This window comes from Phaenicophaeus curvirostris, chromosome 5 (genome assembly GCF_032191515.1).
Source record: "Phaenicophaeus curvirostris isolate KB17595 chromosome 5, BPBGC_Pcur_1.0, whole genome shotgun sequence".
Lineage (NCBI taxonomy): Eukaryota > Metazoa > Chordata > Aves > Cuculiformes > Cuculidae > Phaenicophaeus > Phaenicophaeus curvirostris.
The window spans coordinates 4295645-4435083 of NC_091396.1; the positions used below are offsets into that span (position 1 = coordinate 4295645).

Consider the following 139439-nt stretch of genomic DNA (forward strand, 5'->3'; position numbering starts at 1 on the left):
AAAAGAAAAACTTTTTAAAAATAAATATATAAAAGCAATCTTTATATCTTCTTTCAGGATTTTGATTTTTTTTAATGTCTTCTTTTTCCCAGCTTCGCCATTTTCTGTAATAGTTAAGGCTGAAATTCAGCTCATAAATACATACTGAACACAAACTCACAAAGCTAAGTCTTTGGTCCTCTAAGCATCTGTGCTCTCCATCTTCTATAGCCTCACTCCTCCTTTCACACACCCTCAAAAGGCACCCTCCTACCTCCACATTCTCCTGCTGACCTCTCCCTCTCCAGCTCATTGGAGGTGATTAGACATCTTCAGTGCTGCTGCTTCCATGGGAAAGAATATCCTGGGCTCCTGTCTCTCCTCTGGGCAGGAGACAAGGTTTCCCATCTATGTGACTGCACTTGCCCTAGGCTTTCCAGCATGCAGATGCACCCACAACCACGTCCTGTGACCCAAAGCTTACTAACCTCTGCAAATCAGGGTCTCCCAGTGGGATTACAGCACCTGAAATGAAAACTCCTGACCTCCCCACTTCCTGCTCCAGCACCAGTTTGTGACTGCGAAGCTCTGCAGAGGAGTCCTGTGCAAACAATTTCCTTCTTAAGCAGCGTCAACGGATCACAGAGTATGGTATCTGTGACGAGACAACCTACCAAGATAATGAGAAGACATTTACAGCAGAAGGTGGGAGAACTGCTTCAAAGAAATCCACCACCATAGCAGCAAACTAAGACATGTTTCCAAGGACCAAAGTTAGAACTTTAGGTTAAATGTACTGAGGAGAATGGTCTAACAGATGTGACAAAGCAACAATGTAGGATTTTGGTTCAGACCCTACTTCCGAGAGAAATTCCTGTGCCCAAAGACATTCTGTCTTAGTTTCTTCTCTGAAAAGCATTCTTCCTTGCCTTCTTTCCTATTTTGACTGCAAGAGATAAGATTTCTGCTTCAAGGAGCTTATAGAGCAGACTTGATGCCCTCACAGTGTCTTCCGTGACAGATCACAGAATTCTGTTCTTTTAAAACTTATTGCAGAAGTATTTTTAGAGCACTGCGCCTGACCTACCACGAGTATTAATTTCTAAGTCACAATTAACCAGCTAAGAAGATACAGTACAGATAGGACTGTGCAGCGCTGCAAACAAAACCCTGTAAATAACTTGAAGTACATTTGACAAAGGAGATTTTGTCAGTCAAAGGGCTCCAGACCCATTAACCACCCCACCGGCCAGCCCACCTCTGCAGTCAAAGCATCCTTTCTACAGGAAGCTATTTACCTCAATCCTATAAAGTAACAGCGGAGCCATCACCAAAGGCCAAGGAAAAGCAGCATCAAGGAAGGCCATGGGGCACCCTAACACCCCTTGGATAGTCTCATGTCAGAGCACAAGCTAGCATCAAATTGCAGGGGGAGAAAACAACGGTAGCAAGAGAATAGCAGAGCTAGATCCTTTCAAACATTTGCTCAAGAGCTTGTACTGTAAAATGATACAGTGCAATATTCTGTAAAACAAGTTCTGTTTTCTGCTAAGTCTGTTAGCACACCAGCACCCTGGTGGCCACAGTAAAAAAAAAAATAATTTAAAAAAGCGATAACATAGTTGGCACAAATCTTGCAAAATTCCTCCTTAAACAATGAAACTGCATTCCTCTCAGTGGGATTCTTACATACGTTGATGGGTCACAACTCTCTTAATTTGAAACACCATCTTATCAATATGGGCTTTAATTCAACCCTTCCTCATTTAGTAAACTCCGTGTGGTTCTCCCCAAGCATCTGTTCATGAGAGTGTGGTGAAAACAGCGGTAACGCCTCTCTGTGCAAATCAGAAATCACATGAATGAAACTTTGGGGCAGAGCTGAACCTAAGGTGCTCCAGAACTAAATTTCACGGTGGCCACCTATACAGTATGGGTGAGGTTTAGAACTGTTAAGCCTTGAATGCAAACCTTCAAGCCCACACTTCACTTTCCAATATCTGCACAATTAGGAAGTACAGAAGCCTCCTTTACGGATCCCTAGAGGACTATATCAAGGTCACTCTGGAGACTAGAAAAGAACTAAGGACTTTGGAAAACGTCAGAGGCAAAAGTTTAATAGTCACTGAGGAGGGTCTCAATCAAGCAGATGTTTCAAACGTGTGCCTTATTTTAAAGGGTTGAGTTTGATGGCAGTAGATATTACAGTGGGCACCAGCCCAAGACACAGTTAAGGAGGAAAGGCCAGTGGACAAAACAGGAGGAAAAGCAGAGCATGAAAAATATTTATTCACATGCTCTATTAGTCTACGTAATGTACCCTAGAGAGGCCCCAGAGAGCAAGTTCACTGCAGACCTCAATTACAACATGTGGGCAATTTTATTGCCCAACAAAAAGTACATTAGACATTTATGATCTCATTTTATTAAATTCTCCTACTTATGATGATCACCATTGGGTGTGGATGTGTGCAAGGATAATACAAAAATCTATACTATATTTGTATAGTAACAAGACTAAAAGCTCACCTGCATAGCAGGTGTTGCTGCAGCCACATGCTTGGGTTATGGATTAACCAACTCCTATCAAAAACTAGGGTCTATAAACCAAATATAAAGCAAGAAAAGCAGGTGCTTTTCCTGCTGATCTAGCTGAGGGCTCTGATTTAATTAAGTCAGGAAGAATAGCTTTGCTTTCTTCATGAAATCTGATTAGAGACACCTTACACAACAAGGTGTAGCTTAAAGGACAATCTGCTTCTGCTCTTCTTATGGCCCTGTCTGCTGGCTACTTTGATCTAAGTTTCATTGTCCGGGTTTAACACCTTTACCTTTGATTTTACAGAGAATTTCTTTAGAGCTGTGTTTCTATACAAGTAATTGTTCAAGTCTTTTCAGAGAAACCACCAATTATCCAGGATGCTGGAAACTAAGCACTTGTAGATTTGGTGAAATACAAGATTATTTTCACTGCTATTAAAGAGGTAAGGGAAGACACATTAAAGACTTAAGTAATAATCTTAGAAAGTAATACTTAATGAAAAAGAGCACTGGCAATGGCTAAGCACAATGTGTGCGGAGCCGACTCATTCCTAAACTCAAGAAGGAGAGCTAACGTAGTAAGATAATACAGCCAGACTGGCTTTCCACCTCACCTCTGTAGGACGCTCGTTGTACAAGGTCACTTTTATGCCACCACTACGCAGTTCAACACTATAGTGTTACCGTCTTGTATTGCACACCAAACTGTAGTTCTCCTCTGGAAATTAACAGAATCCCATCTGATTTTAGCCATATTCCTACACAATAATCCTAAGACCAGAAGGGATTTTGATATTCATGCTTAACTGATGTGGCAAGGCTGTGTAACATAATCATCACAATTTGACTCAGTAATTTCTGCATTAGCAACTTGTAGTTGTAAAAGCAAAGCAAAGCCCAGCAACTTGTAGTTGTATTAGAGACTGTATTTCACATTACACAGATACACACCTGCTATACAATAGATTTAGGTCTTAAAAATACACCCCATTTTCTATTCTGACATGAATTTCCATTCTCCCAAATGCTGATGATCCTTTGTCAGCAAGATCATACAGGGCAATTTGCTTCTAGGACAGTCTTCCGAATTCAGTATGATGCTGCCAGCACTCAACAGCTTTGAAAAGTCAGATTCTTCACTCACCTCAAAGAACAAAATACAAGCAGTGCAAGGGAAGACAAGGCTAAAGAAAATCTCAAGCATTCCTGGAGTTTCAGGTCTGACAGAATTAAAATTGGAGCTGTCAAACAACCGCTGTTTAAGATGGACATCATGTATTTTCTCCTGTTTGTTGTACTGCTACAGTAGAACCTTAACCACTGGAATCTACCTCTCTACTTACGTTTACTAAACTTCTAGCATATATGCCAGCCTCAGATCACCCTTACTAAATATTTGTAAGTCAGATGGCTAATAAGTAATGGTCCTCCCTCCTCTTTTGATAAGTTGTAGAATAAGCAAAGGTAGTAGTTAAGGGGCTGGGAAATAAGTAAAGATAGTAGTAAAAAGGTTCCAGAATTCTTTATGCCATTTTAAATGAAAGTAAACAAAAAAAAAGCTACATATAAGTAGCAGCAAAATTACAAAGCAATTGATGTGGAAACATCAACATCATCTTAGAAACATAAAACTGAAGTTCGCAGCTGCTAGAAAAAAAAAACAGTATTGCTTTTAGCAAAGGCAGTGAGCAGGGACTGCAGGTTTTATTCTTAACTCTCCCACGGATTTCAAGCTCAGCTGTGGGCAGATCACCAAATATCTCAGCTGATCATCTACAAAATAAGGACAGTAATATTCTCCTATTCCAACAGGATGTTTTCAGGAAAGTACTTGGGAGGCACTCAAAATAAGGCAATGATGGGGTCCATGAAAGTATCTGTACAGTACACAACAAAGGCACCACCTGCTTGACTAGCTTAATGGAAAAAAGATGACAGAGACTGTTATAGGGAAATTTCTAGCATGAAAGAAAAGGACAAGCTGCAATTATCATCAACTTACAATTCACAGTTGAAAAGAAAAATCAGCAGCAATAAACCATTTTTTATAAAAATGCTGTGGAAAAAGCAGCTAATTACAGAAGTAGGTATGAAAAACAATGCAAATAAACTAGAAAAAATGGCTGGAACTAAGTTAGAAAAGATACTTTAAGTCTTCCATTACCGTAGATAACAAGGATGATTCATGACAAAACATCATTTTGCTACCTTTGGCAAATAATTGCATATAAGACAGAGGTAACAGTAAACCACAATTTCCTCCAGAACTGCAACAATTGTAGTTAACTAAGGCTTTTAAAAACACACGCGTGCTTATTATAGAATGGTTTGGGTTGGAAGGGACTTTAAAGATCATTCAGTTCCAAGCCCTCACCTATGGGCAAGGACACCTCCCATCAGACCAGGCTGCTCGGGGCCCCATCCAACCTGGCCTCAAAGACTTCCAGGCAGGAGGCGTCCACGACTTCCCTGGGCAACCTGTTCATGTCTTACCACCCTCCTTGAGAATTTTTCCTGAAAAATTTCTCTTACTTTATGCTGGGAAATAGTTTTACAAATATAACAAAACATTTAGGTACAGAATGAAATAAGAAGTTTATGAATAAGGAAGCATGAAGATCTGGAATTCATTCCTGAATAATGAACAGATTTCCCATGACCTTATCTTCTTCATACTCCATGGTCTACTTTATGTTCAAAAAAGCAATGGTATCCCTGGAGGATGCAGGAAAGCCCAGTTCACAGTTCAGAAACACATTAGCCCACACTTCTACAAACTGACAAATGATGCTAAACATGCTTAATTCTCAGGACTACCTCATTTTCTCTCCATGAGAGTCTAAGTGCTCAGTTCTCACTGAAAGGTTTCAGATCCTAAACTGCCTTAGTTTCAGTGAAACATCAGACCAATTTCAATTAACATAACCCTCAACAATACAGCAATACTTTTTTTAAGATGTTCTAGCTGCTTCTAGGAATTACACAGCATTAGTGACCTGGTAATAACTTTTTAATTCATTCACCAAACCAAGTTTTATAGAAGACCTAAAGTGCCAAACATGTAAGTGTCACAGTTCGACGAGTAGGAAGCAGAGAAGACGCACAAATTTAAGTGTTCTCACCAAGGGAAAGACCAGGTTACCTGATCCGCTCAGCTTGCCAGCAAGTGAACACAAACCAGAAGGGCACACTCCTCTTGCGCAAAATGGCAAGGGATGCAGAAATAAGATTAAAGAGAAGCCAGCAGAGAGGACTGCATGGAGAACTATGGGGAGATAGAGCAGGGACCAGGGGATGCTGGTTGAGCATCAGCACCAGAACATATACAGATAACTCTCATCTTCCTGTTTACAATGGGAAGCAGAAGGAGCATATTTTTATTGCTATCCGTACTTTGAAAATACTTGCATGCTGTAAACATTTGTAAGGCATTAGCTAGAACCAACAGCACATCCTGTAACAACAAAAGCAAGGTTTGTTACAGCCATGGGAATTCTTTCCAGTGAAACCACAGAGAGGTAGGCGGGACAGGATCTTGGGGACCAGCTAAGGCACCACCACGGAGGGGCAGGTTCACAAACACCCAGACGCAGCTGTAGCAGGTGATTCTCAAACCCTTCCTAAAAGGATACTCAAGTGAAGGGAGTCTGTGACTTCTTCAGAGTTAGGAAGCATGCCCAGTATTTAATGTTGCTGAAATCCAACTTGTCCTACACAGATTATTCAACATAAGCAGTTCACTACTCTCAACCATTTGCATGCTTGAATTGAATTTAAAAAATACTATTTGCCCCAGCAAATTATTTCCTTCGAAGTTCTTTCCAACTCACTCCTAAATTTCTTAAGACCTCTGTTAGTGTCCTACAACAAATGCCTTCGCACACCTGTTATTTCAAAATGCAGGGCCCAAGGTGGGAACAGCGGGATGTGATGGGCAGTACTTCTACAAATCACAGCAAAGCAATTTTCTTTTGATCTCTTTCAGATGATGTTTGCTCATTCAATTTGTAATACACTATAAGCCCTAAAGTACTTGTCTTTTAATACCATTTACTCAGTTGTGTATTTCAACATTTTATGCATCTGAACTGTAATAGTCCATATTCATCTTCTAGATTTCACTTTGGTAATTTGGGCAATTTCCTCTAGTTTATCAAGGTGATTTTGAAACCCTGTTCTACATAGTAAAATGCTTGTCTGCTCCCTTCTTCTGAATTATTTCTGACCAGAGTTCACATAACAAATGGCTCTGAATGTTTATAAATAATGCAGATTAAGTCAAAACCACTTGATTTGTGGAAATCTCCCAAAAGGCTTTTAGTTAGAAAAAAAATCTAGTGGAAGAAAAATCATCAACACCTACATAAAACAAAGCAGGCAGACAACTATTTTTATTTTGTCTTCAAGATAGATTTAGTACTGCACTTACTTCAGCTGATTAAATCAATGTTAAATAATAGCAGAAGCTATGGTAACACTATGTACTGCTCGTGATGTACTGGCAGGCAAAAAGATAAACCATCTAACAAGATAAGAAATACTTTTACTTCACATTTCAGAGGTAACTGATCTATATCCTGCATCCATTTCCTATAGGCTCTGTTCTTCTTACAGCTTTGTGTGTCCTTACATTTTTGTGCACATAAAAAAGTGTTGGAGGGATGAAAAAGCAACGTTCCCTAAAATGTGCCCAGAGATGTTCAATATCACAACAACAAAGACAGGTCAGGAAAGCATGCCTCAAGCACTGCATCCACATCCAAGAGAGTATTTCTTCCTTTGTCTGTAATTGCTACACAGTTATTAGGTTATTCTGGCTGCCCTATTTGCAGCTCTGATCAATATAAGTTTTTAAAGCGCGGTCATTTTTAAGTGTGCTTGTGAGACTTGCTGCTGTATCTCTACTGAAAGAATTAAGAATATTTAATACTCTCTATCTTCACCCAGTTCTAAATGCTCAAGTAAAACAAATCCTTAGCAAATCAGGAATCAAAACAAAAAAATCTGAGGAATCTCAAATTAACCAGCAGTTTGGCAATTAAAGCCCTCCTTCTGAAGCTAGAAAAATCTGAGCCTAATTTAACAATGCAAGATGATCTTCTGTATGGTTCGGCTTTCACATACTTCACGAAGCATCTGCAGGAGGCAGCTTCAGAGACACCAGAAAACTTCAGCCTCTAGTTTGACTGAAAATTGATTTTGTTCTGTTCTTAAAAAAACATCTTCTAAACCAGAACCTGTTTCAAAAGGATGCCACAGACTAAGCTACATTATGTGCAAAATCTGTCCCAGTCGAAATGCTATGAGAATAATTATTGCACTTATCTTTTCAAGAAAAAACAGAAAAATGAATACCTAGTTTGCAGATGCAAAGTCTGAAACGTAGATGGAAATCAAGCTGCTCAACAGCCTCAGTGATCAGCTCCAACGAAGTTTCACTTTTAAAATTAGGCATACCAGTTACCTGCATGTAATGTTCCATGCCTCTAGAACTAGTGAACAACTAAGCAACACACTTCAGGTCCTGCGTTTTGAAACCAGGCAGCTATGTCCCACTTGCATGTAACCTCTCCCATAGGCCCAGCCTTCAAATAGTAAAGACAATGGAAGCAAAGATGCTGAACGCAGAAGAAATCAGTAGCAGGGATAAGGGAAAAAAAACAAACCACAAGAATTATTTCAACACCACAATTATTTTCATATTTTAAGAAGGAGAAGTAGCTTTTTTTTAATAGTGCAAACCTCAAATTTTACCCAGTGACATACATTCATTTTCATGATTTATACAGTTATTGCCTAAGACTTGTGGTCATTTACACCTTCCAGTACAAGTGACGTTAGGTACCACAACTTTGTATTAAATTCCAATTACACGTTCAGGCAATTACATAAGCATGAAACAGGTACAAGACTAAGACCATTCCCTTCTGTGGGAAAGCATTCTTCACATCTGTCCAGATACAAAGACTGCGTAATGAAGACATTTGTGATGTTTATAATAATCCCATACCAATTTGTGTTGCTTTGGTAGATTGTAGTGGAATGTAATGGCAAAAAAACCCCTCTCAAACATCCTTAAAATACAAAAAAAAATAATAATAAACTTGCAGGCAGACAAAAACTGGCCACTTCTCTTGGCAAGGCAATGCTACTTCTCTGAGTATTCAAAAAAGTGGAAAACAACAATCAAAAATTCAGTAAAAAGGTAAAATAGAAGACTTAACCGCTGTTATTAAGTGCTAACAAATTGGTAGCAGTAGTGACACCATGCTAGAACAAGCAGAAACCATCCTTGTGTAAAACCGTACTGAAAAAAACATAGCCAATTCTAGAAAAGCTGTGATTCCGATGCCTCTATCTACTTGCCATTATATGTGTTCTAAGTGCATGACTGAAAATAAGCACAGTAATGGTACTGAAACAAGTGCAAGTGAATTACTGGTTGGATTATTCCAGAACAGAGACAAGACATTGAACACAAACAGGAGCAAGTCTTAAGAGGCAAGATTACAAAAGTAAAGAAAGGTTGCTGGAGTGACTCAGAGCTCAGTTGACATTTGTTCTACCAAAATGCAAGCTACAACACATTTTTTTCCACAGCACAAGGAAAATACAAGCAGAAGATAACAAAACAGACAAGAATCACTACACAACTTCTAAACAGTGAGACAACAAAAAAACACGCTACTGAGCTGAAACATCATTACAGATGATTTCCTCTCCGTTATGCAGGAAAGAAAAAGGTGAATGATTAGAGAGGAGGAAACGTATACCGGATGACTACTTGGCACTTTTAAAAAATGCCTTGTTGTCTAAAAAAAGGATCAAATACCTTATAAATAGTAACGGTGTTCTACAGCCAATTACCTTCCTATGTCTTTGTCAATGTAGATATGATTGCAATAACATCTACTTTGGCAACAAGCATCTCAATGACAAGGACGCACCCCAAAGGCTGGGTTCATTTTTACAGATCAAACCAGCATTTTTACAGATCAAAATAGTAGCCAGGACTGATTTTACATCTCATAGTGATTTACTAGTTATGTGATGAAGATACAAACAGACATACCTTTTTTAGATGAATACTAAGGGAAAATGAAAAGCATGTGGGCATGGCTTACTGTTAATTCTCCATTTTAGATTTGTTGACAACGTTATACACCCAAAAAAACACTTCCCAGGTGAAAGTTAAGTTGTATACAGCATGTGGTCATTATGCCATAAAAGAATGTGATCTGGCAGCACTGATTAAGCACTTTCAATTCCCACAGACGCACATGAACATTTGAACTGCTAAGCAGTTTGATTATCCCATTCAACCTTTTCTTCTCTTCCCCCTTGAAGTGGGAAACTCACAGTGATCACAGTGATACATTCCGGCCAAAGTTCATTCCCCTCCACTTTTTCATGGAACGTGATACAGTGGAGAAGAGGACTTGGAAGAAAGAAGTTCTATAAAAGCAACATGAGAATATTTACTCTAAAGGAGAGCTCAGTTTTACCACACTGAAAACCACGAGTGCAATTGCTCGATTCAAAGTTATAACTGCCCTCAAAGTCACCAAGCATGATGCAACCACTGTGAACTGTACGTCAAAACAAAGAAAAAGAAGGTGCGTGAAGCAGGCACTCCCTGTTACTGGGTTGGAATTGATTGTGTTCTGAAGTGATTAACTCCTGAAAATTTGGTAAAATAGGCTGGTGTCACATTTCAATAAAAACAGTGTTTCAACTCTGACTACAGAAAGATTAAGGATTTCGTTCTGGTCCTGCCTAATCCATTCAAAATTGCAGGGAACAGCCCTTGCCAAACTCGCCTACCAGAAAATGCAGTTCCAGGGTTTTTTTGTGCTGAAAAAAAAGTAGTAGGCTTAGTGGTTACAAAGTTCATGTTTTAAAGTGCACTGCCATTCTAAACACACTTTCCCTTCTTAAAAAAAAGAAAATAAAATATTCTGATAACAACAGGTTATAAAAATAACAGCTGTAATAGTCCTCTAAAATTGCAACTTAAAATCAAGTCAAACTAGCAAGATTCAAGTCTCCTCAAAAAAAAAAAGATATGAACCAAAAATAAAAAACCTCTTTCTGCAGAGAACTGCGAAGCAAAACCTCATATCCTGGCTCTCTCCTAACAGCACCTCAGAAAATGCAGTCAGTTTCCTTCAGCTGACAACCTCAAGAAAACAGAGGTCTAAATAAATCAGTCCTTCCCACCAGTCACCTACATAACTGCAGGTGTGGGTGCTGGTGAAGTTTTTCCATCAACTCTTCCTCTGTAGGTTCTTCCAAAACATCTCTACAAAGAAAATACATGAGTCATTAGAAGCAGCAAAAGGGAACTTCTCAGCATTTGTTTTTGCAATGCATGGACTGAGATGTAACGTTTCGTTCTTGAAACAAGGAATTAAAGTTACAATAAGTTGACGCTCCCTAAAGATGCATCTACTTGCAAGTGATCCATCCTTTACAGATGTGTCATGGAAACCAGCAGCTGTTTTCCCATAAGAAGCAGGGAAGCAATTTCCTGCACACAGTACAATACAACTGAAGGTCAGTAGATTTGTTTTCCTGAAAAAACTCCCAAATGAGAACACGTTCCCAGTGCTACTATCCAATGTGCACCAGAAGTTCCACTTGTGCATGATCATCAAGTATCAACTCACCACCCACAACTTCATAAGCCAAGAACATACATCACTTCCTTCATCATCCCCTTTCTTCTGCCTCTCACCAGTCCCCCCCACCGCCCCCAACCTCTCCTCACATAACGCTATGGGCAGGAAGCATATAAAGGTTAGGCTACCAAGTCAGCTTAGAGCAGGTCTAACTAAAGCACTTCCTGAACTTCTCCAAACTAACAGAAGAAAACAGTTTGAGAGGAAGGAAATAGAAGACATGCCTTTTATCCTCTTGCAGCCAAAGCACTCTCTTTAAAACAGAGAAATATAAACTTTAAGTGATTATCAAGCCTAGTTCAACTCACCTGAACATTAGTTCAACTGTCCTCTGGTACTCAATATCTGAAACAGGCTCCCGATGACAGCGACGGTCCCACTTGTGAATAAAGTTCTGGAATGTAAAAGGAGCAGGAAAGCAAATTAAAAGCTACTTCTGGTGACATCAGAACAGAGGTTATATCAGTGCAACATATTTAGGGGTAAGTATGGGGGCAGGAGACTTGCTTTTAACAGAGTGGCAGAGCAATGATTTATTTAGGCATCAGCTACTTACTGGCTGCAAGTCACTACCTTATTCAAGCCTGTTACTCAGCAATGAAATAGCTTTCTCATCACACATCGAAAGAACAGTAGAGCAGAGAACAGCCCTGCTGCCTTCTACTCCTAGCAAGGACTGCCTCCTTGAGATAACTGTGTGAACTACTCACAAAAGTTCAGCTGTCTTGATTTTTTTTTTCCCCCTCTTAAAAACTCAACAACATATAAACATACTCTTAGTCCAGCTATCACAGCTTAAACTCAGCTTCTGGTTTTGTCATGTTCCCTCACCCATTTTTAATTACTCTGAAAAAGCAATACCTAGGGAGCAGACAGAAAGCTACTCAAACAAAAAAACAAACAAAAAAAAAAAAAAAACAAGGGAGAAAAATAGTGACATCCTACTTTCCTGCTACAGAACGCTACATCTTAGCTCTTATAGCAAACTCTGGCCACAGCCCTACAGAAGTAAGCAGGTAGAAGACTTCACAGGATTAGCCTCCAGCTAGAACAGAAAGACTTTTCTGAAACGCTAATTGGCAAGATTGAGGCTCGGCATGAGACTCATACCTAAATATCTGTCTAAATGTTTGCCCTTCTTCCTGAAACAGTAAATTTTAGTTCTCAATGCAGTCAACAACAAGACCCCCTCCAAAATAAGTTTTAGTAGGTTTTAAGATGGGGTGAGGTGCCCTCTACAGGTACTCAGTTTCTTCCACTACTTAGAAGTCTACAATGATTAACCTGGAGTAGATGGCTGTAATTAACATTCCCTTCACCACCAACAATCCAAAAGGTATTTGGATTTGCAGAGAAGTACGCACACATGAGAAGCCAGCAGAACTATATGTTCTTCATGGCACTGCTTAGATACCTACATTTCCACAGCTGCTTTAAAATATTCTACAGGATGATCCGTTCAAACTAAGATATCAGAAACACTCTACTAGTGCAAAACTGATAAGGGCAGTAATTCAAATTGGGTGGGAAGAAACACAGGATAACCAAATAAAATAAAAATATATAAATTTAAAGAGTTAATTTCATTTTCTGACAAATCAAAATGCAAAAAGCATGCAGCTTAAATAACTTATAAATAAATGCTAATGTACAGGAGACAAGCGGTTTTATAATACTTAAAATATTTTTCATCTTTATGGAGTGAGCAATAATGGCAAATGCACACGCCCAATGGAAGGCAATCAGATTTGTGAAAAAGCTGCAAATACACTATACAACTGCCTAGGAAATTTCCAATATATATTTACAAAATATACAGTTGTCTGTTGAAAGAAAATGATTCCTCAATGGAGGAAGGGAAGCAAGGAGAGAGATGAAGTAAGCACTTAAACAAACCCAATGGATTTTTCCCAAGAAGTTGTCTAGGTTCTTTTCATTTCCCAAAAAAATCAGTACCTGTCTTCAGGACCCAATACCAAACACACTTCCTTACCTCTAGAAGTAAAGCTACAAAGAGATTAACCCAGATGACAGAGGATATCAACCACCAGGCTACGAAATAGATCTTTGCCCACCTGCAGATCAGATTAACAGACGATAAGTAAAATAGACAGCAAATAACCTCAGCCTGAAAATGACCAAAGAGAGCCATGAAATCACATTTTTCCTTGAAATATAACATTACCACTATTTTCTTAATGTGAAAGAAGGTCTTAAGATACCTAACTGAACTCTGAAGGGACAGAAAAGCAGCCTAATGGAAGTTCTTCTGGATCACAGCAAGAGATAGCAGGCTAGCATCTTCTTTGAGAGTGATCCAAACCGTAAGCACAGGAAAGAGGGCAAAAACATGGCAAAATACCTATGAAGCTACCCCCCTGATGCTAACCATTCGCATTTCTTGAGCCAGCAGTAGCTTCTATTCTTTGCAGATCCCAACGGATTTTTCATGATTTGTTCAGTCCTCACCAGACCATGTTAAATTTTAATCGCACACAACAGCCTGGAGAAGAGCATTCCACAACTTAACTACATGCTGGGTTAACCAGCCAAGGATCACTGGAACAGCTCAACCCAGAGGCTATCCAGTTCATTCAAACATTCCCCTAAAGTAATTAAACACAAATGAAAGATATGTCCAAGTCTTCCAAGTCCACAAAAAAAACTGTTCACCCGCAGAGAAAATACAGAAGCAGGCCAAAATTAATTACAGCAATTAATTAATATCTCATTTATATGAGACTAGCTTTGCAGCGAGAGCCACCCACCCAATAAACATTGTAAGTCTGTTGATAATACGCTTGGTATTTACTCTTTTTTGAGCAAAATGACTACCAAGCCAGTTTCCAATCCCTCTGAAGTGTGACCATGGATTTCATAACATCCACCAAGCACTAGACCAACCATCAACTTACACAAGTTAAAGAACAGCCACAGATTAAGTTTATTTCCTATACAAATGAATAGACCCAAAAGAAAGGCAAGTGGCACCCCTCTTAGCAGATGGCAGGAATTGTGCTAAGTGTATAATCCCTATTTGGTTACCTCATAAGCTAGATTTATATGGAAATTTTTCAGTATTATTACAGCTACTTACGGGCTTGAATATCTTGAAAATGCTTCCAAAAAGACCTGCCAGTTGTTTACCACCATCACATCCCAGAGGGTCACTACTGCTGCCTAAATAACAAGAGTAGAACAGAGTGGCTATATCACATGAATTCTCAGAAAATGAGAGGAGGAGACAAGCAGAGAGGGAAAAAGGGACAGATTCCATCAATGATCAGACTCACAGCAAAGTCATCAAAGTTGTTTGGCCAGTATTCCAGCTGCTCATAGGTCCCACACAGCAAAGTGCCATTATCGTATGTGGTATTGACAGCACTAGAAGAGAATTACAGGCTGATGGGAGCATAGCTTTCTACATAACATACCTTAAAAATAAGCAACCTTGTAGAAAGTTAAGTATCTCACAAAAAACAAAGGAAATAGTCAAAAAGTATTTAAGCTACAAGAAAATAAAATCTCAAGCTACAGATAAGCGTTCATGCTATTTTAATATAGCAAGAAGAAACAAACCAAGTAACAGATGAAAAAAGTCTGTGTAACATTGAAAGGAGGGTGGGTGGCTCCAATAATAAAGGAGGGGGAAGGGGAGAAGTAAACAAATAACCACAAACAAATCAAAGGTTTGAAAAACAAATGGATAATGATGTTTAGAATGTTACCTGCTATTTCCCGGGGGCACAACAGCACCTTTAAAGAGCATGATGCCAGTTATAGCAAATGCATAGAAAACCACCTGGAAGATATACAGGCAAGTATTAGTTTTGATATGCAAGCAAGTATTTCTGTCACTAAATAAGAAAATGATGCAATTAACATGGAATTCATGTTAGTACCATAGTTAGATGAATTTGGTCAAGAATAATGACAGAGCTATTAAAGTGAAAAAACTTCTCAATGTCTGTATTATTCAAGTGTTTGCTCCTACTTTTCAATATGCTATTTAACTTTCAGTTTCAATTAAATAATTTTATTTTATAATCTATTTTACTTTTCTGTATCTCGATGCTGATATTTAACTACTAATACTGCAGAATAATGACTTAAAACCAAAAAACAGTACCTGTATTTACAAGGAAAAATCTAAAATATTTGGGGAGAATTGTGCATGATTCAGCGATAATAAGGTTCTACTACCCTTAACTGAAGGACAAAACTAAGTATTTTATGTTACATCAGCATCTTTTTTAAAAACGTTATGTTAGTCTAAAAATAAAGGTTTCCATAACAAAAAGGATTTTGGTACTTCTGTCTCAAACTTGTTAGAAAAGCAAACCTCTTGAATTTAAAGATATACCTTTCACAGTCTTTGCCTAGGGGATTCTGCATGTTTTATCCTAGAAAGATAATTCTAGAAATAATCTACAACTTCACTCCTCTGAGTAAAAAGCCATTTGTCCTAGGACAGCTTGAAACAAGACAAGTTTTCCAATGAAGTCATAGCTATGCATTTTGCCACAAAACAGACCCAAGACAAAAGTCTGGGAGGAGGAGAAGATAAACTGCCCTGATCTACGATCAACTGCACTTTGAACACCACTGGAATAAGTTGAAGCTGACATTCCACAGCCTGCCAGAAGATGGGGTGTCTGGCTTGATAATAATATCTTTTTCAAAGAAAAAAAAACTATCTCACCAATTAATGAATGTTTTATCAGCACATGTTCCAGGCTAACATATTTGACATCAGCTGGTAATGGAGTCAGAATTCATTGCAGTCAAAGTTCAGTGACAGCTTCCATGTAAGCTCAAGTGAAAGCCAATTAAATCATTGGAAGCAGCAAAAGCTGTGGCAGACTTGCCACAAAACTGGTGCAAAACTATGATTTGCACTCCTGGGACTAAAGAGCAATGGGCAGCAGACACTTAAACCATTTCATGAGCATTACATGCATCTAACATTCGTGGGTAAAGACACCACATAGAAACACTAATGCAAAATTCCTAAAAATAAATTCAAGCATATTACTTTAGGCTCCTGTGTCTTGCAGTAATGAAGAGCTTCCAGTACAATGTAACAGCCCAGGTGCAGCCACACCAGTTGCAACACAGCTTTGGCATCTGAGTATAAATACAGGTACTGTTTTTTTGGTTTTAAGTTACTATTCTGCAGTATTAGTAGTTAAATATCAGCACTGAGATACAGAAAAGTAAAGGAGTTACAAACTAAAGCACCTCAGCCCATAACTGTGCTCTCACAGGGCTCTGAAATACAGGGCTCTGTCAGATCTAGCAGAAATGTCAACCTCTGCCTCCCCCACCTATCCACCACACAACTCTACCAGCCTCTGAGAGGGGTGACAAGCAGATATGTGCTCTTTTAGCGTGGTACTTAACTGAGAAGTGGCAAAACTAGCAAAACTGCAGTCAGCCTTCAGATAGCTCATTCATTCATTGAGTAACAAATTGAATAACAAAAAGCTTTTCATTATACTAAAGCTGTTCCTATCACAATGCAAGATCGACTTTTAGACTCCTAAGCTGTACTTTCACCTGCAAAGGCCAACTTCCCAAACCGTGCACTCCCAAGGGATTTCTCAGTTTCAAGAGCAGCTCCCTGGGAAGCGGGACTTGTGCAGCACAACAAAGTTGTTACTGACTTAGCTGTGCCCAAACCAGTATCTTTATTTCCAATTGCAACAAGCATTTCCAGACTGCAGTTTAAGCCCCCTCTCCTACAGATAAAAGCCGAGATTAGTAATTACAAAAACAGACATTCTAGGTAAATTGTGTGTTAAGGGTACAGACTAGAACAACCTTTTAGACAACACGTAATACAGAGCAAATCCTTGGTCTCAAGCCATTAATTCAGATTAAGGTATCCTAAAAAAACCCATAATCAACAACAAAAAAATCCACCCAGGCCTTCATTTGCTGTACCAGGAACACATTGCCGCAATGCTAGAAACTCAAGAGCTGGGAAATGCAGGATTTATGTAATGGACATCATGCACAGTGATCCGTACTTTAATCATATGTTTACACAATGTGCTCTACACAGACACACCTAAAACAGAATGGCAGAGGCTTGTAAAAATTGCGTCCAAACATGCTATCTCAAGATCTTCTCAACTGAAAATAATTTTAAAGTTGGTTTCCTATTTACTTTAATAGAAACAAGGCAAGGTAAGGAAAATTAGGCTACTTTTAGCACTGGATGAATTTTCATTTGAAACTAGGTATCCAGTCTGAGGCAAGTACTCGGGTTTTAAACGACCTTTCAAAGGCACTTGTAAAGGAAATAGATAAATGCGGCGCTATCACCGTGTGCAGCTCATAACAGAACAGGAGTTTGTTGCAGCCTTGCAAGACAGGCCCTGAAGAAAAACTGGCTGATTAAGGTGAAGCGTTAATATTAACAGTGGTTGTCATTCAAAGAACCTGGTTCACTTTGTTGAAGACATACCCTTATCAAACTGCTAACTATAGGAAAGGAAATCACAATTTTGCATCATGACTTACCACAAGGATTCCTGCAAAGGCTCTCAAGTTTTTCACCAGATCCAGCAATGTAGTAACAACCAAAGACATGAACTGAAAAAAAGCAGAATTTTAAATGCTTTTCATCACACTTCCAATTCCTATCAAATTGTTACTAAAAGGACAAAGAAAGACCAACCAGTAAAGTGAGCTATACCTAACTGCAGGTCATTTATTGTATTTCCATGAGATACTTCATATGAAGAGCAATGTTGTAGTTTTTTTTCATATGGATAAGTTTTAGATACACAGAGGCACTGTGACTCACAAGGGCTGTATGCCTAGTAAGGCTAGAACAGGAAAAAAAGCCCACAACTCCAGAGTGGCTGTTTCATGCTTGGTTCACATCATTTCTAGTTCACACTTTCCACAGACATTATGACTTCTGATTACATCAGGTAGATATTTATGGCTTATTGAACCAAGATACAAGTTCTGCACCTGACACAAATTTGGACTTAGCTTTCAAAGAAGTCTAAATGCAAGATTATAACAACTGATCGAACAATTCAAAGTGATTTCAGATTCAAATCAGGTATTCTTGTAGAAATACCTATACTGGGAAAGTGGAAAGAGGGATTCATGCCAAATAGCCCTTTGCATGACTGAAATGTCTGGCAGCATCTAGTGAAAGCAAGTCTATCATCTCCTGAATACAAAGTTCTTCAAGGATATCACTTCCACTCATCTAATTAAGAGTGAAGCACTACAGAAGTTGTACAAATGTTTTTGCATACATTTGCCCACTTTACAATATCAGCATCAATTGCAATGACATCAACAGAACTTCCCTGCCACCTCAACAGAAAAAATCAGCTGAAGAGAGAATGAGTCTGTGAGATGCTGCGCAACAGTCTGGACAAATAGAGCTGAGTTACAATCCCATGCAGGCGCAAGAGAATTGCAATCTACACGTTATTCCGAAAGGCTTTAACAAAATTTACAGTTTAACCAAAAAAGATATCAGAAGGGCAGAGGGATAAACAAACACCTTCATATTAGGAATAATCCGCAGGAACCTGAATACAATTAACATGTTCACCAATCGCACCATATCCCACAGGGATAACAAGCCCATGAACTCGGGTCTCCTACAAAAGATGAAAGAAAATAATGAGTAAGAGAAACAGCCCATGACAGAAAGACACAGTGAAATCTACTGGGCTGCAGGGAACCGAATTCCTCACAACTTTTGGTTAACATCCATTGCATATAAAAAAAAAATAAATATTTAGTTCCTCATGTAATCACTCTTTACATCCTACAACTGGCTAGAACACTGCATCCAGTTTTGGAATCCACATAAAAGAAAGGGACAAACTGCAGCCAAATCAGCAGAGAGCCAACAAGATGGTCAAGGCCTGATACAGCTGTCCTACAAATAGAAGCTTAATGACCTGGGTTTGTTCAGCCTGGAGAACCTTGCTTCAGGAGGATCTAACAGCCTTCTAACACTTACGATGTACTCCTCAAGAAAATGGAAGCAAGGCTTTTTGGTGGCAAGGGACAGCAGGTCCAAGCTGAAAGAGTGAAGGCTCACACTGCTTATAAGGAAGAACTTGCCAACCATGAAGAGAATAAGACAGAGTCACGAGTTACCCAGGGAAGTTGTGCAAGTCTCCATCATTGGAGGTTTTCAAGCCCCACCTGGATGAAGTTTTGAGTAACTTGGTTCAGCCTTGCTTTGAACAGGAGGCTGGACTAAAGATCTCTTGAGGTCCCTTCCAGCCTGAATTATCCTATCTAAAAATCTATAAAATGTAAAAGGAAGTACCTTAATTTAGTCAGCAAGAATCTTAGCTTCGGTGAAGTCTAGTAACTGATGAAGGAAGTGTTCCATTTAATCTAGGGTTTTACATAAGTATATAAAGCTCTTTAAATTGCATGGTTGTATTAAAATATCCAGATTAGTGACCTTCCTTCTGCCGAGAGGCAGGCACCAAAGATGTTCCTTTTTCAAAAACAAGGCAAAATAAAAATACTACAACAGCAAGATACTTCAGGAACTTGCACATTGATATGCAATAATCCTTCAGGGTGTGCTTGGCTGAAGTTACACTTTGTATTTCACTAAGCTAACAGACTGCCTCACCAACCTTCTTCCTTACATGCATATTCCACAGGTGAGATACACATACACTTCAAATCTCAGCCTGAGTTTTAGTTGACTTTTACATCAGCATTCTGGACGCTCCTTTGTCAGAAAGCTGAGCAAGCGGAGAGGGGTGAAACATATTAGCAGTCACAGAAAGATGCTAATAGTCAGATAATCTTTGTTCTGTCCTGAAGATGTTATATCTACAGATGAAGCAACCACCACAGCTCACATCACAAGCAACATCAGGACTCAGAATGACTCATTGGGGTCATATCTGTTGGCAGCGACTGACACAATGATCTTAGTAATACTGGTGCTTCAAGATACTACTACAGTGCCAGCATTGTCTACATTAAAGGATCAAAGGGCAAAATTAAAACCAAATATAACCAATATTAACATCATTAGATTGTTAGCAATTAATATCCTTACGGTAATCATCAATTCCAAGTAACAGGAGTGCAAGAAGTGTCCAAATATAAACCCATTTCCATCTGTAACATATATCAGGTCGCTTTAGAGTAACTAGTATAACTTAAGATTTTTGATTGCAACACAACTAATAAAGCAGCAAAATGTCAGAACGTTACAAATCATCCCTGAAAGTAAGATTCAGGAGACCTTCCAGAAGTCCTTTGTCTCCTCTTTTGTTTTGGTGGCAGTTTTCAAATGTAAGAGATGAAATAACAATTTTAATGTTTTTGATAATGAAAAGAGACCAAGAGTTACCCAAGAACTACTTGAACTTAAGAAAATCAAGATCCAACTGCTCGATATTTCAGTAAAAATAAATGGTTTAAGTTCATAGGAATTTTTTTTACTAAATTTTATAGCACAGAACAAAACTCAGACTTCAATCTCTATACAGGGCTTTGCCAGCTGTTTAGGAATTCATATAATGAGGGTTACAGACAGTCCAATACTGATACATATTAGATTAGAAGCTGTTTGTGTATGTTGTACCGAACTCCTCCCCCCACCTTTAGTAAGCGCAAGTCTGCTAAGATATTATTTTACATTATATTACAAGTTATAACAATGCATCCTTGTCAGATGGATGACAGTCACAGCATAATGACGTAAGCATGTATGAATATGTGTGTATATTCCCCTGACCCACCCCGGATACTGATCAAAGTGCAACAGTTCATAGAGATTACGTACCAACCAGGATGAGGAAACCCATACACAGCAAAAGTAGCAATCTCCAAAGCCTTGAGTTGGGAAAGAAAAAAAAAAAAAAAGAGGCAAAAATCTTACTGAGTAATTCTGAGTTTCAAAGATCATGTAAGTCTCCTGACAAGAAGCAATTTCAAGAACTTTAAGCTGCTAACTTCGCTCAGTCTAAAGCCTTGAAATAGTCATATTTGACTAAGTATTCCCCAAATTAAGCCAATGTACATACATAATCCAATGGTGACACATATAAGGATATGCAATTAATTACATTAACTGTGAATTTGGCTTCATCTGCCACATGGGTTTCAGGCTTTTACCAAATAATTATGATGATGATGGTCTGCAGTTTTTACCTAGATAACGGAATTCCTTATATAATTATTGCAAGAACCAAATATTTCTAAATAACATTAAAAAGGCTGCTTATAAGAAAGTTCACCTTCTCCATCCATTTTTTCTCCAGAAAGGAAACATTAAGAGAACCATTTGCTACCAAAACATTTAAGTCACTGAAAACCTCAATACTGGCTCTCACTATTTGACTCAGCATATTAGTGCTGAATAAAAAGCAGTCCACTAGCTCTTGCAGTTCCTAATCATTCTAGTCAACCAATCCAAGAATACAGAAGTTAACAAAAAGCTTACCAGCAAAATTACAGTCAGAAGTCCATCAAACCTATTACTTGGGTATGACAGGTATCTTTTCAAGCCCATAGCTAGGATTTTCAGCAACATTTCCAGCAGATAGTATAGGATGAAGAAGCAGTTGATGGCCTTTATCCCCCCAAATATAAGAATAAGAATTAGAGTTATTGACATCTCAGTGAAGAGAAATAACTATAGGAATGCTGTTGTATCTTACCCCCAGGAAGAAATCATCTCTTTCAGAAGGCTGCTTATCTGCATCCATCACTAAAACCACCTTAAACAACAAGAAACATTTTATGAATCCACTGGTTTACTGCTGAACAAAACAGATTTTTAAGCATAAAACAGATTTTTAAGCATAAAACAGATTTTTAAGCATAAAACAGATTTTTAAGCATAAAACAGATTTTTAAGCATAAGAACAACACAGACTTTTAAGCATAAGAACAACACAGACTTTTAAGCATAAGAACAACACAGACTTTTAAGCATAAGAACAACACAGACTTTTAAGCATAAGAACAACACAGACTTTTATGCTTTGCACAGACCTTTTCAAGCAGCTCAGAATCTAGTTTTTAACTGCAGGTATTTCCCCTAAAACTCTGCAGGATTAAACCATGCCAAACGCGGACATTGGCTGCAAAAAGCAGTTATTAAAACAGAGACTAGAAGGCAAAAAACAGAACTGAAGTTTGCAGTATGAGAAAAACAAACTATTACTTACGCAGATAGAAATAATGTTTGCAAGGGCTACAACATTCCCTAAGTAGCCAAAGTAGGGATGGCCAAAGGCAAACTGCATTTTCTGCATAAAATGGGATTGGTACTCTGGACTGGGAGGATGCTGAAAAAAACACAAAGGATTTGCTGAGACACAAAGCACAAACATTTCAAGAATGATGCATACCGAATCTCAGATATAAGAAACAGACCTTTCAAAGCAAAACTTTTCAAGGCCTTATGCTAATTTTGGCATTTCAGAAGGAAGGTGATTTCAAGCTCTGGCTGTTAGCAGTAAGAGATCATTTCTGATTAGCAAATGAGTTGGCAATTACAGCACAACACAAGATAATGGCAAAGGGAGATAATGAAACCTCTTTCTAACTCCTATTCCTCATTTCCTTGCAGTGAATCTTCCCATTAAACAAAATACAGAGAGCTCTCCTCTATTTTGTCTGGCCAAATTGCTTAAAAATGCCAACAGAGCAACCAACCATGCGTTTTGTCTATTTAACACTACCTGACAATTCCAAACTAATGTAAAAGCTCCTCAAAGCAACGTCATTTGTGACCATAATTGCAATCCATGAACTACTTAAAAACCAATGACACTTGATCACAACCCACATACAACAAGTTGTGAATTTTGTTTACGTGCTTTATAGAAGAATACTATCACTTATTTTCATGCAAGACCACGCTCAACTTGTGACATTTTATAAATCAATGTCAAATACATACTTGCTTAATGGCATCTTTGTCTAGTTCTTCAAAGAGCTTCTGAAACTCGGCAGCTGACAGCTGGTCACAGGAATATGTTTTGAGTGACTTCACATGAAAGAGAAACATTCAGATCAACACTTGCAACAGATTCATCTTCAAACAGTGCCAACACACTCAGACTATGTTGAAAGTCTAGGAACAGAGATGTAATACAACCTACACCAAGGTATTAATAGTGAGCTCCAATACTGGTTTGCTTTAACACAAAACTGTGGATTTGTCTCACATTTTTTTATATTCCCTCTCTGGGATCACATGCGGCTTAAGGAGGAGCATTTGCTTCTAATACATTTTCATTTTTAGTCTCCTCTAATATTGCTATTATTATGTTATGATCCAGGGAATGACGATATTACATCAGTTATCACTGTTCTGCAGAAGTTACCGCCTGGAAGGACAGAATTATTTTACAGATTGTAACATGAGGAAGACACTTTCACAGCACTGCTAAACACTAACTGCAACTGTAGCACACATAGCAACAAGACGAAAAACCTAAACTTGGATTTTTGTACCTAACAATGCAATAGACAGCTCAGCATAATTGCACAACAAGGTGTTTATTTTCAGGCAATTCTGTATACACAACCCCTACCCCAAACAACACGAGGAAGCAATTCCTGTATACCTCTTCATTCCAGTTCCAACCATTACATTGGATCCAGCCAATTACTGATGCTATAGCCATCAGCTCCAAACTGTCACTTCCTTTTGGTAGAACATCTTACAACATCAACTTGAAAATCCTGCTGCAATGACGTTCTTATAAAGCAACCTTACTTTCGGATAATTGCTCAGAAACAATAATCTCTACACCTCCTATTATAGCTAACTAATTTCTCTAATCTCCAAAAATCGTGGCATGAAGTGCGAAGCTAATTAAGTCTTCAGCTAAGCAAAACCACTCTTGCTGCAGCCTGATACAACATTAATATCTAGATGGAGCAGCACAGCTAAAATCCAATGAAAAAAGACATTTTCAAATGGTAAAGGGAAGTTGCTATAGACAGCAGCTGTAGACCACAGTGAGAAACACTTTACTTACATTAAGTAAAGCTAATTAAGACATTACCTCTGCAAAACAAGTATTTTCATGACACCACATGTCACTACAGGTGAATGCATTCCTTATCACACCAACCAAAGAAGCAGCAACCTTAGGGTGAAATCATTGCCTAGATATAGTTTTTTTATCCTGAAGACCAAAACATAAACAGTCATCGAGCTGAGTCTCTGTTCACACTCTTAACGAAAGAAGCATAAAGCCTACCTGAAAAGATACTACTCCTAGATCAATGGTGTGATTAAGGCAATCTCAATCCCCTGTCCCATCAGACAGTTTGACAGTCATCAACGCAAAGACTAAGAAAACAGAGTTCTTACTCTCATGATGGCTTGCTTGCAGCGAGAATCCATTTCAACTTTCTGCAGCACTTGTAGTAAGGCCCCAGTGCTGACATACAACCTGCATAAGAAAAAAAAGGACGGGCCCTGAAACAGATAACTGTCTTGATGGCAGAAAATAGCTGTTCCAAACGCATCCCTGCCTCTTTGGGTTTTTTTGAAAAGCAGATAAAAATTAGAAGTAGAAATAATAAGAAAACAGATCTCATAAAAGTCCTAAACAGTGTATAATAAATATCCAGTTAAAGGAGAAGTAAGTAAGTGACAAGTAACAGCCATTTTTCAATCCTTAGTAAAGATACTAAAATATAACAAGATGATCAAAAATCTTCTCTTTTCTCCTAGATGATCTACTGTTTCAACATCCTTCACTTACTGTTGTGCATTAGCAGGAGCCTCTTTCAAGGAAGAAAGCACTTCAAACGCAGCCCGGATTCCCAGTCGCCTCCTGAAGAGGGATGACTGAACCGATTTCTGGACAGTGAAAACATGACAGAGGAAACAATTTACTTACACTTGTTTAAAGGAAATCAAATGACAATGATGTAAATAAGACCCAAAAATTATTTACTCCGCCCTTACACAGAACCTACTGCAAGCCTCAGAAAAGGCCATATCTGTTCAGGAAGGCTGGGTTGGTTTTTTTTTATCCCACTGCCAAAGACTCTGTCATTAGCCACTGATCTAGTTGTCCAGATACTGGGTCCGACCAGACAGACACTCCACGGTTCAAAAGGAATATAGAGAGTCATAGGCTTAAACCAATGAAGCCCATTCTTCACAGAAGGACTTGGAGAAGATAAGGGCTACCCAGTTTCTCACACAGTACTATGTCCTATGGTCAGGTAATACACAGATCTTCTGGCACATAGCCTGGATTTCCAATTAGAGATCAGAATAGGAGACTTCCCTAGGCCTTGCTCCCTTCAAGAACTCTGTGTACAAGAAGGAAGGAAGCAAGCAAATGAGCCTCTAGAGTTCAAGTAAACATCCAGGTCTGGGTTTATTTTTAATTCTGGATTGCATAGGCACATGCCTGTTCTGCAGACAATGCCAACAGCATAGCTCAAGTATTCACAGAAATTCATACTGCTGTGCAAAGAGCAGAGTTTGACAGTTTGCCCTACGCCAGCTTCTTGCCAAACCCAAGAAAGCCAGAGCCACAGTTTTTAGTGCTTCATTTTTTTAACAGGAATCACTTTCACACAGCTATTTTACTGGAAGCCAGATTAAGGCATGGTCTCACATGGGAAAGAGGAAAATTGAGAAAGAAGGGAAGAAACAGTGCAAGAGGAACATATTATGTTTAAATATCCTCTCCCACAAAAGCATGGAGGCCATTCCTTCTGTGTAATATTGCTTAAGCCTTACTATCCAACAGACTTGACCTTCTCTCTGGAATTCTACTGGAGCAGCTATTATTTCACTTTTACCCCCAAGCCCTCAACTCCACTCGTCCTCTGTAGGGCTGAACGAACTACAAGACTATGTAAGTAAGGAGAAGGAACTATAAGGCTACAGGTAAGTAAAGGAGAAAGTAAGTAATGAAGGAACTATATGAATATATGTAAGGGGAAAATCATACCCACAGTCAAAGTCATCAAGTTTCCCTTGCCACCAAACCTGAAGGAAACTATGGGGATGAGAAAAGACTGGTTGGAAAGTACAAAATCAGGAAGCACTATTCATTCCAAGCCACGGAGGCCATCACCATACTGGCACAAATGGAAAAAAAAAAAAAACTTAAACCAAGAGCCTAGGGGGTCTGTTCTCAAACTCCAGTGTTTTTGCATAGCCCTGCCTTGACTCAGCTTTACCAAAAACATTACTGTTTAGCTGTGGAGCTTTACAAAACACGCAAGAGGAAAGTAAAAGACAAGTGGAAGTGAGACTGTTGAAGAACTAACTCAAGACTTGACAGAAAAACTTCACCATGAAAGTCAGAATATTCAAAGAAAAATCTCAAATGGTTTGATGGCACTTCAGCAAGGTCAGGACTCAGCCCGTTCTGAGGAGCAAGAGACTGACACACATAATAGGAATGCTTTACTCACCAGAAGGTATCCTCGAAACTGGTTGTATATTATTGCTGTAAGTAAGTTCATAAGAAACAGGTTGCCTAAGGGAGAAAAAGAGGCAGTGAGAATTATTGAAATATACTGGAACTTTTGAGAAACGGAAAAGTACACAACAAGTATAAGATGCAAAATGTTTAAAAGAATAATTTTCTTCTGGTTGAATTACAAAATGTTTTTAATGTTTGAATATACTGTAATGTATCCATTCCTCTATGACATGTTACTGAAAAAACCCAAATCATTCATAAGCACCTTCCATAAAAAATATCTATCTCACAAGATGCTACTCAGTAACTGGAAGAAACACAAAACAGGAGAAATTTATGATTAAACTTTCCTAGAAAAATAAAACACACTGTAGCTGTTGTGCATGAGTGTTAAAGTGCATTAAAGTTACTGAAGGTAAGCGGTAACTCACCTAATACTGTGAAGAGTATGAAGAAGATTGAATACGCTCGATTCTTAGAATACGCGGGAATCATAACTGTGTCAGATTTAACAAAAAAAGAAGTAAGAATTTAACGCTTAAGATGAAAACTCTATCATTTTTTAGCAATTGGTAAACCTCTTACATAGCTTCACTTCAGAGCTGCATATATAATTACACCAAAGGAAAGGCGAGTATCAAGTTACTAAAGGCATGAAAATACATAACCTTGCTCTGGCTGCACTAAGAGCTACCAGCTGAAACAATGGTTACAGTAGTCTGAAGATAATCTTACTTTATTTTTTGAAAGAGAGAAACAGGAGTTATTTCTGAAAGATTGCTCACCATCAGGATTATTTGCAGTAGTGAGCAGGACCAGCAGTGATGTCAGTGAATCTGGTAAATTCCGGAAATAACTCAGCCACTCCTTATCCTGCTGGCCATCCTAGGCAAAGGGATGTCCATTGTTAGAGAAACACTGAAGGATCACTGAGTGTCTTAACAAGGGAGGGGATATAAAAAAATAAATAAAAAAACCCCAAACACTCATTTCTTACACAATCAAATCCACCCTGTGAAAAATACATGAGACAAGCACAAAACCTAGGACAATACATAGGAACACACAGCAATTGCTTCATTTAACAGCATTAAAAGTCATAAGGAAGAATAGCAAGCTAAGACAGACACAGGCTCAATACAGAAATTATGTCCAGCTAAGATCTCACACCCAGGAAGAAAAATAATGACCCAAATAGAAAACACAGGAATCTGAAGCCACCCTTGATTGATAATAAAAAGCATCACCTCTTAGCCTGAGAGCAATATGAGTGTATTGGAGTTAAAAGGGCTCCCTAAATACGATTTTATGAAAAAACCAAAAATCACAGATTGATTCCATCTTCAGTCGTAACTTGCAATAAAAAAAAACCCAACAGTGTAGAGTAGAAGCTCCTTGCTCTGTTGCTGCAGCATCCTGCACCTCAGTGCAGGTGGAAACCTAACCATGCAGAATTGCATACTATAGGACTACACTCTAGGACTTGTCCAACAGTATAATACAATTTGAAAACAATATTGAAGTAGATCTTGTCCATATTGAATCATAGAATTGTTTGGTTGGAAAAGACCTTTGAGATCATAAAGCCTAACCATACACTTACAGCTCCACTAGCACACGCACAGACCACAAAATGTCTCTGACTTCCCTGCTGACTTCTGAACAGAAATCTTAACAAACTTTAAATTAGTTATCTGCATAAAAGTTACTACCACTACTTGGAACAGAAGTTTTCCTCCCTCTCCAGTTATCTCCTTACACAGAACACAGCCAGGCAAGTTATAAGTCTCTTTTCAATAATGTGTACAAAGATGTACTTCAAGTATTTATGTACTGCAAGGATAGTCCTCGTTGTATGACAGAGGAAATACATATTTACTCAAATAAGAGCACATAAGGAAAAGCCATATGCTATAACGAGCATTAGTGCAAACACATTACAGAAGGTGCTGAGCAGGTGGAAAACATGCAACTGTTCTATTTTGAAAAGCTAAAGATTCAAAGTGCCGTGTACAATATCAGTGAAAACATTACAAAGCTTAAATATCTTGGGGGTGGAGGATGGAAAAAAAGGAGATTAGTGCTACAGCACCCAAAATATATTTGCAAATACTTTGGTGACTAAGGTCAGCAAAATTATTTTGTGACTCAGCAGAGACATCACATCTGCTAAAGCCCTGACAGTATCAGAATGTTCAGCAAAACCACACTCGGTGGCTGATCTTGGATCCACGTATTTATTTTTTTCCTAAGTTCAAGTAGAGGCAGCTAAAAATGACGCAGAGAGCAAATACTATAAATGTGATTCATTCAGTATAGGACAAACAAAGACTGGAAAGATGTACCTCTAGAGGACATACACAAGACAAGGCAAAAATCTGGAGGCATCGATTTCATTGCTAAACATATTTTTAGAACTTGCTTTCGGTACTTTGCCCCGTAAACTACAACTAGTTTGTATGGGTATTAGACCAGCAAATCAAAATAAGAAAATAAAGACTGCTCTCTAATTGGTTATTTTTCACCTAAATGGACATAAAATTGACTGGTTCGGGTATACAACTCATATTCCCATCTGCCAGGAAAACTCATAACTGAAAATATATCCGAGATAATAGAAAGATACAGCACATAACTAAACAAAAGTGAAAAGATAGAGCTCTGCTTCTAACTCCAGAAATTGTATAACATGGGAATTAAAGGAATCTGCTGATCATAAGGAATTCTAGAGGCAGGGTCAAAGTGGAAAATGTAGTAGGAATGAAGGCACAAAATTGAGATTAAGAGGACTAAAATTACTGGAGAAATACACCACAAATCTTAGTGCTCACAGGAGTACGTTTATGGAAAGCCTTAAAAAGTAAGGACTAAGATACATTAAAGTACAGGATGTTTAGGAGCAAGGGAACATATCAAGAACACTGTAACAGAGAAGTGATTTTTTACCACAAAATCTTAAATTTGCTTTTCTGAAGCAGAAAGAGAAAAAACGGGAAAAAACAGAGGATCAGAAACCAAAACACTGGAGCAATGCAGGCAGAAATAGGCAAAAACCTACCAAAGCATGGCCGGGGATACCAGTATTGGAAGATAAGAAAACACAGAAGAAACTAAACTTAGAAAAGCTAGATAAGGAAAAGAGAAAAGAAATGAAAGATAAGATAAATAAAAAAGTGACAAGATTAACAGCTTTGGACACAGAACAGCATAGAAAGTTTCAACAAAAGCAGAGAATGTAACTGGAAGTACCAAATTGGAGAACTGTTTTAGGAAGCCTCTTATATAAATAGAATTTAAATTTCTGACCTGTGATAGCGGCATCAATACCAGTAATATGCAGGAGCATAAACAAATACAGCAATGGAACCATCTAACTTCACCCTGACCAGTGGAACTAAATACTAAAACAACACACCACAGCTTAAAGCACATGCGAAAGACTTCAGCTGTGGAGTAGGAAGGAGCATTATCCCTTAAGAAATGGTGTATTCTGGAAATAAATTCTTTGCTAAAGGAAAAAAGGGATTCTAACACTATTCTGAAGGGCCTCCTAATGCACACTTAGATAAACAGCACTATACGTGAATTTTACGCACATGTTAAATGTCTCTAAATAGACTTGAAACTTATTCCAGTAAGTCTGACAAGGTAACGTAACTTATTCAGCAGAAACAAGTTTCATCAGTTTGATTAGAAAACTTAACATGCAGCAGCTAAGCAAGTAAAGGAAAAAAAAACACTGAGATCTATCAAGGGATAAACATAATGGGTTACCTTAGTTCGAGCAAACAGTAGCATGGCAAACATGGTAAAGAGAGACAGATGAACAGACAGCAGTAGAACAACACTGTTGGAAAGAAAACATATCATATGCATCCATACCAACTTTATCGTATTCTTATTATCCTTTGCTAAAAATGCAAAAGGACATCACATGAAGAAAACCAGAGATATTTTTAAGAAACTACATAGAGTTAACAGAAGACGATCTAAGTTTTGATTCAGAACAAGAATCAATTGCACAGGACTTCTCCTCACTAGCACCAAAAACCTTGTCTGGCACAGAGAGTCACACCATTCTAAAGAAATTTTACCGACTAAAGAAATAAAAAAGTTAACACAACCTCCATCCATTGCTACCTGACTTCACCAACCACTTCGCTAGATCATCAAGGAGGAAGATACTCAGATGTCACACGCCAGAATAATAACAGTAATTGCATGCCTGCTGTGAAAGGATGTTTTCTACGCTATTACCTACCTCGCCATTTCAGGCAATGTGCTGTTGATACTTTTTAATGTTTTCTTCATCATAGAAGAATTCTGTAGGAGAAAGAAAGGACGAAGAATTCTTCGTATTCGCACATCCTGCAAAAAAACCAAAGTAACAGCTCAGATGCAGAGTTCCCATAAAACTACCCCACAAATATTTTTAATAAAGGTTTGTAAAAAACCACTGATACAGGTTTCAAAGTCAACAATGTAACGTAAAAAGGCTGTGCTCACAAGCTAAATCTGTCCCACCAAAGTCCAAAATATGCAAAACATGGGTACCCTGTTAAAAGCATGAGAAATTGCATTAAAAATGTACATTGACATATCAATAGCCTCACAAGGCCACTAACTGTAAACAATCTAACTTTATTGCAGGGTAGAGATCACAAGCAGGTCAAGAGACGGCATTTTCATATTCTCTTCCAAGGTCCATTTCACAAAGTGAATTGATAGCAAGCTACTTTCAATAAAAACAGAGACACGTTTGGAAAAGAAGTGATTTATTTAAATTTTCAATCTTTTTTGTCTTTTATCATTAAAGGGCTTGCTTATTACCCAGCAATTTCTGCCTCTGACAACAGTCAAACAGATGATTGCCTTTATTTTCCTTAACATATATTAAAGCAATTAAACTGTTTGACCCTTGCATTCAAGGCACTTGCCAGCCTCCAATCTATTTCTGTGACTGATCAGCTACTTCAAGTATTTCAGCATCCTGCATTCTAGCATCAGTCTTCCCAGGGACACAACTAACAGCAAAACAATCACTTTCTTCCTGGCTATTCCCTTGTTCATACTTCCCTGGAGCTAAACTGCTCCTTCTGCCATTGCTTTGCATGGGATGCTCCTGTTGAAACCACTTGTCCGCTACTACACCTACAGATTCCAGCCACTTCTTGCCAAGGCACATTCCACATGTTGCAAGCACATCTTAATTCTAGCTAATTAACTTCTTGCAGCCACATTGTATTTATTTGGCTTGAATACGAAAAGCACGTGTGCATTATTCTCCTAGTTGGAGACTTAAAAGCTTAAATGACATGTTCTTTCAACAACATAAGATCATCTGTTTGATACTACATCATGACTACACAGTCAACAATGACCAGCAGTCAACTATGACCGATGAAGCATGAACAACAAAACAGTGGGCTACTAAAAGCAGCAACTTGTGATACAGACAATTTGGAATAGGTTTGAAAATTATCTGAAGGCAACAGCTGACGGCTTTGACACAAGAACCTACACAAGAAGCAAAAGTCAAGATCTCTGCCTCACTTCCCAGCATTTTTACCATATTAGTATTTTCTTAATGACAATTGTAAGTGAACAAAAACTAATTTCACGCAGATTTATGGCATGGCAGAGAAAATCGATCAGGAGATTCAATTGCTACAATTCCACAAAACAAACATTCCTCTCAATGCAATCCTTTTAAACATCACACAGCTTCATCTTAAAAAATACTTGCTAAACCATACAATTACTTTTTACTTAAACTACTTAATTGCCTTTTACTTAGACTCACTACATAGACTCCACCACTGAAGTGGTTTAAGAACACAATTCTGCTGTATGACTAAATTGGCCCTATGCAGAGTTTTCTCCATAATCTTTGAAGCTTACAGACTGTAACAACAAAGCTTGATTTCATTTTACTGATGAACTCACATCTTATATTAAGAATCAAACAGATACCCTTGAGAAGCTATATTACACCAAATATTTTCTGTGTTTCAGTACATTATCCAGCTATCCAAGACAAAAAATGAACCAGCTTCCCCGCCCCCTCCTAATTCTCCAATACGTCACACAGGACCTGTTGACTATTGCCTTGCAGGTTCTTCCCCTCTGCCACACTCCACAACTAAATTGATAGTTTCTGCAGAACGCAGTTCTTACCTCTGCACAGAAAAAACTCAGCGATACAATCCAATCAGTAAGGGAGACAATTAGTGTCAGTATATAAGCCATCAGCCATTTATTTTTCCAAAATTCCTCCCATCCAATTAAGTAACTCTAGGGAGGAAAAAAAGCAAAACAATTATTTTAATAATAAATTCCCATACACTAACAAATCAGCACCAACTGTTTTCCAAGTACTTGCAGTTTTACATCAGTGCTTATAAAGAGTTCCCTGAAATTCAAATAAAAATATGCCAATCATGTCATTTTTGTTGAAGAACTAAATAAAGGTCAGTATAACCAAGAGGTACACATGGGCCATGTAAGAGGAAACCTCTGCATGCAAGGTAAGTGTCCATTTAGTACCCATAAAAACAATTTTTTCCAGAAACAAATACCAAAAGAAAAGTTCATTTTCTGATTATTTTTAGTTTGCTTTGTTTAAATGAACTGGCACATATTTGATTATTATATACCCCAATTTCTACAGCCTAACACAAGCAGCTAAGTGAAAATCATCGTACTCTTAGCAAAACTTATTTCCCTTATTCCACACAAACAGGAGTTAATATTTCTTAAGTTAAGAAAATATTTTTAATTCAGAAATATGTGTTCAATTCTCCTGAAAGTAAAGTTTAATATAGCAAAGCAATGTCATCACGCAAATCCAGAATTTGAATAACAGTTCTAAGATATCTCTCCCGATACATAAAATGGAGAAAAGCCACACTCATATCCCAGCACATCTTGTACTTCACTCAGTACCAGGCAAATCTGATACTCACCTTCACAGATACATCAACCACAAACACAAGAAAGCAAAGCAGCTCAATGCTTTCTGTTAGGCCACAGGGAGGATTCCATGCAGGGAGGCGGTATCGTACATCTGATGTGACAGTAAGCGAAGAAGGCTTTTCAATGAAAGCTAAAGCCAGGATTATAGTAATGGTTAAATTTAAAATCCTGTTTGGATAGAGATGAAATTAAAAAAAAACACAATCAAAAACCAAACACCCAAAACCACCAAACCCACAAAATGAGTCAGAAGAGTAACAAAATACTTTCAGTAATTTTCTTACAAGTAAACCAAGCATTATAATATATTATTTAACACAAATGGGTTAGATGGCAACATAGCACTTAATTTGCATGCTGTTGCCTGTACTAGAGTAACACAACTTCCCACCGCCAAATAACCTTACGTGGTATTCTTTTAAAACATCAGCAAACAATCTAATTACTGTTTAACACATTTAGAAATAGAAACTGGGAAAACTCCAATACATAACACTGTAAATCATGCCAAGAGTCCACTCATGCAACAGTCCTATGGCTGTTCCAAAAAGCCATCTACATGATCACATCTTCATATATCTTCTCGCTTTCCATTCCTGTCATGTTCACATGTAGTCAACCCACTTGCTTCCTAAACTAAGTTCTTATAAGCATAAAAGCACAATTATCTAATTATTTAACAAAACAGAAATATGAAGAATAAATATTTAAAGGCTTACTCCTAAACAAAAAAAAAAGCAAAAACAGAATACCAAACTCTTACCACTGCCAAATTCTTGAATAGTACCATCGATAAAGCCACAGGGAATTGAAGTCCACACGGTGATTTATAGATCGATACTGAAGGCAGAAAGCAAAACGGATAAATTAAAACATTACATTCAGTCTGCCAAGTTACCAAAATAAACCAAAAGTTCTCATCAACAAAGCTCAAGTCTTGAGATAATTCCAGTTTCACAATAAGGAAGTTATTGCAGCAGTTATAATAATTAGAGTGTCAGTCACTGATGACCACAGCTGTAGCCTATATGCATGCAATGGGAAAGATTTTAGTGAGTTTTCCTAAGCTAAGGATCACAGAGTTGCTCAGGTAAACAAACTGTGCGGCAGTCACCCGAAGCATTATCACCATCACAAATAACAGCATGTGAAATAATTCAGTGACTATTCCATCTACCTGTCAACATAATCCATCCATTTAATTTACCTTTCTAGCATTCATTCCGTTCATGAAGCTCCTTTTGTCTTTCTCTTCCAAAAAGCCATAAGATGCAAACAATTTAATTCTGTATGTAAGAGCCCTCAACCTACACCTTGAAAGAGAACAGGCTTTAAGCTCAAGGCAGTGATTCTTCAGAATGGAGCTGCTTTTGCTGAAAGCTGCTCAGCCCCTCCTCAGTAGCGGATCCCGTGCTGCTGTTAGCCTGCCTCTGGTAAGACGTATCGGATTCCAGAAAGGTTTGAACACCTTAAATACATCTCATCCCCAGGGATCTCCTAACCAAAAGCTATCTGAAAGCAGCAACAGAGCTCAAGAACTGCCCTCTAGCACTCCCGCTGCCTGCAACTAATAACTGGGAGATAACAGGTTTGAGGAATATGCAGTAACAGCCAGTAAAGAAGAGATAAAGAGAAAATGAAAACTTCCAAAAGGTACTAAGTGTAGCTGAAGCAAAACAGTTGCAGCTTCTTGCTTATAAAGCTAGCATTAAACCCTACCAGCTGCTTAGGCTATGCCAAGTAGTCGGATTTAGAAGCAAATTGAAGGGTTTGCTCAGACAGTTTCTCTTAGCAGCAAGGTCGGCCACTCTCAAAAAAAAAAACCATCCAAACCACCCCACAAAACAGCATCTCTTTTGAAAGCCTTGAAGAGGAGACACTGTCTATTTCATCATGTGGAAAAACATGTTACTTCAAGGCCAAAGTTCACTGAAACTGGCATACCGCAGGCACGGGAATTCTGATTCTGCTTTGTAAATCAAGGCAATGTTATATAAACATTGCCCGAGCACATAAAAACTTAAAAGCTAGCAGAATGTGTGACAAATATCCAGCGTGGGGAGCATAACAGCTAACAAACAACTTATATTTACCTGTATTGCATCTTCAATAAATACTATGGCTTGGTTTATATACAGGTCATTATCAGCTTCAGTACCTATGAAGTCAAAAAGAAATAAGAGTCACTTGCTTTATTTTGCATAAAGCCTACAGCGTGGTTATTAGTTAACAGAAGCTCCACAACCATGGTTCTCATAATAAAGGGCACTGCACACACACAAAAAAAAAGCAGACAGCTCCTGCCCTATTTGCCTTGTCAGCAGCACCTGCATTAAGTTAAATAAACGATAATCATCCCAAGCACATCACACATTTCTGCATTTTGGGAAAACGTTCTCTCTTACACTTACTTTAAGCAACAAGATTATACTAGTAGTTGAACAGCTATCGCAAGACTGGAATATTTCCATACAGAGACAAGTCCTAGGTAACATGCACTGTAATAGAGCTTCAACCAAACTATTCTTTGACAAAGTGCACAGTCAAGGGAAGCTGAAAAATCAAATACTAGGAGTCTAGGCATTTTTACTTTTGTTCAATAAGGTACCACAGTTTAGTTAGATCTCATTCTCTCCAAAGCCAAGAGAAATTTCCAGTCAGACGAGAACAAAATTAAGTCCTTTTTTAATTTGTCCGGAGAGCTATTACAGTATTAATAACTCAAATAATCAAACATATTAGAGTTCAAGACCTAGAAAGGGGTGAAAGTACACAAAGTTAAATAAAACATCACCAAATTAGTTACTATGCAACTTTTCAAAACCCATTATTAAGAAGTCCATGTGAGGATATACACATAAAGGGCAGTCATTTGCATTCACTTGAATTAGAAACTTCGAGTAACTAGCCTGGCGACTACGTCATCAAGAGAGACAAAGGTAATTAAAGCCAAAAATGAGGAAGGAAAGAAAAGGGGTGAGTCGGGGGTGGAAAGAGAAAGCTGACAGGGGCTAGAGATAAGAAAAACACATGCAAGTGTAACTTTCCCAGAGTAGGGAAGAGGCCAGGGGAACACTTCAATATCATTGATCTCTTCCCAGGAGACAGCAATTCCAGCACAGGATACAATGAGACTGCTTAAGTCCCAGTGCCAGCAGAGTTCTGCAGGCTGCAAGAAACGCCAGAAGCACCACTGATCTGAGTCCCAGACCATTTGATGCTCCATGTGATTCAGCAGCATCAGTTTTCCACACAGCCTGCAAACAGTTTTGAAATGTCAAGCTTTATCTGAGCATAACAACACAGCTCTGTGCTGATTCTGCTATTAAGAAAGACTGAGTGTAAACAGGAGACAAGTTAGGCTCAAGATTTTATCTTTTTAAAGATGAGACACACCAATGAAATAAAAACAAAGTTGTTAAAAGAACAGTGTTAGTTAAAAGAACAGCGAGGACAGCAAAAGCGTGAGGTTCTGGGAGCACACAGCAAGCTTACTGCTGATCCCAATGATTTTGAAAGGGCAGAAACTAAGCAACTGTTCTTAATATAAAATCCAAAAGGGAAATCACTAAGAAATGTTTACTGTAGCAATTTCAGGGTGGTTTCTTTAAAAAAAATTAAAACAACGCATTCTCCACGCATGCTACTGAGAATATCCACTGTATTCTGCAACTCTTAGTCACAGCAAGTGACACTTAGTCACAAGCGATGATTAAAGAACCGCTGGGTTTGGATGCGCAGGATCTATCTAACATCCTGCTGCACTTGAGACGCTGAACAAACCTGCAACAAAACAAATGGGTCCATTTAAACGATGTGATACCCTGAAAAGAGAACCTGAGGGTTCCAAAGCAGCTTTTCCTGAGAGAATGGAGAAGTCAGACCTCTAAAAGCAGCCGAGTTATACGCAGAAAACCCATCAGCGATACAAAAAGTAGTTACTATTACAGAAGTGGAATACTTTCTTTTAAGCTGAAGAAGAGTTTCATCCAAGTAATTGTATTTTTAAGTTAGACAGAACGTGGCTCAGATAGCATGGGTTCTTTTCTATTTCAAATATTGTTTTTTCCTGACATTGCTACACTCCAGATTCGTTTGGAGATGATAATGTTGCGTGTTAAGCATCATCTGTGCTGAACAGATGTGTCTTTTTTTCTCCCATCACCTCCATCTGGAGCCTCTCCCCATCCCAAACACAAGGTCAAGCAGAGAGCTGGCTCCAAAGCTCCAAATCAGCACAAGATTTGACTGCTGTGAAGTTCATAACAACATCAAAATGAGTCACAATAACATTAAAACGGGTCCTTGAAAGTAATAGAATATGCATAAGATTTCTGGGAAAGTTGTGTGTGGCTTGAAGTGGGAAACACATCCTGCCCCCAGACCTTGTCTCACAACACGGATGGGGATGAGCCCCTCGCGTTGCCCGGGTCTCATTAAAAGCTCCTCGCTTGCTAAAACTCCAAAAACGAGGCTCTAAAGGAGTTTATTTGCCGGCATTTTCGGCGTCCCTCCAGGAGAACGAACACTCACACCCCCACACCCACACACATCCCCACACCCCTCTCACGCACACACACGCCCCCCCTCACACACGCACCCCCCGCGCCCGCTCTGCCCCGCGGGTCGCAGCCGGGGGTCCCGGCGGCTCCCGGAGCCGCCCCCCGCCCTCACTCACCGTGGGGGCCGCCCCCGCCCCGCCGCAGCCCCCGGGCCCCCCGCCAGCCCCGCGGGGGCAGCAGCGGCTCCGCCTCCATCGGCAGCGCCCGCCGCCAGCGCCCCGCGCCGCAGGGAGCGCCCCGTCACGTGACCGCGGGGGCGGGGAGGGGCGGGGCCGGACGGGGAGCGGGACACAGAGTGGGACTGGGGTTGGGATGGACTGGGAGCGGGAGCGGGACTGGGACTGGGATTGGGATTGGGACAGACTGAGAGTGGGAGCGGGATTGGGACTGGGATTGGGATTGGGATTGGGACTGGGATTGGGACAGACTGAGAGTGGGAGCAGGATTGGGACTGGAATTGGGATTGAGATTGAAATTGGGACTGGGATTGGGACAGACTGAGAGTGGGAGCGGGATTGGGACTGGGATTGAGACTGGGGTTGAGATTGGGCGTGGGATTGGGACTGCGATGGGGACAGATTGGGAGTGGGAGCGGGATTGAGATTGGGAGTGGGATTAGGATTGGGACTGGGGCTGGGAGGGGGATTGAGATTGGGATTGAGACTCAGATTGAGATTGGGAGTGGGATTGAGGCTGGAATTGGGACAGAGTGGGAGTGGGATTGATATTGGGACTAAGATTGAGACTGGGAGTGGGATTGAGACTGGGATTGAGATTGGGACGGAGTGGGACTGGGACTGGGAGTGGGACTGGGATTGAGATTGGGAGTGGGAGTGGCATTGAGACTGAGATTGGGACAGATTGGGAGTGGGGCTGGAAGCAGGATTGAGACTGGGACTGAGATTGAGACTGGGATTGGGACAGATTGGGAGTGGGACTGGGATTGAGATTGGGATTGAGATTGGGACTGGGATGGGAACAGATTGTGAGTGGAGCTGGGAGTGGGAGTGAGACCGGGATTGGGACAGATTGGGAGTGGGAGTGGGATTTAGACTGGGATTGAGATTGGGAGAGGGATTGGGACTGGGGCTGGGAGTGGGATTGGGATTGAGATTGGTACTGGGATTGGGACAGATTGGGAGTGGGACTGGGATTGAGACTGGGACTGGGATTGGGACAGATTGGGAGTGGGAGTGGAGCTGGGAGTGGGATTGAACTTGGAGAGCAGATCCCAGACATCATTTAGGATTTTTTTAAAAATACCCCTTGTGAGGAGTTGCTGCTTTTTTACCTCATGGAAGCTGAGGCCACAGCCTCAGGGAACAATGGACAGCCCTGTGGCTGTGAAGGGCTTGGTTAAGGTTTGTTGAATAAATAAGGATGGAAATTACTGCTCCCTACTTGTAACCGCATTCTTAAGTAATTTAAATTAATTACACAATACAACTACATACGATATAATTTATATTCAGTCACCTAGGCATCCCAGAAGCAACAATGAACTCAGCTTACATTTTTCACTGTTAAAAGATGCTCCACTTTTGCTACTCTCCTCTTTCTTCATGGTCCCTTACACACCCTTTTCAGTTTCACAAAGCTGCAGATTCAGAAGGGTGTTGGGATAATTTCACAACTATACTCTCTTTTCTGCCACACCCTGCGAGCTATGGCAGCATAACCATAGAATCACATCATGATTTGGGTTGGATGGGATCTTAAAGATCATCCAGTTCCAACCCCCCTGCCATGGGCAGGGTCACCTTCCACTGCACCAGGTTGCTCAAAGCCTCATCGAGCCTGGTTTTGAACGCTTCCAGGGATGGGGCAGCCACCACTTCTCTGGATAACTTGTGCCACTGCCTCACCAGTCTCACGGGAAAAAAAAATTCATAATATTTAATCTAAATATCCCCTCCTTCAGCTTAAAACCATTCCCCCTCATCCTATCCCTGCACTCCCTGACAGAGCCCCCTCCCCAGCTTTCCTGTGGTCCCCCTTTCAGTATTGAAGTCTAATAGACGGTCTTCCTGGAGCCTTCTTTTCTCTAGGCTGAACAACCCCAACTCTTTCAGCCTGCCCTTGTACAGGAAGTGCTCCAGCCCTCTGATCATCGCCATGGCCCTCTCCTCTGGACTTGCTCTAACAGATCCATGTCCTTCCTGGGCTGAAGACTCCAGAACTGTAATGACAAGCAGGAAAGGATATCATTCCCTTGCTTCAGAACTCAAAGGTCCATCCTACACTGTTTAATTAACACGGGGGGGTTTTTGCCTTCAGCTGCACAATTGATGGGTGAAGAATCAGTTTCACACTGATTTCTAAACAAGTCAAAGTAAGATCCAGTCTTTTTGGAGAGCTTAAGATAAAAAGGAAAACCTCATGACATTACCTTTACTAAAACAGTCATCACCAGTAAAAAGTGAACATCAGCAGCTACATGTTAAGAGTTATTTCCCATTCTCAGTAGACAGCAAAGCACTGATAAAATTGGAGTTACTGTTGATAACAGTTGTACCAGAGGCATCAGATGAAACAGGTACAATGAAAATTTCAGGATAGTAAAGGAAAGTAGAGGTGGGCTGGTACACTCTGTATTCAGCACTACCAGGTAAGAAAATAAAACACAAATGGCACACGTGGTCCACGTGCCATTGCTAAGAAACATGAGTGTCCTTTCACTAAGTGTCAGAAATATTCAGGGTAACCACAGTAACAGGGAGTGCATGTAACCACTGAATTATTTTTGCTATTTTTTTTTCATTTGAATGAAAGTAAATGTTTCCTTCTTTCCTCTGCTGTGACTGTCAGGAAAGAGAACCAATAACCTCAGGAAGAAAAAAGAAACAAGAAAATTTCTTATTTTTCTCCTGAAATTCTGTTCAAAATTCATCCACTCCCTCTGGCTGGAATGGGAAGTGGAAGTGCCCAACTGATGGTGGGCACTCAGCTGGGGTTTTCTGTCAGGTGAACATAAACACCCTTAGTACCAGCAACATCCACTATAAACCCACCAAGAACAATGCAGCATTTTTAACTTCAAGTGAATCAACTCTTTCTGGATTGTGGAAAGCAGATGTGGAGAACGTGTCCTTTAGCAGACATTTTCCATTAGCACAATGTACAACCACTTTAAGAAAAGTCTCACTTGGTCTCAGCTCACCTGCTGTTGCAGTTATAGTGTTGTTTTCCCAGAACCTCAGAAAGTTATTTCTAGTTTCCCTTATTAAAACACACCTTTCAAATCCAATTTTAAAAAGCAATGGAAATGGCCAAACATTGAATAATAAGCAGAAAAGGGACTCAAGTGAAGGAACAAGCCTGTCCTTGTACCTTTTTTCTTGTTCCACAGCACCTGACACATTTAAAAGATTAGTGAAGCCGAGAAGTTAAAATAAATTTTTGCAAACAGTAGGTGTAAGGTGGGTAATGCACTAATTAAGCTCAAAAGAAGTTGGCTTTATACCTCATTCTTCAATACCCATTCCATGAGTATTCCATGGTGATTCTATGATTCCATGATTTCCAGTTAATTGTCAAGTTACACAGCAAATAGGTGCAAAACAAGAACTCTAATTTGGATCCCACTAACAAAGAGATTACTCATCCGCTTTAAGTTCAATACCTTGCTGAATTAGACCTTGTGTGGCTATTCAGAACCCTGGGCCAGTCTACATAGCCAATGCTCGATAAATAAAAAACATGTAAAATAAGAAATCAGTCAATTAGCATTATAAAATTACCAGTTTATTGCGAAGTAAAATGAGATTTTCCCCTCAACAGCACATGCCAGAACTGTTAAAATTTTATACTTTCAGTTGAATGTTACTCAAAAATCACATTACTAGAACCAAACTTAATATCTGTTTGTGAATTCATTTTCACAAAGACTACCCTGTATTTATTTATGATTAATGGGCTTATCCAAATATTTTCAAATAAAGGCAATTAAACTCAAGTAGTTGAAGAAAATCCTTAATGATAATTCCTTAGCCAAACTACAGCTTAAGTATATTGGGAACAAAACAGGTAGTCATTCAAAAAAAGACTTGATTACAAATACCACTTAAAATGGTCATCTCAACAATCGTTTGGCTCATCTCTGCTCATCATCACAGTGTACTCCAGTTTCAAACATTCTGCTTAGTTACCACCGTTAAACAAGACAAAAAATCAGTCCACATCTTCAGCTAGAGAAATTCCTTCCCTTTTTTCTAGCTTGGATACCTGCAAGTGAAAAGGACATCAAATCAACAGTAAAAATCAGTTTGCGTTTAACGTCTCCTGTCTTTCCAGACTTCCATCAAAAACCAGTGTAGAACCCAGATTTATCAGGAACTGACAGCGGGATACGCTCTAGGGGACAACTGAGCTGAACAGGCTGTTAGTTGCAGTCAAAAGAGAAGGTCAAACTTTTTCCCCAACTTCCTCCAGGCTGCATGCTCCCATCAGCTCCTAGTTTGTTGTCAGTTTAGCAACTTCATTTGGCTGACCAAGGAGTGAGACAAACACCAAAGCCATCTCAGAAGCCAGGAGGGACTGGAAGGAAGGCAAGATTGCCCCTTTCAGTGACAGCTGTCAGATCAGATCAGGACACAGCCCAGAACCCTGCCCGTAAAAGTGAGCTTAGAATAATTAAAATGAACACAGGAAATGCTATTCATGCACACGCAGACTTTTATAAAAACGACCGTCACTGTTCTTAAAACTTAAAAAAAGGAATCACCTCATATCAAGCTAAGCTTTTGTTAAAATTAACAATATAAATAGTTTCAGACCGGATTCTACAAACTCGTGGAGGACAGACAAAGAGCATGAACTAAACACAATATGCTGCAAATTATCTTATCTCTAGCTCTGAAAAACTCAGTTTTACATTCCCTAAATCTACGGGGAGATATAGGGAGGGACATACTATAAATTCAGTGTTCTTACGTTCTACCTTCTACATCTGCTACTGGTCATGAAAGATATGCACACAGACAGTCAGGTCAATAAATCTTTTGGCTTGACCAAATGCAGCTAATCTTGTGGTATGGCCAGTAAGCGCTGGAAAAAGCAGAAGAGACTGCAGACTTGTGGGTAGGTGTGCCAGCTTCTGAGCTGTGTCACAGTTCCTTCAAATTATGCCAGCTATTAAAACCCCAGTTAACATTTTGGCACCTGGAAATTGTTCAAGTGTGTGTTCTGACCACACATCCTTTACCATAGACATGACTCAACAGCAGAAGCAACAGACAGTGCTACTGGAGTTCCTAGCGTTGCTCTTAACCACTAGAAATTTCATCGGGTGGAACCTTCCAGCTTAGTAAAGCTGAATGACATTAAGACTCCAAGGGCAAATCTGGCAATTCCCAGCAATCTCAGCCCCCTCTTAGTTCTGTTCCTTCTGCAGCAAATACAGAGAGGATTTATACAAATATTCAAAGTAATAAAGTACTCTTCCACAAATCCAACAGATTTGTCTGCTATTAGCACTCCAAACCATTTCCCTTCACAGATGAGCTCAAGCTGTAACACAACTCTTCTACAGGAAGACTTGGTATTACGTAGCTAAAGGTGGAGTTTATGCTATTCAGAGTTTGTGTCTTATTTACACAATCCTGTTATTACACCAGAAAAACCTTAAGGGCATATTAAGACCCAGGAGCATAATTATCAGTGATGCATTGTCCTAAAGAGGGATTCTCTTCAGAATTATAGTTGCATTGAATATGCACTGTAAGTGAAAACCCTTACAGTATTCACTTTCCTGAAAAGGGCAGGTGTGACTCATACGATTTCAAGTCATTATTTTCCAATCTTGCAAAAAGCTACCCATAATAATAAGTTATCAGTTCAGGTTACTGCTGAACTTTTATCAGCTCATGCTACTGTTGCCTAAATAGCAGATTCTTCCCCAAAGCTGATTCCTAGTTTTTAGGAATAAGTTGCAATGGCTGGTACCCTTGCACAGCACAACTACTATTACATACAAATCTAGTTAAAGAGTGTAACAATATCCTGTATCATTAAAAGTTCTTAATCACATTTACTGTAAGCATAAAATAATTACATTTTGGTCCAGACCCTACAAAAATATTTTACCCAGCTTCCACCAAGGCCAAAAGAACTTTTGTCCTGGACTTCAGTGGGAAAAAGTCCAAAACGATGGAAAAATACCTCACCACACAGATCTACAAAAAAAGTGCTGCACATGGTAGCTTTTATCCCAGGTTTCAAGGTAATAAAACACTATTACAGCATGTCTGGCATTTCACAGATGAGGGAATTAATATTTTATTACATATATAAACATATTCTTGAAAGCAACTGAGGTGTAAAATCTCTAGCATAAAAACACTTCAAGGTGCTAAAATTTTTCAGCCCAGCACTTTTGCCATAAAAAAATGCATTACAATAATGTCAAAGGTGTGACTAAGAACTACCAAAAGCTAAGCACCGTTCTGAGAGTTGCTTGAGCCCCTCCACACCCTACACTGCTCAAATTAAGCACTTTACTGTTGCTGTATTTGAGCAAACACATATTGGCGAGTCAACGGACTGGAGGATCAAAAAAGGTATTGTTGTAGAAGCAGGTGGGAGCAGCATGCACAACAAATTGCTGCTTCTTACTGGCTTTTCCCACACAGATGTAGGTCAAGTCTTAATCCTGCAATTAAACAGATCCCTTCAAACAGGTCCTGAACCGAAACGCGTAAGCTTGTTCTCCGCATTAGCACAAGACTTCATGAGTATGGGTACACCTATTAGTTTCTGGCCTCAGCACGTATATTTTTTTTTCCCCATCTTCTTGCTTTCCTAGCAATATGATAAGCTTTACTTAATGAAAAAAAAAAACCACCCTCTATTGAAAACAGAGAATTTTTAGCCTCGCAGCTACATGAAAAGAACAACCAGAGTTATTTCTGTATTAAATGTTTATCAAAAATCCTATTTGTCTTTTCCTAGACATTCACTGAAATTGGGCTTGTCCCATTGCGAGAGCTTTAAATATAAAAGCATACAATAAGCAGAGGGCATTTACCTGTTTATCAATACACCTGAACTGCCAGGACCATGTGGTGTTATAAAGGAAAGGCCTCAAGTCGAAGCGGTTATCATCAGGGCTGTAGTTTTCAGCATGGTAGGAAGGAGTGAGGGTGGTCATTTTATGTCTGTTTACGGAATACATCCTGAAGAAATGCTTAACCTTTGATGCCACCTGGTGTACAAAGAATATAGCTGTTAATCAGACAAAATTTCTTCGTATTTAAAAAAGATGAGAATGGTATGTTGGACACTGTGTTCTAGTTTTACGCAGGGATTTTCTTCCATTAACATTTACATAAATTATTTGCCACTGCTAGTACAAATCTCTGTGGATGACCCTGTCTATAAGAGGAGCTTAAGACCACGTTCAGGCACCACCTCGGTCTCTGCACCTAGCATTCACCAATAAGGAGGTGCCTTGTAAGAAATATAACTGTAAGCACTAGTAGCTGCAATTCAGGTGACTATGCACAAGGAAAGAAGAAGTGCCTAGCAGCAAAGCAGGCACTTCTTCAGTTCAGACAGTTTTTCAAAGCAAGAGCCATTTTTTGTTTCCAAATATATAACCAAAGGCTTCAAAAGCCGTGTATATTTTGGAGAATAATGTCACAGAAACATAGAATCATAGGATGATTTGGGTTGGAAGGGATCTTAAAAGATCATCCAGTTCCAACCCCTCTGCTGTGGGCAGGGACACCTCCCACCAGACCAGGCTACCCAAAGCCTCATCCAACCTGGCCTTGACCATCTCCAGGGATGGGGCAGCCACCACTTCTCTGGACAACCTGTTCCTGTGCCTCACCACCCTCATCATGAAGAATTTCTTCCTAACGTCTAATCTAAATCTCCCCCTTCCAATTTAAAGCCATCCCCCTCATCCTATCACTACAAGCCTTTGTGAACAGTCCCTCCGCAGCTTTCTTGTAGCCCCTTTCAGTACTGCAACGTCGCTATAAGGTCTCTTCAGAGCCTTCCCTTCTCCAGGCTAAATAACCCCAACTCTCTCAGTGCTCCACCCTTCTGATCATCTTTGTAGCCCTCCTCTGAACCCTTTCCAACAGTTCCATCTCCTTCCTATGTTGAGGATTCCAGAACTGGACATAGTACTCCAGCTGGGGTCTCAGAAGAGAGGAATAGAGGGGGAGAACCTGCTGGCAACGCTTCTTTTGATGCAGCCCAGGATACAGTTGGTACTTCCTCTGGAAGGTACAGTTCTGAAGTAATTGTTTTCAAGTTACCCCATTACTATTATAACAATTTGCAACACAAATAACAAGCTCCATTAATTTAAGAGATGCATATCAATTTTTCTAGTACCTTTTACTACAGCTGCAGAACAATCTCTAAAGAGAATAATTAAACTATCCCTTTCAGTTAAAACAAACTCTATGCAGCCTTTCTCCAAACATACTCAATTTTGGCAAAGACTTTACATGATTTTTTTTTAATATTACCTCTCTTGGAGTACAGATCTCCTTCCACATATTAACCAGCTTACAGAACATACTGTATGGTCCAGCCTTTGCAATTTTTCTCAATTTGCCATAGATGGAGAGCTCTGCATATGTCATCCCCATATCTGCCTGAAATCACATACATAGAAAGTCACTGAAAATCTTAACTATGCAAATTATAGCTAATCATTTTATGGAGTAATTACAATAACCTAGTTTAATCAAAGAAACACCAGAGAAATTGCCAATGATTAAAATGGCAAAGTAGAAGGAAAAAAAAATGGAATCTGTCTGAAATGAGATTTGAAATTCTTCATGAATATATTTGATTTGGCCAGGGAAAACATTTCTTTCCTGTGGAAGGTGGATTCATTTTCCCTTCTCGGTAGTTTACATAGATTGTACATCAGTGAGCTAAGGCAAAACGAAAGCCACTAATTCTAGTTCAGCAACCCTTTGCTTTATCATAAAGAGTTTTACAATAGCCTGTAGTTAAATATCTGACAACTCCCAGAGGTGGTAGTTGGGCTTAACAATCCCCTCTCATCCACGCGGACAGCAAAGAGAAGGGCAGGGGGAGAGGAAGAAGAGCAACCAGCCATTTTGATGGCAGTAAGGCCCTGACTCTATTTTGATGTTAAGGAGCTTCAAAACAAACTGAATTTCAGAACATCCATCCTTCTAATTGCCTAAAATATAAAATCATTCAAAGAAAGTTAATTTGCAGTTTTGGAAACTATTGTCAACATAGATAAGCCTGGAGTGGGATACTAATACCTGGTCAGTGGCTTTAAGATCATTCACAAGATACTTGTCAATAAGTATGGATACATACAAGAGCAAACAACAGTTCTTGGACAAAAAATAAACAAACCTTGGGATCAGGCTTACCAGAGCATTTTAAAGGCACTGCCCATTACCTCATCAGTTTGAGCCACTTGTCCATCCACCAGGGGCTCTAACTCTGCAGTCGGTGGAGCTGACATGATACTGTAAGAAACAGATGAAAATGAAAACACGAATTCTACCCAGCCTCATGAGTACTTTTCTTGATTAGCATTTGCTGCATTGCTGCAACTTAATCTCTGTTAGTAGAGAAAAGCAAACTATGTATCCCATAATACGCTGCAAACAAATAAAGTCACCAAACATCACAGCCTCACGCTTACCTTCTGAGGGCCGTGAGCTGAAAATTTTCAATGCAATATTGTATGAAGTTCTTCAAATCAGCCTTGCTGATTCCACCGATGGGATTGATATCAGCACTTGAGCAATCATACTTTGTCAAGTAGCCTCGGAGACTGAGCAAGAGAGGGAATTTTATATAGTAACAGTAAAGAATAATGTAACATAAGTGTAGTATACAATATTTCATATCATATAAAATATCTAGGTCGTATAAAGACAGGGAGTAACAGACTGCAGCTGACTAAGTTGTTAATATATTTATATGTAAAGAAAAACAAGTTCAGCTGAAACAGGGCCATCCTAAATCCATGAGTTTACCAGGAGGAGGACAATATTTTAAACAATTATGAAGCATGCAAAACTGCTCATTCTAAAGTAATATACTTGATGCAAAGCAATTAAAATTCTGTGCTAAGCAATTAAAAAAATAAATCCCCAAACACCCACAGAATCAGATGACACTACTCTCCCAGATTTTGAGGTTATCAATCCCACTGTCTTACAGGGATTGCTTTAGGCTGATTCAAATATAACAGTGCTGTATAACAGCACTGCAGATTTTTAAAATCTCTTTTTCAGCTCACAGTTCACAACTTAATTCCTATTACAGTAATTGAAAATACAATGAGTAACGGGCACTGGTAAGCTCTACTGAAAATGGCTAGGGAAGGAACAGCAGTTTATTGGAAAACTTTGACAATGCTTGGACTAAACTTCTGAAAAATACACAAATTTCCACTCAGGCCAATTCAGCTATTTTTGTTACTTGCACTGTTATCAATGTATTCTTAGCCTTTTATCTCTTCTGAGTAATAACCTATACTGGGATTTGGTAGAGTTGGAAGGAAATGTCTTCCCAGTTCACCTGGGTTTAGATTTCTCACTTTCACCAACCTTTCATCCACATTGGCTGATCCCAGCACCAGAAGCCCCCCTGGCATCCCACGAGTCCAAAGCGTCAGCTGAGCAAACAGGTAGGCAAGGACCATTCTTATTCTAGCCTGCGAAGCAGAATGAAAAATAAAGCAATTCAAAAAAGAAGAATTTCTCCCCAATATTTTTTATTAATCAGTACCCCAAGCAAACCCATAAAGAACAAAATGCGAGAGGGTTAAATGTTAATGCAAGAAGGATGGTCTTGTGGAGAAGATGCCATACACACGTAGAAAAGCCAGGATCGTTATCTGCTACAGCCATAGACTTACATGACTGGGAAAGTTTATTCTATTCTGAATTGCAGAATGGGGAGTAATTGCCATTTCCTATCTCCTAGAAGCACTAATAAGGATCTATGAGGGATGAAGTATGCAGATAAAACATCTGTCCAACATCCCCTTTCATGGAGTATTAGACTAAAGGGATTTACTTACATTTACTTTGTAGAAAGTTCTCTCTGCCTCTGCCTCTATTCTGAAACTCGACTTTTTCTAAGGATGGTAAAAATACCCAACAGACCTAAAATTCAACCTCCAGCTTTAGCCACAATTGTATCTGATGTTAAGCAAATCACCACACTCCTCCGTGACTCAAGCTGATAAAGGATTTAATGTTTGGTTCCAGGGAGACAGCTGGAGTTCTCCAGTAATAGCAACAGAAGAAAGATCAAGTCCTTGACTAACAGAAACTATCACACACAATCATTAACATTTAGACAGAATTAAACAGAGTTGCTGGTTAGGTTGGAAGCTTTTAAGAATCAGCCAAAAAGAAAGCTATCAGGACAGCAAGAGGTACAACAGGAGCCACAGACCAGAAGCCACCAGGCGGATGTGTTTTCTGTCATTCCGTACGATGTGTATACCAGCACTATCTAGGCACAGCACCAACCTGATCTGACACAATGAAAATGTATAACTGGCCCCTTGCTATTTTACCATTTTGTACTCCTTAAAAGAAAAGAAAAAGAGTCTGACCCGATTCAGCCTACATGAAACACACCTGCACATTCTGGAGTGCCAGGTTTTCTCTGCTGCTCCCTCCGTAGACAGAAAAACAGGGAGTTCGACCTGTCACCATGCTGAAAATTCCCACAATAGCTTTCACAGCCGCATCTATGTTCAGATTGATGTGATAGCTGAGAAGAATTCAAGCAGAAGTGACTCAACTAGCACAATCTAACTATATAAAAAAGCATTAAAAAAGCAGAAAGCCCACCCATACGGCAACGTTTTAAAGGCCGATACCATCTCAGATCTGGCATGAAGAATAACACTTTCTAGAGTTTACTACCAAATTGCCATGTCTTTCACCAAAAGCTCCAACGTTTGCCTCACATTTACGCACTTAAATAACAGTGTCTGTAATACTCCTCCTTAACACACCTACTATTCCTCTCCTATTTTCTCCTATTTTAGAGTTTCAGAGTTAAATATGAAAGTCTTCGCCACAACATGGTTTTTTTCCAGCACTTCTCAATTTGTACCTGCCAATTTGCTCAGCCAGAAGCTTAGCCCTGTTGCAAGTATCCTGGGAGGAGTTCTCACTAGCCATGTAGCAAGTGGTAAAGATACGCTTGCAAAATTCTCGAGGATCCTCAGGGACGTAGGTCTCATCATTCACAATCCTGCGTGCATCAGCCAGTATATCTGCATCTGAGGACAAAGCAAAAGAAACAAAGAGTGGAAATGTCAGCACTCCTGTTATCCAGGATATACAAATATACGTTTAATGCATTCCAATTAAGCTTAACACTGCCCATCAAAAATAAAATGAAAAAAAAAAAAACAAAACATCTAACTCCACAAACATATTTGCATATATAAAATAAAAGAATTACTGATTTTGCTCCTAATTTTGAACATGGAAACATTAAAAGCTTTTGGTTTATGACTTAAAGAAGCTTCATAGAAAATATGATCTGATATGTACAAAGGCTTAGCTAATGCATGTACAGAATCATAGGAACATTTGGTTGGAAAAGACCTCAGAGATCATCAAGTCCAAACACACCTATCCACTACGAAAGCATATCCCTGAGCACCTCATCTACCTGTCTGTTAAATACCTCCAGGGATGGGGACTCAACCACTTCCCTGAGCAGCCTCTTCCAGTGCCTCATAACCCATTCAGAGAAGAAATTTTTCCTGATGTCTAATCTGAACATGCCTAGATGCAACTTGAGGTCTTTCCCTCTCATCCTATCACCTGCCACTTGGGAGAAGAGACCAACCCCCACCTTGCTAGAACCTCCTTTCAGCTAGTTGTAGACAGCAATAACATAAAATGTTGTCTAAGTAAAGCCAGTCGAAAAGCCTGAACCGTGCCTCACCATGTTATGTAGTACTGAATTTAATAGGAGAAAATTCTCATGATAAACTGAAATTTCAAAACTACAGCAGCCAACAACACAAATGATACCCTAGATAGAAACTAGTCCGAGTTCCACATCAAATTCTTAAACCCCAAATGAAAACTATTTAGCCAATGCAAAGAACCTGAACTCTGGACACACATTTTTGCTGGAATTTCTGAAGAAATACAATGGATTCCAGTATATGAACAGGGCAAGAGTCTACCATTAATGACCTCTTGCATCTAATGCACCCAGCTAATATTAACTTGTCCATAACCATTAGCAAGCATAGCTAGCCACACATCCATATCTACTTACTTCCATTCTTCACTGCCAGGCACACCTGGTGACACATGGAATATACTATGCAAGCTGTAGCAGAGCTGTCAATTCCACCACTAAGAGGTAGGAGAAATCCTGCCTTGAAAACAGAGCAAGGAAGACGTTCCAAATAGCAAAAGTAGAAATACGTATATTGTACCATTCAGAAACACGCTTGTAAAAGGATTGCACTTGCATTGTTCATGTCTGCTTATATTCTACCAGGGAAAAACAAACAAACAAATCAGATCTAGCAAACTCTCTTAAACCCTTTTCAACTAGATAATCAAACAAGTAGACAGGGTAAACCCTTTGGCTAGAAAGACTTCCAGCACGTCTTCCACCTCCTGTAAGACAGAGGAGCTAATAAAAAGAATTAAATTTTCCAAGTATATTTCAATACTGAACTGAATTACTAGCTCATGTCACCCTCCTTATTTTAAGCGTCTCCATTACATCATTAAAACATTTTACTTACAGAAAAAACAGTGTTTCAAAGAAAAAGCAATCCCCTTTCTTAGGTCATGTTGACTTATGCTTTCAAACAAAGCACAGTTCCTAAGGAAAAGGTCTGATGAGCACACTGAAATCACACCTTATCTACAGATTTTAAGTCCGAATAAGCTACCAGTGAAAAACTCAAACCTTGCACCTTGCAATAACATCACTTTGCATGAACAGCAGCACACGATAGCAATGTGCACTGTCCCTACAGCAGAGAAGATGATGTGTATACCAAGGCAAAGAACAAAAACGGTTGTTCTTACCTGTTTGCTGCGCCTTAAATAGTCCCAAAGCCAACATGCAGGACCAAGGCTGAAATTACAGAATATGCTTATTCCAAGATGTTTAAATAACAAGATCTAAGCAAGTCAATATATTTACTGTGGTCTTCCAGTGAGCTACTTCCTGTACTTAAGGGATAAACATGAGATCTTATTTAAATTTTTCTTTGCTTGTTTGAGTTTTCAGGTTTTTTTTTTTTTTTTAATCAAAACAAATTCAAAGCAACAGACTCGGTATGTGCTTACCTGATCTCCTCCTCGGGACTATGATGTCTCCACTGGATTGGCATACAAGTAGGTACAGCAATATCATCAGAACATGACAGAGCAAAATTCACTTTCACCCTGGGATAAGGATGCACTTTGCTTGCCTAAGCACAGAAGAATTAGGAAGAGATCAACTTCAACACAGCATATACCTATAAAACATCAGATCTACAGAATATCGTGAAAATCAAGACGTGCAAATACTTCTTAAATTCAGGAACTATTCAAACTTGGCAGAGTTGACAAACACAACCTCTGTCAAGAATTCTTACCGCTAAGTTACGAGATGAAATCTCTGCTCTGTAACTTCGAACATCCTCCAAGTCCAGAGTGGCAACCAGCACCTCCTGTGAAAAGGCTTTCAAGGTTAGATTGATTCTACGCAAACAGATAAACAATGTTTTACAGGCCTGGACTAAAGACAGTGTTGGGGAAGAAGAATGCACATGGTATTTTTCAATACAGATTTTTATGTGCACTTCGCGAGTCATTTCTGACTCAACAGAATTACTTACATTACAAAGCAAGCACGGCTGACTTGCTTCGCTAGCGTACATTATGATGCTCATAAACCACAAGACATTTACAGTCCTTGTCAGATGGCTGAGCAATGAGTTCACCATCAGTTGTGGCAAAGGACAAGAGAAAAAGCCAAGAAACATAATGGGGAAAGATTAATTTGGCACATAATGTGAGGAAGCCTACAGCTTTGATGACAAATCTACCAAGAAAGGGCTTTTTGAAGTGAAGCTCAATGTATCAAACCTTTTGTCTAACAGATCATGTCATAATTAGAACACCGCAATCTTTGTCCTTTTTTTCTTAGCTAAGGGAATACAAGTTCATAGGGTGCCTCTTAAACGTGGTGACTGCATACACAAAAACTTTCATTAAGTTTCTCCACTGTGACAGCTCTTCTGTGCTCACAAGAGCAAGAAAACTACTGGGCAATTTGATTAGAAAAAAACCTTGGATCCAGTTGAATAGCATGGTAAAAACACATCTTTCATTGCATACAGACAGGGACCTAGTATGTGGACTGTCTGGAAAGTGTTGAGCATAAATTTAGCTGTACTAGTTTCAGCTGTAACTAGCAGCTCAGTTTGCCCAGAGAAGCTGTGGCTGCCCCATCCCTGGAGGTCTTGAAGGCCAGGTTGGATGGAGCATTAGGCAGCCTGACCTAGTGGGACATGTCCCTCCCTGCCCGTGGCAGAGGGGTTGGAACTGGAAGATCTTTAAGGTCCCTTCCAACCCAAACTATTCTATGATTCTACGAATATATTACCACATCATCAAGTGAAAACTGGGATCCTTGTGCAATCGTTTCTCCATTCATCGAAATCATGGCACAGCCATCATAATACAGCCGATCACCATCACAGCCTTTCTGGTTAGCTAAAATATATATTCCGCCATTCTGGAAGGAAAATAAACATGCAAACAAATTAATCGTTTTCAGAATAGAGCAACCTGACACCATGTTAAAAGACAAAATGGTATTTCTCTGTTCCTGTCTTCCTTATAATCTTCCTCTGTCTTTACGTTGTGAAAGATTTATGACTCTCTTGTCGTTTGAAGAGTACTTCACATGTGATATACAAGACAGAAACAAGTAATTACCTAAATAAATGTATTAGGTGAACCCTATCCCTTTCACACTGTTAGAAGACAGGAGTCTTCTGTTATTAGCAAGCATCATTCCCTCAGCCCAAACAGAGAGCTGCAGCTCTAAATTGAAATTCTAGAGTTCAAATTGAGATTGAGAAAAGCAGGAGGATGATGACAGAAGCTGTGTTTGGATATCTGAGGACAGAGCAGACACTAACCAAAGCATGTTAAATTACAATTGCAAAGCATTTGTACAGATCAAACGTGTTCCACAGTGTAATGTACATTCATTACTTTGTTTTCATCCCCATCACTGTTAGACAGAATTACAGGCTAGTAACTAAAAGTCTTCTCTTCTTCAAAATAAAACAGAACTTTCAAAGTAGAAAAATATAATACATTTTAAGAAACAAGATGACAGGAGGTAAAAAAAGGAATCTGAGTTTAAACACAGATTTCTGTTTCCCCTTCCTCATATAGTTATCATTATTTCTCCAACAATATATTGCTGTGTGAATGAAAATCAAGAAAGAAACTGTCATTCTAAGGAAACAAAAGAGACTTCTGGTTGGTTTTATATGTGCCAGGAGAATAACTTGCTCTGTTGACTGAATTACAAGCTGGCAATGAGCTGTCATTCAGTACATAAAGAACATGGAGAGAGACTGTTGAGGCACAGATAACTACAGGGAGCAACCACAGCCACTGGCTGTTTGCCCTTTATGCAGAATGTGCCTTCAACACCCAAGCTGGTTATTCTCTATATGCAGTAGATTCAACATTTCACACTTCCAATTACTGAAAGGCAGTTACTCTAATTAACTATTTTCTATCCATTATCTAAGTGCAATACTTTTTTTCCTCAATGTTTAATGAAATTAATATTGAGGACATCAAAAGCATTTTTGGAGCATCTCCTGAGCTGGGAGTTATCAAACTGCTTTAAGGTATTCCGATTCTTCCTTACAGACGTGTGTGAAAGACAGACGATATAATCGGCATGCCGGTGCAGAAATACATTCTCCCATGCCAAGTTTCTTCTGGGAGTTCTCCCTGCACGCACACAAGTAGGTGTGTATGTCTCCTATTCCCATGCAAGTATCAAATGATTTCTCTTTCTAGTCTGCTACTCCACACACCAGAAAGAGCTGACCTGCAAGCAAATGGCATCTAGAATTTGGGGTCACTGAGGTGCAAACAAGGGACTTATTCAGGGAGGGACATTTTTCAAACGCTTGTAGTGATGCGACTAGGAGCAATGAGTATAAACTGGAGAGGGGCACATTTAGACTAGATATAAAGAGGAATTTCTTCACCATGAGAGTGGTGAGGCACTGGAACAAGTTGCCCAGAGAAGCTGTGGCTTCCCCATCCCTGGAGGTGTTCAAGGCCACATTGGATGGGCCTTGGGCAGCCTGGTCCAGTGGGAGGTGCCCAGGTCCAGTGGGAGGTGCGGGCATTGGAACTGGATGATCTTCAAGGTCCCTTCCAACTCACACTATTCTATGATTCTATATTGCTTCACATTAGAGCATGACAGTAGGACAACCCACAGATGTAAAAGAACTCTTCCCCTACAGCTGATTCAATCAGGGAACAAGAAGCTAAGAACAAGACCTGCCAAGGCCACCGCACCCACACAGGAAGAAAATACTACATCCTGTACCGGGAGAGGAGACTCTTCCAAAACAAAATGAGGTGCATAACCAAAAAACTAATTTCATCTTTTTTAAGCGTATACCTTTGCTGTAGCAGAATTCACCAAATCCACCCGGGTGTGAGCCTTCCGCAGGACATGGTGACTCCCAGAGGAGTTAGTGAAAATTTCCACACCATCAAGTCCCATTTCAATATGAGGGCTGTCAAAGCAAGAGGCAGAAAACAACTCAGTGGACAACACTATGCTGTCAATACTGCAGGTATCATTTAAAAGCACTGACAAATGAACACGTCTATGTGTTGCCAGTTTCCTGCACGTCTCAGCTCAAACAAGAATGGGACTCTCAAAAACATCTGTTTTCTTGCATTGCCTGACTCTTCTGTCAAAGACCAGTAGTGGCTGCAGAGGGTGGAAAGGCTTTTGCTCATACTGTTTTAAATGGAATGCCTTCTAGTCTACTCTGTAGAAGCCTGGCTCTCAAAGAAAGAGCGAATAAGACAATCTTGGTCTGAAAGGAGACACTCTTGTAATGTCAGTTGTCCCATTTTCCTTCTTCCTTAGTAAATCCAAAAGCAAAAGCAAACAGAACCACAAGAAGGAAAAGACTTTTACCACTTTTTTCTTGTTCCGATGTGAAAAGAAAGAAATACTAAAAAAATCGTATCTTTGCTTATAATATACCACACCTTCCGCAGTCACAAGGAAATGAATGTCTGTAAATGGAAGATTTGGAAAAACACCTAATATGCTCCTAATGTTTCAGCTTACTAGCACTTTCTGAAAGATACACTACTTGGAAGAATAATAAGCAGGTTTCTTTCAAACCTTTATTTCAGGGTACAGGGTGTGTTTTAGTTTGCTTTTCATTTCTTTTTCTCCTTTACCTGTTTGGTGCCCAGAGTTCTTCACATATTTCTGCCCCTAGACAGGTATCTTTGGTTGCTAGCACTGCATCCCCAAAAGGAACAGTTTCCTGATAAAAAAACAAGAACATCCTTACAGGCATGTAATAGAGGAATCTATGTCATTCAGAAAATTAACCACTGAATATTCACTTCTGTGAAATAAGTGACACAGTATTGATCACATTACACCTTTCTTCATTTTATATCAAGTTGAAGCAAAAAAAAAAAAGCTCTAAACAGCAAATCTCTGAATTCTGTTCAATTTTTGTGTTGAAATTTCAGCAGCAGTCAGATCCAGTACTTTGCTTCAGGACAGGACAATTGCTTTTGAATTAAGCAATCTACAAAACAGAGTGTCTTCCACTAAAAATCACTCTTGCTCTAGTGGGAAATAGTGTAAGTTTTTTAACCTTCTGAATCATGAAGGTTACATTTGTTTATTTATTTATTTGCCTCAAAACATAGTTATTTCTAGTTTCAAACACAGATAACACCTGTGCAAAACAAGACAATCTTAGAATCATAGAATCAGGGAATGAGTTGAGTTGGAAGGGACCTTAAAGATCATCCTGTTCCAACTCCCCCATAATGGGCAGGGACACCTCCCAACAGATCAGGCTGCTCAAGGTCTCATCCACCTAGCTTGAACACTCCCAGGGAAGAGGCATCCATAACTTCCCTACATCTCCAAGGTCCTATATATATATATAAAAAAAAGCAAATGTAAAATCTACTTTACTGCTAAACACTACCATAAATAAGGTTAAATTATGCTCTTATTTAATGTAAGTGAAAACTACCACTGAAATATATGTTTGCAACATGTAGAAGTTGGTGTCAACATGTAGAAGTTGGTGTACTACAGTTTTATGCCAGAAATTCTATTAATTTAAATTGCTGAATCTGGGAGATGCTAGAGTTAAAAAGTCCTTTACAAACTTACCTGTCCAGTCACTTCCTGAATTATCCTGGGTAGAAAATATTCCTCCACATGCCTAAAACAGGTTTACAGGTTGTGAATACATTGCTATGTAAATCACAGCAGAAAAACTCAATAATATCCACATACTGCCACCCTCTAACACTGACAGAAGAAATCGTGCTTCAGTCTACAGGGCTGTGCATGTTTAAGAAAAAGAAAGGACCTTCACACTTCCCGTGAAATTAATCAGAAATGTTACTAATATCAGCTCGCACCAACACACTTGCATGGTAAATAATGCTCCATCCCAGCGCTAACCTAGACCTAACAAAGAACACACTATGTAGTCAAATACCAACTAAAAGTTTCTCTTTTTGCAGTATTACCACATAAACAACTCAGAAGTCACCTGGAATTGAGCGAGCTTAGGAGGACAGATGCTCTTTCAGAAGTACTTTACTGAGCCCATCTGGATAGAACCATTCTTTGACCACGTGATGAGTACACAGCACCAGAAATGAGCACTGAGTATATTTTGCAGCATCATAAGGTATATAACATTCATCCTCGGAGATCGTTACCATTCTGACAGAGTTTGCCCATTTCACATTGGTTTTCAGTTTAATATTGAACAGGATACAGCAACTGTGCAGATAAACACAGGCTCTTCCAGTCCTGAACTGCATATAGTTAGAAAGCAGACACAAGGAAAATGATGCTAGTAGACTTACTGCAGGATCATTCAGACATACATTTCCTTCCACCTCAGCAATTCAGAGTTTGATTGTACTTAATACGCTTTCTAACTGAGCTTCAATTCAGTAGCTTGAGACTGTGTCTTGCTGCTCACCCTGCAGCAGCACAGAGAGATCACTATAGAAATTTCCATCCTTCCTCTGCAGCTGCAAATGACAAGCTGTGTTTTCACACACAATTTGAACAGTAGCCAGCTTACCTTGCTTTGTTCCACGGGGAAAACCACCTAAGCTCCCTGTAGTTTCCTGCATTTGCCAATGATATTTTGGGTCTGATCAGAAGAATTTTTCTTAAAACATAAAACAGAGCAGAAAGAGCAAGTTAAGACGTGCTGTACAGCCAAACAGGACCAAATAAGAACACTGAGTACTACCAATTCTTTTTTTTCTATCATGATATACAATAACATTTGAAGTTTCTGTATGCAGACTTAAGGGTGTTTTTCTGGAGTCTTTCAGAAAGCAGTGTAATTTAAGTTTTGCCAAATTCAGAAAGGAAAAAGAGATAATGGAAAACATTAGCTGTCTCTCTCAAAGTTAACAGATAGGAAGACAACTCCATCACTCTACATAGCACTTTCTTGAAGGCCACACAGGTCTCTGAAAGGATATACTGATGCACTGCCTCACAAAATGCATACAGATCGACTTACTTATTTAAAAAGATCACTCGACAATTGTAGCGAACATTTCTGTGCAGAACAGGCCTGTGAAAATAAGCAAAGTTATCAGTGGCTAAGCACATGAAATGAAATTTTAAAAAGCTACAAAATCTACTTTGCTGCACAAATACTATTTTTAAGACAAAACTTCTACACTGTATCACTAAAGGAAATGAAATAAAACAACATATCGAGTTTTAGCTTTTAGTTTTTTTAATTCAAAGAGTTGTTCGCAAAAATGAATTACTGAGCATCCTGTCAATCTCAGGTTTATCAAGTGCTATCAAGGTTACCAGTGTGCCAGAGAATCACAAGTAGACCCCAAGATTGCTACTGGCTGGGCTAACTTATTTATTATTTCATTAAATAAGTTAGCTCCTTGTGATACCATCAGGCTAGTTCAAAACAGAGCTAGCTTTATGCATTTATAGCAATACTATCAAGCAGGCATATCTGTTAATTTGCAGTTATAATTTATCACTGTCCACAGTCAGCATGTGACAAAATGGTTTCAGTGATTCTGACAGACACACATGTTGCTTAAAGATGCCTGCCAGTCCAAGTAAGTTACATTAGCCCTGACACTCCTGAAAGAGTCAAGTAATAAACCCCTTTGCATTACGTATAACCCGAAGTCCTACTCATGGCAATAGGGCCCAGCCATTAAATTTCCAAATAAATAACTGTAATTATTCTGTTTCTCTCTGAAAGGTTCAGCCATCAGAAATATTTGAAAGGCTTATCTTTCAGGAAATGTTTTTCCATGTTGCAGTCCTAGTCACAGTAATTAAAAGGGAAAATAGTGCAATTCCTAAGATGTGTTTAGACGTTTGGTGCAGAGTCCTCACTACCCAGAAACACAGCAGGGGCAGCATTCCTAAAGACCTTCCCTTTATCATATGTACACAAAAAAACTTACATTCCCACATCACAGATAATATCTTGAGTAGCTGGAGACTCCAAAAGCTTTGCCAGAACTTGAAACGAATGCAAGAGTGTGTCAGACTCATAATAGTGATCCGAGCAACCATAGCCACTGTGCATAAAACCAAAAAAAAATAAATAATTCAGCCAAATTGGTACCAGAGCCAAGAGACCAAAACTCCTTCATAGAATGATAGAATGGTTTGGGTTGGAAGAGACCTTAAAGGTCATCTAGATCCAATGCCCCTGCCATGGGCAGGGACACCTCCCACTGGACCAGGTTGCTCAAAGACCCAGCCAACCTGGCCTTAAGCACCTCCAGGGATGGGGAATTCATGACTTCTCTGCACAACCTGTGCCCGTGCCTCACCACCCTCACAGGAAAAAAATTCTTCCTAGTATCTAAATCTCCTCTTTCAGCTTTAAACCATTACACCTCATACTGTCCCTGTACTTCCTCATAAAGAGCTCCTTGCCAGCTTTCCTGTAGGTCCAAAGTACTGGAAGGCTCCTCTAAGGTCTTCCTGAAGCCTTCTCTTCTTCAGGCTGAACAAGCCCAACTCTCTCAGCTTGTTCTCCTATGGAAGGTGCTTCAGCCCTCAGATTATCTTTGTGGCCTCCTATGGATTCTCTCTAACAGAGCCATGTCCTTTCTGTGCTGAAGACTCCAGACTGGATACAATCTCCAGGCCAGGTCTCACAAGGGCAGAGCAGAGTGGCAGAATCACCCCACTAAACCTGCTGAGCTTTTCATCCACCAGCACTCCCAAGTCCTCCTCTTCAAAGCTACTCTCAAGACAGGGGACACCTCACCCACACAGGCAATTTATACTGAACATACAGAGGCAGCGCTGCCAACACCGTGCCTACCAACAGCATCTAAAATGCTGCAGCATTGCTGGACATTCTCTTCAAGAGCAGCAGGCTGGGCCTAAGCAGAAAAACTACAGGTCCTGTGAAGGAAGACTCACTGACATAGGTCAACAAATTATTGGTACCAGTCACAAATCCAAGACAAGAGAATCAATCTTGTGTCTGCAACTACAGAATCTTTCTTTGTGCTGACAGTCACAGACTTTTTGTGATGCCCTGGGCATCAAACTGGGCACAGCTGATTTTCTTACTGACTGCTCTTCAGGAATCCCAAACATAAGAAGGAGACGGAACTGTTGGAACCGGTCCAGAGCAGGGCTACAAAGATGATCACAGGGCTAGAGCATCTCCCATACAAGGACAGGCTGAGAGAGTCGAGGATGTTCAGCCTGGAGAAGGCTCTGAGGGGACCTTATAGCGACCTTCCAGTACTGAGAGGGGTTACAAGAAAGCCGGGGAAAGACTTTTTACAAGGGTGTGTACTAATAGGACGAGGGGGAATAGCTTTAAATTGGAGGGTGGGGGGAAGATTCAGATTAGACAATAGGAAGAAATTCTTCACAATGAGGGTGGTGAGGCGCTGGCACAGGTTGCCCAGGGAAGTTGTGGATGTTCCACCCCTGGAGGTGTTCAAAGCCAAGTTGGATGAGGCTTTGGGCAGCCTGGTCTGATGGGAGGTGTCCCTGCCCATGGCAAGGGAGAGTGGGACTGGATGGGCTTTAAGGTCCCTTCCAACCCAAAGCATTCTATGATTCTACAAATTAATCAGGAACAGACCCAACCCAGGCACTCTTACCAGATCTCGAGCTCTGGACCAAGCCGGTACCGCGCTCCTCGGCGCTTTGCAATGTCAATACCTGCAAGAAGGTTCGGTTAAACACGACTGGGCAATGGGAACCGGTCAGTGCAAAACAGGCCCAGCTACAGCCCCAGCCAGAAACATGCAGAGGGAGGGAAAGGAGGAGATGGAGGGGGAGAGGAGGAGAGAGGGGAATAGAGGAGACGGAGGGAGGGAGGGAGGGAAGGAGGGAAGGAGGGAAAGAGGGGAGGAAGAAGAGAGAGAGAAGGGAGCAAAAGAGGGGAAAGGGGGGAGAGAAACAGGGAGGAGGGAGAGTTGAAGCAGAGGGGGAGAGGGAGAGAAGGAGAGAGAAGGGGAAAGGAAGAGAGGGAAGAGAGGAAGAGAGGGGGAGAAGGAGGGGGGAGGAGGGAAGAAGAGAGAGGAAAGAAAGAGGGAAGGGGGGGGAGAGAAGAGAGGGAGAGAAGGGGAGAGGAAGAGAGTGAAGAGAGGGAGGAGAAGGAGGGGGGAGGAAGGGGGGGCAGAAAGAGGGGGAAGAGAAAGAGGGAAGAGGGGGAGAGGGGAGAAGGAGGTGCCGCTGCCCCACTCACTTCTGAAAATCCTCTGCAGATTGCCCTCAAAATCCAGAGCCCATTGGTTGAGGGCGCAGGTGGCGATGGTGACAGCCCTGCCCATGGCTGCCCAGCCGGCTCCCCGCCGCTTCCGTTCCGTTCCGTGCCGTGTCCGTGCCGTTCCCCTCCGTTCCTCCCGTTCCTCCCGTTCCGCGACTCCCACCCGTGATACCGGCAGCGTTGAGAGCTCCCTGGAGCCCAGAACAATGGGAATGCAGCCCGAGCGCTTTGGTTTAGCCCTCCAGCTTTACGAAGAGGTCCTCAAAACCGGTTCAGAATGCGAGTACTGGAGATAACGGGAGGGGGACCCAAACTTTCACCTATTATTTGGTTTTCAGGCCCATTAAAGCAGCTTCCAGGGTACCAGCCCCAAAGCTTGGTTTTCTTGAACCTCCCTACAGACAAGAGTAGATGACACAAAGCTGAGTGGTGCAGTTGCCGCAGTGGAAGGACGGGATGTCATCCAGAGGGACCTGGACAGCCTGGAGAAGTGGGGCTGGGAGAGCCTCATGAGGTTCAACAAGGGCAAGGGCCTACACCTGGGTCGGGGCAATCCCCGATTTCAGTACAGGATGGGGATGATGTGATGGAGAGCGGCCCTGCAGAAAAGGACTTGGGGTGCTGGTCGATGAGAAGCTTGACGTGAGCCAGCAATAAGTGCTCACAGCCCAGAAGGCCAACCATATCCTGGACTGCATCCAAAGATACGTGGCCAGCGGGACAAAGGAGGGGATTCTGCCTCTCTGTTCCTCTCTTGTGAGACCTCATCTGGAGTATTGTGTTCAGTTCTGGAATCCTCAACGTAAGAAGGAGATGGAACTTTTGGAACAGGCCCAGAGGAGGCTACAAAGATGATCAGAGGGCTGGAGCACCTCCCATGAGGACAGGCTGAGAGAGTTGGGGTTGTTCAGTCTGGAGAAGAGAAGGCTCCAAGGTGACCTTATAGTGACATTCTAGTACCTGAAAGGGGCTACAAGAAAGCTGGGGAGGGACCTCTTGCAAGGGCATGTAGTGATGGGATGAGGGGAAATGGCTTTAAATTGGAAAGGGTAAGCTTTAGACTAGGCATTAGGAAGAAGTTCTTCACCATGAGGGTGGTGAAGCACTGGAACAGGTTGGCCAGAGAAGTTGTGGCTGCCCCATCCCTGGAGGTGTTCAAGGCAGGGGAACGGCTCAGGAACAGCTGAGAGAGCTGGGGGTGTTTAACCTGGAGGAGAGGAGGCTGAGGGGAGACCTCATTGCTCTCTATAACTACCTGAAAGGACATTGTAGAGAGGAGGGAGCTGGCCTCTTCTCCCAAGTGACAGGGGACAGAACAAGAGGGAATGGCCTCAAGCTCCAACAGGGGAGGTTCAGGCTGAGCATTAGGAAAAAAAATTTCACGGAAAGGGTCATTGGGCACTGGAATGGGCTGCCCAGGGAGGTGGTTGAGTCACCTTCCCTGGAGGTGTTTAAGGCACGGGTGGGCGAGGTGCTGAGGGACATGGTTTAGTGTTTGATAGGAATGGTTGGACTCGATGATCCGATGGGTCTTTTCCAACCTGGTGATTCTATGATTCTATGGGGCTTTGGGCAACCTGATCCAGTGGGACATGTACCTGTCTATCACAGCGGGGGTGGAACTGGATGATCTTTAAGGTCCCTTCCAACCCAGACTATTCTCTGACTCTATATTCCACTTTTTGTCATAGCAACCACTTCTTGCATTACTCGGATGTTCTCCCGGGGACAGCCACGGACTGCACCCCCCTCCCCACGGCAGTTCAGATCCCCCCCGGACTCGCGTCCCGCGGCTTCGCCCAGCGGGAGCGCTCCCCGCCCCCTCGGCCCATGGCTTGAGCGCGCTCGGCCAATGAGGCGGCGCGGGGCGGGGCGGGCGGCGGCGCGGATTGGCCCGCCAGGGGCCGGGTCTGTGCCGGGGCCGCGCGGCTGCGAGAGGCGCTGGGGGCTCCTTGCGGTGAGAGGCGGCTGCGGGGAGCGGGGCTGTGTGAGGGGCTGGGAGGGAGCGGGAATGGGGAGGGGGGGGTGAGGGCGATTGATGGGGAAGGCAGCGTTTGAGGGTGATTGATGGGGAAGGGGGCGCTTGAGGGTGATGGGGAAGGGGGCGCTTGAGGTTGATGGGGAAGGGAGCGTTTGAGGGTGATGGGGAAGGGGGCGCTTCAAGGTGATGGGGAAGGGGGCGCTTGAGGGTGATGGGGAAGGGAGCATTTGAGGGTGATGAGGAGCGCTTGAGGGTGATGGGGAAGAGAGCGTTTAAAGGTGATGGCAAGCATTTGAGGGTGATGGGGAAAGGAGCATTTGAGGGTGATGGGGAAGGGAGCGTTTGAGGGTGAGGAGGAGCGTTTGAGGGTGATGGGGAAGGAGCATTTGAGGGTGATGGGGAAGGGAGTGTTTGAGGGTGATGAGTGTTTGAGGGTGATGGGGAAGAGAGCGTTTGAGGTGATGAGGAGCGTTTGAGGGTGATGAGGAGCGTTTGAGGGTGATGAGTGTGTGAGGGGGATGGGGAAGAGAGCGTTTAAAAGTGATGGCGAGCATTTGAGGGTGATGGGGAAAGGAGCATTTGAGGGTGATGGGGAAGGGAATGTTTGAGGGTGATGAGGAGTGTTTGAGGGTGATGGGGAAGAGAGCGTCTAAAGGTGATGGCGAGCATTTGAGGGTGATGGGGAAAGGAGCATTTGAGGGCGATGGAGAAGGCAGCATTTCACAGAACCACAGAATCACTAGATTGGAAAAGATCTTAGAGATCATCGACTCCTACTGTACCTGTCCACTACATCTCATCTCCCCAAACATCTCATCTACCCGCTTTTTAAACGCCAGAGATGGTGACTCAACCATCTCCCTGGTCAGCCAATGCCAGTGCTTGACAACCATTTCTGTGAAGAAATTTTTCCTCATGTCCAATCTAAACTTCCCCTGGCACAGCTTGAGGCCACTCCCTCTTGTCCTGTCATTTATAACTTGGGAGAAGAGACCAACACCTACCTCTCCAAAACCTCCTTTTAGGTAGTTGTAGAGAGGTGATGGGAAGCATTTAAGGGTGATGGGGAGCGTTTGAGGGTGATGGGGAAAGGAGCGTTTGAGGGTGATTGATGGGGAAGAGGGAGCATTTGAGGGTGATGGGGAAGGGAGCGTTTGAGGGTGATGGGGAAAGGAGGGTTTGAGGGTGGTGGGGAAGGCGGAGCATTTGAGGGTGATGGGGAAAAGGGAGCGTTTGAGGGTGATGGGGAAAAGGCAGCGTTTGAGGGTGATGGGGAAGGCAGCATTTGAGGGTAATGGGGAGTGCTTGAGGGTGATGGGGAAAAGGCAGCGTTTGAGGGGCTAGGAGGGAGCTGGAAGGGAGCATTTGTGGGATTGGGAATGTTAGCGAGATTGGGAACGTTTGTGGGTTATGGGGAAGAGAGCGTTTGAGGAGCTAGGAGGGAGAGGGAAGGGAGCGTTTTCAGAATCGGGAGCGTTTGCGAGTGCCATGGAAAAGGAGTGTGCAGGGATTGGAGAAAGGGAGTGTTTGCAGGACTAGGAGGGAGTGGGAAGGGAGCGTTTGAGGGATCGGGAGCTTTTGTGGGGCTTGGGGAGAGAGTGGGGAAGGGAGCATTTGCAGGTGATGGAGGAAGTTGGAAAGGAGTGTTTATGGGTGATGGGGAAGGGAACGTTTGAGGGCTCGTGTGCCACAAGTGTCTGCAGGATCAGGAGCATTTGCAGGGCTCCAGAGAGTGTGGAAGGGAGCGTTTGCAGGTGAGGTGGGGAGTTGGAAAGGAGCATTTGTGGGTGAGGGAATGTTTGCGAGGCTCAGGGAAGGGAATGGGAGGGCAGCGTTTGCAGGATCGGGAGCATTTGTGGGTGATGGAGAGGGGAGCATTTGCAGGGCTGGGAGGGCGTGGGAAGGGAGTGTTTACAGGTCTGGGAGTGCTTGTGGGATCAGGGAGGGAGTGGGGAAGGGAGCATTGGCGGGACTGGGAACATTTGTGGGTGAGGGCGAAGGGAGTGCTTGCAGGGCTGGAGGGAGTTGGAAGGGAGCATTTGCATGATAGGCATTTGCGGGGCTCAGGAAGGGCAGCATTTGAGGGATAGGGAGCATTTGCAGATGGTGGGAAAGGGAGCATTTGCAAGGCTCTGGGAGGGAGTGGGGAGTGGGAGTGGGGAATGGGAGGAGAGCATTTGTGGGGCTGTCAGCTTGGTATGCAGCCACTGACTCTGGAGGTACACCTGGGTCTGGGCAATCCCAAGCACGAATACAGGCTGGGTGGAGAATGGAGTGAGAGCAGCCTTTGAGAGAATGACTTGAGGGTCCTGGTGGATGAGAAGCTCAACATGAGCCAGCATTGTGTGCTTGCAGTGCAGAAAGCCAACCGTATCCTGGGGTACATCAGAAATGTGACCAGCAGGGCGAAGGAGGGGATTCTGCCTATCTCTTGTGAGACCTCACCTGGAGTCCCATGTTCAGCTCTGGAGCCCTCAGCACAGGAAGAACATGGATCTCTTAGAGTCCAGAGAAGGCCACAAAGATGATCAGAGGGCTGGAGCATTTCCCATAGGAAAACAGGCTGAGAGAGTTGGGCTTGTTCAGCCTGGAGAAACGAAGGTTCCAAGGAGACCTTAGAGCAGCCTTTTGGTACTTAAAGGGGACCTACAGGAGAGCTGGAGAAGGGCGCTTTATGAGGGAGTACATGGATAGGGCAAGGGGGAACAGTTTTAAGCTGAAAGAGGAGAGATTTAGATTAGTTATTGGGAAGAAATATTTTCCTTTGAGGGTGCTGAGGCACTGGCCCAGAAGTGGTGGCTGCCCCGTCCCTGGAGGTGTTCAAGGCCAGGTTGGATAGGGCTTTGAGCAACCTCCTCCGGTGGAAGGTGTCGCTGCCCATGGAACTAGATGATTTTTAAGGTGTATTCTAACCCAAACCATTCTATGATGACTTGCTTCCCAAGGCACATGTGTCTTGATGTGGGGCCTTGGATGCAGGACAGTGCTGCCCTTCCTACCTGTGTGGGGCTGCTGAACCCCCTCCTGGGCAGCTGCCAGCTCGACTCCTCTCCTGTGCCAAACGTGGCTCTGTGGAATACTGCATGTTAGCTAGTGAAAACCATCAAACATGTAATTATTCCTCAAAAGGGCTTCATGGGAAATTTACTCTGTAAGCTTTATGTGTCTTAGGCATCAAATGGGGAGAGCTTCGAAGTGAATTATGTGCTTGGTGCGAGTGTTCCTTTAACAAAGTGTTAGTACTAATGCAGTACTTCATCATTAAGCCCTGAAGTCTGGTTTCGGAGGAGGAGCACGTCTCTGGAGTTCTCTGTGCAGGTTCACTTGAGTTGTGAATGTTGCTTCAGGCTCTTTTAAGAAGCTGACTAAGTTTAGGAAAGCAGTAGTTGGGTTGTGTTTAGTTGGGTAGCAGGTGTCTTGCGCTTGTAGAAACTGAAGTAGTTACTCATAGGAATATGATTTCAGTGGGAGTATTGATGCAGAGATGTTAGCGTGTGTTAAGTAATGTGGGTATAGTTCTGAACGTGAGCGGTTGTTACAGCCAGCATAGCTGTCTGTTGGACTAGGGTGTATCTGTTCAGGGGAATAGTGCTAAGCAGGTACTTGTTTAAATTGCTCTGTGGAAAGGCAAAACTCTGTGGCAAATATTGGCCTTTAAATAGAGGGGAAGCATGGATCTCACATGCAACCTCTTTAATGCCAGCCTTTCTCATCTAGCCAGTGCAGCTTTAGTCATTGGGTGATTATCCTCTTTCTGCACTGGCTGGCAAGATTAATGATAAACTGGATGTGTGTCTGAGTCTTGCACAAAATGCCGGGTGATGCCAGCTGCAGGCAGGCTGTTTACGAGCGCTCAGCAGACCGAGCAGAGTTTTCAGATCTAGTACACTGAGCTCTGCAAAGTAACTGGGCTATTTTGTTACTTAAGAGCCTAAAACTAAGCTAAACACCATCAAAATTTTATTTTCTGTGTGTCTTACGAAAGAGGCCCACTTTCTTAGTAGGACTGAGGGCAATTTAACTGGGCAAGGCACTGAGCAACCTTTGCTAAGTGGTCTTTGCTCTCAGCTGAGGTCAAAGTTTCGATCTGACCTACATATTTCCACTTCCAATGATTCCGAATAAGAACCTTTATATCCTGATAAAATTCTTACTAGCTTTGTAACTGTTCCTTCTAAGTTTGCTTTACTATTGTAAAGCAAAACCAACAAATAACTGGAATAAGTCCCCAAGCTCTAACTTTCATACAGTGAATGTTCTCTCCTGCCTCTTTCTTGGTGTATGTGATCAATAACCTCCTCTTGAGGTTGTTTCATTACTTGCTTTAGAAACCTTGTTATCAAAGTATTGATGCCGGGAGACATGTAGAATTCTGGCTCAAATATAAACCAGAAGCCTGAATGTATTTTAAAATGTGTCTGCTGAAAGATAGGGTGGTAGTTAGCATTTATGATAATTGAAATAGTAAATAGCATAAGTTTCTCGCCACCCATGTATCTTCTTGTCTTCTTTGCTTAGGATTTCTGCCTAACCAGGTTGGTACAGGGGAGTGATTAGACATGTTTTCTGATCACTTCTGAAAATAAGCACTTTCATTGTAAAGTATTGTGTGGAGGAGATTTCTACAGTTACATACTAACTATTTTGAATCTGAGGATGGCATGTTATCTCTGTGATGGCACTGTTTGAGACGTCCCTGTTTGAGATGTCCCTTCTTTGGCACGTAGGCATCTTTCTTCTTCTCAATGTGTTGGGGAGCAGCAAGAGCTTTCTGCTCCCTAAGGGACCAGGAGCTGGGAGCTCAGGGGAGAAGGAATTCTGTCGATGCTTGCCTGTCAGTCCCATAGAACCTCCATGCAGTGAGCATCACAGAGCCAGAGAGTAAGGCCAAGTTCAACCAAGAGTCCAGATAATCAGGTGGGCTCATGGCAATGAGGCAGGTCAAGCTGGGAAGTTGATCCACAGGTCAGGGCCAGGTCCCCTGCTGGTGTCAGCATCGGGTCAAGGCCAGGCAGGGACCATCAGCCCAGATATGAGGGTCAGGGCCAGACCTGGTGTGAGGAACCAGCTGGAGACAGACCTGGGATGGCCAGGCAAAGCCATGGGGATGAGCACAGGCTGAGGCCAGGCCTGGGTTAGCAGGACCCGTGGCCAGGCAGGGCAGGGCTCTGGTGGAGCTGGAGAGCAGCACTTGTATGGCATCACTGGGACAGGGATTGACAGGCTGAAATGGGTGTCCTGGCCAGGCAGGGGCAGTAAGACCTGTTAATGTCCTCAGGGACTGTGTTATATTGTCATTTTTCTTTCAGTGGAAATAAATGCTAGTTTCTAGTTTGAGTTAAAACACAAAAGTCTGAAAAGGAACAGGACCTAACAAGTGCTAGCAAATTCCTCTCAAAGAGCAAACCACAAGGTTCCATGTGTTTTAGGGCCTATATCTTCCCACAAGCTAATGTTCTGAAAAACAGGTTTTTTTCTTTTACATGTTCAGATGGTGGGATGATGATTTTGAACAAAAGAAGTATTTGGACTGGGCAAAGTGAAAGCACAATATAATTCACGTTCACAGAGAGAATTAGTGTTGTCTCATGAAGCGCTCTCTGTTCCCACTGATTTCTGACTTAGATGGGATTGTGAACTGTCACCTTGTTTTCTTTGATGTAGCTTATGTATGTGGAGCAAGGAATCTGGGGGAAAGTATATAATTTGTCAAGATCCAGTACACATACTGTTATAGCTTTAGCAATTTCTCTATTTAAGAAAGGGCAATAGCTACAGAACTTTATTTTCAGAGGTTTATAAGAAAGTGGCAAAATATTTTTTCCCTTTGCATATGTAATAAGCCATACATTATACAGTAAGTATTAAAATACATTTCTGATCAGCAAGAAGTTTAATGGATTACTTTGACGTCAGTGTTTAGGTTGGTTTATCCTTATAAGATCATAAGGAATTGGGATATTTTCCTTCCTACCCTCCTCCTTCATATCTTTTGTAATCAGAAGGCTATATAATAGCCTTTTTCAGTAATTATTATTTGTTTTTGTCTTCTGTAGACCTGTAGGAATTGCTAAGAATCAGCTGCAGTAATACCATGAGAATTTTCTTTCATACAGGACATGGCAGCCCATCAGGATAAAAAACCTTCTGAAGAAAGAAAACACAGAAATGCCCAAAATGATACTGGAACATCTCAAGTCCAGTGGGGAAGAGCATGGTGAGAGAAGCTGGTGTCTCTAATTAATCGTTGTATTTCAAATTGCTTTATATTTACTCTTATAGATGCTACATTCCTTTTAAACTTCACTCTATTAATAACAGATTGTTGCTTTGCCCTGCTTTTGAAAACTCATGGAGCTGTAGTAACATGACAAAGAAGAGTTCTTGAAGATTTTTAAGAGAGCTTGCCCGGTGGCTTGGATTAAAACACGGTCCTTGGAAAAAAAAAACCAAAACAAATCATTAAAATTTGTAGTTCCTTCAAAGGCTAAATAAAATCTTTCCTGCTATTTGAAGAATAGGCATCTGTCTGTGGTATCACCAGCTGACGTCTGCTGTAGCAAGATTTAGGACTCGTATCCCTGTTCTCACAGTGCTGTGAAAATCTTAGTTTTATACTGCAGCTGGAAACAGCTACGGGTGTTTATATGGCTTGCCACTAAAGACAGTGTGTGGTAGAGCAAGTTCAACTTCTGGCTGTCCAGCATCTGTCTTTTTTTGTGTTACCAAGCTATGCATAATGTTCTTGTGATTCTGTTACCACTTTCGACTAAGCAATCTACCAGTTATAGCCACGATTGCCATCATAAACATGAAGGCTGTAACAGTAATCTGCTTTTTTGGAGGGGAGATATTATCTATCCTCTTGCTCTGATCAGCTAGCCTAGTTTTATAACAGGTTGTGGTTAAAGTGTGTAGCATGCTAAGTTGTTTATAGCTGTTTGACTCAAGGAAATTAATGTGCTGTGAAAACATTTTAAGTTTTCATACAGTTAGTCTAGAAGGTCCACTGAAAAAATTGCCTGACTTAATCAAACTGCTGTTCTAAACTGAAAGATGAGGGAGAATAATATTCTGTTTTGGGTTGCAGGGAAGTGGATTGGTTTTCCTTGGCAAGCATCCTTTTCCTCCTCATGTTTGCACCACTTATCGTGTATTACTTCATCATGTCCTGTGACCAGTACCAGTGCTCCCTGATTGATCCACTCGTTGACTTGCTTACAGGGAAGAAACATCTGTCTGACATCTGGGACAAGACTCCTACGCTGACCTATAGGGCTGCTGGCATCTATGCCCTTTGGGTCACTTTCCAGGTATATTACTGAGTTATGATCCAAATGAAATGGCTGTTTTTTCGAACAGCTGTTTGATTAATGCTTTTACATGAAAGATAATGGAGAGGCACATTGGCATTTCCTGTTTGGTAGTCCTCATTTTACATGTTTCTTGGAATCCAAATGAAGCTTATGCACTCGAAAAACAAATATGTATGGAATATACACAAATATTCCTTGTGTGACATATTCCTTGATGCATTTTTTAAGAAAAAGCAACTATGAAACAACAATACCCATTCATTTTAAATTTATATGCAATAAATATATCATAAACTAACACTACAGAAGGGGCAATATTTTCTATAGACAGGCAGTAAAAGGACATTGATGTATGAAATGTAATTTACATTGGTAAAATACCTTCAAACTTACCAAATTACTTGAATTTTTTTTCCAAATTGGAAAACAATTTATATATAACAGAGGTTGATTTTACAATAAAAAGATAAGGATCTGCCTCACCACTAAAATAGGATAACAATTATACATGATGTACATCTTTAGGATTGCTTAATGGTTCGGGTGTATTACTTGTCTAAAATTGCAACAGCTAAATTGTGCCACATTAGCTTATACAATACTTAATTTAAATTGTTATTTATTATATTTAGTACTTGTAGGAAAGGGATAGTGGTTTGGGGAGGGTGTCTTGTCTGGTTTTACTGTTAATAGATTCTCTCTTCTAGGTGGTTTTATATGTATTCATTCCTGACTTCTGCCATAAACTTCTTCCTGGATATGTAGGAGGTGTACAAGAAGGTGCTGTCACCCCTGCTGGTAAGTTCTTCCTTAGAATATGTACACACCATACATTCTTTTAAAATTATAATTGTTTTGTACTTAAAATCTTTAATAACCCTTATATATCTGGAGGAAATAGGGACATAAATGCTTTCATCTTCCTCATACGTTTACTTCATACAAAAGTAAAAAGCAATCTATGTCATCTTTTTGGAATAAATTATAGAATTTCTGTCTCTTACTGTTAGTAAAACTATTGATATGGCAGGTACTGCACCAGCAATGGCACAATATGGATTGATAGTCTTGGTGCTTAAAATTGGCAGTGGACCACTGCTGGTATTTGACAGTGGACCACTGCTGGTATTTGACAGTGCAGTTACACCCCCTGAAGCTGAGTTAATCCATGAAAAGCAAAAAAGTGTGTGATGTGAACCAAGTGTGAGAAAGGGTAACTTGTTTCCTTAGTCAGTTTTAGGGCAGATTCTAAATTTACTGTTGGATGGAGTGAGAGCTGAAGAGAAAAACTCAGCCTAACAAAGCCTGATGGTTACAGCAGAGTATGACCCTGTCAGTAAAGTGCCACAAGATATTTAATTGGGACGGTGAAGAGAGTGAGGTCATTTCATGAGCACTTGGTTGAGCTTTCATGTATTGTATGCATATCCATATTAACAAAAAGCTGTATTAATGCAATGTCACCAACATTCAATTATTTCTTCATATTTTAGGTGTAGTGAATAAGTATCAAATCAATGGTCTTCAGGCTTGGATCATTACCCATGTGCTCTGGTTTGCAAATGCCTATTACTTCCACTTCTTCTCACCTACCATCATTTTTGACAACTGGATTCCTCTCCTGTGGTGTGCCAATATCCTGGGATATGCAGTTTCCACATTTGCAATGATTAAAAGCTACTATTTCCCTACCAATGCCAAAGACTGGTATGTGGGTTTTAATAACAAGAGAATTCTACATAATCAGACATATTCCATGCAGCATTCAGTTTATAATAATGGCAGAATTTACTGTCACAGACAGGCCAATGTATGGCTGTGGGTATTTGCTTCATTAGCATCATCCTCTGTTTCATGCTACGTGTTGTGACTGGTAGCTTCAGTATTGCAGATGCTTATTTGTCACAAATAGGATGGATGTAAGGTTATAGTTAGACTGTTCAAAAGTGTTACCAAGAATAAACTGGGCTACCTCTGAAACTAAAATTTATCTGATATGAATCTTTGGTTGGTTCAATTTGTATTTTCTTGCACCGTGGTGTATCAGTTTATCATTACATCAAGTGAATCTGAAATGTGTACTTAGAATGTTAATTACCTGTATTTGTGTATAACTCCATATTTTTTTAATTTGTTTTTATTCTTTCTAGCAAATTCACTGGCAACTTCTTTTATGACTACATGATGGGAATTGAATTTAATCCTCGAATAGGAAAGTGGTTTGATTTCAAGCTGTTCTTCAATGGGCGCCCTGGTATTGTAGCCTGGACTCTAATTAACCTTTCCTACGCTGCAAAACAACAGGAGCTGTATGGTCAAGTAACCAACTCTATGATCCTTGTCAATGTCCTTCAGGTAAATTTGGAGGAGGAAAATAAGAAAATGATGTGGAAATAAATTAGTATTAAAGTAGAAAATACTTCTTGTGCTGGAATTCAAAGAGGACAAATCTGGGCAGGTGTGCGTGTGTGTGTGTGTGTCTGTGTGTGTGTCTGTGTCTGAAACCAGCCACTCAGGTGCTGTGCTTCTTACTGAGGAGACCCCCCCAAAGAAATCAATACAGATAATAGTTTAGATTTACTTAGTGATATGGGCAAGTGGGAGCTTGCTTTAGAGAAGCCGTATTCCCCCTCTCTATCAGTATAAGACTCTTTAAGCTGAAGAGAGGTAGGGGTGGTCAAATGCAGATACCCATCAGAAGTGTACGTCCTTACAGTAGTGCACTTGCTTTGGTTATTTTGGTTAGTATTGCTTTACATTTACTTATTACCTGCTTTACATGTATAGATGCAGTATATTTATGTGGTATGTTCTTCTTAATACCCTATTTTTTTGGTGTTAAAGTAAAAATGCAAGTCAGTTTTGAGACTTTACCACAAGACAGCACAGAAAGATTAGGCTGATGCTGTTAAACAGGGTAACTGGTGACAGTGCTGTGTTATTAATGTGAAACTATTCTGTTTCAGGGTATTTATGTTTTGGACTTCTTTTGGAATGAAGCCTGGTATTTGAAAACCATTGATATTTGCCATGATCATTTTGGATGGTATTTGGGCTGGGGAGACTGCGTTTGGTTGCCTTACCTCTATACTTTACAGGTAAAAATGTGGTACTATACATGTTTGAGCTAAAAGGAAAGAAGCATTCTCTCCAGCAGCTTGATTTGTATGTTAAATTGTTCCCAGACAGTTTGAAAAATACAGAATCCTTTGTAACAATTCACGTGTAGGAAGACTTACTGTCCTTGCATGGAATTGACATCTTTTCCTCTCCTCCCCCTCTCTTGTGCCCTTTTCAGTCACTGTCTATTGTGTTTCTGTATTTTTCTAAATGCTTCCAATCCCTTTTTGTACTCTATTGTATTGAGGGTTTCTCAGTGGATAGTGGTTTGATACCTTTTTTTCTTTTCCTTCTGTCCTGGATTGTCCGCAGTCTTGCTTCTTCTCTTACGTTCCACCTAAGAAATGGAATTGTGATGATAAAAAAGTAGGGGAGAGATAAAGAAAGAAAATATAAGATATAGACTTTTCTGAAAGTTTTCCAATATTTTACTGGTAGGGTAGATTTTCCAAATCTATCTACTCATCAACTCTAGGTCACTATAGTTAAAGGAATTAGTCTGGCATCCCAAGCATATATTTAAAGTTGTTTGGCCAGGCCAGGGCTAAACCATATTTTGACAGCTACAACTGAGCAGTTGGACTCTCAACTCCCTTCCCCCCAGCCCCCACCTTCTCCAGCCCAGGGAAAGGAAAATGAGAGAAAAAGACTTGTGGGTTGGAAATTAAAAATACAGCTTTAATGAAATAATATCAACAAGAAGAAGAAAATAATAAAATGTATACAAATACATGAAATCACACCCCCACCCCTCAATGACTGTACGTCACTACAAATGCTACAGAGTAGACATGAGGGGGGAACGGGTCTGAAGCTAGGAGGGAGCTGGGCTCAGGAAATGGATTCAGGAACACATGGATTCAGAACCAGGAGCAAACAGAAGAGGTGTTTACTGGATGTTGGCTATTGAAGATGACAGCAAAACCCTCATGTTCTCTGTGTTTTATAGAAAGTTTGACATATACGGGATGGAATAGTCTATTGGTCAGTTTGGGGTCACCTGTCCTGCAAGTGTGAACTTTTTTGCCTCTCTGACTTACAGCACTCCACCAGCTTGAGAATGGTCTTGGTTACTATGGGAATAAGTATAAGCAATGGCCTTTCTGATGCCAGTGCCCTGCGTTATCACTGCTAGAGAGAAACGCTGTCTGACACATGCAGTTGACTTTCAGAAATAAAAAGTTGCTTAGATGAGACTTAGCTGAAGTTAGAAAACTGATTCTACTTTAGCTCGAACTACAACAAAAGTAAATCACTGATTGTCTCATTTTCTGCTCGCCAGGGTTTGTATTTGGTTTACCACCCTGTCCAGCTGGGCACAGCTAATGCCATAGGGATCTTGATGTTGGGCTTGATCGGCTATTACATCTTCAGAATGACCAACCACCAGAAGGATCTCTTCCGTCGCACAAATGGCAACTGCAAGATTTGGGGGAAGAAACCAGAATATATTGAGTGCTCCTACATGTCTGCGGATGGCACCAAGTACTACAGCAAGCTGTTGACCTCAGGATTCTGGGGGTGGGCACGCCACTTTAACTACACGGGAGATTTGATGGGCTCCTTGGCCTATTGCTTGACTTGTGAGTTTGAACACATCTTGCCTTACTTCTACATCATTTACATGACTATTCTGCTAACCCACCGTTGTATTAGGGATGAACACCGCTGTTTCAGCAAATATGGGAAGGACTGGAAGCGCTACACTGCTGCAGTGCCTTACCGGCTCATCCCAGGAGTATTTTAAGGCTAACACAGAATCCAGGGGAAAGAAAAAAGAAAGTTTTTGGGGAGGTGAAGAGAGTTTATCCACATAGTTAAACTAGCCAAAACACTTGGTGAAAGACACTCATCCTGTTCTGAAGGATGCTCATACTGTTCTGAAGGAGGAAAGGTGGATGGACGATAATCGTTGCTGTATTGAAGGAACATGCATGCAGACTGTATTTAAAAATAAATTAAATGTGGCACTGTAATGTCCTGGGTTTTTGAAGGTGCATTTATGTGGGACTTTTCCCGCACCCCATCTCAAAATAAACTTGGAACTGAAGAAAAGTTGCATATAATGAGACTCCCAAAATCTCCCAAAGCTGGAAGGAGTAGCAGCATTTTGGAACCAGTTTTCAGTGACTTCGGAAAGAAGGAAAATACCTGTGTGATCTGTTCCTGGAATAATTTGTATGATGCAACCTGATCCAGTGGGAGGTACCCCCACTGTCCACGGCAGGGGGGTTGGAACTGCATAATCTATAAGGCCCCTTCCAACCCAAACCCTTAGATGATTCTTTGATTTTATGATGTGGTTGCTTGTGGCAGTCATAACCTACAGTCAGTAACTCCCCAAAGGAGATGTCGTTTGTTTCTTTCCAAGAATTTTAAGTGCAGAAATACTGAACTGGGGAATCTGATCCTAAACTGGTGTGTGGGAAGATAGTTATAGTCTAATATGAAAGTTTGTGAAAGCTGGTATAAATTGATATGGCTCAAAAGTTAACATTAGTTTACAGCACCTGAGAATATGGTGCATGACCAGCTGAGTGTTATTTTGATACTGAAACCAAACTTGCTGTGTGAAGATACTGAGCATACATTCATTTTAGTGCAGACAGAAAACTTTGTTCTCTATCATTTGTATAAAATCATGTTTGTAAAAATTTAAGAAATAAACTCTTAAATTCTTGTTTCCTTTCTGCTGTTTGTTTCCTTGTTATGTAGTTATCTTGCAGAGTTGCTGGATTCCAAAGGAGGTCTTCAAAGAGTATAATTCCAAGAGCTGGTTCAAAAATGCATGAACAAGAAATAAAGAGAAAGAGCGAACATAGTATTAACAGCTGTGCATCTTGTAATAAGCTTGGTAGTTACATTAAAACTAAAAGACTCCTTTTACACATATACAGTTAGTTTTTACAGTAAGTAAATAACACTGTAAATTGATTTATTTTTTTTGTAGGAGCTGCCAAATGCACTGATCTCCAGGCAGATTTAAATCAGGTATGTGGGTAAGTATATGTTCCGATTTTGTTGCAGTACTCCCTGGAAGGGAGTTTGGCAGGAGAAAAAGGGTCTCTCCAGACCCAGAAAACAAATATAGCTTGGCTTTATTCCAGAGCTGGATGTACAAGCACGTGTAGAGATGCCGTCTTGAAGAAAGTTCGTACAAACCTAGTTGTAGCACCAGTACCATCTGTAGACCTCATAAAGGGTTCATCACCATTTTGCAGGTAACAATTTCAATAGATTACAATGTTGTTAATAACAGAGGAGCAATGATGGCAACAGATGTACTGCTGTGGTAGAACATGAACAAAGAGGATTTTTAATACAAATACGGAAACGGAGAAGGGGAATCAATACTGGTTGCCTTCACTGAAAATTTTTAGCCCAACACCCTAATAGTTCACTAAAGGGCAATGCTTGTGAAATGGTTGGTTTGTGAGAACTCAATTCAGAGGAAGGGAAAACTGATGTGTGGGCTTCTAGGACTGTTGGACCCCATCAGTCCATAGCACTGCATTGCTTTAGGCTGTCCCTGACTTGGCTGGAGTAATGGGATAGTTTCTTTTCTCACCTTCCTTAAGGCTCCCTGCTTGCATCCTTTTCTTTTGTAGCCTTGGAAATTGCACTGACAGTTCCCTGTTAGTGCCAAGGCTGTTTATGTATTGCGAGGTAATCTGTACTCTAAGTCACGGTAGCCTTGCACAGCACAGCATGCTCCCTTCTTTTCACTGATAAATCCTGGATGATTAGTGGAAGACAGTTCCCAATTAAGGCAAATAAAAATATCAGTATTTTAAAAATAAAATTGGGAAAGTTTAAAGCTAAAGGGCAGTACAGCGAATGATGAGAGCATTATGGACTCAAGTGCTTCTTTGGGGCAATATATGTTGCATCTAATATTTCACAAAGGATTTTTTGCACTGTCTGACATGGGAGCATGGAAGTACTTTTAGCTCTTTCTTCGCTACAGACTGCAGTTCCTGCTGAGAATACTTTACCCTGCAGATAGCCTGGCTGCCACAAGTGAGGTCTTTTCATTGGCTAGATTGTTAAACTCATGGTAGGAAGCAACTAGTTGCAAGGTCTTTCAAGCAAGAGGCAATCACTGGGCTAAACTCGCATCCTATCTGTTGTAAGGATGACAGATTCTGCTTTTTCAGGCTTGCCTGCTGTCCACACAGATCTTGTGGTTTGCTCCATCTTTGTGGCTTGCAGTCTGAGTATCTGCTCTATGTATACAGGAGTCTGCACATGACTGGAAAAGGAGTGCTAATTCCATTCAGTTCTGTGTTTCTTCTAAGTAAATTACTTTTTTCTGGGAAGCATGGGAAGTATTTTTTTTCTAATTCTGTAAGCCTCATTCTAACTGCATTCATACTGCAAAGCATATGCAATACTCTAAGCAATGTCCAACTAATGTTGCCCTTTAAAATGTAATCATTTGAATGACTCTCAACTTGCTTGTCTTCAGATAGGGTAATGCCCATGCCATGCTTTGTGTTGTATGCATGGCAGTGCTTTTTAAATTTGTTTCCTCCACAGTGCAGAAAAAAAAATATCAATATCTATTTCACTTTGAAGTCTTTGGGTGTGAGAACTAGATCAACTCTTGCCCTGATATTTTATATTTGTTGATCCTGTGCTGTCAATATTACCAAGTTTTGAGAGCATATGTTTCTGTAGTATGTTAGGAATCTCAGCTATAGAATTGGCAGTGTTTGTAAAGTGATACTTAGTTAAGTTGACTTGGATCTAATGGGAAAATACAACAGAAGCTTCTGGTCATTATTTGGAGCAGTAACCAAGTAGCGTGGATGGATTATTGTAGGAAGAAAAATAACAAATGCCTGCTTGAGCAGGGCACAACAGGCTGAGGAGGTTACAGACTGCCCTAAATCTACCTAACAAGAAAGAAAATTCCAATCTTACACTATATAACCATTACAGATTGTCAGTATTCAATCTACAGATAGAGGGGAGTGGGAAGATGAGGTCTGCCAGTACCTATAGGGAGGGAGGATGCCCTCCCACATTTAAACCCCCTGTCACCAAATGGGATTGCTGTACGATAGCACATCTGAGATCAGGGCTCCATCTTTCGCCATAAAGACAGTTAATCATTTAACTCTTCATGTAAAGCTACGGTTCAGTTTATTCCCATCCAGCCTGCAAGAATGCTGACACAATTTGATGGTGAACTATATAATAAGCAATGCATTTAGCCTTTAAACATGTTCATAAATACATAAACTTCCTTTTTAAAATCTGTATTTCTGAGCAACTTGGTGACTTGTCCAAAGAGCTGTGCTTAAGATATCATGGAATGTGATTGCTCAGTTCCAGTTTTACTCAATGTGAATGACAACAGAAGTTCATGCTGTTGCCTCATGGTGGCAGCCACAAAATATCTTCTGCTCTAAATTATCAGTCTAAGTTCTGATCATGTGCTAACCTTAACCTCGAACTGCACTGGCTTATTTGGTTATTTTAAATAACACATTATCTTCTTTGAAGGTTAAAAGTGACGTGCAGTTGAAAATAAAACTCGAATAGTTTTTCTGCTTCGATTCAAATGGGGGGAAAAAAAAAGCCTAAATGTGTCAAATCAAAAGGGGAAAAAGGTGCTCTTTTTATTTTTTTATATTACAGATATGGATCTACTTTATGGCAACTGGACAGGCAGTGAAAGTACTATGGTTTTAGGGGTTTTTTTAGGTCTTATATATAAGTAATGGAAAACTGAACGGTTGTTTTAATCTCTGACCTGGCTTTCTTTTTAATGCCTTACAAATATATGTCTCCTCAAATATGAAAAGCTTAAGTGAGCAGCTGAACAAACTTGTCAGTTGTGACTATAATAATGCTGAGTGCCTTTTTTTATTGGGAGTCCGGAGTGCTTGAAGAAACATTTAAGGCAGGTGAAGTGGCTAGTGAGAAGAGTGGTTGTACTTTTTCTGTGTTTGTTAGAGTGGAGTGAGATAGCTGCTTTCAGAACAATGAACTGAGACTTTTCCTTACACTAGCACTCTTAAACTTCCCTTTTGGACTATCAGCTGTCAACTATAAATTCATAGAGACTGGCTACATGAAATGAATTCATACTACTGTGATTACAAAGAATGTGAAACTAGGATATAGTTGTGACATTGATAGGACCTAAAATTTATGACTACTAAATTTCATCTTATGACATACGATAATAATACAGATTTTTCTAGCATGAAAAGGACTTCAGTTCTCTGACTACTGAAATACTAAAAGAATCAAATCAAAATAATTTATTCTTCCATGACTGATCTTAAATTTTGTACTTAGAAGAGGTAATTTTTATGTTAACAATCTCCCTTTGGGAGGTGATGCTTTTAAGTCCAAAAAATTTACAGCCTGGGTTATATGAATGAACTCACGTAATAAGGACATTTACTAAGCATGAGTCTCTCCTTCTTTTACCTACAGGAATGTATGACAGGAAGCAGGACAGAAACAATCCAAGCAAGACAACAAACTATTTTTGCACACTATGTAAGTACTGGGATAGAGAATAACTCCTGTCAGTGAAGAGGAATGTTCCATCTTTGCCCTTTTTCCTCTGGCCAGAACAAGTGTCAGCTCTTGAAGGGTAACATATGCTTGCAATTACCTCCACAGGAAGAGAACAAAGCAACAAAATGAGTATGCGGAGTGCACCTAAAAAGAAGCCAGTTCATGGCAATTCAGCAAAAAGAGGCGTGAGCATGGGATAAATTCATTTTGATGAGGTTAACATTCAAAATATTGCAGCTAAAATGCACAGTTAAGTACAAATTACCAGGAACAGTAGTGGGATATTCTACAATTCCTAGTTAAAACTCTGCCGTCCAGGTTGTATCATATGTGCCGTGAAGGTGGTACTTTGCATTTATTGCACTAATATCACTTATGTGTTAAGATAAGGCCAGTAAATACTTGGGTTTTTTCTCCCAGACAGTTGTTTCTGTTTTTAGCATAGCTCTTTCAGTTGTTTAGCTGTGTCAGTGCTTCCAGCAGAGCTGGGTAGCCTAGAAGTCTGGCACTTCAAAACATATCTGTATTTCTCTCCCCTAAAGTTGAACAGATATGACAGAACAAATCCTGTCCTCAGTTATACTATGCAGAAGTGGTTCACTCTGGTGATGTAGCAAAGCTCTATGATTCAAACATAAGCCACAGCTATAGGAAATGCAGACTATGCACACACTCTAAGCACTTCTGCTTTTTCTTAAGATCCAGTATGGTCTTAGAGTGAGGCTGCTTTGAAATAAAATCTCTGCATTCTTTGCATATCTGTTCTGTCTCCATGCCAGAAATTTGGTGTTTGAAAATAAATAAATAATTTAAAAGTATTAAAATTAAGTACCTGAAACTTGCAACCTTAAGAAGCTAGAAATGAGAAGGAAGAAAGAAGTGTACCATGTGTTCCAGTTGCACTATTTGGCATCACGTGGACATCAGCCTGATGGTTCTGGGATGATCTGAATGTTTTTAGGCAATGTCTCTATTTGTTACCTGAGGATGGCACACAAATGAAATTGCTTTCTCCCACAAAGTTTATCTTCCTTTACACTCATCGTATCAGGATGTCCTGTTTCATGTTCTCCTAAAAGATGTTTTTATTAGTTAAAACTCAGACAGCACTGTGGTGTGTGCTTAGACTTGTTTATGAAACACTGGGAAGGCAGCACACACAAGCCAGTACTCAACACATCAAGTTTTCTTGAGTGCTTTTTACTCTCTGTGTGTGTCTTCCTCACTTGTGAGAGCCACTGAGTGCGTCCTGTTTTCCAACTGCCTTACAGACAACAGCTTAATGAAAGCGTTTGGTGATTTTGTTTACATTAGATGGAGAGAGTTACATACTATGAAAATATCATAACAAAACTTCATGCATAGGCATCTTCAAAGTGTAAAATTCTGGGAGCTCTGGCATTCTGGTTTTTGTCTAAGTTTAGAAACCTGTTAAGTTCAGGGAACTGAACAGAAATCTGGCTCGGCAGCGTATGCACAGGCAATCTGTACCTTCCCATGTAGAATCATAGAATAGTTCGGGTTGGAAGGGACCTTAAAGATCATCCATATCCAACCCCCCTGCCATGTTGCCTCCCACTAGATCAAGCTGCCAAAGGTCCCATCCAACCTGGCCTTGAACACCTGCAGGGATGGGGCAGCCACAACTTCCCTAGGCAACCTGGGCCAGTGTCTCACCACTCTCATAGTGAGGAAATTCTTCCCAATATCTAGTCTAAATCTGCCCCTCTCCAGCTTATAGCTGTTAAGCCATGTAGCTGGCAGTTCTGTTTGACTGACAATGCAGAACCTTCAGCCAATGTTCACAGACTTCTTTTTCCTTTGAGAACCTGCAAACCGGAGAACAGAAGTTGTTGTCTCATACTTCAGTCCCTCTGTACCACCTCTGGCTGTGAGTGGTTGTGCACAAATAATATAGAAAAGGAATTTTAATCATTCTGAGGATCCATACAATTCATTTTATTCAAATTTCACAGATGTATTTGATGGCTTTATTTTAGAAGTGTATACGGAGGTAGAATTACAATGCTCTTTATGTTGACAGGGCTGTGGTATTATTCCTGTGGCTCCATAAAAATTGATGCAGCAGAACTGGAGAAAGTTTTGGATTTTTTATTTTTGGGTTTGGTGGTTTGTCTTGATTTTTTTTTTTTTTTAAGGAGAGATACAGTGAGGAAATAGCTTCTAGGAGTAAACTGAGTGCTAAACTCTGCCCTCTAATTTTTCTTCAGAAAAGACATGCTTATGTGCAATATCTTTACTATTCATAGTGCTCTGTAAAACAGCATCAGAAGCAATAAGGCAAAAATGTGAAATGCATAATGTGATGTTTTGCCATAATAAAAAAGCATTACGGTATTTAAATTGCAATTTTCACATAATTTGATCTGATCTAATGGCTTTTTTTTTATATTTGCTTCTCTGTCATTTACCCATGAAGTGGATGCAAAATGCTATTTGAAAGCTGTTAAACACCTAAGTATGTCTTTACTGTTATCTAATCAAAATGGCACTAATCACAGGCACAGTCACTTGAAAAAGGCTGTTTGGGAGGGAGAATGATTGGTTTAGGACTTTTGAAGAAAATGCACTTAATCCAAGTCTTTTACTCTCTTAAGGATTGTGTAGGAGTAGAAATTGTTCTTACTCATGCGAACACATATGTACACAGAGCAAACCTACTCACCAAGTATAAATAAATGTGTTGCAACGCAGCATGAACAGCACAGCAAAGTGCAGAGAAAAATTACAATTATCTGCCTCAATTTTTGTCCACGCATTGTTCAGCAAAGCCTTTGTCTAAGTTCAGTTTGTTATTATACACTGTGAGAAAATAATGGCTAATCATTAAAAAAAAGTTGAATTGGGAACCACCGTATGTCCCAAAACCCGCAGAGAGAATGAAGAGAGTATGTAATTCACAAGGTAGTATGTGGTTTAAAAGGAAAATTTGCCCATCTGTTCTTTGAGGATTAGAGGCCTTGAGCAGCCTGGTCCAGTGGGAGGTGACCCTGCCCATGCCAGCGGGGATGGAATTAGGTGATCTTTAAGATCCCCTCCAACCCAAACTGTTCTATGAGTCTATGACTAAATCTTGCCTTTCACTAGGAGCTTTGCTCTAGACTTCAGCACTATCAAACATGGAGTTTTTTGTAAATCCAGCTGTAGATGTAGTCGAAAGAAAGCCTCAATTTTGCTGACTTCTGGAAAAGATGTTGTGGCGGTTTTTATATATTAAAAAAAAAATAAAAAAGAAAAAAAATGCTAAAGGTGATATCTCCAGGTAACAAAGATTAAAAGAAGCCAAGATGAAAACTACCCGCGTATTACTGTAATTACCATAGTAATTGCTGTGCTCCTAGCAGTCATACTGCCGTACACTATCAGATGATCAGATGATTTCAGGTTTGTGATTGTCTTAGATAATAAGAAAAATCTCTATCAAACTAACTTCTATTTTAACAAATCCTAACTCCTCACATGCCAAACTCTCAAAATGGAAAATGTTAACTCTTCTTCTATTTTATTTTTGCATTTCTGCGTTTGTGGGAGTCTGTTACCTACACAAGAAGCACAATGCCCACCAAATCATTTTGTGGTACCTTGGAATTAACACAAGGGTGTTTCTTACTAAGCTTCCCCAACATGATTTCTCTATTTAAATTATATAAAGCATTTTGTGATATTGCACCAAATAAAAGCTCTCAACATTTTATCAACTAGAGCTGCTTTAATATCTATTTATGTAGCAGTTCTGCATAGGGAAGGAAAAACTTTATTAACCTGTCAAGTGGAATGTGATTTCGCATTCATTCTGCAACATATTGATTGCTAGCTGAATTTGCAGACTACCAGTAACCACATTTGTTCTTCCACAATAAAGTTGGGAAAGCAACTTGTAATTTATTTGGAATAAAGCAATTTTCCCTAATGTACTGTGAGCAGCCTCCAGTAGTGACACTCAGAATTATTTTTTCTGGACTTTTCTTGTGAAGGAGCTCTTATACTTGCTTGCGTTGGATTTCTATTATTCACTCACTTCTCGGTGACCACGGAGAACAGCAGGTGCCCACAGTACTTGTAACAGCTTCCTTAAGGTACTAGCTTTAAGTGAAAAATTCCTAACATTTAAAGCGTCAGCTGATTTAAACAGCAACAAATAACACTTGTTATTTCTTTGGTGATTTGAACATGTTTCACGGCAGATAATTTTTTAAATCCTTTATTATTAAGACCCTAAAATTAACAGGAACTTAGAAATAAAAGGACTTAATATATTATCACTGGGGCCCTGAGCAGCCTGATCTCCCTGATAGCGGGAGATGTTCCTGCCTATGGCAGGAGGGTTGGAACTGGATGATCTTTAAGGTCCCTTCCAACCCAAACCATCCCATGGTTCTGTGATCTAGCCAACTTCTATTCGGATAGTGGAAAAAAGCACTTATTTTTGTTCCTTCAGTCAACTTGGGAGACTGAACTACACAGTTTGGGATATTCCAGCACTAAATGCACAGCGTGAAAAGGAGGGGCTTAACTTGCACTTTTGCAGAGCACTGTAAGGAGAGTTAGGGCAGTGTGGGTGTGGGTGCCTGACCCGAAGGAGCGAGCACAGCACAGGCCAAAGAAACAACCTTGCAATACTTGATAGAAAGAGCTTGATTGGCATAGCTTAACCCTACTGGTTTAGCATGTTCATGAACATGACGATTCCTGAAACATGGTTGTCTGAGCCTTTTTTCAGCAGTTATTTTGGATTCCAGCATAGCTGTTTCCTTGCAGGCAAAAAAAAAATGAAGATGGGAGGGTGACTGGAATTGAGAAAAAAAAAAAAAAAGGAGCATAGAAGGATGAAGCCTGAGAGACAGGAAGATCCGACAGTAAAAAGATCACAAAAAGCAAATAAAACCCAAGTGTATAAGAGGGGTGCCCTGAGCAATGTTTATGTGTCTCATGAACACCTTACTAACATATTTAAAATGACTGAAGATGTCAGCTGAAGTTTATATAAGTACAGTGTGCTATCAGCAGTCAAAAAATGAAGCATCTGTCATGACAGTCAAGCATTTTGATAGGCACTCCATCTGTCAGGTATGGGCATTCTCCACTTCACAGTACTATGGTACTTGTTGTGAATCCATGCTACTATTTCCAGCGTGAAACGTGACAAGCCTAAGGGTTGTAGGACGGTGAAGAGTTTCTTTTTATTTCTTGCAACCACTCAAGAAACAACAAAAATGAGTATTTGTATTCTTTTGCCGCATTTTTTCCATCTTCTCATTCGAACTTGCACCCCTCAGAGAAACTTTGGTAGCCAGCAAACTTAGTAACAGGATATGAACTTCTTAAGGCCCACGATAAAGAAGAACCATCCCTTCTCTGAGGCAGCAACACTAAGCTGAAAATACATGTGATAGGCCAGGCTTCCTCCTCCCAGATGAGAAATCCCTGCAAACAGCCCCCAAGAACCTATTTGGATCTCCACCAGCTGATACTGTTTTGAGCAGATTTTCCATGGATGGAGAAGGGAGAAGAGGAAGGAAGGAAAATGGCATCTTGCAGCTGCCACCAGCCCACAGTGTTAACCAACGAGCATTTTTTGTTCTCTCAAGATAGCTGATAACAGCTTGTTTGGGCCATTTGTTGTGTACTGGGTTGGGTGTTTTTAACTGAAATGGCAGATATTGCTCTGATGATAAATGAGAGTCTTGCTATGACTATACTAAAAGAGAAAGTACGTTTCTCCCCCTTAAAAATAGTTGCAGGAAGCTACATACAGAGAAATGCCAAGCAAATAGCATGAAGATTGCAACATCAAACCCTTGAGTGTCACAGGACAAGTTGATTGCCTCAGGAACTCTCCCTCTGCCCCACTGTACATGGTTCATGCTGCAGCATGCTCGCTGCTCCTCTCCCACCCCGCTTCAAGCAGTGCACAGGCAGCCATAAAGACTCATAGGATCATTAAGGTTGGCAGAAACCTTTAAGATCATCCAATGCAACTGTCAGCCCAATACCACTGTGCCAACTAGACCATGTCCTGAATTGCCACATCCACAAGGTTTTTGAACACCTCCAGGGATGGATACTCCACCACTTCCTTGGGCAGCCTGTTCCAAAACATCACCACTCTTTTGGTAAGGAAACGGTTCCTAATCTATCCAACCTAAACCCCCCCTGGTGCAACTTGAGGCCATTTCCTCTCATCCTATCACTTGTTGCTTGGGAGAAAAGACCAACACCCACCTCACTACAACCTCCTCTCAGGTATTGGAGAGAGCAATAAGTCTCCCTTCAGCCTCCTCCAGACTGAACTACCCCAGTTCCCTCAGCCACTCCTCATAACACTCATGCTCCAGACCCTTCTCTAGCTTCGTTGCTCTCCTCTGGACACGCTCCAGTAACTCAATGTCCTTCTTGTACTGAGGGGCCCAAGAGGGAGGCATTGCTTCCTTCTTCAGAAATGTGCTCAGGATTAGGATAATCCCTTGGTCGCCTTTCATACTGTAATGTTTGCTTAGAACATTATCAGGTGTCAAAACGTTTACAGGGACCGAAAACTCCTCCTCATATTTCAAAATCCACCCATTAGCCTTTGAACCCTGCCCTGGTTCCAAGCGTCCTGGCTCCTCCCTTGGCACTAGGTGGTGGCGAGGACAGATGAAAGCCCTGCCAAGCCCATTGGGCAAGGCACGGGATTGGGTCACTTTTGGATTAACCGGTTAATTGCTACTACAGAAACAGCCCCTTTGCCAGCAGAAAAGGAGCTGCTCCTTGTCTTCCACCCTGGAGGGTTCCTATGGGCAACAAGAGGGATGCACAGGATGAATTTTCCTGTGGAACTGCCTGTGGAAAGGGGAAGGAGGGGCTTGACGCAGAACTGAGGAAACCGAGAAGCTGCTGACCTGCCTGGGCAAGCTCTGCAGCAGATGGGGAGGGCAGGGAAGAATTTCCCAGGCTCTCCTACCCTGCAGGCTGCTGGCCTGAGCAGCAGCTGCATCCCAGCGCCTGGCTGCATCCTACATACCGTAGCTTCATCCTGGTACCGCAGCCACCGCTGGTACCACGGCTGCATCCCCAGTATCACAGTTTCACCCCTGGTACCGCAGCTTCACCCCAGGACCACAGTCACCCCTGATACCGCGGCTGCTTCCCTGGTATCGTGGCTTCAGCCCTGGTACTGCAGCCACTGCTGGTACCACGGCTGCATCCCCAGTATCACAGTTTCACCCTTGGTACCGCGGCTTCACTCCAGGACCACAGTCACCCCTGGTACCGTGGCTGCTTCCCTGGTATCGTGGCTTCAGCCCTGGTACTGCAGCCATCCCTGGTACCAAGGCTGCATCCCAGCTACCACTGGTACCACTGCTTCATTCCTGGTGATACAAAAAGCAGTTATTATTACAAAAAAAAATTGAATATTTTCTATTTAAACTAAAGTTCCATCTAAGTAATTCTGTTCTTTGAAAGTTAGGTAGAATGTCTCTCTGATAGCATGTCTTCTTTCAGACAGTGTTTTTCCAGGCACCGTTCACTCTTTGGAGATGAGAACAACTTGTATGACGCATAAACTGTGGTGAACAGATGTGTCTTCTGTAATTATCTCTGTTTGGAGTCTGTTCAGACCTTAAATGCAAGGTCAAGCAGAGAGCTGGAGCCAGCTCCAAATTAGCAAGAGTTTTGACTGTTGAGAAGCTCGTAATAACATTAAAACGAGTCCTTGGAAAGCAATAGCATGCATAACATTTCTGGGAAAATTTATACACGTGCATATAGGTGGGAAATGCATTCTGTCCCCAGCCCTTATCTCGCTGCACAGGATCAATGGAGATCACTCCCTCGTGTTGCCCAGGCCTGATTAAAGGTTGCTTGCTTTCTAAAGCTCCAAAACGAGTCTTAGACAGTTTATGTGTTGGCATTTTTGGTATCATGGTATTTTTTCACACACAGTTCATTCTTTGGAGATGGTAACACTTTGTGTGAAACAGGATCTGTGCTGAACAGATGTGTCTTCTGTAATCCCCTGGTTGGAGTCTGTTTATACCTTAAAGGTAAGGTCAGAGAGATGGAGCCAGTTCCAAATCAGCAAGAGTTTTAACTGTTGTGAAGTTTCATAATAACATTAGAATTACACCTTGGAAAGTAATAGAATATGCGTAAGATTTATGGGCAAATTTATACATAGAATCCTAGAATAACCAGGTTGGAAGAGACCCACCGGATCATCGAGTCCAACCATTCCTATCAAACACGTGAGGTGTCAAAGCAGTTTCAGTATTTGGCCCACTAGACAGCAAATCATTTTGGCCTGGTTCTATGCCTACAAAACCTACTCTGCCAGTGCAATCTAACCCCAGAATAAAGGGTGGAGGTGCCCTCATGAGGGCTCTAGTCCTATCTCCTGCTCAAAGCAGAGTGAACACTGAATTCAAAACAAGCCTGGGGTTTTGCCATGTTGAACCCCAAGAACTTCCCAAGACAAAGACTTCACAGCTCCTTCTTGGTATGCATGTAAGTGAGAAATACATTACCACAAAATCATAGAACAGTTTGGGTTGGAAGGGACCTTAAAGACCATCCAGTTCCAACTCCTCTGCTGTGGGCAGGGACACCTCCCACTGGATCTGGGCGATCAAAGCCCCATCCAGCCTGGCCTTGAACCCCTCCAGGGATGGGGCAGCCACAGCTCCCCTGGGCAACCTGGGCCACGGCCTCCCCACCCTCATGGTGAAGAAATTCCTCCTTATGTCTAGTCTAAATCTGCCCCCTCCAGTTTATACCCATCGCCCCTCATCCTATCACTTTGTGAACAGTCCCTCCCCAGCTTTCTTGTAGCCCCTTCAGGTGCTGGAAGGTCGCTGTAAGGTCTCCTCGCAGCCTTCTCTTCTCCAGGCTGAACAACCCCAGCTCTCTCAGCCTGTCCTTACGCCCTGTCCCCAGCTCATGTCTCGCCGCACCCCCTCCTCGCCCAGCCCCGCTCAAGGCCGCTCGCTTTCTAAACCTCCGACCGGAGTCCCGGGGAGTTTATTTCCCGTCCTCTTCCAGCCGCCCCGCCCCGCCCCGCGCCGGGAGGCGGCGCAGGAAGCGGCATGGCCGGCGGGGCGGTAGGGCTGGGGCGGCGGGAGCCGGGGGGCCTGGGCGGGGGAATCCTCCTTCCCGGGGCCTGAGGGACGGGGTGGGGGGGACACGGGGGAGCCCGTCCTCGGCCAGCGCCCGGGCACGGGCAGGGACACCTCCCGCATGGAACGGCTGGGGCTGGAAGGGACCTTAAAGCCCATCCTGTTCCAACCCCCTGACACGGGCAGGGACACCTCCCGCACAGAATCATTGAGTGGCTTGTGTTGGAAGGGACTTTAAAGATCACCAATCCCTCCCTGACACGGGCAGGGACACCTCCCGCGTAGAATGGTTTGGGTTGGAAGGCACCTTAAAGCCCATCCTCTTCCACCCCCCTGCCATGGGAGGAATACTTCTCATGTACTCGGCACTGGTGAGACCGCTCCTCGAATCCTGTGTTCAGTTCTGGGCCCCTCACCACAAGAAGGATGTTGAGGCTCTGGAGAGAGTCCAGAGAAGAGCAACAAAGCTGGTGAAAGGGCTGGAGAACAGGCCTTATGAGGAGCGGCTGAGAGAGCTGGGGTTGTTTAGCCTGGAGAAGAGGAGGCTGAGGGGAGACCTCATTGCTCTCTACAACTACCTGAAAGGACGTTGTAGAGAGGAGGGTGCTGGCCTCTTCTCCCAAGTGACAGGGGACAGGACAAGAGGGAATGGCCTCAAGCTCCGCCAGGGGAGGTTTAGGCTGAACATTAGGAAAAAACCTTTCACAGAAAGGGTCATTGGGCACTGGCACAGGCTGCCCAGGGAGGTGGTTGATTCACCTTCCCTGGAGGTGTTTAAGGCACGGGTGGACGAGGTGCTGAGGGACATGGTTTAGTGTTTGGTAGGAACGGTTGGACTCGGTGATCCGGTGGGTCTCTTCCAACCTGGTTATTCTGTGATTCTGTGATTCTGTGATGTAGAATGGCTTGGGTTAGAATTGAGCTTAAAGTCGATCCAGATCCAACCCCTCCTTGCCATGGGCAGGGACACCTCCCACACAGAGTCAAAGAGTGGCTTGTGTTGGAAGGGGCTTTAAAGATCACCCACCTCTCCCTGACATGGGCAGGGACGCCTCCTGCATAGAATGGTTTGGGTTGGAAGGGACTTTAAAGCCCATCCTCTTCCATCCCCCTGCCGTGGGAGGGATACCTTGGGTTAGAAGTGAGCTTAAAGCCGATCCGGATCCAACCCCCCTTGCCATGGGCAGGGACACCTCCTGCACAGAATCGTTGAGTGGCTTGTGTTGGTAGGGACTTTAAGATCACCAATCCCCCCCTGACATGAGCAGGGACACCTCCTGCATAGAATAGTTTGGGTTGGAAGGCACTTTAAAGCCCATCCTGTTCCAAGCCCCTGCCATGGGCAGGGACATCTCCCACCTAGAATGGTTTGGGTTAGAACGGACCATAAAGCCCATCCTGTGCCAGCCCCCTGCCATGGCCAGGGACACCCCACACTAGACCAGGTTGCTCAAAGCCCCATCCGACCTGGCCTTGCGACTCTTGAGAGCCCATGCATTTCCAGACCCGCTCTAGCCCATCGGTTGTTTTTGTTCCCGGTGTGGGAGCGTTGGTGTGGGTGCAGGAAGTGTGTGGGCAGCCAGCTCTGCGAGGTGTTCAGTGCCATTGCAATTTGGCCCAATGGACCTTACCTATATCCCAGCAATGTCCCTGCGTCCAATAAAAGGATTAGCCTCTTGTCAGGTAGTTTTATAGAATCATAGAATCATTAAGGTTGGAAAATGACCTCTAAGCGCATTGAGTTCAACTGTCGGCACACCAGCACTGTGCCTATTAAACCATATCCTGAAGTGCCACATCTACACATTTTTTGAACACCTCCAGGGATGGAAACTCCACCAGTGCCCTGGGCTGCTTGTTCCAATGCTTCACCACTCTTTGTTAAAGATTTATTTTCTGATGTCCAATCTAAACCTTGCCTGGTGCAACTTGAGGCCATTTCCTCTCATCCTATCACTTGGGGGAAGAAACCAGCGCTCACCTTACTACAACCTCCTTTCAGGTAGATGTAGAGAGTGGTAAGGTCTCTCAGCCTCCTCTTCTCCAAGCTAAACAATCCCAGTTCCCTCAGCTGCTTTTCATAAGACTTGTGCTCTACTCCCTTCACCAGCTTTACTGCCCTCCTCTGGACATGCTCCAAAAACTCAATGTCCTTGTGGTGCAGGACCCAAAACTGCACACAATATTCAAAGTGTGGCCTCACCAGCACCAAGTACACATCCATGTTTGTATTAACACATTTTGACAAGCGTAGCGTGTGTGTCCAGTAAAGAGGGTGCTGTGGTGTCCAGTGTGTTTGTTGGTTTATAGATATTTTGTTAATATATAGATGTTTATATAGATATTTTGTTAATCCATAGTGTAAAAACCATTGCCATGGGCCTCATCGACCTCATATGCACACCTGCCACAGTGCCCGTTGGGAGAAAGAGCTACCAGTTACACCAGGACCACATCCGATTGTTGAAGACCCCAGTACCTGTGATATTGTCAAGGCTACACAGTAAGTGTATGTTCTATGTGTGCAAAATGTTGGAAAAGATAGAAGTGTCCTCAGACATGAGCCAGGTTGGATATTTTTACAAAGGAAAATTTTACAGTTCCATTCTGTCCCCACAGTGAAATAAGAAAAATCATTTAAAGGTACTGTCGTTAAGTATTTTTATCATAAACAGTGGTAACTCAACCAGGTGTGTTTTGTTAGGTAGAAAATTCTACTCCTCAAGGCTCAGCCCAACTCTTCTTGCAAGACTTGTGTTGAATGCGATGTGGAATTTGCTCAAGTAGGAACTGTTGGGTGATGCTCACTGAGATTTACTTTTCCTTTAGTAGTGACAGCCTCTAACCTAGAGGATGCTTAGCAAGTGATAAGTAAATCAATATGTTTTTCTTCTCATTTAAGGTATGGATTCATAGAGCGATGCAAAGAACTGGTAGAAGCAGGATATGATGTTCGACAACCAGACAAAGAAAATGTGACTCTTCTTCACTGGGCAGCGATAAACAACAGACAGGAGCTGGTTAAGTAAGCTCTAGGAGTCCTTGTGAAAGTAACACAAGTGTTCTGCCTCTGTGGTTTATAATCACATCGTTGCTATTATACTTCAAAACACAGGAACATGCTGCTTGAGAAGAAAAGCATAAAAGACAAATTTAAACCTAATTACCTGTGTGAAAATGTCACTGAAATGTAAAGTTACCAAAGCTTCTTTAATTGTGAAATAATGTAGCAGATTAAATTAGATTTTCCTGGACTTGATTTGTCTTGTATAATAAAGATCAAAGCTGATTTTATAAGTGACTTGCTAATTACTATGTTTTTTCTTAAATGTTTTCTCAAAACAGCATCGTTTACTGCAAAAATACTCTTGTCCGTTTGCTTCTCTAGTGAAATTTTTTATGGGTTATTTACCATTAGAGCTATGTTATCCTTAGTGTAATGTTTTAATGTTTTATTATGTCTACTATTAATATTATTGTGTTGTTGTTATACAGATATTATATTTCCAGAGGTGCCGTAGTGGATCAGCTAGGTGGAGACTTGAATTCAACTCCCCTTCACTGGGCCATTAGGTATGATGCTTGTTAGCACTAATTCTAAATCTGGTAGTTCTAACTTATATTTTGTGTAGCACAGCAGTGGTCATCTTAAATAAAATTCTATCGTATGTTTATTTTATTGAGGTGTAAGGAATTTCACTGCATGTCCATAAAAATGCTGAGATCTGAATCTTGGCAAGTTTGCAGGCCACAGAGTTGTGTTATATGTGTATCTCTGTTGTAGTCACTCACATTCATATTTTGAAATCTCCCTGGGCATGAAACAGGGCTATACAGGCTTTGCCTTGTAAGACCCACCTCACCAGGTAAAGAAGATTCAGCGGTGTTAGGTCGCTGGAGTTTGCTTTTGATGCTTATTATGCACAGTTTAAATCTGAGAGTTGTGGTCTCGGTTCTGTCTGCTCTCAGCTGTTTTAGCTTCTGCACTAGATTTCCTTGGTGCACTCTTGTAAGACTCAACGCTGCCTGTCCTCCTGAAAGCACAAGTGTGTAGCAGTAGGACCAGCTTAAGACATCTGACATCTGGATCAGCATGAGACCTGATGCAGTTTAAAACCAATACAGCCTTGTCTTCTAGGACAGGACTTGAGTAAAGTGATCAAAAGAACAAAGCGCTGCTTGTGGAAAAACATAACCTTAAATAATTATTCTGGGATAACTTCTCTGAATGCAAATTCTCATGTTGGAAGAGCAGTGCTTGTCTCTGGGCTGGCTTAGTTCTCTGCCAAAGAAAGTCAGATCCTTCTGAGAAAGATTGCTCACAGGACAATCTACTGTGGATTAATCTTTGTATTCAAAATGAACAGTTTGCCTTAGACTGACTTATGAAGGTATATATTTAATAATATTTTCTGATACAAACTTTTGATTTTAAAAAAGTGATTTCCTGAATAAAACCACAACAATCTGAAAGGAATTTTTTTTTTGGGGGGGTGGGAGTGGGTGTCTATAAGAATTATTAAGTCAATGTTTTCATTAAAAGTCCAGTCTTTATAGTTCCGTTTCGTATATTGTTACAGACAAGGACACCTCCCTATGGTCATGTTATTGCTGAAATACGGTGCGGATCCCAGTCTTATTGATGGGGAGGGATACAGTAGCCTTCCTTTAGCAGTGGTGTTTCAACGCTTGCCCATTGTAGGTTACCTCATATCAAAAGGCCAGGTACGTTGTTGATATCCCACGTATTGTTTTCTACTTATAAGTAGCTGCCTGTGTGCATGAGACATTTCAGAATTAATAGTTTTGTTTTCTATATGATAAGCAGGTATTTAATAACTATTTCCCTGTGCCATGAGTTCAGAGAAACTTAGATTATTTATATATATTTTTGCGGGCTGGGTGTGTGTGTGACCACACATACACATTCACATACAATTCTGACTATTTGAGGAGAGTTTTTTAAGGCTATGGAGATTTGTGGTGCTTTATAAATAAAAACTGGCTTTTAAAGCTGAAACAAAATGCAGTATATGAAGTATAGACATTGTGAATTATTTTCTATTTGAGTACAATTTTGTAACTAATAATCTGTGCAATTGTCCATCAATTGAAGCATGCAGAATAGATGATCAGACTAGTTCTGAATTTTTAATTAGAAATTTCTCTGTTTTCTGTAATTTTATATTGTAACCACTTTGATACAATATAAATGATTGCTTATTGATGTCTGCGTAGCTTACATCTGAAGTAAACAAGGTTAATGACTAGTGTAACAATTTGCTAACAAAAATGAGAGGAGAGTTCTTGTGATCTAGACTGTTTCTTTGAAACGTTGTATATTAAGATTTAAACATCTTATACGTTTATTTTCTTTCACTTAGAACTTTCTTTAGTAGAGTAACTGACTTCTGGAATGTTAGTGTAGATTGGTGTATATCACAAACTTGAAGTTTTTTGCCTACCTATCTTCTCCCAAAAAATCAAAGTGATTAAACATTTATTAAGTAAATCTGCTCTAATGTCATAAAGCTTCATTGTGAAGAAGAAGTAAGACCATTAGGTAACACAAGTTAGACGTTTTAGTAATTATGTATTGAAATATAGAATCAATCCTTATGTTGTTGTTTTAATAAACTGGTTTTGTGTACTTGGACATTGTTACATACCTCTGCTTACACAAGGAAGATGGATAACATTGCTTTCTGAGCTACATTTTATTTGTAGTATTTTTGCACAAAAGAGAACAAGAAAGATGTTTAACTTGGTTCTCTTAAAAATATCCTTAGTGGAGACTCAGCATATCCTGAAAGGAGTCACATGCAAGACTCAGAAGGGGAGAAGACTGTTTAAATGAGTGTTTGTGTCCTGGCTTTTATAACTTGGTTTCTTTCCACTACCACAGTGAAGCTAAGCCTATTATAGCTCCTTATCTGACCATTTCTGTTTCCTGAATTCACTGTTAATTGCTTGTTATCTTTTTCTTATACTTAGAACATAGACACAACTGACTTAAATGGACAAACACCTTTGATGTTAGCAGCACAAAAAGCCTTGGGGTAAGTAGTGAATAACTTAAAAAGAACCCATTTTACTCTATCCAAAAAATGGTGGGGTGAATTTTTTCGTACAAGAACTTTGTTAAACTGACATTCCTTTTCCTTTAAGTGGTACTAAAATATGCAGAGATCAGGAGTTATGAAGTAGCTAATTGGTTAGAGCAAAGAAAGGGAAAAGAATTTCTAGGTGAAGTTTAGGTTTGCGGCTGAACCAGCTGCAGCGTCATTGTGCTTTTCAGAAATGAAAATAATAGAGATGGGCACAGTAAAATGCATTTAGAATAAATAAAATGTGCAGATGTAAGCTTATACACAGTGTTGTAGAAAGATATAATCTGTGTATATGCCTCCTCGGTGTTGAAATGGTAAGATAACATAGTCTGGAGGAAAACCTTTAGGGCAGTTCCTGAATTATAAATTTGGACCTCCCATCGATGAGCCTGTTCTGAGATGAGGCATTGCGTATCTGCTGTTATTTTGCAGATGAGAACAGTGAGTTTTATAAGCTATTCAGAAATTTAATCCCCGGTATAGATTATCTTCTGTTTGCTAACCTTTCTGCTCTATTTTCATCTAGACCAGAACCCACGAAGTTTCTCTTAAAGTTTAACCCCTCTCTCAACGCTGTAGACAACGTTCAAAAGAACACTGCACTGCACTGGGCAATAGCATCAGGCAACACCACTGCAGTGGATCTGTTGCTGGAAGCTGGTGCTAGCCTGGACATAAAAAATGCCAAGGTACAATTTCTTTCATGATACTTCCTTCCATGTGGCATGAATGTGTAAAATGAATGTAAATCAAAATTTGAGGCCACTTTTCTTTGGTTATTCTTTGGAACAGGAATTGACTAAGAGCAGGTATTCTGACCCTTTCTGAAAAGGAGTTAGCACCTTTCTTGTTGTGATATGGTACAAAGTATGAACACAGTTCTTTGCAATGTTTTTGTAATGAACAAGTCAAGCTTTTTAGTCATTCTGAACACGATTGTGTCCTTTGCAGATCCTCTCTCTCTCTTTCGTTCTCTCTTTCTCTCTCTTTCTCTCTCTCTTTCTCTCTCTCTCTTTCTTTCTCTCTCTCTCCTTCTCTCTCTTTCTCTTTCTCTTTCTCTTTCTCTTTCTCTTTCTCTTTCTCTTTCTCTTTCTCTTTCTCTTTCTCTTTCTCTTTCTCTTTCTCTTTCTCTTTCTCTTTCTCTTTCTCTTTTCTACTTTAAAGCATTGTCATGAAGAGTTATGACTTTGGCCATACTTTTAAAAATAACAGTGTCTTGGTGTACAGTGAAACTCAAAGATGTGTCATCCTGTGAAAACCAGTGTTTGGCAGTGCCTCTTGGTACATTCAGAAGGGCTGGTAACATATGAATCTCTTTGTGCTAATGATTGTTAAAACAGATATTTAGAGCTATAAAGGTTGAAACTATCAATTTCTATGAGTTGATAGATAGGTTTGTCTAATGTAGTTATTTAGGGGTTTTGTGTTAGGCTGTGCAGCTTTTCCATCTGCCATTTTTTTTTTTGTATTTGTATGTAGGACTCCTAGGTTATTGCTGTTTCGTTTTAGAAACTGAACATAAACAAGAAACCTTCCCTTTCGTTAGCGTGTAATATTCAAGCAGACAGTTTAGATGTTTAAATTATTGGAGATAGTCCAACAGCGATCTCAAATGGTTGCAGCCTGGTTGCAAATCCAAGTCTTCAGATGTACAAAGCACTGGATTTAGCATGTTACAACTCTGAATTTAACTTACCATTGCCCTTCAAAAAGAGGGACAGAGAAGTAACTGCCAAGTTATTCCTGTTTTAGCTGTGGTTTATTTTCTTGCTTTTGTTAAAAGGAAAGCATTTATGTACAAAGTCCATAAATAAACAAACATTTCTGTTGTTAAAGGGAGAGACACCGCTTGACCTTGCTTATCAAAGTCTGAATCGCTTAATGGTTTATATGATAAAAGAGGAAGAAAGAATGAGAAGCAGAAGAAATAACAGGTTACTGAAAATATTAGAGAAATACGAGGTAATTTCACTTATAATAATTAATGGAAATAAAACTACAGCATTCAGTGTTTAGGATAAACTTAACTCTTTTCTAACACGAGGATCTTATAAGTTTTCTGAAATTGGATGCACAAAAGTAAAACAGTTTAAAAGCATGTAGCAGTGGTTTGGGGTGGAGGATGTCATTCCCCCCCACTTTGGTGTGTTCATGTTGCACTTTGTCTTACTTGCTGTGAGTCTTTCAGCATTTATTACATTATCTGAATACTTTTGAAGTAAGTCCTGCTTGAATATTTTGTCATATTTTAACGATGATCCTTTTCATAGCTCTTCCTGCTGTTGGCATCTTCACTGGCATGGATGTGGGCCATAGGATATGTAATGAACTTAAGTTCTGATTCTTGGCTTGTGAAGGGAGTTCTGCTTCTCCTCCTGCTGTTTGGGATGGCTCTGTTTGTGAGGTTTGTGCCTTTTTCTCTCTGTGTATCTATGTATTTGTTGTAGATGCCATATAAGTTATGTAATGCAGTATTCTTTTCAGAGTTCAGTTTCACGGAGCATAAAAAATGCCTCCTGAAAAATGGTTTCAGACTGTGTGAAGGATTTAAATGTATGTGTTTTTTAGAATAACTGTAGAAATTGAACGCCATCAGGTGTGCAAAATAATAGTTCCTCATCACTGAAAGATTTGAAAAATTTGAAAACACTGAAGTGTTTTAAACAGTCTGTTAGCTAGTTTTGATGACAAAGAGAGTGTTATTGAAGGTAAGTACCTGGTAGACACTGAGATATCCATTCAGAGTGCTCAGAAATGTGCTCTATCTCCACTTTTCCTTCTGTATTTGTGATGCAGCATGGGTTTTAATAGACTATGCCTTCCCCTTTTGCTCCCCAGACTTCCCAGTGTTATCCTAATGTGTTTTGCAGGTTTCCTGCTTTCTTCAGCAGTCACTGCAACAGTCAGAGTTCATTGTAACGGTAATGCTATCAGTGTGCAAACGGACAGCGTTAGCACCTCACTTAGTGAGCATAGTATAATATTAGGCTGGAACGGAGCACTCCTCAGTTTTCTTTTTGCATTGTTAAACCCCTGCACATCTGGCTAAAGAAGACTTTTTAGTGACAATTCTTGTTTGCTTTGAGAGACTTGAAATATGCTTTGTATGTGAAGTTTTTAAAATAACAAAATAGATAATTTATACTCTATGAAGTTAACATTTTAAATACATTTAAAAAAATATTTTTTCTTTCAATATTCTTTCAGGCAATTTGTCGGGCTCAAAAATCTAAGATATCTTCCCACAGCGTTTCTGCTAAGTTCGTGTTTTTGGATGTCTGTGACCTGGTTTTTCTGGTTCCTGCCTAATATCCTTTATACTCAAGAAATACAATAGAACTTGCCTTACGGTTCCTAATAAATCCAAGCCTGGTTATGCAAATAGTAATGAGCAGATAATTCCGTGTGACTGTTAATGCCTGCTAAGATTGGTTTGCTTCCATGGGCAGAGGTGAAATTACTTTAACTTAAATTTATATATGGACTAAAAATCTGTACCTCCTTTTATCTTTAGCAGATGCTTGTGTACAATTCTGAAGTATTTCTTCTGTTACTGGAATATCAAAATGAAAATGTCTTTGTTTTAAACCTAATTGTGTCTGTTAGCATCTCCATGTGACTCTTTAATCTTCCTCAGTGAGACTCTCATATGGTGTAGTACAACAAATAACACATGCATTAATAATAATTTTCAAAGCATTTCGTCTTTCTGAAATGACACATCTTGCCAGTTAGTGGTATTTGTGCTTCTGCTTTTAAAGACACCACCATCTTCCTTGCCCTCCAAAAAACAGGGAACAAATTTCTTCATGTCCTGCCAAAATAAACCTCCCAGTGTCCTATCTGTCTTTATGCTTCATCCTCAGTGTAAAAGGCATTAATCTCTACCTTTCGTTTCCTTTCTTTAAAGTGCTGAGTGCAAAAATGTTTTAGTAGTTCACACTCACTTTTCAGTGCCTGTCTCTTCTGTTACGCAGGAGGAATCTGTTTATTTATTTATTGATTAAGTTTTGTGAAAAGGCCTTTAGGGAGGTACTTAGAACTGTAAATAAAATTTTCTACTTAACCATCTATAATATATTGCTACAGAATTTTAATTAATTTTTAATTGCTTCATCCTTTAAGTGGCATTTTCTTTTGTACTGTTCTTAATTAAGATGTCCTTAATAGAATTATCAGGATTAACTTTGATTAACTGATCAAGTATATTCCCAATGGGGATACATGCATATGCTTGTCTAAATGAAAATCATGTTATTCAGTGTTGCATTGTGAAGTTGTAAGGCTTTTGTGGTATCATCTAAATTAAGAAGAAAAAAATTCCAATGATAAAGGTTTGAGTCAGATGTTTTGCTGAAGACAGTGAGTGTAGCAACAATCTTGAAGGTCTCTACCATAACTTGGTGAGATGGAGAAGTGGATATTTTCCATTTCACTGTACGACCCTTTTTCTCATGAATGTCTTTTCCTTCTGGAACTGGTCACAGATCGTAGTGTTAAAAAAGCATTCAGTATTTTAGTTGTCTGTATTTCTGTCTGAATGAAAATCCAGCTGTTCTAATTATGGACTACTCAGCTCCAAAAAACAGTGGAAGTGCAAAGAGACCAGCAGTGTCAATAGGAAATCATTTTGACTTAAGCAAGTGCACCATACAGTTGATTCTAACACACACAGTTATAAGGCTGTTAAGAGGCAGCAGCAATATTCCATAATATATTATCTTGATTTTAATTAAAGCTACTTTGCAGTGGTTGCAGTACTCAATTTTTAGGAGTTATTCACACTCTGCAGTTTATATCATGGCTGAGTGGTCACCAGAGACAGAATCCAGGCTTGGGCTCTCTGACTCCTTGGTGGCATCATGGACTGTTCTTTAGGAGCCCAAGCTCTCTAGTTTGATGCATGAATTGCATTGATACGAAACTTGTCCCACTCCACATTCCCCTGATACTAATTTTGGAATATTTGGTCTGATGAATAGCACTGGTATAAGAATATATACAGGAATATATTCCTTAACCTGAATATTACAAGTAACCAATACAGTTCTTGATGTCACTGTCGTGTTCAGTGTGGTGGGTCTTTTTTATTATTTCTATAAAACTTGGAGAACTGATCCTGGATATATTAATACTTCAGAAGAAGAAAGAAAAGAGGTAGGTGAAACAAATGGAAGGGCTAACTTGATGTGATATATATTTTATGGATATTTCATTCAAATTATTTATTGCTTTTGGCAATACTGAGGTAGTTTTCTGGATAAGCCTGCATGCATGAAGTCACATTAGTCCATTGTGTTTCTCCTGGACCCTTTTTCATAGCACATATTTATTCCTATTGGTACTTGGTAATCAAAATGCTTATGAACTGCAAAAGGCCTAATGTAAAAATCTTCATAGATTCCCCTAAAAATGTGATCCAAATGCAAATGTGAACTATTTTGTCTTTCAGAACATTGTAGCTCTTGCAGAAGCAGGTTGCTTGGACTTCAGAACATTTTGCACATCGTGTCTTGTAAGTAAAGCTTTAGTATTTGTTTTCTTTTTTAACCTGTTTTTTACTTAATACTGCTATAAAAAACATTTTCTTCATTGCTTGTCATGCAAGTGTTACATGCACAATTTGTTCTCTATTACTTAGATTTCTTTTTTCTTTTACAGTGACAAATGAGATGCTTTGAAATGCTTGGATTCTAATCTTAATGAAACAGCGCTGTTGTTCTTGTTATTTCCATCTCATTTTGTAAAATTAATATTTATAGTTCTTATCTGTGTTGTGGTGTCTGTTATACAGTGATTGTACAAAATATAATAGTGCCCATGAGATGATGCTCTGGACTTTGAGCAGAAGAGATGCTTTAGCTGTGACTATTCTTTTCCTTCATCCTCAACTAGGTAAGGAAGCCTTTGAGATCTGTGCATTGCCTTGCCTGTGATTCGTGTGTAGCCAGATACGATCAGCATTCTCTGTGGACTGGACGGTGCATAGGTGAGAGTGTTTTATCAAATTTGAAAATGCCACTTATTTTAAAAGTTGGAGAAATAACATTTAGCCCCTTAGAGGGAGAGAGCACGACTGATGTAAGAATGCACAGTTGGTACTGAAGGGTTACTGATAGGTGCCAAAGGGGAATTAGTTAGATGGCAGAGAGAAAGGCAATTGAAATGGTTCTGCTCTAAAAGCAGAAAAGTAAAAAGCCCAAGACGCCTTCTTTTAAGAGAATAATGAACAGGGAATGTGATTGAGACTTTAAAAAAAAAAAAAATTGAAGACAGTGGCCAGAGTGAAAGCCGAACTGTTATTTTCCAATCACATCATACTAGAACTAGGGCAGCCTCATTGAGAATAGCAATTGGATTTAAAATTGGTAAGGAAAAGATGTTTTTACATGACAGCTAGTGAGGTTTTGGAGCTTGCTGCCATAAGGGTTTGCAGATGCAGGCAAACTTTTGGACAATGTGCCCCAAAGTAAATGCTAACAGAACTAGACAAATACGCGCACTGTGACATTTTAATGCAGTAACTGTGGATGAAGAGAAGGAACTATAGAAAGCAGCCCAGGCTTGCTTGTCCTTCTGAGCTAATGTTGCCTGTTGTCACTTTTGGAGATGGTAGGGTGGGGGGAGGCACCAAGGAAACCCCGTAGAGTGTTTTTCTGTTCTCCTGTTCTTTGAGAAACTCTCTTTCTTCCTTCCTATCTCATTACTGGTGATGTTCCAGATAGAAAGGTTAGAGCTTTACATCTGTAGCAATATATTTATGGCATATTCTTTTGCCAATAGCTTTTTTTTTTTTGTAATGTTAAAGACTTGGAAATGTGTTTACAGTGTTAGTCATTTACAAGGTGGTGAGACACCCTTCTGATGCATTGTTTCAAAGCTTTGAGCAATGCTGATTGTAATTTGAAGAAAAAATAATTTTATATCTTCTGTAACAGTTTCTCTGACAGAAGTCTGGGGGCTTTTACACCTAACGTTTGCAATTCTGAAGCGCACAAAGGTCAAACAATTAAATGGAATGGCTTAGATTTTTCAGTCATGTGAGACAATCGTACTGTGCATGGGGAGAGTTGTGGTTGCATAATTAATCTTCATCAAGCTAAAACAGCTGAAGGCGTGCTCTGAAGAAAAGACAAATTCTGGCTGACTTGATCAGCAGTGTTCTACTGTATAAATTGGAACAGCTTACAGCAGAAAGTTGAAAAAGAGATCAGCTTTGTCAAAGTCTCTTGAGGTTAGCAGATGTAATAATAATAAGTGAGTTTGATTATTTTTGTTGCTGTTAACTTAACGGGAAATGCAAATACTGCTGGATTTTAAAATGTCAAGATTTCTTTTTTTTTCCTTGCCTCGAATACAGGTATTGGGAATCATCGTTACTACCTGTTGTTCCTGTTTTTCCTATCCATGACCGGTGTCTGGCTGCTTTATGGAACTCTCCGGTGTATGTATCCATGAATTTATCTTTATTTAGCTTTCAAGAATGTGTGTGTGGTCTTTTCTATCAGCATTTCATTTCCAACAAGTGTAATTAAATCTGCAAAAATGATACTGTATTTCAGCAATGATGTTATCTTGTAATTCTGTCTTTAAATGAATCACAGGATGGTTTGAATTGGAAGGGACCTTAAAGATCATCTAATTACAACCCCCTCTTCCATGGGCAGGGATGTCTACCACTAGATCAGGCTGCCCAAGGCCCCATTCAACCTGGCCTTGAACACTTCCAGGGATGGGGCATCTACAACTTCTCTGGGCATCCTGTGCCGGTGCCTCACCACCCTCATTGTGATGAATTTCTTCCTAATACCTAATCTAAATCTCCCCCTTCCAGTTTAAAGCCATTCCCCCTGTTTCTATCACTGCACGCCTTTATAAAAAGTCCCTCCCCAGCTTTCCTGTAGCACCTTCAGGCATTGGAAGGTCACTATAAGGTTTCCTCAGAGCCTTCTCTTCTCCAGGCTGAACAACCCCAACACTCTCAGCCTGTCCTCAAAAATACGTCATGTCTCAATCTTTGGTCAAGTACCCAATTACATTTGTGTTGAGTAGAAATTACAATACAGCACTAGTGATACATCCATTGGAAAATACAATATCAGAAAGCAATTTTCTTAGAGACTAAATAGCAAAGCCATGTGGAGGAAGGTCAGGCTGTAGTTTCTAGTCTGAATACCCTTTACTGCAGTAGAAAATAAGTTTGTAAATACATCGCAAAGGCTTTATTGATACTTTTTTTTTAATTTGGAAATATCTATATTGAACACTTAGAAAAGTTTCTTCTTGTTTTTAATGTAGTGATAACATCGAAAAAAAGGAGAACTGTGTATCTCATTCATAAATCCAAACTGTTACTTCGACAAATCTAAGAAATTTCTTGGAGGAGAGTGGAGAACCCTTATAATGTAGATCCTGAGGATGGATTAATGTAGCACGAACCTTTTAAATAAAAAGTAGAGGGATTTAATTTTATTTTATATTACATTACATTATATTGATGTGAGTGAGTGAACCATGTATATTATAGAATGAAGTGAACCAGCTATGGCAGTGGAGGACACAGGACTCTCATGGGAACATGAGTTGCTTTCCTGTATTTCAGTATCGGTCTTTCATATGCAAAAAGCATATTATTTTCTCCTTTTCCTATGTGTGAAGGAACATGGGAGGAAAACCTCTTTATTGTTCTGCTGACATAGAGGCAAACCCCCATTTCTCTGCTTTTAGTTGTTTGGGGTTTTTATAGGCTAAAGACATACATGGGAGGCTTTAAGTATTTCATAAGAAATGTACCGAAAATGGATGTTCCAGTTCACTTTTATTTGATAGTGCTAAAATACTTTTTTCCTAGCATTGTCACCATAATGTCTTCTTTTGTTGATGAGAGTGTTTAAAATAAATGATAAATTCTTGTCCTGAAATTACAAATAAGCATGAAGCAAAATTTCAGAAGTCTTGGCAATGACAGATGATGACTTATTCCAATACGCGTAGTAAACTTTAAAATTAAAGTACCTAGCCAGCGCCTTGAATGTTCTTACTGTGGATTATGAACACATAATCTAAAGATTGTGCAGCCAGAATAGCAAGCAGTTATGTATCCATGTGGATGCTTTTAAGTGGGAACATGATATATTAAACATAGTATTTCTAGAGCATGTTGCTATGTAATATTCATTCTGTGCAAATAATCTTTGTTCAGTCTTAAGTGGCCTACATTAAAAATGTAATTAACTTACTATGTATCTTGTCAGATTGGTCAAACCATTGCACAACAAGTTATCAGCAAGATGGAGCATGGATGTACTTCACACAGATAACATATTGTTCTCCCTGGGTTTCCTACATCTTCACAGTAACCTGTTTTCATACTGTATGGGCTTCCTTGTGGCTGACTGTTCAGCTTTATCAGGTATTATTTTGCTTCATTTTATGCTCCTCTCTTAAAAAGTCATCATATTAAAACATTTATTTTCCCTAGATGTTTTGCTCTCATAAAAACTTCATGCCTTCTTTCCTTGACTCATTTATATCACATCTAGGTTCTTTTCTTAAATCTCAGGGTAGCCATTTACGTTTTACAGGTACCACTACACTCAGCAGTCTCATGTTAAATGTTGGAACACAGTCTGAAAATCATTCTTGTAACTGAGTTTTAGGGTCACTACTCATCAAAAATTCTAAACCAATAAAAAGATGTATTTAAAGGCACGAAACTTATTCAACTAACAACTGGTAATAGTGCCCCCAAAAGGGCACAAAAGCTCAGTAGCACAATTAGACCTGAATTGAAAATGCTATGGCAGAGCTTAGCGGTACGTCATTAGACTGCATTAAATCCCATTCCTACAATAAAAATACACAACCTGGATTTTATCCTGATAAAGAATGTCAAATTTCTTGTTTGTGTTTTTCTCAGAGAGAGTTTGTCCATGCGAACAAGATTGAGAAGAGCTGTCTTAAAACATCTAGGAAACAGCTTGTTTAGCAGCTTTTGTGAAAGATGGGTCACTTGACTACATGTTAAACATACTGAGCTGAAGACTTGGTTTACATTTTGTTTTTAAAAAAAAGAAACATCCAGAATTTGAAATGTGTGCTGTGAGATTTCTGTCATGGCCAAGACACTGAGATACCATCCTGGGAGAAAAAAAAAAAAAGAGTTCTAGGTAGAATATTTACAGTTAACTACTGTGTTTCATACACAGTCATTTGTAAATGTACTGCCTAATAGTACTTAGGTGTCATTCAATGAAGCAACCCTGCAGCTGTTTGTCAGGGCTTGTAAGATTTATATTGATTAAAAAAAATAAGGCAATGGAAAAAGGATTAGATAAGCAAAAATGGAGAAAAAAAACATTAAATTTTATTGTGAAACTCAGTGAAAGAAGACATGGAATCAAGAAAATGAAAAAGTTATTGTTGAGTCTCTGACATCTACTTCATCTTTTTTACTAAGCTACTTTGTCTTTTTCAGGGGATCTTTTTCTGACAGTTTTTGTGGTAGAATATAAACAAAATCTGAGGAGATGGGTGCTTCGCTGTTAGAGATCTTAAACTTCTAGAGACGTCTGTAAAAGTACAGTCTTTACAGTCATCTCAATTAAGCTTGCCTTCTCAGTGGAAGTGTTAACGTTACAGCTCGCCGTCTTCTTTTTTAGTCATTTAAAAACATATTTTTCAGTTATTAACTATGGCAGCACTTATTTGTTACGTATGACCACCTTCTTTTCCTCCCTCCCTTCTAATGGAATCTTTTGGTATCACCAGAATTTTAATTTGTGATGTTCATGTTTCAACCATTACTTATGTTTTCCTTTCCTTAAGATTGCATTCTTGGGATTGACCTCGCATGAGAGAATGAACCTCCTGATACAGAGAAAATCTTCTACGCATTCTATTTCACTCAGGAGAACTCCATACAAGTGAGTATTAGTGAACAGTGTGTTTTAAGCACGTACCTTTTCAGTGCTGATTTGCTTCACTACTTCATAAATGCAAAAAAATGGTAAGCTATGGACATGCTAGTCATGACAATTATGAGTTGTGCTAAGAGGAGGAAATGGACCTCATTTTCCTTGGTTAGAGCTTCCTTTGCCCTAGGAAATAAACAGCCAGCGTAAGAGCTACTAGAGTTCTTTCTACATGGCTGTATAAGAAAAAGATGTGCCAAAATCAGTCCACAGCTCTAAACAGCAGGTGCAATTTTGGGGGTAAGGGACGTTGTCCTTTCATTTCTTCATCAATCTCTGTGTCTGTGCTGTAGGTTAGAAAGAGAATTAAGGTATCAACTGTCCCTTTCTCTCTTCTATTGCATTACTTAATAAAGAAATTAGTACCTACGTTTCCCTATGTATACTAGAAATCCATCTTTTCTCGTGTGCGTTAATGGAAGAGATCTTACTAAGTAATAATTTTTAAATAATTGAGTTGATCTTAATCTGCTCTCACTGTTAAATGTAATACAGGTTGTAAAAGTTCAGCAAAGGAATAATCCTTGATAGAGAACTGTTCGTGTATTTTTTTCTCCCAGAGCTGTCTTCAATGACAGTTTTCTGTCTTAAGTACTGTCTCCTGGTGAACGTGTGTTTTTTGATGCCTGTAATCTTCTTTTGCTGGGGTTATTAATGGCTGTTTCTCTCATTTTCAGTCTTGGATGCTTCCAGAATCTTGCAGACTTTTTTCAGTGCACTTGCTTTGGTATGTTCAAACCCAATGTGGTTGACTGGACCAAGCAATACAACCTTCTTCATCTGGCAAAGGAGAAAAACGTTCATTCTGTATAAAGTTTTAGCTTAATTTCTAAAGCCACTGAGCTGAAATCTAAATAAAACTAGATATTTTGTTAATTTTTACAAATTTTTCTGAAGTGCTGTGGTTTTATTTCTGTTATTAAATATTACACCTATCTTGCATAAGCCACAGCAGGTTTACATATGGAACAGTCACTCTGTGTATACATTGTTTGAGCTGAAACTAGTTGAAATAGTACCCTTTAAATACCGACTTCTTTGCTTGCATTTGTTGTGTCTTAAATATTGTCTGAGTGCAGGGATGTGTGTGCCTGAGGAGCTTTGAACAACGGAGGGAGTGTAGAAGCAGGCACGGAGGGGACCTTATAGTGACCTTCCAGTACCTGAAGGGGCTACAAGAAAGCTGGGGAGGGACTGTTAGAAGGCTTGTAGTGACAGGACCAGGAGCAATGGGTATAAACTGGAGAGGGGAAGATTTACATAAGATGTTAGGAAGAAATTCATCACAGTGAGGGCGGTGAGGCCCTGGCACAGGTTGCCCAGGGAAGCTGTGGCTGCCCCATCCCTGGAGGTGTTCAAGGCCAGGTTAGATGAGGCTTTGAGCCCATGGAAGGGGGGGTTGGAACAATGATCTTTGAGGTCCCTTCCAACTCAAACTATGATTCAATGAAATGCCTATGCTATCACCCTCTCCTCGGCTGCACCCCCCTCTGAGTACAAGCAGCCACTTAGGCACCCCCAGGATCCTTCCTCCTCCCCTAGCCCAGCCCATTCCACGATTCTCCCACCCCAGACGCCTCCTGCCGAAAGCAACAAGAAAGCAGGACCCCTCGAGAACCTTCCAGAGCCGCCAACAGCGCATGCACAGGGAGCCTTGCCACTCACAGCCCGGGGGTGGGACGGGGGTGGAACCCAGCGGGTCCCAGGAGCTATAAAATGCTCAGTGGCAGAAAGTTAGCACCCTTACGCTGGGCGGACACGCGCGTGTGGAGGCTTTGTGGGCTCAAGGAAGGTGAGAAACTCTACTTTTATCTTTTTCTGCCCTTTTCTTACTCTCTTTTTTCATTTTCCTTCTGTTTTCTCTTTGCCACCTTTGGGGTTTAGCCCTGCCCTGGGTGAGGCTCCATCCCTGCTGGTCTCTTAACAACCGCAGCCGTGTTTCCAGGTTCAAATTGCGTCTTTGGAGAGTCGTTTGTAGGTGGTTGTGGTGACGATCGGCTGGGCTCTCGGTTGCCGGTGAAGTTCTGGTTGCCCCGGGTCCCTCCATGGTCGCCTTGCTCAGCTCCAGAGAGAGCCCTGGGCCTGACTGAGAGGAGGGGGCAGTCTGAGGACTAGCTGCTTGTAGCACCAGCTTGTCTGGCACTAGCAGGAAAAATTCCATAGAATCATGGAATAACCAGGTTGGAAGAGACCCACCAGATCATCGAGTCCAACCGTTCCTATAAAACACTAAACCATGTCCCTTAGCACCTCGTCCACCCGTGCCTTAAACCCCTCCAGGGAAGGTGAATCAACCCTTTCCCTGGGCAGCCTGTTCCAGTGCCCAATGACCCTTTCTGTGAAAAATTTTTTCCTAATGTCCAGCCTAAACCTCCCCTGGCAGAGCTTGAGGCCATTCCCTCTTGTCCTGTCCCCTGTCACTTGGGAGAAGAGCCCAGCTCTCTCCTCTCCACAACCTCCTTTCAGGTAGTTGTAGAGAGCAATGAGGTCTCCCCTCAGCCTCCTCTTCTCCAGGCTAAACACCCCCAGCTCTCTCAGCCGTTCCTCATAAGGCCTGTTCTCCAGCCCCTTCACCATCTAAACTGACAGAGTTCTCAGGCACTGGAACAGACTATTGAGGGGTGCATTTTCTTTTTTCTGTATTACAGAGATGAAAGCCATCCGCAACCTAATCAAGCAATTCCTCAGTCTTCCTCCTCCTTCCACTGTGTTTTATAAGCAGCTTTACCCTTTCAAGTGTTCTTTCTACTGCTTTTACTTCTGAATTTCATGATTCCACGTGCTGCAAAAGTCTCCAGCTGCACTGAGAAAAACAACTTCGTGTATTATTTCCACCTCACACAGCAATACCCCAAAAGGCTTCCAACCAGTTCAAAAATGGCCCAGGAATCTTAAATTATACCAAAACACTTTGCTGTGTTATATGCTTTTTAATAGTCTCCTTCCCTGTGGCAGGGAGCATGTTCCATTTCACACCTCAAAATATTTATCTTAACAAAATTCAGCTTTTCCCAATAGATTTTTAAACCATAAGCCGCACACTTGGTACTTCGATGCAACAGAGGCACTATTTTACAGTGTCAGTGCTCTTAAGCTTCTGAGTTGATTGAATATTGAGTTCTTAGATGCAAGAACATCACACTGATCTTAAACACAGCAGCCTATCTCAGGTCAGCATGACAAACAAGCAGCTGAGACTGCTTGGCCTAAAATCACTGCACACACTTCATTTTACCTGTAGTTTGAGGGGAAGGAGGGACAGATCTCCATCTCCTGTTCTAGAAACAAAGAAATAGCACTGCTGTTTTTCTGTTGGGTTGAAAATGGAAGCCTTCAACTTTTACTCCACCTGTTTCTCTCTCCTACACAGGTGTTTTTCCCCTGTACTACATGATGGAAGCTGCCCACTCCTGCCCTAGTCTCACTGCAGCTTTTCCATCTCCCTATTATTCTCTAGTCCAAACAAGCAGTTGAAGAGGCACTTTGCTTAAAATTACTGCACGTTTCACATTACCTGAATCTTTTGGTTCTGTAGTCACGTGGTGAGAGAAAAAAAGAAAACAAACTACTTCTTTGAATCTTTGTATGTTATTGAGCTCACACATTCAATAACAGGATGCACATCTGTTTTGTTTTACATATAATGTCCTAGTGGTTAGGACCACTGCGTTGTCTTTTAATACCACTTCTGAAATAAGTAATTGTTGCATTACATGGAAATTGTTTATATTATATGTATTTCTTAGATGAACATGATTACATAGACTATCCCTGGTGTATAAAGTCATGATTTCTGACAAAAGGTTTTTTTCATTTTTTAACCTGAATAGTGTACAGCATCCTGGGAAAAATGAGTTCTTATAAGCTTTATCTTCAAAATGAAGCTGGCGCTTGGGCAAGGGCTGGGAAGCACTATGTACCATCAACGTTGTGAAACACTGGCATGTTCTGTCCACATCTCTGGTCCAGCCAGCCTGAGCTCAGCTTACACAGACCATGTGCAGGCACTTTGGGGACATGGTTTTGTAGGCACATTAAGTGTTGGAATTTGTTCCCAGCCGTGCTCCAGTCCTCCTGGGTCACTGGCAATGGGTTACTCTGTGTCTGCATCCTCTCTTTTGCAGTAATGAAATAAGCTTTCCAAATGGGGAGCCTTGAAGACCAGCAGCTGATAGGCAAATTGTACATCTAGGCTAACTAACACCAGCACATCTTGTGTGTATCTCTGTAGGTAATGTGCTTCAGGAAGTGCCTCAGAATTAATTTACTGTAGTGGGGCTAGAAATAATCCACACATCCATAATTAGAAGCTGGTGCTCGTGTGCCTCAGTGGCCACAACTGTTAGGGTGACTCATATGTAGACGAACAGTGGAAGGTTAGCCTCCCAAAATGCAACCATGAGACCGCTACAATGAATCCTTTCACCAGAACATTCCTCTTTTGGTACGGAAAATGCCAGCAAATTAACTTTGTAAGACTCCTTTTTGAGTTCTAGAAAGCAAGCAGCCTCTATCAGACGTGGGTAAAAAAATAGTCTGACTTTACAGGCTGTTTTCCAGCCCCTTCACCAGCTTCATTGCCTGTGGTGATGAAGGAGATGCAGACCTCAGTTTTCCATAAGTATATCCTTATACTCACATTCTCAAGATTCTTGTTTGGAGCACCTGGTCTTTAAATCGTGTTTATTCTGATATGCTTGGTACCAGCACCATGCTTTAGCCCAATTAACCTTCCAGATGCTTGGTGTTGTTCCCACAGTTGCACTTCTCCAGCTTTGTTGCCCTTCTTGGCTGTTGAGGCACAACCGCTGGCTTGCTCAGCTGCTGTCAGCCGACACTCCCAGGCTCTTCTCTGCAAGGCAGCTTCCAGCTGCTCTTCCCCAAGCCAGTAGCGCTGCATGGGGTTGTGTGCCAAGTGCTGAACCCAACATTTGCCTTGTTGAACCTCATACCATTGGTTGCAGCCCATGGATCTAGCCTCTTCAAGTCCCCTTGCAGTTTCTCCCTATCTTCCTTCATGGCCTCTCCTGGAGGGTCTCTGGTGGTTCCTTGTCCAAACAGTAAAATATTCTAAAAAAGAAAGCTCTAAAAATAGTCACCTTTTCTACCTAAATCTTCTGGAAGCAGAGCGATCCCAACTCTAAAAATAGGTGTTTTGACTAAGCTGTTGGATGGCTGTGCCTGAAGCTGAAACCAAGTGTTTACCTGGTTTTAACACAGTGTAAGGAAGCTGATGCAAGTGGGGAGAGGAGGAGCAGTAAGGAGAGCTTTTCAGCAGAAGCATCCTGGGAAAAGGCATCTTTGGATGGCCACAGTGAAGTTGACTGCTCCATCTTAACCTTGCAATAAGCAACCTTCAGTTGCGCTGTTTGCATTTTGGTGTCTGATCCCTGGCTCATTTTAGTTTTGGCTGGCTGTTTTTCAGCCTTGGGAACCTGAGCCAGGAACATTTTGGAGATCATTTCTGGCCTGTTCTCAGGCCTGTCACAGTCAAGGGCTTGCTCAGACTCCTTGCTTTCCCTTGAGACCCTCAGGTGGCACTGGGGACAGGAGGCAGCTTCTTGTTGTGAAGCAAAGCATGTGAAAGAAATGTGGTTATCTGTCCAGGTTGTTCTTTCTTTCTTTACCAGTGGGAAATGTTTAATGTGGAGCTCCATAAGCACTCTGTCACCTTGTTCACAGATGAAAATAAGAAGAAAAAAGGGAGAAGTGGAAGAGGAAAAGAAAGGGATGCTCAGCAGCAAAGCACACAGCATCTGGTGTAACAGGTTTCCAGGCAATGATTTGCATTTTGACAGGTGGTGGGATAACTCCCTGTTAACTGGCTCCTCCCTGAGGTGTTTTTCTGAGGCAGTAAGATGTAGAAGCAGTGCATTTTAAGGCTGCAAAGCAAGCTCCTGGGCGGTGCTTACAAGCTACTTGCATGGTTATTTGCAGCAGTCAAATAAACTTTATTCAGACTTCATGTCACGCAGGAAAAAGAAATCAGGTGTATTTTTACATATGTATTGTGTAATTCTCTCTTACTATTGGCCCTTCTTTAATAAGCAATATAGCATGCTTGTGTACTAAGGAGAAGTTCGAAGTGCTTGGAGGTATTAGCAGTGGCTCGCAAGGCTGTGCAGGTATGTGCATACCTTCTTACATGCAAATTCCAGTGCTTAAGTAAATCACCAACACCTAACAACAGAACTACTTTCACACTCCTACAGCTCTTGAGGATCCATTCAGTCAACTGAGGTGGTTGGGGTCATGCACAAGCTGTCTGTTAAAAGGTGATTTGGCAGAAAGAGAGCAAATGTGCATTGTTTTGGCTATTATGTCTTCCTTAAATCATTGTTGTTCTTCTTTGTCTCTGAGATCATATGGGGCAGTGCCATTAAACGCAGGAAGTAAATCTGGGTGTACAGGTTCCCAGAACAGTCTGAATATTCCTATTGAGATGAGGACCTTCATGTCATTTAGAATGTGCCTATTAACAAATGTGCCAATAGGAACTAACAGGTATATAAGTCATAGTCCACAGTCTAACAATTTCTTGCACGTGGGCCATTACAATTCTAAGAAACAATCACATAATAGAGGAGAAAATCCTCTTTACCACTGGTCAAGTTATGGGATGTACCTGTAGGATAAATAGCTCCAATATTGGTGATCATGCATGGCTATGGTTAACCAAGAACCTTTATGATACCTTGGAAAGGTTATGTTTGTGTTACAATTACACTGCTGCAGTCCCTTAAGGCAGCGTGAGTTTGTTTGAAGGTGATGAGGTCTAAGAAAATACTACAAAGGATAAGACAAAAGGCACCTTTTAATGTGTAATTGATGTACTGCTATGTTACCACTTCATAATTGTAATGTGGTCTACTAATCCTCATCCTTTGAAGAAATGTTAGCATTGTTTTTCTATAAAAGATGAGACTTAAATTTAGTGAAAGTTATAAGTGATTGTCTGCTCTTAAGTCTGAGCTACAGATTTCTTCTGCTATTTCCACACTGGTGCCTTGCTGATGCCACGATGGCCAAGGTGCTAGATGTGAGATAGATGGAAGTGCTCAGGATCAGGTGGACTATTACTCAGTTTTAAATCTAATCCCTTACTAATCCCACAAACATTTATGCATATAAGTAACTAAATGCCTTGTCCTTGGTAGCGTGAGCATGTATTCAACTGTGTACACCAGCTATCTGCATGAATACTGAAAACAGCCATAATATGTAAAATTACACCCATGAAACATGTTCTATGAGTTAAGTCTTTGAAGATGTTTTCTGGGACGATCAGAGTCTTTAAGTTAAATCATAGCTATATTTCACTACTTGAAATTTTTGTGTAAAGAAATTTCTGTGTAAAGATACATTTAAATGTTTTGGCTGAATATATTACACTATATGAAATGTTTCATTTCAGTTACTGTGATGCCTACATATTCTGTTAATTTTTTTCCCCTGTTTTAACCCTTTTCTTCCTCGGGTACTTTATTCGAATGGACAGGTTTACCAAATGGTGATTTGTAATGTTAGATCTCCTAACGGTACCTGCCTTGCCTGATAACCACGTGAGTATGATCTAATGGTCTGATACCAGGTCATGTTCAGCCCATTTGAGATAACTTGGGATACGCTTTAGGTGTTTCAAGTCTTGTGTCCCACAATAGGTTTTTAATTTACTCAAACATGATTGAATCCAATAGGACATAGGCAGAAGAAAATAGGTTTTACAACTAGCTGAGTATTGTACAGCAATAATTACTAATTATCAGCTGTATATTGAAAGTCTGACCTCACAGGCAGAGACTCTAGGTCATGGGCTGCCTTTGGAGCTACCAAGATCCAGTTACAATCGTCTGTGAAAATGACTTTACAGCACTGATTGCATTGGACACGCTGCTGTTGAAGAACTGAGCCTGGAGGTGATTGAGCACAATCCATTACAAGACGACTTGTGGACAGAAGCCCTAGGAATGGATGGGGTGGTTTTCCAAGATTTGCAGTTGATTAAATGCATTCATCAATTTATAACCTAAATCAAAGTTTGAATCAATAGGTACTGATGTGTAAAATCCATGATAGGGTGGTGGTTTGGCTAACCTGAGTTAACTGTGTATGTTTGATAGCAGAGGCGCTGACTTACACACAATCTTATTATATAAAGAACAGTCTGGTGCATGCATAGAAGTTGGTTAATTTAGTGCCTCAAAATGCTCCTCTACTATCAAAAAACTTAAAATAAAAAAGTAAAAATAGTCCCCTGTGTGGACTAGTTAGGAAAATGCAGTAACTCACTTTCTGCTGCAAAATTATGAAACTCATAGTTACTATCAAGTAAAAATTTTTACCAAACAATTAAGAGAATGATGTTATGTAAGACCAGGAAGAAAGTTTTAACTAAATCAAGACCTTATGAGGGACTATAATCTCACTTCAAAAGGAGTTTTGGCAAAATATTATCAATTCTTTACGTTGTTGACAGGTACTTAATGCATTATCCAGTATGTATTAATGTTTATTGTAAACGTTGTTTGTAACTTCTCTCAGGGAGGAAGATGAGCCCCTCAACCCATCTGAATCCAAATTGTCTAATATTCCTCTTGTGAGAGCTGACTAATGTGACGAGTGGGCTGTGTTATGACAAACTTGGATGGCAAAGAGCTCAGTTTTGCAAAAGAGTGGTTGCAAGAGCGAGCGACCGGCAGCGGATAACTGCATCTGGTAAAACAGATTGATTGGGTGGTGGCCTTAATGCTTGTATTAGTTAAGTGACGCCTGGGGTGAGATGAAGGCCTCACAGCCTGGTGTTGCTTCAATTAAGAGCAGAACCCCCCCCAAAAGAATATCCTGAGCTCCCTGCCTCAAAGGTGCGGTGAACTGCCTATTCCTCACTTCTGATGACACAAGCGGCTTTGCCAAGGGAAATGAATAAATGTTGCCCTATTCCCACCTTGCTGAGAGATGCCAAAAAGTTATCAAAAAGTATTGATACCTGAAAACCCTTTGGGGGAGGAGAACAAATGACCAACTTACCTGACAGGTAGGTTGACAGGCTTGGACCTATCTTTCTTCTTGAAGACAATACCTTTTTGGTAAGGATTGTGTACCTCTGGCTCTTGTTGCCCCAGGAAAACAGCTACTGACCTCAGTGTTTATTTTTGCATGTTAAATATAAAGTGCTAATTGTTAAGTGGTTACAAGTGTTTAAGTGGTAATGCAGCAGTGAATTTATTAAGGCAATTTCAAATTTGTTATTATCTGTCACTCGATCAAGTATTTAATTGTTACAGCATTGTGAGATTGTCTTCACAGGCCTTGCTGAAGCAGCTGCCAGGTGTTGTATTTTGGGCACAAGCTGCACATAGTAACCCTGTGTGTGCCAGTCTCTTAAGAAGGCTCACAAAGGTAACTGGATTCTCGCTTGTGGCAAAAACACTTACAAGCACACATACATAACGCTTTAGTCATCAACTGCTGACCAGGTCTGGGACTAGAAATGGATTTGGATGCACCTAGGCTCCTATCTGAGGGGATGTGTAGAAAGCAAGAGGGTCCAGTTTCAGCCTTGTGACTGGACAGGAGAGTCTCCTTACCTTCCTGTCAGAATCTCATCTGTTTAATGCAATAGTTACAGTGGAAAACTGTTTGGTTTTGACTCTAGAGCAATATATGCAATTACAATGCAGCAGAGCAGTATTAATTTCACTCTGTCTAAACAGGATTTTCATTTTTTTTCCAAATTATAGAAATAAACCAAGACATTTCTTGAAGGTTTTTATGATCTGGGGGACATCCAAAAGGCAATAGATGGCATTCAAGTCCCTAGTTCTTGAATCTTGGGTGAACAGGTGTCTGAAAAGTTGGAGACATTTTCTTGTGTTGTACCCTACCTGTAACAGCTGACTTGTTTGCTTGTGTTTCTTGTGCCTTAAACATTGTCTTGAGTGCAGGATGTATGTGCCTGAGGAGCTTTTCTGTGGCTTCTGGTTAGCAATGAGAGGAGGAGGCACTACTGTTTCCAGTCATTACCTGCAGGTGGGTTCATGGTCCTGGGGAGGAGGTACAGCAGTAGGTGCTGCCTTACCTGTCACCTGGCTATGCGTGTGCACCCAAAGGATTCAGGGAGATGTTTTTCCAGCAAGGATCTGTGAAGCTGCCAGTGACCCTGGAGCCCACAGCCCCAGTTCCAGTAGAGAAGGAACTTGGGTGTATGACCCAGTTGAGAACTTTCAAACGAAGTGACTGCCTTGCATGGTAATAGGGCACGGACTTGCCTTAGAAATAGCATTTGCCAGCTGCACTGTGGAACCAGCCTGAAGTGTTGCTGAAGAACTGCTGGACCTCATGTTCCTGAAAAGTTGCTGCTGGATGGACCAAGTTTTTCTGAGGAACCACTGTGCACCATTGGAGCGGTGGTAATTTTCTTCTTCCCCTGCTACTTCTTCCTGACTTACCTCGCAGTATCTTCATTTCCTTGGTGATCTGGTGTATTGTATGAAATTTAAGTTGTGTTGTAGTTTGTCTAGCAATCTTGGCTATGCCCAGGGTTTTGCAGGTTTTGACAAGCTGCGACTTGGAGTGCACCTGAGTGTCTGGTTTGTGATTTTGGCTGTGTCAAAAATAAATGCTGCGTTTGAATTTACGTTGGGAGGTTTGTTGGTCACTGGTTTGCCCTGCAGAGACCAGAATAACCCTTTTCTCCCTCCCAACTGTGCAGATCAGGGTGGGCCTCAGCGCTGGTGTTATCAGGAGCGGGGTGTGACATACTTTTTCCTTTATTTTGCAGGTAATGAAAAGAAAGGGGAATGTTCTTATTTAAAAATTCGCTACTATAATTGCCTTGTAATTCTATTGCTTGTGTTCTGAAAACCTGTACTAAGTGTTTGTATTTGGAGGATTTACAAGTAATAAAAGAATTTTTATGCTTCTAAGTGTATTTTGACAGGCTGGGATTGATCAAGGGGTATGTAACCAGGGAGGTATTTAAGAACAGGAAAAAGATAAGAAGTAGCCTGACTTTTCTTATATTTTGTGTGTATATATGCCCTGTTGGTGTATGAAAGTAGGTGTGCTGATGGTATAAAATAGCAATGTATATAGAAAGAGGGAGTTAACGTGTTCCCAAGGGAAAGCAAGAGTGTTTTTTGGAGTGGGAAGCTGGGCAGTGCAGTTTTGAAGATAAATAGAAGTAGGCTATATATATATATATATATATAAAATGAGTCTATATGTGAATACATAAATTAGGAAATACATTAGGAAAAAATTCTTCACAGAAAGGGTCATTGGGAACTGGAACAGGCTGCCCAGGGAGGGGGTTGAGTCACCTTCCCTGGAGGGGTTTAAGGCACGGGTGGACGAGGTGCTAAGGGGAATGGTTTAGTGTTTGATTGGAATGGTTGGACTCCATGATCCAGTGGGTCTCTTCCAACCTGGTTATTCTATGATTCTATGAAATAATAAATGAAAGCCAGCAGGGAAATAAATCCAAGACTGAAAAATTTAATACTATCTTGGACTACTGACATAGGAGTAAAATAGTGTAATGGAACAGAGATCTAGTAGTTAAGAAATGGGAGATTCCATACATGTAAATGATATGCATTTTATCTGCAATGTTGTAAAACAAAGCAGAAGCATATTCGATTAAAAGTAACGTAAAGCGCCATCACTACTCTATTGTAGCCTGAAAACATACAGTTACAAAACTTGACAACACTGTGTTCCAAGAAAATGATATTCTTCAGTAGTATCTCCCTTTGAGATAAGAAGTCCAAATCCTTTTTAATTGTCACAAGGTGAATAACATGTAGTTTGCCGTAACACAAAATGCCAGTGTGTTCAGAACACCAGTAGGTTGGTAGAAGCATAGACAGAACATTATTCTGAACAAATGAAAACACAGCCTGAAATGAAACATTCCGACCCTTTGGTCTGTTGGGTGTCTGTGTTAATGGGACAGTATGCAGAGTCTTTTAAATCTTGGCTAAAGTGTGGTTAGTACTGGTTTAAGAAGCAGTAATGTTCCATGAGGGGTGTTGTTTTTTTTTTTTTTTACTTTTAATGTAAAACAAACACAAATCTAGTTTTATCATTACCTTTTTAAGCTATTCTAACAATTTTTAGTACAATCTCTCAAGTTTTTCCTGCTAGGTGGAAAACGTAAAACAAATGCCCTAGGTTCTTAGCAATATGTGATATTTAGTGCTCTACTTGACAGCTGTCACTTGGTGGCATCTGCAGTAGTTAGTCTGGTGCATTTAGTTCTTCTTATTCGCACTCTTCTTTCTTTTCCACTTGAGTGAGACCACCAAACCCAATTCCTTTGGGACCGAAGTTTTTTGCATAGCAAACTGCAAAAGAGGGAGGGAGGTGAATGGTTTTCTGTATGTTTTTATATAGAAGTGAATGACTTTAGTACTGCTACCAAAACTAAGTTAATAAAAGGAAGGTCATCTGGAATAGAACCTGTCGACACTCCTGTTAAAGATGCTATTGGTGCAACTGGAATCACTGATTTCACTGGAATCTTTGAGTTAAAAGTCATATCTGATGTCAAAGAAAAACCCAAAAAAAAACAAAACCAAAAAACAACCCAAAACCAAAAACGAAACCCTGAAAAACCTGCATTTAAGATGTTTATTAAATCTGCTTTCATGCCTGGAAATACTCAGTAAAACTTGGTCTGTATAAATAAAACAGACTAATAAGTCAAAGACTTATAAACAAGGTTAAAAAGCTCAAGTGTAGTTGGGGAGCTATTGAGGGTAGTATAAACTGTTCTGTTTCAACTTCTAAGTGCATGCATAGTTATTTTTTGCAACTCTGCTGAGGAGGTAGCAATGGTCACTGTATTTTTTCCAGTGTGCTGATTTGATCCCTTGCAGCTGTCAGGCTGTACTCCAGGTCAGAGGACTCTCAAGTATTATATACTTCAGGATTTTCTGTGAATTTTAGCCTAGGATACAAAAAATATAGCGTATTTTTTCCCCCTTAAGCTATTTCTATGAGTCAAGTGGAGTCTGAAATTTCTTGAGCTGGGCAGAATATTTGGGTGTATAATTCAGCATTAGTGTGTTATCTTGTGTGCTACCAATACAGTGAGATTATCTTTTCGTGTTTTACTGACAAGAATTCGTACTACGACTGTGAGCTTAAACGATTAACATTTGAAGGTACGTATCTGTTTTTTGGGGGATTTTGGGTTTTTTTTTCTTTTTAGTGAGGGAGATTGTGCAGGTACAAGACTGCCAAGCAGGTTCCTGCTAGACAGTCTGAGGGCAGAGCTGAGAGGGTATCATCTTAGTGGAAAGAATAGAGCTTCAAAATCATAGAATAATAGAATGGTTTGGGTTCAAAGGGACACGAAAGTCCCCTACTGTAGGTGGAGACACGTCCTCCTGGAGCAGGTTGCTTAAAGCCTCATCCAGCCTGGCCTTGAACACCTCCAGGGATGGGGCAGCCACTGCTTCTCCAGGCAGCCTGGGCCAGTGCCTCGCCTCCTTCAGAGGAAAAAAATTCTTTCTAATGCTTGATCTAAATCTCCCCCCTCTTTCAGCTTAAAACAGTTCTCCTCCATTCTTTTCCTGCACTCTGATAAAAAGCCACTCTCCTGCTTTCCTGTAGCCCCCTTTAAGTACTCAAGGGCTGCTACAAGGTCTCCCCAGACCCTTCTCTTCAGCTGAATAACCTCAACTTGCTCAGGCTGTCATCCCAGGGGAGATGATGTGACCCTCTGATCATCTTTGTGGCCTCCTCTGGACTTGCTGTGCTGAGGGCTCCAGAACTGAATGCAGAACTCCAGGTGAGTGTCTCCCAAGAGGTGAGGGGCTGATTTCACCTTCCTTGCCCTTATGGTCCTTCTGCTCTCAGTGCAGCCCAGGACATGGTTGGCTTTTTGGGCTGTGAGTGGATGTTGCCAGCTCACATTGAGCTGCTCATCCAGCAGCATTCCCAAGTCCTTCTCTTAAAGGCTATTCTCAATTAATTTTCTGCCCAGCCTGTTTTTGTGTTTGGGGTTGCCCTTACCCAGGTGCAGGACCTTGAACTTGTTGAACTTCTTATGGTGATATACTTTTTTAACATTAACAGTAGAAGATGTGGCTGTGATGTTACCATAGCTTTTTCCTTTGCTTTCAGAAAGTTATTAAAAACCCTAACGTTTCATGGAGTTAAGCGTGCAACAAGGTAGATCGTGATGGCAATGCTGGATCTAAAAAGAAAAAAATCAGATTGATTCAGTTCAGCTCATTACAATTCTTACCTTTACAGTACAGCTCTCCATCTTTGTCTGTGACATTTGTGGATTCTAAACTCTTCCCACAAATAGCGCAGCGGAAGCACGTCTTATGCCAAGGCTGTGGAAATTAAGATAAATCATTATATATTACAGAAAGTGCATGGCTAGGAGATAAAATAAGCAAGGAAATGTTGCTTTATATGGTGTAAAAAGGATTGTCTTACTGGTCTTACAGTTTTCATTTTTATCATTCTAGACTAGTTTTTTTTTTCATTTAGTTCACATCAAGAGCTTGCCTGGTGACTTCATTCTTAATGCAGCTCTAACAAAAAGTTATAGAGAATGCTACAGGTGTTATTCTTGTTTTGGACATTTCTTTATATGCAGAGATAATATCTTAGTGGGAGCTTCTAGAGCAGAGACCTAGCGTGTCCTATGAGATGAGCTTTTGTTTTTCTAGTCACAGAATCTCTTAAATTTCTCTGCAAACGCCACTATAAATGAATGTTTAAATTATAAACATCCCTGGAGACATTAGTAAAATGGCAGCAGTAGAAGAGCCAATCTGTGCTGTAGCTGGGAGTTGTTCCTCAGACATAACAAGATGCAAAACGTTCGAGAAAGCTTATGAAAAGCACAGGATTTCAAAGCTGAGAGACTGCATCGGAGTCTAGCAATTTGCTAATTCATCCTCCTATTTCTTCATCAAGACTATGAGTAAAAATTTAAAAGATCAGGGACCTACAAGCTATACTTCATCATTATTATAGGAGTGTGTTTTGTTTCTAGTGCTATAGGAGCTACTTACTTTTCCTCCTCCCATGATTTTCTCTGCCGCGTACACCGATTTGCCACAGCGAGGGCATTTATCCACATCTACCATCTTTTTAGCAAACTTTGAAGGATTAGTTGGTGTAGAAGGGCGAGCTGACTTGGGTGAGCCCCTAGAACAGAAGTTTTCAGTGTTTTAACATACTACTTAAAACATTCTCTTCCTTCTAGGTGTATGGCTTCATGATTTTTTGGTAAGGGTAAAAAAATACTAAATGACTGCTCTTAGGCTAAAGGTGGGAAGAGAGAAAATGTAAGTGTTCTGTTGAATTCTGCATTGTGTGATTGAAAAGCTGATGCTGTTACCTGTGTAGGGCTGGGTGCACAGAGCTGACAGTCGTCACGTGCAGAAATGATCATATTTCATGAAAAATAATCAAAATTTTGCTTTATTGAGAGGCAAGAGGCAAGTACAAGCCTGAGACCTCTCCATTTTTTTAACTGGTTGACTCCTGTACTCGGTGAGTTGGGAAGAACCTTAGACTTTGCAGGTGGTTGTTTCATTAGTCACAGGAACATTTGGACAGGGAAGGGGGTTGTAGCCGGCCTAGGGTTGAAAGCACATCAAGAAAAGTAGCTTTGCTTTCTATTTCTGGACCTTGTGCTTGTATGTCTTTGTGCTTCTCACAAAGTGGTTTTTGAATTATTGGATTGTTGGACTGCAACAGGTCATTCAATCTACAGGATGTGACAATTTCTGATGCAGAACTCTACTTGTAATGGATTCATATCTCACAGGGAGCTACAGATAAATACATTATTTAAACTTTTATTTCCTGCACAGCATATTGTTTAATTGGTTTCCTTGTAGCAATACAAGAGAAAAGCGTTGTTCATTTGGAAACGTGCAGCTTGGAGAATAGTAGAAAAATACTTTAAAAATGTACTGTCAGAGATAATTATGTGCAGCTGAGGCTTTTGGAAGATGGTATCCCATTAGAATTCCTTTGTTGAAACATCTTGGTGTGTTTGTAAGTGTTATTCGAGCCATGGGGAGGATTTAGAAACATTATTTCCCCCACTGAGAGGAGAGTTAACAGTATGTGGTGGTGTGATTATTTCTCTAACTGTATTTTGGCCTCTTGATGGGGAAAAAATTATTCTCAAGTTTGCTGGTTGTGACTTTACCACTGTGTTACTAATGGCAAATTACAATTGCAGTGAATATTTAGGTCTAGAGTGGCACATAAAGGCTGCTTCTGCAGAATAATTGCCCATTGAAGGAGGAGGTAATTTATAAAGAAGGCTTACAGTGACAGAACATCATTAAAAACTGGTAAATTAGCGTCCACTGAAGGGTAGGATGTAGGAAAGCCTGCTACTTATGCTGGATGTTATGGAAGACAGAGTAAAGTATCTAAAACACCCCACAGAGTGAGGAGTAGTACCAGGAAAAGGTGATGTCAGCGGATTTAACTCACTGTTGCAGATTCAAGCCCAGATGGTCACCGGTGTCAGTGCTGAGACATCCTGCCCCTTGTCCAAAGCCGATGCCTTTGGGACCATATTTTCTCCCGTAACAAGTTTTGCAGTAGATCTCGGACTCATGAGCTGCTACTGTGGTGCTGTCCAGAGCTTTTCTGCAAGCCACTGAGAATGGAAGAGGTGCACAGGTAAATATTTGCACATTTGTATTTATGTGGTTGGTAATAATTACAATTAGTGTTTATTTTTGTTTATCTTTGAAGTTACAGGAAAAGGAGGGTGTTAGCCCTTTGTGGGCTGCTGCTGAAGTAGTCGTGCAGGCACGCAACGTGTTCTAATGCCACTCTAAAGTTACCCTCTAACCCTGGGAAAATCATGGGCTTGTCGAGACAGTTTGTCTTGATTTGTGAAGCTTACAATGGATTGGAGAACATCTTCAGCCCCTAAATATCAAATAAATGGAAGTTGCAGGGATGTTGACTCTACTGCGTGTCTGCACCTTAAGTCACTGTGTCTGCAGTGGCTTTCTCATGTCAGCCCATGCTGGTTTTATGTAGCATGTTTCTAAAAGAGGTTGTAACGTGCATATTCTGTCTAGAGTCAGACAGGGCATCATTTTTATCTGCTTGAGCTGTAGTGCAAGGCGAAGTAATGATCCCAAATAACAGGTAATTTCAGCTCTGTTAGACTCCCTCCAGGATCACAGAATCTTAGGATGCTTTGGGTTGGAAGGGACATTCACAGGTCATCTAGTCCAACACCCCTCGCAGAAGCAGGGACATGTTTAACTAGATCTGGTTACTCAGAGTTCCATCCAACCTGACCTTGAACATTTCCAGGGATGGGGCCTCTTCTACCTGCCTGGGCAACCTGTGCCAATGTTTCACCACCCTCATTGTAAAAAATCTCTTCCTTATTTCCAGTCTGAATCCTCCCTCCCTTAGTTTAAAACCATTACTTGTCCTGACACAACAGGCCTTGCTAAAAAGTCTGTCCTCATCTTTTTTGTAGCCTCCTTTAAGTACTGGAAGGCTGCTCTAAGGTCTCTTCTGAGCCTTCTCCAGGCTGAACAACCCCAACGTTCTCATCTTATCCTTGTAGGTGAAGTACTTCAGTTGTCAGATAATTTTTGTGGTTGTCCTCTGGACCTGCTCCAACAGCTCCATGTCCTTTTTGTGCTGAGGGCTCCAGAGCTGGATGTGGTACTCCAGATGAGGCCTTACCAGAGCGAAGTAGAGGAGCAGAATCACCTCCTTTGACCTGCTGGCCGTGCTGCTTTTGATGCAGCCCATAACATCACTGGTAAGAGTATGATGATAGCCATTCCAAAACCAGAGACCTTTTCCGAGTCATGCTCCTTATAGAGAACCAACGCTTGGTTTAGCTCACTAGGAAACGTCTGGGAGGCGTTTGGACAGAATGTGCCTTATGAATGTCCAGCTTTCATAATGGGTACAAGTTATATCCTATATAGCACTAATTTAACCCTAAACTTGAAAGGACTGAAAGTTATTGAGGGCTATCAGCTGCTTATGTGACATCTCAGTAAGCAAGTATCCATGTTCTGAGAAACACAAGCTCCACCTAGAGCTAATGAGTATTGCTTAGGCTAGTCTCATGCACAATTATTCTCTTCAAGTGACTGTGGAAGGTAGATCGCTCTCTCCTTAGTTCTTTGTTCATGTGAAACCTGGTCAACATTTAGGGGCTGTTACTGGTCCAGTAGCTCTCCTTGTTGCTTATGCACGGGAACGGGACAATAACGAGTAGAAAACATTAGGAGGTACTCTCCCCATCTTCTTGGTGACTGTGCGTGCTGTGCTGGTTTGGGAACTCTGCATGAGAAAGCTCTCGCCCCATTGAGAGAGGACAAAGCTTTCAGTTTGGAGCACCTATAGAAAATGAGGGCTTTGTAATATCCTTAAAAATTGCGGTTTTAACACTTCTTACAAACTATTCAGTTTCAACAGTGGTTGATGGGGTAGGGGGGAAGTAGGGAAAAACTTTACAACTCCCCTTGACCAAGTGCCTGCTCTACAGGGAGCATTACAGTCATGTGTGAGCTGTTGATAGCTTGGAAAACAAAGCTGCTTGGCTCTTGGAAGTAACAGGAACCTGTGAAATACACAAATATTGAAAATGGTTGGAAGTTCAAACTCTAGAAGAGCTAGCTGAGTGTTTGATTTGTTCCTTTTCCCCCATGTTTATTTTAACTGTCCTGCTGCAAGTCTAAAATCCACCCACATCAGAGAACTTAAACTGATACTGGAACCTCTGCACCTTTAATTTTATCACCGCACTGTATAGAGGGGAAAATAATTTGCAAGGACCTTTTTAGATAAGAGAAATAAAAGGAAGGGCTTCTGTAAATGTGTGAACCTGATCTCATCATGCTGCGGTCTCTTCTGCTTTGAGATGATAATTATGTTTGCTAAAGGAGTTACAGGATGATGGAAACTCTAGTAGTAGATAAAGTGTTTCTATTTCTGGCACCTGAGGGACAGGGTATCAATGTACCATGACAGATGGAGCAGAAGCCCTTGAAGTGCTATTGTTGAAATAACTTTTGAGATCTGCATCTGCCAACAGATAACTGTTCGTGGGCTGGCACGGAGAAGTTTCGGGTTGATGGTGTGAGGTCCTGCCAAATGTCCAGCACAGCTGTGGCTTAAGTAAAAACTGGCAGGAAAACAGGGTAGGTCAACAGCAATCTGCACGGGAGGGAGGGCTTGATGGAAAGAAGTTTATGTAGGGAAAAACTATGGAGTGGAGAGAGTGCGATTTATAGTTTAGTTTGTCTGAGTCTTACTGTGTTAACAGGTTGGTTTGAGTTGATAGTAATTCTGACCAAATTTAAGTTTTTAGTCAAAAAATACTGGTGTGTTTTGTGTGTCTGCTCAAATAGAATGTAAAATATATTTCAAATATATTTAATATAAGGGTGTAGAAAATCTCAACTAAATAGCTTAATTGTTTCTGTACCGGAGATTCAGTCAGGGAGGGTTATTTGTTATCTGTTGAGAAATGAAATCCTGTAAGTGGTTCATTGAAAAGCCTATGAACACGATACACAACACGGAATCATCCTGAGCTCCTGATTAGTGTGTGAATCATGGGAGAAGTAAAGCCCATTAACATACCTCTCATATGCCAGCTGGGCTTAGATGCATCTTTAGTTTTTGACCTTAAACAACTTCTGCTGGGAATGCTTTTTTTATATCTAACCTATTAATAATTTAGTTCAGACTTATGAATACAAGGGGCAAATAAAAAATCCCAAACAAACAAAAACCCGCAAACCAAATAAACCTCTCCAGCTCTAACTAACCAACCAAACCCCACAGCAAACCAAACAAACAGCAGAGTTAATGGATGTATGTGTTTTTATCGTGAATCATTAAAAAAAAATCAGTTATGCTAAGAATGAAGCTTAAAGTTGTTCCAGTATTAGGTAGGAGATAAATATCATGAACTAGGCCCTCTTAGGACAGCGGTTTAGTTTTATTAGACACCGGATAGTCTACTCATTTGTTTTCTTTTGCTGTGTCATTTTATAGTATCTGATAAAGGACAAGGTCAGTTAAAGGTTTTCTTATAATTTTCACATCATGTCCCTCTCTCTGTAGTTTCCCTGATACCAAGTATTAATTGTTATAGGCAGCATGTGGAAGCCATAAGAAGTCTCTAGTTTTCCCAACACAGATATCTTTGTCATTCATAAAGAACTGTCTGAGGGTTGTCATTTGTTCTTACCAAATTGTTTACTCTCTCCATAAAGGGCAGAGTTGAATTGATACCTTCTCTCTGATTTTTAAAGTGCTGGCTCATCCTGCAGAGAAAGCAAAGTTCCTGGAATCAAACTGCCAGACACTAGAGATGCGTGGAGTGAAAAAGAAAGTGAAATGGGACTGTATGAAATATAGAGAAGGAGGAGACTGGAGGCACTTGGTGGGAAATTGTGATGTCTTTCGGCTTTCTTGTGTTAAATGCATTAAGGTTAGGATTCACCAGGAAAGTAATAATCTCCTGTAAGGTCCTGTTCATGCATACTTCTGTCTTATAAGTGCTATTTGTTTAGCTCTTCTAGACTTTTCAACTTGAAACAAACCCATAATATGCCATGTTGTGGGATGGAAAGCAGGATTTCCTGGGGTTGGACCTAGATACTGTGATTATGCAGCACTATAGTGTCCTGTCCAAGCCACGTTTGGAAAAAGAACAGCCAGGAGCCTGAGAGGGAGGTAGCGCAGGGCAAAGGGTTAGAAAACTCAGCTTGACTCTTAAGAGCTGCTAGGGAGTGGCAAACTGGCATTTCAGAAAACTGGCTGCTGCTTTAAAAACCACATACAGTCATTTTCCATCCTTCCCTTACTGGAAGGATAGGAAACAGTTGTCATCTTTTGGTTTCTAGGGAGTGCTGGACAAGAATCACTCTCCCTGTGCTGAACGTGAGGTAGGATGATTAATGTGTGACTGCCCTCTACTGCAAACTCTCCCAAAAGGAAGATGCATAAGCTTTACAAAACCTTCCCTCGCTGAAATTCAGTCTGATGCTGGTTGCTTTTACCATCCTGTACGCTGCTTAAGGCACTTAAAAGGCTACTGCAGGTGTCCCATGAGCAAACACGTTGAATTGGGGAAACTGTGAAGGTTCTTCATTGCATGCAAAGTAATGCAAAAGTAATTCTAGCTTTAGTGGAAGTTTTTTACAGAGCTATGGGAACACTGTGAAGTTAAAACAGTGTAGTCTGACTTACTGCAGAGGAAGCACGTTTTGTGGAAACTCCTTCCATTGCACTGGATTTCCTCAGCATGGTACACGGTCTTTTCACAGGCACCACATTTGGCTCCACCTCCCCAGTTTGGCATCCTTATATCTGACAGGTATCCTAGAAAGTCAAATTGCATAAATAAATACGACAGCAAAAATTACTTCAAATAGAAATAGCTTGATTTTATTTATTTGTTATTTTGCCCCCTTTCCAGCCAGCTGCAGGGCAGTTCCAAGCCAGTATCTGCCCAACGTGAACCTGAAAGGAGGTTGAAGAGAGGTGGATGTTGGTCTCTTCTCTCAGCTGATAGGTGGTAGGACAAGAGGGAATGGCCTAAAGCTGTGTCAGGGGAAGTTTAGATTGGACATCAGGAAAAATTTCTTCACAGAAAAGCTCATGAAGCACTGGCGGAGGCTACCTAGGGAGGTGGTTGAGTCGCCATCCCTGGAGGTGTTTAAAAGGCAGGTAGATGAGATGCTCGGGGATATGATTTAGTAGTGGACACGTATGGTTGGAGTTGATGGTCTTGCAGGTCTTTTCCAACCTGGTGATTCTATGAATTCCACCGCCGTACTTGGAGATTATCTGGTAGCAGAGAGATGAGATGGTATCTGAGTCCGCACAGGTCTGTGTGGCTGGTTCTGCTGAGTAGGGGAGACCTGGGAAACCTTCCTTGCTGTTGGGAACTTGCCTGGTGTAAGATGTTTTTGAGGCACATCGGTAGCCAGCGTATCCTACCCACAGCTGTGTTGTAGCAGGAACATGGGAGAAGATGCTAGTCTGGTGTTTTGGGGAGCAGGGGCAGTTTAAATCCTCTGTCCTGTGCAACCTTTTGTAAATAAGGATGTGCTTTAGCTCAGTCTGTTGTGGTGGGTAAATATGTGAAATCATTATGAGGTGTTTCAGTAAAAAAAAAAATATGCCAGAATCACTTATGTTTCTTCTGGAGGAGCGGATTTAGGATTTATTTTCCATGAAATGGTAATTTTCTTTCAAGAAAAAAATTCTTATTTGTAAGTTTTTGCTTTGTGTGTTGATTGGGTTTTATAAGGCAATTTTTTTTATCAACAAACTCTTTGAAGCTTACTGGAGTTGAAGCAGACGTGTGGACAGTATTTGGCATTAAATTTTCTACAGAACAGTATTCTACCTAGACTCTTAGTTAAGAGACAGCATCCTCTACTATTTATAGTATATTTATACATCCTATACTATTTATACCTCTCCAAAGCAAATGCTAACTCATCCAGTGCCATATGAGCTTCCTTGATGACACATATAAAGTCAGTTTTTGGTGTCAGTATAAAATCATAGAATGGTTTGGGTTGGAAGGAACCTTAAAGCTGATCCAGTTCCAACCCCCTGCCGTGGGCAGGGACACGTCCACTGGATCAGGTTGCTCAAAGCCTCATCCAACCTGGATTGAACACTTCCAGGGTTGGGGAAGCCAAAGTCTTTCTGGGTGACCTGTGCCTCACCACCCTCACTGTAAAGAATTTCTTCCTAATATCTCATCTAAATCTCCTCTCTGTTTACCATTTTATGCGATTCGCACCTGCAGAATTCCACCTGGAAGTTTAACAAATGTACAATGTTATTTCAGAGGACACTTTAATAGAAACAAGTTGTTGCTTTGCTGAATTCCTCATCAAAATGCTGCAAGATTGCTGTGCGCCACAGCTGTTATGGAGTACTAACAAATGGATTCATAAGGTGCTTTGGGTGTGTTTTTCTTTATAAATTGTTTTCAGAATCTAAACACCTGAGGAAAAAAAGGAAAGCGGTCTTACTGGTCCAGCTATTGCTATTCCTGTTACTGTTGTAGTGACTTGCCCAAGGTCATCCAGGAGGGCAGTGATGGAGCCAAGAGCCTGACGGCAGATCAGTAAGTGCCCTTCCTGATGACTGTGCTGTCACACATCTGAAACAACCCCAACCTACGGTTTGCCCTTCTGTTTTCTTGTTTGAGTCATCGTTTCTGGAAAGACTGGGACGTCATCTTGTCATCTGCACATTGTATTATCGGGTTGTTCCAAGCTCCCTGGCTCAGGCCTTCCTTTTCCTTCTTAGAAAACCCGTCACCTTCTTATTATAGTTCTTTTGAAGCCTGCTTGTTCTGTTTGTGTTTGATTAAATTCGCTGCGAGATATTGTTAACGAAGAAAAGGATTTTGAATGCTGAATCAGGTCTGCTACCTGAGAATTTTCTGAGGTCGAATGAGAGAGAAGGGTATTCACCACAGCAGTGATGAAACATAACTGGGATTTTCAGTGCCTTGCATTTTAGACTAACGTTTTACTATGTCTGTACTTTGGACAGTGATGTCCCACATTTATCACTGTCTCAGTGACTTCTGTACTCTGGCTTCTGAATTTCAGAATGAAATGAATGATTTCTATGTGGCAGCTCTGCAAGCTGAAGTGAAAGGGAGTTTCTTCTGGCTCCTAACACTAAAACCCTTGCAATGGTATAAAAGACATCTGTCCAGAGAAGGGAAGGTAGCATAGGAGCATGTGCATGTGCTGAAGCAATAGCACTGAAGATAGAGTGATATGAGCATATTGTAACAGTCAGTGCTTGATAACAATGCGTATCCAAACCTCTCTGCTTTAATGCTGTGGTTATTGGTATGTCCTTAACTCCCTATAATTATTCACTGCTGTGGCTCTTACCTGCTGTAGACAGCACACCTGTCATCCTCATGCAAGATCCAATCTCTTGCTCTCTTTTTTGAGACTGATTTATGCTCAGCTGAACAACCTCCCCAGCTCAATCAGCCTCGTCCTCTGCTGTCATCCAGCAACAGCATCATTCAGCTTTTTCAGACCCTGTCAGTTCTCTTGAGAGGCTGTTCACGGGCCAGACTGCTCTGACAGCTGAGAAATGGTAATGATGCAGAAAGGAAAAGAAAACTCAGCTTACCTAACTTTGTTTATCTGTAATGTAACAAGTAAGAAGCAAAAACCATGATGTAGCTGAAATAAGAAACAAAAATAACTGCATCCAAGGAACAGACTGTGAATTTGGTCCCTTCTTACTGAACAGCTCTGTTAAAATCTTTTTCCTCTTACTTTTAGATGGGAGATAAAAGAACAGAGAGAAATCTTCCGTGTCGGTGCAATCTTATTGTCTCATTCCACCATTCTGTATTTTCTCTTATTTTTCAGTACTTTTGTGCCATTTCTTTCTCTTATAAAAATGAATCAAACAATGTTGCAGACATTTTCAAAGAAGGAAGAGTGCTAGGAGATGAAAGTAATTTTTTTGGCCATTTCTTGAGAATTACAGTGAGATTTTTGTGTTTGTAGTGTTCCCTTTCAGATCAAGTTTCCAGTTGAATCCCTTCCCAGCTGAAGCAGCACTGAGAGCTGCCTGGGAGGAGAGCGGTTTGCACCTCCAGTCTCTGTGAAACTGCTTTGGCTGTTTTAATTCCTCTCAGAGACACGCCAAGCATCTCTATCAGTGCAATGGGGTGCTTGTTAGAAAGCAGCTCTAATTACATCATAAGCTGAAGGCAAAAAAATTATCTCTGAACAAGTCTGATAATGTGTGATATCAAATCTTGTGCTCTTACGGGCTGTGGCTGGAGTTCCTAAAAGAACCATTGCTCTTGACGCTAATTATAGTAACATGACTGGGCACGCATACACATTTTCCATGTTTTTTTGGCATCACCTGATGAGAAGCTGTAGCAGAAAGAAGTCATACTCAAAGCATTTCCATGAGGGTACTAGTGTAAGGACAGCAGCGTATGCTGTGATGTCTGCACTGGCTGGTTTAACAGGTGGGTGAGGTGCCAGGGCAGGTCCATGCTCTTCGTGTCCTTGCTTTGCTCACCTCTCTGAACAGTGAACTGCAGTGGCAATCCCTGCGGATGCCGCCTGTGCAGCAGTTTTACCATGAGCAAGTAAGTTCCACGGCATGTATGACACTCATCATTTTCTACTCATCTAAATTCCAACTGTAGATAAATCATTTCTACATGCAAATAGAACTTGGTCTTCTGTTTGCCATAGGGCAAAAATGTACCTAAAGTCTTCATTTCACTTTATTTCATTGGGTGTCATAAATCATAGACACATAGAATAGTTTGTGTTGGAAAGGACCTTAAAGATCATCCTGTTCCAACCCCCTGCAATGTGCAAGGACACATCCTACTAGACCAGGCTGCCCAAGGCCCCATCCAACCCAGCCTTGAGCAGCTCCCCTTGAAATTTCCAGGACCTTGATGTCTAAATCTGGTTAACCTGCAGCGACTGCTGACTGCATGGTCTGTGTTAAGAGTTTGGCAATCTAGTGGGAAGAAGAGTGGGCACAATCTAGATGTATGAAACATGTGACAAAGAAACTTTAGAGTATTAATCTTGTGATGCGTTGGCAGGCACTCATGTTACTGTTAAGCTGGAGGAGTGTTCTTGGTCTTTCTCTAATAGTATTCAGCTGCTCATACCATTCCTCTTCAAAATGAAGATTCTATATGGAGTAGAGTTTACATACACGGGATGTGCAGCCAAGGATACGTGCTTCTCATTATTTAGGGCTTGTAACTCTACTGCGTAGGCTAGAGCAGAGCAAGGAAGCCTTTGAAGTGTTTCTGGGCTCTACACAGGCATGAAAAAATGCGAGCCGTCTTCTGTTAGTCATGCTGTACAAATCTGGGTGTCACGTCAGTGTCACGGAGTGTCTCACTCTAATCAGACTGCTTTTGATAAGAATGTAATCCAAAAATAGACTTAGATCCACTGATCGAAACGCAGAGTGGATGTAGTACTGCCCTGAGGAAGTTGTGTAGGGAAGCACAAGGCAGCACTAGTGCTAGACACTGTGGTGCAGGTGGAAAAGGTTTTGGAAGCAATTCTGGCGTTTCCTTGCTAAACATGAGGTTTTCCCTTCTAAATGCTTACGTGTTTGATAGCCTAGAGCTCAAGTAATCTCTGAACAGACTGCACAGTCACTTGTTGTATGGCTGGGAGGAATATCTCAGGGTGCTGCATGTGCTACAGGATGGCTTTGAAGAGGATAAACAGAGTGGGAAATGTCTGTCTCCATGGCCATTGGTAGAAACAGGGGCAGAAATGCTGAACCAGGACCAACGGATACAGTGGGCTTTGTATCTCTGTGTCGGTCCCAGCTAGCTCTTCGGTCTAGACTCATTTGAAATATAAGAAAACTAACTCCTTACCTAATAAATGAATATATGTATTAATATCAAAAGTAATAATACCAAATTAAATCACTCTCTCCATTGAAATGCAAGTGTCAAGGCTACATGTGAAATTCTTTTCCCGGCTAAAGCCTGTGGGAAATGCCAACGCAGCCAAGACTTCATGCTGCTATCTAATCACAGCTCTGCTGCTGACCTGTCCCGTGACCACCAGTGACTCATTCGACCGTCCTTAGTGCTACTCCCCTCCCCAGCACCATGGGAGTAAAACTATAGAGCTTCCCTTACTAAATTAGCCATCAAATGCTGCTATAGTTTTTCTCTGCAACCAGCACTCGCGACGTTATGTTTTATCTTGATGTGTCTGCAGTGTAAAGCACGATTCCTGCTGCTGCTTCTCTGCCTGCAGGTGTCTTTGTCAAAATCCAGTGTATTGCAGAAAGTATTCTCTCTCAGCAGAATAGATGCACAACAAAGAAAACATTTGTGATTGAGGATTGAGCTCCTTTGATGAAGGTACATTATTATTACATTTTTTTAACCGCATTTCTCATATCCCAGTGCATTCAATGTACTGTGCATACAGGTAAATTTTATTAGTCCATGTCACACATCTGTTCTCCACTTCAATCTCATGGTGACTGATATTTTTCCCTTATTTCTGCAATAAGTGAACAGGTAGAGATGAAGGGATGGGAATTTCCACACTGACACGGGAAAGTAAATATTGATTTTTCATTGACACTGATGGCTGCAAGTTACACAAGCACTTCTGAAACAGATTTCAAGTGAGCTGATATAAAGCAGGTCATGTGCGAAGCTGTGTCCAAGTCCTTTGCTTTCACCTCTGGCCTTCCAAATTATCTATTATTTTCTAGCACAGTAAAGCTGTATTTCTTTAGAACTTCCTTGATGCACACTTTTGCAGAGAGTTAAGATTGCACCTCCAAAAAATACGACACCCTGACAGTAGAACAAGGTTCTTATTTCTGACTCAACAACCACCCCACACACATACTTGCACGTACATGCTCAGAGTTCAGTGTGATTCCCTGTGTGCCTGTGGGAAACTGCATCCTGCTGTGCAAATGGGCTGTTGCTTTTTTCCACACCTAATCCGGGGCTATCAACTTTCACTTTGCCTCCCACAGGATCCTTCTCTAAATCCATATCCAGGCACTAAGTCTTTTAAGTGCCAAGCAAAACTGTTATGGACTGTGAAATGGTGCCATGATTTTGGAGATCTGGCACAGAATTATTTTATCTACATCCAAGGCTTTAATCTTTGAATTAATTTTACCTCTAGGTAGAAAAGTGTTCACAATGAATCACTTGAAAAAAACCAAGCAAATCAAGAACTATTGGAGCTCCATTTTCTGTCAAGTCTGCATAGAATTATTCATTTGATTTGATTTAAAACTAATTGGTCACTGACATTAAATATTTGGGGGGGAGGGGTTGGTCAATTTGGTTTTTTTTCCCTTACCTCTAGTATACTTTTATCTGAGAAATTATAAAGTTAGTAGATTTGTATGCTTTCAGAAGTGCATGTATAAAGACAATGTATTTGCGGAAAACATAATTCAGTATCTTTGTAACCAAATGTTTTAAAGATCCTGAAACTTCCATTATCCAGGCATGTCTCATGAAGGAGGATCTCCACAGCCTCATCCTTTCAACTGGGCTGAGGAGCCCAGAAGAATCTATCTTTCAATTGGCCATTCCAAACCTAAAATACAGCTGTGAGCTCTGCAGGACTCTCATTTCTGTACTGCTCCAACGTATTTTTCTTTGTCAGGCAGTGAGCAGTTTCTGCTACTTGTTATAAGAAATAAATAGCCCCAACCCTTCTATCAGACAGCCTTGGCAGAACCCAACGTGCGCTAGACTTACCGCAGTCGCTTGGTGTTTCTCCCTGTTTTCTCAGGCCTCAAAAGGTTTGGATGCAACGGATTCCTGCCCTTTTTATATATGCAGTGGCTGCCCCAGTCGGCCCTATAGGCTGGGAGGGGAGGGGAATGAGAGAGGGTTCCAGGGATCTGAGCAATGCCGGTGCTATCACCAAGCTGAAAATAACCTCTGACAAAAGCCTGGCATTTTGTTCCCTTCTGTCCACTTGTGAGTAGGTGGACAACAATGCAGCCCCTCCGATTACACCTGGAGGACATTCCTAACAGCAGTCGAATCAATCCAAAATAAAGTTAGTGTTTTATAACTGCTGCTGCGTAGCTTAAATGAGAATCATAAAATAACGGTTTCTGAAATGAGGGCTTAGTCATAAATGGCTGCACTGCCTAAATAATTTACCAAACTAAATAAATTGAGACCCGTTCGTAGGAACCTGTGGAACGCAACAGTTTAAAACCAAATAGAACTTCACTCAGCAGTGCACAGTAAGATAGATACAACAGGTTTGTCTTCTAGGGTACAGAGAATTGTGCTTTTTACTCTAATCTTTTAACTTCTTACTGATTTTAGGTGTGAAATGGGTATTTAATGTATATAACGTTTAGCGTGTCTTGTCATTGCAGTTGCATTTGCCATGCCGCACTGAGCTTCTTGGAAATGGATGATGCTGTGGACATATTGAAGATACAGAAACTATGGTATGAGGTTTGTAAATTGTTTCTTTTTATGTGCTTTAAAGATTTAGAAGCTAATTCTCGTTTTCTAGAGGGATGTCTGAATTCAGAATCTTTGTTCAGCATCATGGGCTTTACTGCGTGTGAATGGGCCAAGCCTAGAGGTTAAACACCAGGGATCTGAAGCTGACTGGGACTTCCATGGGAGTGTAAGGAATGAGAAGCCAAATTCGTGTCACATTTTAGGATTATAGGGGTCTGAGGCTACTTTGAAAACTCTTAGAAGGCTGTAGATCCATTGACTGTTGAGTCCAGCAAAGATTTTCTTAATACAGAGTCTTGGGTGTTGCTTCATTTCTGTCCTGTGCTACCCCAGGTACCGTGTGCCCCGTAAAGAAATGGGTCCTGTTGAGAGGCCCTTTTCAGCTCAAAGGAGCAGCTGGACCTGTACGGGTTAGCTGGCGTTTCAAACAATCCCTGGCCCACTGTGGTTATCAGGACCTGAGACTGGAAGAACAAACTTGAATACACAACTGGCAAATACACATACATGAATATTTATATTCCTGCTGGAGCAAGAATGTAGTATTTTCTATAAATCAAAGACAGGGATTGAAAATCACTGCTCAGAGAACTAGAATGCAGCATATCAAAAGTGAAGCGAGCCTGAGGATCAGAGAGACTTTCCTAGAGCCTGGCAACAGAGCACATCAGGTACGCGGGTCACGCGTGAGGGTGTTGAGGCAGGAAAGAGCAGCGAGCTCAGAGGGAAATGTGGCTCTTTCGGGGAGTAGGATACTCAGATCAGAGAAGTGGAAGTTTTTCAGTCTGCAAAATGAATCAAAGTAAAGTGCTCGGTGTTATAAAGCCTGTGTGAAAAAGCAAGCAACTGTATTTTGATGGGAGCCAAGGGACACTGGGCAGCAGGTCAGAATGGATGTTCAGCTTTTCACAACAGAGAACAGTTTGTGAGAGGACCATTACTTCAGGCCGAATTACTGTAGTTTCTTACTCTGTCAACTGTGCTGTCAGAAAATGAAAGGTTTGTAGCTTGTTTCCTTTGAGTAATGCAAGTTTCTGTAAACCTTTGCCTTAGTGCTTCTAGAATGAAATTGATTGCTGGTGTAAGGTTGATCAATCTGCTATGGCTTTGAAGGGAGAAAACATGAAATCTACCTGCTGCTGCAGTAAGATTCTTCAATTTTCCAGCTTTTCTTCTTTCCCTCATGTAGGACTATTTCAATAGTGATCCTATTCCGTCAGGTGTGTTTTGTACTGTAAAGTTATTTTTGCATTATAATTATTTAATAAGAATTTAATTATACAATAATAATATAATAACAAACCACCCAGCCAGTTAGTTTGACTAGGCTGGCTGCTTTAACTATGTGTTTTACCCAGTCCAACCTGAATCTTGGGCTCGGCTAGTGTTTCTCCTGTCTGAATTTGGACAGACTGGCACGTTTCACCCCGTATTTTCCTTGAATTTGTTAGTTACTCTTTGTTATCCAAGATGAGAGTGAGCTGAGAGGCTTCACCCTTCTTGGTTTAAGTTGACTTGTTTGATACAGGTGAGAAACAACAGTTGGAGAGGAGCAACAGTTGGAAGCTGATGCTGATCTTGGCTAGAAAGCAGAAACTAACAGTCCTGCCTCTTTAAGGTGTGGGTTATGTCCAAGAGATGGGCTCCCTCTGTCTAGAAGCCAAACCTTCTGATGTTTGCAGCAGTGACAAAGTGTTTCAGTACTGCGTGTGTGATATCTGCCACCAGCTGGTTTAGATGGTTACCAAACCTTAGCTCAAATGTTATAAAAACTTCCTCTTAGGCTTGAAATCTCTCCAGTGTCAAGAGAACCTACGCAGTGTGTAGAGCGGAGCGTGCACCTGGCTCAGGCTCAGAGGTCCTTGGGAGAAGAGGCAAGGTAAGGTTATTGTCTGCTTAGCTTGAGGCTCAAACCATCCAACTTCTCATTTGTGACGTGGACAGCACTTTACAGAATACCCCGGGGTGATCAGGGATACTCTGAATTCAAGACTTCCTAATTATGTTTTCCTCTAATTGTTGTGAGATGCAGTCTGCAGTGTAGGAGTTCAGAAGTCAGACCGAGTTACTCAAAGCCCTTTCTGCTGAAATGCCCTTTTCCCTTTCTTCAAAAGACAAAGATCCTGTCTGACAAAACAAGAATGGAAATTTTAGGGAGTGGGAATATGCAGTGTATTACTGAACTCAGGTAATTTAATTTGATTGAACAAAAAAAAAAGACAAGCTTGGAGTTTGATTTAAGTTTAATCTGAACAAGTGGATTTAAAAATACAGTATAAATAATTCTTAACTTACGTAAAAATTGATTAAAAATTTGGTTTTTTGTTTGTTTTTTTTTTTTTTACCTAACTTTACAAAAAAGCATTACTGAACATAGGAGCTGAACATTTTAACTATGGCCTTTTTGTTAAGACATAAAATATGTACACACTCACAGTACTTTTCTTTGTGCAAAATATGTACTACTGATAGACTGTACCTTTCTGTACAAAGATAATTTCAGCTTACTTTGCATAGCAGAAAAGAAACACAAAACCCAGAAGATATATAATTTTTTTCCTATAACAGATCAGGTAAACCTTTTAGAAAAATTATTAGATGTTAACTTTCTCATTAAGAGTTTCAATTCTAAAGCATTTACTCCAGTATTGAGCTCTTGCCAATACGTGCCCAAGCCACACATTGTCTACCGTCCAATCCAGGATGCGTGCAGTGTGTTACCAGTAATTTCACCTGCTAACACATTCAGCAATTCAATCTCCCAAAATTAGTCTTCGGACACTTCAAGCTTTCGTTGAGGAATATACAGAGTTCCTTGAGAGTTTTTGTCGGTACTATCTGAATTTGCAGATAGTGAAGATGCTGTATTTGGCCCTCCTGGTGTGCGGAAAAAATTTTCTGTAGCTGCCTGGGGTTCTTGGGGTTCCCTTGGAACACAAGGCTGAAGAGAACAGAGATAGTTACTTTCATTTCAGGGAAGGGAAAAAAAAAAGTGAA

At 40.8% G+C, this 139439-nt stretch overlaps 6 protein-coding genes across 8 annotated transcripts in view; 2 read left to right on the forward strand and 4 right to left on the reverse strand.

Annotated features, from left to right (window-relative positions):
- Positions 1-8661: 8661 nt before the first annotated feature.
- Positions 8662-38410, reverse strand: TPCN2 (two pore segment channel 2). The gene is made up of 25 exons (XM_069857427.1): positions 38301-38410; positions 35716-35780; positions 34386-34462; positions 33613-33790; positions 32825-32941; positions 30909-31015; positions 30422-30494; positions 27433-27532; positions 27079-27144; positions 26637-26701; positions 24959-25056; positions 24562-24643; positions 23137-23223; positions 22400-22519; positions 21887-21946; positions 21670-21798; positions 21010-21059; positions 18739-18838; positions 17730-17801; positions 14930-15003; positions 14495-14585; positions 14299-14381; positions 13195-13276; positions 11510-11595; positions 8662-10822 (listed from the first exon to the last, which is right to left on the reverse strand). Exons 1-25 carry the CDS (start codon positions 38377-38379, stop codon positions 10744-10746), a joined length of 2220 nt encoding a protein of 739 aa, XP_069713528.1. The 5' UTR covers positions 38380-38410; the 3' UTR covers positions 8662-10743.
- Positions 38411-41910: 3500 nt separating this feature from the next.
- Positions 41911-62316, reverse strand: NADSYN1 (NAD synthetase 1). 2 transcript variants are annotated; one of them, XM_069857435.1, is made up of 21 exons: positions 62216-62316; positions 61626-61686; positions 59952-60068; positions 59024-59077; positions 58571-58660; positions 57637-57688; positions 56673-56761; positions 55870-55987; positions 53806-53937; positions 52793-52867; positions 52500-52624; positions 52236-52284; positions 51466-51568; positions 50278-50446; positions 49794-49929; positions 48750-48856; positions 47837-47968; positions 47588-47657; positions 46668-46796; positions 45209-45385; positions 41911-42408 (listed from the first exon to the last, which is right to left on the reverse strand). In XM_069857435.1, exons 1-21 carry the CDS (start codon positions 62298-62300, stop codon positions 42355-42357), a joined length of 2124 nt encoding a protein of 707 aa, XP_069713536.1. In that variant the 5' UTR covers positions 62301-62316; the 3' UTR covers positions 41911-42354. The 2 variants fall into 2 exon arrangements, with proteins under 2 accessions (XP_069713536.1, XP_069713537.1); XM_069857436.1 differs by lacking the exon at positions 41911-42408 and adding an exon at positions 43277-43570.
- A 3346-nt stretch (positions 62317-65662) lies between these two features.
- On the forward strand, positions 65663-77332 carry DHCR7 (7-dehydrocholesterol reductase). 2 transcript variants are annotated; one of them, XM_069857438.1, is made up of 8 exons: positions 65663-65696; positions 70334-70434; positions 71308-71530; positions 72241-72331; positions 73027-73240; positions 73684-73888; positions 74500-74631; positions 75936-77332. In XM_069857438.1, the coding sequence occupies exons 2-8, from the start codon at positions 70337-70339 to the stop codon at positions 76398-76400; spliced, it is 1428 nt and encodes a 475-aa protein (XP_069713539.1). In that variant the 5' UTR covers positions 65663-65696; positions 70334-70336; the 3' UTR covers positions 76401-77332. The 2 variants fall into 2 exon arrangements, with proteins under 2 accessions (XP_069713539.1, XP_069713540.1); XM_069857439.1 differs by lacking the exon at positions 65663-65696.
- Positions 77333-92674: 15342 nt separating this feature from the next.
- Positions 92675-108278, forward strand: ZDHHC13 (zinc finger DHHC-type palmitoyltransferase 13). The gene is made up of 16 exons (XM_069857442.1): positions 92675-92812; positions 93212-93334; positions 93805-93882; positions 94890-95034; positions 96304-96368; positions 96946-97108; positions 98256-98381; positions 98690-98823; positions 99627-99727; positions 101452-101576; positions 101872-101934; positions 102315-102408; positions 103780-103863; positions 105674-105831; positions 107247-107344; positions 108070-108278. Exons 1-16 carry the CDS (start codon positions 92706-92708, stop codon positions 108203-108205), a joined length of 1800 nt encoding a protein of 599 aa, XP_069713543.1. The 5' UTR covers positions 92675-92705; the 3' UTR covers positions 108206-108278.
- An 11201-nt stretch (positions 108279-119479) lies between these two features.
- CSRP3 (cysteine and glycine rich protein 3) lies at positions 119480-135806 on the reverse strand. The gene is made up of 6 exons (XM_069857440.1): positions 135711-135806; positions 128639-128770; positions 123878-124046; positions 122434-122569; positions 121650-121743; positions 119480-119739 (listed from the first exon to the last, which is right to left on the reverse strand). Exons 2-6 carry the CDS (start codon positions 128748-128750, stop codon positions 119657-119659), a joined length of 594 nt encoding a protein of 197 aa, XP_069713541.1. The 5' UTR covers positions 128751-128770; positions 135711-135806; the 3' UTR covers positions 119480-119656.
- A 2973-nt stretch (positions 135807-138779) lies between these two features.
- The window catches only part of E2F8 (E2F transcription factor 8), a 12795-nt gene continuing 12135 nt past the window's right edge, over positions 138780-139439 (reverse strand). Inside the window, exon 14 of the mRNA XM_069856981.1 lies at positions 138780-139383. Coding sequence (XP_069713082.1) covers positions 139210-139383 — 174 coding nt within the window. The 3' untranslated portion in view covers positions 138780-139209. The remainder of the gene's footprint in view (positions 139384-139439) is intronic.

Coding starts and splice junctions, on each gene's coding strand:
- CSRP3 (XM_069857440.1), bottom strand. CDS start 128,750: ATGCCAAACTGGGGAGGTGGAGCCAAATGTGGTGCCTGTGAAAAGACC. Junction 124,047..128,638: donor CAAAACGTGCTTCCTCTGCA/GTAAGTCAGACT, acceptor TTCCATTCTCAG/TGGCTTGCAGAAAAGCTCTG. Junction 121,744..122,433: donor AAATCATGGGAGGAGGAAAA/GTAAGTAGCTCC, acceptor TAATTTCCACAG/CCTTGGCATAAGACGTGCTT.
- DHCR7 (XM_069857438.1), top strand. CDS start 70,337: ATGGCAGCCCATCAGGATAAAAAACCTTCTGAAGAAAGAAAACACAGA. Junction 70,435..71,307: donor GTCCAGTGGGGAAGAGCATG/GTGAGAGAAGCT, acceptor TTTGGGTTGCAG/GGAAGTGGATTGGTTTTCCT. Junction 74,632..75,935: donor CTTACCTCTATACTTTACAG/GTAAAAATGTGG, acceptor TCTGCTCGCCAG/GGTTTGTATTTGGTTTACCA.
- NADSYN1 (XM_069857435.1), bottom strand. CDS start 62,300: ATGGGCAGGGCTGTCACCATCGCCACCTGCGCCCTCAACCAATGGGCT. Junction 53,938..55,869: donor TGAATTCTGCTACAGCAAAG/GTATACGCTTAA, acceptor TTTTCCTTCCAG/AATGGCGGAATATATATTTT. Junction 46,797..47,587: donor AAGTGGCTCAAACTGATGAG/GTAATGGGCAGT, acceptor ATGTGATTTCAG/GCAGATATGGGGATGACATA.
- TPCN2 (XM_069857427.1), bottom strand. CDS start 38,379: ATGGAGGCGGAGCCGCTGCTGCCCCCGCGGGGCTGGCGGGGGGCCCGG. Junction 22,520..23,136: donor ACAAAGATGCCATTAAGCAA/GTATGTATTTGA, acceptor TGTTTTTTTCAG/CATCCTCCCAGTCCAGAGTA. Junction 11,596..13,194: donor TTGTAGCTTTACTTCTAGAG/GTAAGGAAGTGT, acceptor TTTACATTCCAG/AACTTTATTCACAAGTGGGA.
- ZDHHC13 (XM_069857442.1), top strand. CDS start 92,706: ATGCACACCTGCCACAGTGCCCGTTGGGAGAAAGAGCTACCAGTTACA. Junction 93,335..93,804: donor AACAGACAGGAGCTGGTTAA/GTAAGCTCTAGG, acceptor GTTGTTATACAG/ATATTATATTTCCAGAGGTG. Junction 107,345..108,069: donor CTCAGGAGAACTCCATACAA/GTGAGTATTAGT, acceptor TCTCATTTTCAG/TCTTGGATGCTTCCAGAATC.